General features: G+C 47.0%; 8 protein-coding genes across 19 annotated transcripts in view; 4 read left to right on the plus strand and 4 right to left on the minus strand.

The window, feature by feature from the left end:
* Positions 1–762: 762 nt before the first annotated feature.
* On the minus strand, positions 763–4,792 carry LOC111154674 (proline rich nuclear receptor coactivator 2). Of its 4 annotated transcripts, none has more exons than XM_022514483.1 (3): positions 4,748–4,792; positions 3,113–3,318; positions 763–2,814 (listed from the first exon to the last, which is right to left on the minus strand). In XM_022514483.1, the coding sequence occupies exon 3, from the start codon at positions 2,794–2,796 to the stop codon at positions 2,377–2,379; it is 420 nt and encodes a 139-aa protein (XP_022370191.1). In that variant the 5' UTR covers positions 2,797–2,814; positions 3,113–3,318; positions 4,748–4,792; the 3' UTR covers positions 763–2,376. The 4 variants fall into 4 exon arrangements, with proteins under 4 accessions (XP_022370191.1, XP_022370190.1, XP_022370188.1 ...); XM_022514482.1 differs by lacking the exon at positions 4,748–4,792 and adding an exon at positions 4,184–4,362 and having other exon boundaries at positions 3,113–3,314; XM_022514480.1 differs by lacking the exon at positions 4,748–4,792 and adding an exon at positions 4,184–4,362.
* Positions 4,793–33,628: 28,836 nt separating this feature from the next.
* Positions 33,629–62,226, plus strand: LOC111154712 (cannabinoid receptor 2). Of its 4 annotated transcripts, none has more exons than XM_022514566.1 (3): positions 33,629–33,738; positions 52,126–52,341; positions 59,567–62,226. In XM_022514566.1, the coding sequence occupies exon 3, from the start codon at positions 59,612–59,614 to the stop codon at positions 60,692–60,694; it is 1,083 nt and encodes a 360-aa protein (XP_022370274.1). In that variant the 5' UTR covers positions 33,629–33,738; positions 52,126–52,341; positions 59,567–59,611; the 3' UTR covers positions 60,695–62,226. The 4 variants fall into 4 exon arrangements, with proteins under 4 accessions (XP_022370274.1, XP_022370275.1, XP_022370277.1 ...); XM_022514567.1 differs by having other exon boundaries at positions 52,197–52,341; XM_022514569.1 differs by having other exon boundaries at positions 52,254–52,341.
* A 3,088-nt stretch (positions 62,227–65,314) lies between these two features.
* On the plus strand, positions 65,315–77,009 carry LOC111154680 (alpha-L-fucosidase 1). Of its 2 annotated transcripts, none has more exons than XM_022514500.1 (8): positions 65,315–65,708; positions 67,537–67,671; positions 69,528–69,665; positions 72,136–72,241; positions 73,678–73,890; positions 75,156–75,346; positions 76,442–76,541; positions 76,758–77,009. In XM_022514500.1, exons 1-8 carry the CDS (start codon positions 65,332–65,334, stop codon positions 76,896–76,898), a joined length of 1,401 nt encoding a protein of 466 aa, XP_022370208.1. In that variant the 5' UTR covers positions 65,315–65,331; the 3' UTR covers positions 76,899–77,009. The 2 variants fall into 2 exon arrangements, with proteins under 2 accessions (XP_022370208.1, XP_022370209.1); XM_022514501.1 differs by having other exon boundaries at positions 65,324–65,708; positions 73,678–73,878.
* A 4,639-nt stretch (positions 77,010–81,648) lies between these two features.
* On the plus strand, positions 81,649–96,888 carry LOC111154765 (3-hydroxymethyl-3-methylglutaryl-CoA lyase). 4 transcript variants are annotated; one of them, XM_022514657.1, is made up of 9 exons: positions 81,649–81,755; positions 85,274–85,357; positions 87,381–87,488; positions 88,172–88,267; positions 89,652–89,800; positions 92,036–92,099; positions 93,442–93,630; positions 95,213–95,338; positions 96,255–96,888. In XM_022514657.1, exons 1-9 carry the CDS (start codon positions 81,696–81,698, stop codon positions 96,354–96,356), a joined length of 978 nt encoding a protein of 325 aa, XP_022370365.1. In that variant the 5' UTR covers positions 81,649–81,695; the 3' UTR covers positions 96,357–96,888. The 4 variants fall into 4 exon arrangements, with proteins under 4 accessions (XP_022370365.1, XP_022370368.1, XP_022370367.1 ...); XM_022514659.1 differs by having other exon boundaries at positions 81,715–82,261; XM_022514661.1 differs by lacking the exon at positions 81,649–81,755 and adding an exon at positions 83,837–83,905.
* A 2,452-nt stretch (positions 96,889–99,340) lies between these two features.
* LOC111154728 (UDP-galactose-4-epimerase) lies at positions 99,341–102,080 on the plus strand. The gene is made up of 10 exons (XM_022514599.1): positions 99,341–99,471; positions 99,623–99,738; positions 99,822–99,935; positions 100,226–100,402; positions 100,691–100,804; positions 100,899–100,965; positions 101,068–101,153; positions 101,251–101,328; positions 101,443–101,557; positions 101,726–102,080. The coding sequence occupies exons 1-10, from the start codon at positions 99,351–99,353 to the stop codon at positions 101,782–101,784; spliced, it is 1,047 nt and encodes a 348-aa protein (XP_022370307.1). The 5' UTR covers positions 99,341–99,350; the 3' UTR covers positions 101,785–102,080.
* Positions 102,081–102,129: 49 nt separating this feature from the next.
* Positions 102,130–106,759, minus strand: LOC111154644 (lysophospholipase II). Of its 2 annotated transcripts, none has more exons than XM_022514407.1 (10): positions 106,557–106,759; positions 104,957–105,059; positions 104,638–104,669; positions 104,442–104,507; positions 103,932–103,979; positions 103,747–103,817; positions 103,535–103,608; positions 103,357–103,458; positions 103,081–103,272; positions 102,130–102,995 (listed from the first exon to the last, which is right to left on the minus strand). In XM_022514407.1, exons 1-10 carry the CDS (start codon positions 106,757–106,759, stop codon positions 102,945–102,947), a joined length of 942 nt encoding a protein of 313 aa, XP_022370115.1. In that variant the 3' UTR covers positions 102,130–102,944. The 2 variants fall into 2 exon arrangements, with proteins under 2 accessions (XP_022370115.1, XP_022370116.1); XM_022514408.1 differs by having other exon boundaries at positions 103,081–103,254; positions 106,557–106,660.
* A 1,944-nt stretch (positions 106,760–108,703) lies between these two features.
* On the minus strand, positions 108,704–115,737 carry LOC111154645 (PITH domain containing 1). The gene is made up of 6 exons (XM_022514409.1): positions 115,485–115,737; positions 114,749–114,792; positions 114,312–114,389; positions 111,211–111,315; positions 110,408–110,516; positions 108,704–109,644 (listed from the first exon to the last, which is right to left on the minus strand). The coding sequence occupies exons 1-6, from the start codon at positions 115,680–115,682 to the stop codon at positions 109,543–109,545; spliced, it is 636 nt and encodes a 211-aa protein (XP_022370117.1). The 5' UTR covers positions 115,683–115,737; the 3' UTR covers positions 108,704–109,542.
* Positions 115,738–125,142: 9,405 nt separating this feature from the next.
* The window catches only part of LOC111154743 (elongin A), a 16,693-nt gene continuing 2,413 nt past the window's right edge, over positions 125,143–139,422 (minus strand). Inside the window, exons 2-11 of the mRNA XM_022514625.1 lie at positions 136,211–136,267; positions 135,263–135,369; positions 132,652–133,840; positions 132,173–132,287; positions 131,268–131,423; positions 131,064–131,161; positions 129,935–130,115; positions 129,504–129,615; positions 128,661–128,833; positions 125,143–127,730 (exon numbers count right to left, since the gene is read on the minus strand). Of these exons, the coding sequence (XP_022370333.1) occupies positions 127,669–127,730; positions 128,661–128,833; positions 129,504–129,615; positions 129,935–130,115; positions 131,064–131,161; positions 131,268–131,423; positions 132,173–132,287; positions 132,652–133,840; positions 135,263–135,369; positions 136,211–136,267 (2,250 nt within the window). The 3' untranslated portion in view covers positions 125,143–127,668. The remainder of the gene's footprint in view (positions 127,731–128,660; positions 128,834–129,503; positions 129,616–129,934; positions 130,116–131,063; positions 131,162–131,267; positions 131,424–132,172; positions 132,288–132,651; positions 133,841–135,262; positions 135,370–136,210; positions 136,268–139,422) is intronic.

Raw genomic sequence — 139,422 nt, forward strand, 5'->3', positions numbered from 1 at the left:
AGCTATTGAAAACTTTATGGTTAGGTAAAAGCCTTTGGTACTCCATCCTCAAGTCTGAACACTGGTCACAGTGAGTCTATCCCAAACCAAAAACCTCATACATTAAGAAGTCCAAAACTAACATGCCTGGGCTGCAAACTATTAAATCCAGTGAAATTCCAGTGCAGTTAAATAACATAACAATCCTTGGCATTGTTCATAGACTTTACACTGGGAATGGAACAGGAAGAAAAATGACTCAAATTTTTATTTTCTCCAAATTAGTTACCTTCTGATTTGCATGATAAAGTAATGGCCTTGCCCTGGAGTTCACCTACTGAACTAGTTGAAGCTACCCCTCTCACTTAGCAAATGTGGCTCTGGTGATGCCTTCCCCCACCTCCCAAAGATCCCTGGTGTAAATTATGCTTTAATATATAGCAGACAAATTGCAAGGGTCTTACAACTTGGGAGGAATTTTTGTTTTCTATAAACCTCAATCACCTTAAAATGTAGAAGGGGAGAGGCAGGTAATTAGTCCTGCTGTATTTGACTTGATAATGAATCAGAAGCTTAGTTTCCGTGAAGTATTCTGTGGCCTTTTACAGTTAAATCTGCTGGGGGGTGGGTGGGTTATAATACAGTATGTCCGTCAGCACATTCGTTGCCTCTTAAAAACCAAATGTCCTTCCATTTTTCAGTGGGGTTAATTTACGTGCATTCTAAGAGTAAATGTTAAAGATAGTCATAACAATTTTTTATGAAATACAATTTAGCCACGGGGGGGGGGGAGAAGCAATTTTATTTTTTAATTTCATGCTAAATTCACATATGTACATTAAGTACTATGTAAACCTGAATTTAGGTTAGCATTATTTGACTTGGAGCAATATCACCTCATCTCAGTTCATTGGATAACTACAGCTTGGCCCTTCTGCTTTAAAAGGTCAAAAAGTTACCTAATTGAATAGGGCACTTACAATCAAATTTTAAATTGACTCTCTCACACACATTTGTAATTTACTGTGTTAGCTGTTATATTTAGGTAAAACATGTTATCAAGGTTATTACACAAGAAATTACATCTTTTGCATAAATGGTCCCCTGGGTTGCACTTAGACTAGTAACAAAAAATATATATATACTGACAAACACTAAACTATATTTGTTATAGATTACAAAAGTTATTGAAAGCCAGAATGAATCTTTAAGGTTGGAGGGACCCTTTAATAGTTAATCTTTGGGCTTAAGGAAGAAAAAATTAAACAGTCCCATACTGCATTTCACATCTCTTAAAAATAGGAAGTGTTTTAGCAGCTTAAAACCTTTAGAGTTATATAAAACTTATTACACTAGGATTTACTTTGAAATATAGTTTACAACTAGATCAATTATACATACACTGGCACTTTAGCACAAGGGCAAACTTTAAAAACAAATTATTTTGGACCTTTAAAATCAGGCCATAGTATAAAAAGAGTCCATGGTCTTACATTCAGCAAATTCATACTAAAATACTCTATTTTTGTAAGATAAATGCCAACAAAACTTTACATATGCTACAAGTTTATTACATATATTTACATGGCTCTTTCCTAGGTACTTAAAACTTTCACATTATACAGCTCCCCACTTTTAAGTAAGTTTTATAGGGAATGATTTTGAGACCAGATCACTGTCAGAATAGCTTATGCAGTGCTATAGTATAAAAATGTATTCTGAAAGCTACTCAGTAACCACCAAATACTGTTTCCGTAAAAACGGGTTTTGGTGCATTAGTTAGCAGACCTACTGCATGAAAGAAATGGTCACTGGGTATATGGTCTCATTCTAAATAACTGGAAAGCCTCTAGTGCCCTTTCCACATTCACCAGCATACAGTTCACTAAAATGCAACTATTCGCTAAAAAAAATTCACATTTTTTGGCAGTGCATCAGGTTGTTGGCATATTACTGGTTTGGATGTTTCTAGGACTTCAAACTGTCAAATATTCAACTACCTTTCAATCCTTACATGTGTTTTAACATGGATGCTCATAAGCAGATTGACTAGCTTTCAACAAGTAAATCTGATACTCTTAGTTATTTCTGCCCAACAAACAACAGGAAAAGTTGATTACCATTCCCCAAACCTGAATTTGACAGGTTTAAGAGTTATGCAGATGAGAACAAAGTATCAATGTACAATTATCAATAATTTAGTTAATTTTAAGTTGCACTGATACTACCATTACGTCACAGTGCACACAACATGTAAAATAGATAAGATAAAGTCTAATTATATTTTCTACATGAGCAGTTTTACAAATAGATTAATTCCCTAGTGAATTTGGCCTGAAACAATGGACAACTACCTTGAAATATAACTAAATTTAAACATTAGTATTTTATCTTATTTTATACCTGTACTTTAAGTAAGGTTTTAAGTTGAAATGTCATTATCTCCTTATCAGAAGGATTAAAGGAGACTGGAACCCAGTGGCTTGGTGGTTTAGGAAGAACACTTGGTGATGGTGGCTCACTAAACTTGGCTCCAGCATAGTTCTGATTAGTTTGAGACTTAAAAAGTAAGCTAGGACTTGATAAGCCAGAGTTCCAGTTTTGATTATTTGGAAAATTTTTGTTCTTCCCCCCATTTTGCATGGCCTGCCGTGCAGCTGCTGATGAGGTGTAAGTATGTCCTCTTTCTTTTTTCTTATGAACAATCTTCATCTGGGAATTCTGATCCTTGGTCTTCTGTCTATTAAGCTGTTGCTGGTTCTTACTAACGTTTCTTGATTGAGGGGCTGGAATGTTGTACCTCTCTCCACCACCCATCTTCAGCTTCTTTGTCACCTACAAGTAAATGGAAATAAAATACTTAGCAAAATCCCAGTAAGAAAAGTTCAAAAATTTAAGAAAGTTCTGTAGCCCCAACTTGTAACTCCAGAAATCATTTTGGAAAGACTCAAAACTGCTATCCAACTGCTTTAATAACTTCACCGTATGTTCACACTTAATTATGTGCATAGCCTTTATTACCTTCTTAAGAAAGCTTATCTGCAAATGTGAATAATCATGTGAAAAATAAAGACAATTGGCTAAGGTTAAAAGGATAAGACATCCTTATAAAATTATAAAAATAATTTTATACCTTTCAGTCTGTTTCTCGGATTGCAGGATTTCCACTACCTGTCCCCTTCCTTGCTGCCAAGCCCAGGATAATAGATGTTGCTTTCTGCTGGATCCTTTCCTTTGTCTCAATACAGAAGTTTTCATGGGCCGATCTGCTGAGTTCAGCCTAGGAGCTGAGGCCAACATCTGAGTCTCCTCAGCACACAAGTTTGAGAGAAGTCCTAGCTAGAAAAGAAAAGATTACTTCATTACTTCAATTCAAAAAACACGGGGAAAGTGATCGCTTATATTTACTACGGAAATACAGTTAAGAATGGCTACTTCCTGAACTAATAAGTAAGATGGAAAATAATCTGGTAACTGTCGTCTTTAAGAACTTTTCTCGGCCTTACGATCCAGGAATGGGGGCGGTGGAACGGGAGTCCCAGTGCCACAACGAGTTCTTTTTTTTTCCCCGGGGGAAGTTTTCAAAGTCTCACACGGATTTTGTCACTAAAACGTTCAAACCGGGGAACCATTAGCTTTTACAGCCATCCCAAGAAACGGGCTAAAAATGAGTTTCCTTAAGAGACATTTTAAAAATCTTTTCCGAAATTTCCCATCTTGCGACACAGCACGTATTCTTTTTCGAAAAGCCTTCTCTCCCAACACGTCTACGTCATAGAAAGTGTCTCCTTTAGTTATGAACTCTCAACTCCTCCCCATTTTGAAGTTTTCACAGGCCATAACCTAAGCCGATTTTCATCTAAAATATACCCAAGAATGCCTCTTTACAGTGAGCATTATACATCCCAGGTTTCATTTACTATCCCAAGAAATCATTTACCAACAAATACGCCCTCTTTTTGGAAGGGTTAAGGGCCTTGCACACTTATTTTAACAGCCCCTGAGTCATTCACCGCGCGAGCCCAGAAAGTTCGGGTCTTCCGACGGGGCCTGGCTTCCGAAAAGCCCACCGTTCTCGAGCCCGGCCGGGGTGCTCCCCGGCCCCCCGCGGTTTCCGGGATCTCGCCTCCCCTCGCCTCTTTCCCCCAACAATGGGGAGTGCGGCCGCCAACATGGCCGCTCCCGCGGCGCCGCTGCCACTCACCGACTTCAAACTCGGACGGCGGCGGCTCCTGCTCGGCGTCGAAGCCCCCCTCCCTTTCCAGGGAGAGACGAGGCACGGAACGAACAAAGCCCACGGGCACCGAGGAGCTAGCTGCTGACCACCTCCGCCTCCCGACCCGACCTCCTCCTTCCGCCTCTACCGACAAAATGGAGGTGGCGACGAGCGCCGAAGCGGGGCCGGGAAGCACGGCGGCCAATCAACAGCGGCCGACGCGCCGCCCGGCCAATGATACGCGCGCCACCGCCTGTTGCTGGGGCCGGCGGGGACGAGGGAGGCGAGCTTGTGGCCCGGGGTTTGAAATCCTCCCCGAGAGGAGCATGTCGGGAACAACTGCTGCGGTCGTGCCCTCCGCCAGCCGGTCCCCGGTCGCGCCCGCCCCGCTGCCCCGGGCCCCGCTGGGTGCGGCGGCGCCCGCGACCCCCCGTTCACGTCTTGGCCACGCGCGCTCGGCGCTCGGGAAGGGGCGTCAGCCCGGGCGCTCGGCGCGCGGGTCCTGCGGCACTGAGAGACCCCAACTGGTCCCCAGCCCCCCGGGGGCTTTACCGAAGCGGCCTCGGTTCCCGACTTGGGTTCGCTGGGCCGCGTGACCAGTTTTTAAAGCCGAAAGATGTGCGCCAAAGTTGCCTCCCGAGGCCTGGCCTCTGCGCACTTTGCTCCTGACGCTCCTCTCATTCTCCTCGGTCGCGAGAACTTCTTTGCAATCCCCAAAGCTTGCGGTTCCCTCTCGTGTCCCCGACCCCCGCCCCAAAACTTTACGAAGTGGCCTCCTCTGTGAAGGCGTTTCCCACACATGCGCGGATCAAGTCAGTCAGTCCCCGCTGTGTCCCCACGGGTCCTTAACTACAGGGAGAGCCCTTCATCGTCTCGCATGGTAACTGCTGGTGTCCCTATTTGTCACCCCTCTTCCCCACCAGGACCACCACACCCTCAAGGGGCGAGGCCGGTTTTTTCTGAATACAGTGGCTCGTACATTGTAAGTGCGCAAGAAAAGTTTGTTGAAAGAACCGGGGCTCCCTGATGCCCCTTTCCGCCCAGTTGTAAGTGGGGAGGGGGAGTAAAGCTGTAGCTCGGTTGATGATGCCGGCGAGGTGTAGAGAAGAGGGAAAGGACAACTTCTTTGAGGTAAATGGATAAGCGACCCAAAATGAGTGTTTTAAAAGAGAACGCCAAAGTCTATGAACGTGGAACGTGTTCACTGCAGAATTTATATATACTGTTTATAGGTCCCACATAATTAGTTATTTAATCTGCAGTTTTTTGCTTCCATCATCCCCCACCTCTGTGTCTTTCTGGCCACGGACCTTGTGTTTTCTTAAAAAAAAAAAAAAAAAAAAAAAAACTTCCTTAAGCGACCGAATTTTAAAAGAGAAGTTTGTTAATCAAATTAATTTGGTGAAATATATAGAAGATATATTTTTGAACATGGGGTTTTCTGCTGCTAATCATATTATAGTCAAATAAGATGTGTATAATAAGCACCTGCTAGCTTACTGAAAATGTGATCTGTTTCCTAAAAACTCCAGAAGCTGGCTTAGACATCAGATAGTAGCCAGGCTGTATTTAATTAATGAGTTCAAGACTTTAACTTCGGAAAAGACCCTTACTGTGAATTTTTTTTTTTTTTAATATAATGGTGTGGTTTCAGTCTGAGCACTTTTTTTCTAATTCTTTTTTTAATAGCAAAGATTTATGAAGTGCCAAGTGTTTATCACTGCATTTTACATATTCTATCTGGTTGGATACTTGTATGAAAGTGTATTTTATATCTCTAAATGTTTCTTTTTTACTCAAATTCAATTAGCCAACATATAGTACCTCATTAGTTTATATGCAGAGTTGTTATTCAGTTTCATAACATCCAGTGCTCCTCACGTCACATGACCTCCTGAATACCCATCACCCAGTTGCCCCATTCCCCCCCCAACCTCCCCTCCAACAACCCTATTGGTTTCCTATAGTTAAGAGTCTCCCATGGTTTGTCTCCTTCTCTGATTTCTTCCCATTCAGTTTTCCCTCCCTTCCCCTATGATCCTCTGTGCTGTTTCTTATATTCCACGTATGAATGAAATATGAAATTGTCTTTCTCTGATTGACTTATTTTGCTCAGCATAATACCCTCTAGTTCTGCCTACAACGATGTAAATGGCAAGAGTTCATCCTTTTTGATGGCTGAGTAATATTTCATCACACACACACATCTTCTTACCATTCATCTGTCACTGGGTATCTGGGCCCTTTCCACAGTTTGGCTATCGGGGATGTTGCTGCTGTAAACACTGGGGTGCACGTGCCCCTTCAGATCACTACATTTATATCTTTGTGGTATCTAGTAGTGCAATTGCTGAGTCATATGGTATCTTTATTTTTAACTTCTTTTTTTTTAAAGATTTTATTTATTTATTTGACAGAAACCACAAGTAGGCAGAGAGGCAGGCAGAGAGAGAGGGGAGGCAGGCTCCCTGCTGAGCAGAAAGCCCAACGTGGGGCTCGATCTCAGGACTCTGAAATCATGACCTGAGCCAAAGGCAGAGGCTTCAACCCTCTGAACTACCCAGGCGCCCCTATTTTTAACTTCTTAAGGAATCGCCACACTGTTTTCCAAAGTGGCTGCACCAGCTTGCGTTCCCACAGGCAGGGTAAGAGGGTTCCTCTTTCTCCGCGTCCTCACCAACACTTGTTGTTTCCTGACTTGTTAATTTTAGCCATTCTGATCAGTGTGAGGTGGTATCTCATTGTGGTTTTGATTTGTATTTCCATGATGCTGAGTGATACTGAGCATTTTGTCATGTGTTTGATGGCCATTTGTATGTCCTCTTTGGAGAAATGTCTGTTCTTGTCTTCTGTCCATTTTTGAACTAGATTATTTGTTTTTGGGGTGTTGAGTTTGGTAAGTTCTTTCTAGATCTTGGACACCAGCCCTTTATCTGATATGTCGTTTGCAAATATCTTCTCCCATTTGGTAGGTCTAATTCTTTTTTATTCATATCATCCAAATATCAGTCAAATTCATCTCCACCACACTCCCTCCCCAACCTCCTTCCTCCCTACACCAATTTGATTGTGTTAACTATTTATTTATTTTAGAGGGGGTGGTGGAGAGGGAGAGAGAAACTGAAGAGCAGCCTCCACACCCAGTGTGAGCCTGATACGGGGCTCAATCTCACGACCCTGAGATCATGATCTGAGCCCAAATCAGGAGGCCTACACTTAACAGACTGAGCCACACAGGCACCCAAAACAAAAAACAAAAACAACAAACAGAACCCACTTCACTGGCTCCAAATTGTATTACAGAATTCAGTCACCCTGCTCTCTGATTCTTACCTGTGTAAACACATAGGTAGTATTTTGGACAGTTATCAACACACACAACATAGTGGGTACTTTCTCTGCCTTCCCCTTCCCTGTACCACATTGTTTTTTGCTGATCTGCACCAATGATGGGGTAGGTGCGATTTTGATCTCTACTGTGCAGATGAAAAATGTGAGGCCCATAAAATTTAAAGCTGAGAGCTACAAGCTAAGTCTTCAGAGCCCATGCTCCGTGTCCCCCTGAAGCATTTGTGTCTGAGTCCCCTCTGTCTTCCCCAGGGCCTGAAAGGTGCTCTGCCCAGGGCCCACACTGAATGGCTGTAGACGGGACTGGCAGAGCTGCTAGGGCAGTATGAAACCTCCGTTTCTGCCAGGTCAGAGTCTGGCTGCTCTCAGGAGAGCCCTCTTAAAGCCTTTACTATGTCCCAGACTCCCAGCAGCCTCCCAATACAGCTCCAGCTCAACCTTCATTAATATTTACCAAGCGCTGGTAACACTCAGAACTGGGCAGCAGGGGCCAAAAACACACCCTCTTCAGGACGTCGGATGCAGCCTCTGCCTAGCCCCTCCCTGCCGGTCTATAAAGTCAGGGCCACCAACACAATGCAATTAGTGGTTCTCAGTTCAAAAAGGAAAGTGGTGATACAAAGAAACAGCTCTCAGGATATAAATCAGCTACCCATGCTGGGAGCCAAACTCATAATAAATGCGTGGGTGTTTAATACAAAACATTTATTTAACCAAGATTTATCTGGTGCCTTCTTTGAGGCAGGCACTCTGCCAAGCCCTGGGGCTACAGCAGTGAAAGAGGCTCCATCCCAGCCCTAAAAGAACTCAAAGGCTCTTCCCTTGACAATTTATCAGAGAAGAAAGCGGGGTGTCTGGAGAGATTCATTTCCTCAGTTCTTCCCCTGAGAGTCAAGGTCAGACAATGCCAATTGTCAACACAAAAACGAACCTGCTAACATTGCTACAGAGTTCGGGTTACAAACACTGAACCTGGCCTCCCTGGCATGGAGGGGGAAAAGAAAGGGATTTGCACACTCCCTAAAATCCTCTCCCAAGAGGATGCATTTTGAATTACATACCAGTGGGAGCCAAAATCAACAGAATCTTTTACATCAAGTTTACCTACCTAATGTGTAAGTACAAGTGGGACAAAAAGGTGTTTCAGAGAGTCTGGCTTTGCAGGATTGGCAAGGTACAGGCTGATACTCGTTGTACTTTAAACGCCACAAGTGGCAAGGTAGTGAGGCAATCGCACAGGTTTGCCACACCTTTCAAGCATGTCTCTTTAGTCGGACCCACTGGCTTTCAGGCTGGATCACGCACCTCCCAGTTTGTCTAACTCAAGCTGGTTTGGTTATTGATCTGTGAATTCAGAGTACAACTTAGAATGCTGGCAGGCCCGTCAGTGGCTGGCTAATTTCAGTTAGGAGAAGCAAGTTCTCGGAACTTGCCAAGAAAGCAAAGTAGAACACCTGTCTGATGTTTTGATGTGCCTTGCGGCTCTAATCTTGTTGCCAGACTGGTATGGAAACACACACACACCCCCTCCAACACACCCTGAATGTGTTTCCTGGGGAAGCATCTGCCGCGCGTTCCCCAATTGCTCATACATTCCCAAGCCTTTGCAAATCAGTCCTCGGCCATTACAGCCTATTCGGTGTAATCACTAAATGGGGTACAGGAAGTCAATGCTAAACTCCCACACTTCCTGTGACTCTGACCCAGGGCTTCTCAACCTCCGAGACCTTTAAAGGATTCTGAAGCATGGCCTGCCACCCCAGAATCAGGATCTTTGAGGATGGCTGCTTGGGTGCTCCAACCCCAGCTAGAGGTGGGGTGGCAGAAGGCTTATTTTGAACTAAAAACACTTGAAAAACAGCAGGTGCAAAAGGTCACTCTGACCTCCCCTCCCTTTTTCTTCCTGAAAACAAGAAAGAACATTCCCAGGTGAAAGACGTCCTCCTACACCAGGAGGAGAGAAACATTCTTACCATCAGAGGTGGGGGCGGAGGCCAAGAGAATTCCCTACAAACAGATCTGATTAAAATAACTCTTACCTTCCTTTAGATTCCCCACATATTTTAGTTACTTTTCCACAATTGTATCTCTTGTTCAACCTATTATAAAAGCATTTAGGCTTTGCCACTACTTTGGGTCTTCATGTCCTTATCACTTAAAATTTAGAAATATATCTGTGTGCTTGGGGCGTCTGGGTGGCTCAGTGGTTAAAGCCTCTGCCTTCAGCTCAGGTCATGATCTCAGGGTCCTGGGATTGAGCCCCGCATAGGGCTCTCTGCTCAGCAGGGAGCCTGCTTCCCCCCTCTCTCTGCCTGCCTCTACACCTACTTGTGATCTCTGTCAAATAAACTGGAATCTTTAAAAAATATTATCTTTATATTATATATATTATATAAATAAAATATTTTTTAAAAATCATTAAAAAAAGAAAAAGAAATATATCTGTGTGCTTTTCTCCTGTTAATGTCTTCTATCAGTTTAATTCTCAGGCCAGAGACTCTAAGAAGGTAGAAATAAGCTTTCGCTTCCCCTACACAGCTCACTCTGTGTTGAGAACTACGGCTCTTAAGTTTTTCTAAGAGTAATCCCCTGATGTGGGAGTGTCTGTATGAAGAGGACCCAGTCTGTCCTCTGTAATCCTCAAAGGTAGTCATTATACCAAAAAACCAGCAAAAAAATGAGCACCCAGAGTTATTTTAGATCACTTTTTTAAAGTGTTCATCACCCAGGTGGACACCCAGGGTCTACTCTCAGTTTCCTCGCTAGTCTGTTGATCCAAGCTCTCCATTTCTTGGCCCGCTCCAACGTCTGAGCTCTCAGTACTTCAGGCCAAAAGCTGTGTGGACAGAAAGATGGGCAGCAACCTTGAGAAGAACAACCCAAACAGGTTCATGCTGGCAACCAGATTGATAACCAAAAGAAATCTGGAACACTTAATACTCACCGAAAAAAATAGTGGAACATGGGAGCCATCTAATTCTATTAAGACCATGACTATACCTGTCTCCCAACTATTCACACTCATGGCACGAAGAAGAGACACGCTATCTTTAGGAATCATGGAAGGCTCTAAAGAGAATCCAATGAGATAAGAAGCCGATTCAAACTCCCACTGTGTTTTCTCACAGTCGCTGAATTCCTGTAGACATTTTTCTCTTAATCTGCCTTCCATTGCAACACCTCACACTTTTGACATATTCCAAATCTACAATAGGGTTTTTCCACATCTATTATTACACTCAATCTTGGCATTAGTTCTACAGGATCAGCATTATTACCATTCTATAGGTGGAGAAACTGAGGCTCAGAGAGACTTGTCCGGTTAAGGTCTTCTATCTTAAACATTTTTTATTGGAGTGTGTCTTTTACATATGTGCATGTATTAACCATAGAAAAGGCAGGTCAACAACAACCCCAAAAACAACAACAAAAATCACTCCATGTCTTACCTCCCAGAGACGAGGTTTTGAGGGAATGTCCTTCCAGTCTTTTTTCCATACCGAGAGGCAATGTGTGGTGGGAAGAGCACAGACCCCAGAGCCTGCCCTGGGTCTCAGCTCTGCAGCTCACTAGCATATGATATCAGCAGGCTTTTCAACCTTTCAGCATGTTAATTTCTTCATCTGTCAAATGGGGATAATACCAGCGCCTAACAGCGTAAGGTTTAAACAAATCAACATCTTTGAAGTCCTTAGAGCAAGTACTAAGAAAGCCCTCAATTACTGAGTTTTGAGGGTTTTATTTTCATAAAAATGGTAATGATAATAAACAATACATATTCTTTTGTTCCCTGGCTCTTATTTTTCATGTTTTAAACTCAATATACTGTGAACCTGTTTCTGTGTATATATACCTACATACCTAGATCACTAATGGTATTTTTTTAAAGATTTTATTTATTTATTTGACAGAGAGAGAGAGAGAGAGATCACAAGTAGGCAGAGAGGCAGGCAGAGAGAGGGGAAAGCAGGCTCCCTGCCAAGCAGAGAGCCTGATGCAGGGCTTGATCCCAGGACCCTGAGACCATGACCTGAGGTGAAGGCAGAGACTTAACCCACTAAGCCACCCAGGTGCCCCCATTAATGGTATTTTATGTTATGGCTTATCTGTCATTAATTTCACCATCCCCAACTGTTGTTTCCAGTTCTTTGCTATTACACGCTGAGCTGAATATCCTTATAGATAAATATAACTTTTCTTAAATAAATTTCCCTTAAATAAATTCCTAGAGGTAAAACTACCACGGTAACTTTATAGGTTAGGACTTTTGATTTACACCCCCACCATTAGGGCATCAAAGTCAAGTCTCAGGCTTCTGGATCTACAGATAACTATTCTCCCTCCTGGTTATTTATAGCTGCTTCTCTGATGTTGGATCTGTCAGAGGAGAGGGTGAATTAACATAGGAATGAATTAGTCAAAAGAATTTTTTTTTTTTTTAAACATTTTTTTTTAATTTATTTATTTGACAGACAGAGATCACAAGCAGGCAGAGAGGCAGGCAGAGAGAGAGGAGGAAGCAGGCTCCCTGCCGAGCAGAGAGCCCGATGCGGGGCTCGATCCCAGGACCCTGAGATCATGACCTGAGCCGAAGGCAGCGGCTCAACCCACTGAGCCACCCAGGCGCCCCAGTCAAAAGAATTTTTAAAGTTTTGTTTTATGGACCACAAGTTATGTACTGCCCCCAGTTTTAAGAAATATACCTGTGGGCCAGCTCCTTTTCAGGGAAGCTTGATGCTAGTAAGATCTACTTACTGGGGGAGCCTGGGTGGCTCAGTGGGTTAAGCCTCTGCCTTTGGCTCAGGTCATGATCCCAGGGTCCTGGGATCGAGCCCCATATCGGGCTCTCTGCTCAGCAGCGAGCCTGCTTCCTTCTCTCTCTGCCTGCCTCTCTGCCTACTTGTGATCTCTGTCTGTCAAATAAATAAATAAATAAATAAATAATCTTTAAAAAAAAAAAAAAAAAGGTCTACTTACTCATCACAGCTGACAACCTCCATAGCTATCCACTTGACAAACGTCTGGACTTTTCCACTGACTCATGCAGGCCAGTGTTTGTCCTCTGGCTGACTGCTTGGGTTTGGGAAGAAACCAAGAGTAAGCTTCTGTGGCACAAGAGATTGGGTTTTGCCACAACAGAAAAAAATGCACAGATTGGCATAGTTTTCATAGATGATTAAAGTGCTTGGCCTACTGGACTCCATGGAGCGACTCTCCCTCGTGCGAAAAGCAGGCACCAAGGCTGTCTCCATGAAAACCATAGCTTCTAGGGCATGGAGAGAAGCAACCTGCCCAAGGACAGCCTGATCTCTTAACTCTGGTTCCCCAGGGCTGAATTTTTATGCCATCTCCTTGCCTCTAACTGATATCTCTTTATTTTATTTTGTTATAACCATTACCTTGTAGGATCCAAAGGTGTGATCTTTTGCATATTCTAAATGCGCCCCTCATGAGATAATAGTATTAAGTATCAAGCACTTTGTTAAGAGCAAGACACTATGCTACACAATTTATATGCATTATCTTATTTTAAAAGATTTTTATTTGAGAGAGAGTGATCGAGAGAGAGAGAGAGAGTGAGAGAGAGAATGAGCAGGGGGAGGGGCAGAGGGAGAAGCAGGCTCCCCGATGAGCCGGGAGACCGAGGCGGGGCTCTATCCCAGGACCCTGGGATCATGGGATCATGACCTGAGCCAAAGGTAGATGCTTAACCAACTGAGCCACGCAGATGCCCTATATGCATTAATCTTATTAAATTCTCACCATAACCTACTGGGGTCAGTAGTATTTCTATCCGCATTTAACAGATGATAAAACCAAGGCTCAGAGAAATAGGTTAAGTGATTTGTCCAAAGTCACACACAGAGAACTCCAACCTGGGCCAGAACCTCTGCTCGTGGCCCCTCTGCTGGACTCTCCAGGGCCCATATTCCTAAGAAGGGCTCAGAATATGGCTTGCTATGGGATGGGAGGTAGCCATGTTTCCAGGCTATAGCAGCCAGGCTACAAGAAGCCCAATAAATTTGCACGTATGTTCTTAATGCCTTTTAGGGGGAAAAAAAAAAAAGCAAAGAAAACCCAGAGCATTTATATTCCTCCCTATATGGGCTTTTTTTTAAAGGCATCCTACCCACGAAGGTGCCTGCCTACAAGTGGGGATCCTGCCATAAAAGGATACCAGGAAGAGGTAGAAACTGAAGGAGGTCCTACAGCAGTGAGCCTAAAGGGGGAACACTGACCCCTGCGAAGAAATTGCAACCAGGTAAACTCATGAGAAGGAGTTACTGAAGAACCCCCCAAAGTGCCCATGGTAGAAAGGCAGCTAGGAAAACACAAAGCCATCTGACAAGATTTGGGGGTCCAGAAGGAACTTTTTTGCTCTCCTTCACCCTTCTTCCCTGACTACAATCCCAGAGATGTCAAAAACAAGCCAGCTGTGAAAGGGAGAATAAGGAAGAGCAGAGCATTCAACTGTCAGTCAACTTTAGAGTCGTGATTACTACCTGGGCTGACCCAGTTTAATCACCGAATCAAAACTGAGTTTAAGATTTAAAATGATGTTGGGGCGCCTGGATGGCTCAGTGGGTTAAAGCCTCTGCCTTCAGCTCAGGTCATGATCCCAGGGTCCTGGGATCGGGCCCCACATCGGGCTCTCTGCTCAGCAGGGAGCCTGCTTCCTCCTCCTCTCTCTCTCTCTCTCTCTCTCTCTCTGCCTGCCTCTCTGCCTACTTGTGATCTCTGTCAAATAAATAAATAAAATCTTTAAAAAAAATAAAAATTAAAAAAATTAAAAAAAGATTTAAAATGACGTGGGGCACCTGGGTCCTGAGATTGAGCCCCGCAGCAGGCTTCCTGCTCAGTGAGGAGTCTGTTTCTCCCTCTCTCTGTGGCCCTCCCCCTCCATTCATGCTCTGTCTCTCACTTTCTCTCTCCCAAATACATAAAATCTTTTTTAAAAATAAAATAAAATAAAAATAAAAATAAAATTTAAAGTGACGTATCCAAAATCTATAAAGAACTTATCAAACTCAACACCCCAAAAACAAATAATCCAGAAGACATGAACAGGCATTTCTCCGAAGAAGACATACAAATGGCCAACAGACACATGAAAAAATGCTCAATACCACTCAGCATCAGAGAAATACAAATCAAAACCACAATGAGATACCACCTCACACCAGTCAGAATGGCTGAAATTAACAAGTCAGGAAACAACAAAAGTCATCAAGGACTCAATGAAAGGGGACCCTTTTCACACTTTCAGTGGGAATGCAAATGGGTGCAGTCACTCTGGAAAACAGTATGGAGTTTCCTCAAAAAGTTAAAAATACAACTACCCTACAACCCAGCAATTGCTCTACTAGGTATTTATCCAAAGGATACAAACATAGTGGTATGAAGGGGCACATGCACACCAATGTTTATAGCAACAATGTCCACAACTGCCAAAATATACAAAGAGCCCAGGTCTCCATCAATGGGTAAATGGATAAAAAAAGATATGGTATACACACACACACACACACACACACACACACACACACACACACATACACTAGACTATTACTCAGCCTTCAAAAAGAATGAAATCTTGCCATTTGCAACAAAGTGGATGGAACTAGAGGGTATAATGCTAAGCGAAATAAGTCAGAGAAAGACGAATACCATATGACTTCACTCATATCTGGAATTTAAGAAACAAAACAGATGAACATAGGGGACGGGAAGAAAAATAAGATAAAAAACAGAGAAGGAGACAAACCATAAAAAGCTCGTAACTCTAGGGAACAAACTGAGGGTTGCTGGAGGTGGGGTGGGGGGATGGGGTAGTTGGGTGATGGGAATTAAAGAGGGCACTTGATGTAATGAGCTCTGGGTGTTACATACAACTGATGAATCACTAAATTCTACCCCCGAAACTAATACTACACTGTTAATTAACTGAAATTTAAATTTTTTTAATTTAAAGTGACCACAGGATTTTATCACCCCAGAAAAGGGTGATAATGAAAATATCAACTAGTTTATTGTACACAACATCCAATCAGACATTTGATTAATCAACATTAGACAGCCAGTAGGGCCATCAGAAACATACTGGTTAAATGTCACCCTTCCCTAGGAATAAGCAAAAAGGTCACCTCACCATGAAAATGAATATTTTGTCCATTGGCTGGAGAAGAATTATCAACCTTGAGTGTATGTAAGAGAAGGATAGGGGCATCTGGGTGGTTCAGCCAGTTAAAAATCTGATTCTTGGTTTCAGCTCAAGTCGTGATCTCATGGGTCATGAGATTGAGCCCCCCTCAGTGTGGAGTCTGCTTGAGATTCTCTCCCTATGACCCTCCCCCTACTCTCTCTCTCTCAAAGAAATAAATAAATCTTTAAAAAGAAGAAGTTTGTAGCACTGGCTGGCTCAGTCAGTAAAACATGTAATTCTAGATGTCTGGATTGTGAGTTCAAGACTCTCGGTGGGTATAGAGATGACTTAAAAAATAAAATCTTGACAAGAAGGAAATGGAAGAAGAGGAGGAGGAGGAGGAGGGGAGGTTGTTTATGAAACTAGTAACAGATCATTAAATGTGTGAACCAAAAATTGAGAGAACTGAGGGGAAAAAGACATTTCAATAATAATCATTTGAGACTTAATACCACACTCTCGATAATGGATAGAACAACCAGATAGAAGATGAGTAAAGAAATAGAGGATTTGAACAATATAGTAAATGAACCAGATCTAACAAATATGTAGAGGATACTCTACCCAACTACAGCATATATTTTCTTCCCAAATGCACATGGGACATTCTCCAGGATAGACCATCTTTTAGGTCACAAGTTAAATCTCAATATTTCAATAGACTTAATAATACAGGTATCATTCAAAGTATCTTCTCTGACCACAGCAGGATGAGGTTAGAAGTCCATAACAGAAGGAAAACTGGAAAATGATCCAAACCATAGAAATTAAACAACACACTTTTTTAGCAAATGCAAAATTTATTTCAACTGTACATAACAGATTTTTTAAGATTTTATTTATTTATTTGACAGACAGAGATCACAAGTAGGCAGAGAGGCAGGCAGAGAGAGAGGAGGAAGCAGGCTCCCTGCTGAGCAGAGAGCCTGATGTGGGGCTCGATCCCAGGACCCTGAGATCATGACCTGAGCCGAAGGCAGAGACTTTAACCCACTGAGCCACCCAGGCGCCCCCATAACAGATTTTTTAAAAATAAACTCTTCATTGCCATAAACAACTACTAGCAATAATACACATGCAGTACAATATGATGCAAGATTTAGCTATACATCCAACTGAGTGGTCAAATGGCAGTCATCCACTAAAAATGGCTTTCCCATTCACAGAGGAAAAGCACAATATATAGATTTTTTTTTCAAGATCCTATACCATCATATACCATCACTGTGTTTTGGCAATTTTATGCAAAACACATAATTAATATAGTTTATATACTATGGCAAGTTTAAATTCAGTGTTATTACCATGTAGGCTTCTTGCAAAAGGTCTGGAGATGATTTATACCTTCTGGTTCAGGGTCTTCACCTTCCCACTACAACACTAACTGTACATGTGGCCATGACAGATGAACAACACACTCTTAAACAACAAGTGGGTCAAAGAATACGTCATATGGGAAATTAAAAAATACTTAAAGTTGAATGACTATGGAAGTACAACTTACCAAAACTTTTGGGACCCACTGAAAGTGGTGCTAAGGGGGAAAGGTTTATATACAAACACATTAAAAAAACAAGACAGATCTCAAAACAACCATGTAACTTTACAACTTAAGAAAATAAAGAACAAACTAAACCCACACCTAGGTGAAGAAAGGAAATAATAGAGATTAGAGCAGAGATAAGTGAAATAGAGAATAAAAAAAAAAGAGGGAGAGAGAGAAAACCAACGAAACCAAAAGTTATTTCTTTGAAAAGAAAATCAATGAAATTGACAAACTTCTAAAAGATTGACTAAAAAAAAAAAATACTCAAATGACTAAAATCAGGAATGAAAGTGAGGACCTCACTAACCAATTTTACAAAAATAAAAAGATTATGAGAGAACTATGAACACTTGTACTCCAAGAAATTTTATTACCTAGAATGAAATGGAAACATCCCTTGAAGTAGAAAATCTGCCGAGACTAAATCATGAAGAAATAGAAAATCTGATTAGACTTATAACTAGTAAGGAGATTTAATCAAGAGACTGAATCTCTTGAGAAAGGAAAGCCCTCCACCTAATGGCTTCACTGGTAAATTCTACCAATATTCAAAAACTAACACCAATCATTCTCAAACTTTTCCAAAAAAAAAAAAAAAAAAAAAAGAAAGAAAGAAAGAAAGAAAGAAAAAGAAAAGGAGGGAACAAGTCCTAACTCATCCTTTACTATTCTGATTTCAAATCCAGAAAACAACACTGCAGGAAAGGAAAACGGCAGACCAATTTTCCTTATGAACATTTCTACAAAAGCCTTCAACAAAATACTATCAAATTGAATCCAGTAGCATAGTGAACCAATTATATACCATGACCAAGTGGCATTTATTCCGGGAATGCAAGGATGGTTCAACATACAAAAATCAATCAATGTAATACACCATATTAACAGAATGAAAGAAAAACACATGATCATTTCAACTGATGCAGAAAAAACTGACAGAATTCAACAATTTTTCATGATAAAAATACTCAACAAACTAGGAATAGAAATAAACTATTTTTAACATAATGACAGTCATATCTGAAAAACCCACAGCAAACATCATATTCAATGTGAAAGACTGAAAACTTTTCCCCTAAAAGCAAGAACAAGGCAAGGATGTTCACTTTCACCATTTCTATTAAACATAGTCCTACAAGTCCTAGGCAGAGCAATTAGGCAAAATAAATAAATAACATCTAAATTGAAAAGGAAGAAGTAAAATTGCCTCTGCTCACAGATTATATGATCTTATATATAGAAAATCCTAGGGTTGCCTGGGTGGCTCAGTTGGTTGAGCGGCTGCCTTTGGCTCAGGTCATGATCCCAGGGTCCTGGAATCAAGTCCCGCATTGGGCTCCCTGCTCAGTGGGGAGTCTGCTTCTCCCTCTCCCTCTTCCTCTGCCTGCCTCTCTGCCTACTTGTACTCTGTATCTCTGTCAAATAAATAAATAAATAAATAAATAAATAAATAAATAAATATTTAAGAAAACCCTAAGGTTTCCATCAAACATCTACTGGAACTAATAAATAACTAATAAATGGAAAAGTAGCAGAATCTTAAGGCAACCCTCAAAAATCAATTGCACTTCTCTACAGTTACAAGGAAAATATGAAAAGGAAATTAAGAAAACAGCTCCATTTATAATAGCACTAAAAAGAATGAAATACTTAGTAATTAAGTTAACCAAGGAGGTGAAAGACTTATATAATGAAAACTACAAAACATTGTTAGAGGAAATTAAAGAAGACCTAAATGAATGGAAAGATATCATGTTCATAGATTGAAAGATTTAATATTGTTAAAATGTTAATACTGCCCAAAGTGATCTACAGATTCAATGCAATTGTTATCAAACTCCCAATGACTTTTTTTTTTTCAGAAATAGAAAGATCCCTCCTAAAACTTATGAGGAATTTCAAAAAACCCTGAACAGCTAAAACAATCTTTCAATAAAAGCAGAACAAAGTTGGAGTCTCATACTTTCTGATTTCAACACTTACTACAAATCTACAGGATTCAAAACAATATGATACCAACATAGAGATAGATCTACACATCAACGGAATAGAATAGAGAGCCCAGAAATAAATCTTCAGGGGCACCTGGGTGGCTCAGTGGGTTAAAAGCCTCTGCCTTCAGCTCGGGTCATGGTCCCAGGGTCCTGGGATCGAGCCCCACATCAGGCTCTCTGCTCGGCGGGGAGACTGCTTCCCCCTCCCTTTCTGCCAGCCTCTCTGCCTACTTGTGATCTCTGTCTGTCAAATAAACAAATAAAAAATCTTCAAAAAAAAGAAAGAAAGAAATCCTCATGTGTAAGGTCAACTGATTTTCAACAAGGGTGCCAAGACAACTCAGCAGGGAAAGGACAATCTTTTCCGCACATGGTTCTGGGAAAACTGGAGATCCACATACAGGAGAATGAGTTGGACTCTCATCCTATACCATAGACAAAAAAATTAACCCCATAGATAGATAGAGTTAAACAAAAGAGCTAAAACTCTTAGGAAAACTGGGAATAAAAGCTCACCACATTAGATTTGGCAATGATTTGTTGGATTCTGACATCAAAGGCTCAATGAGTTGAGCTTCTGACTCTTGAAGTCAGCTCAGGTCATGATATCTGAGTCATGGGCTTGAGCCCCATGTGGGGCTCCATGCTCAGCATGGAATCTGCTTGAGATTCTCTCTCTCCCTCTGCCCCTTCCCCACTCACTCTCTCTAAATAAATAAAGTCTTTAGAAAAAAGGCACAGATGACAAAAGAAAAAATAGGCAAACTGGACTTCATGAAACCTAAAAGCTTCTGTGCATCAAAGGACAGTGTCAGTAGAGTGAAAAGGCAACCTATGGAACAGGAGGAAATATTTGCAAATCATATATCGGATAAGGGCTTCATATCCAGAATATATAAAGAACTCTGAAAAATCAACAACAGAACAACCTAGTTCAGAAGTGGACAGAGGACATAAATAGATATTTCTCCAAAGGATACAGATGGCCGATGAACACTTGAAAAGATGTTCATCATAACTGATCATTAGGGAAATACACATCAAAACCACAATGAAATATCACTTGACAACCATTAGGATGACTATTATAAAAACAAAAACAAAAAGCAGAAAATAACAAGTTTTGGCAAGGATGTGGTAACATTGGAAACTTTGTGCATTGTTGGTGGGAAAGTAAATTGATATGGCCACTGTGGGAAATAACACAGTGGTTCTGGAAAAAAATTAAAAATAGAATTACCATATGAACCATCAATGTCACTGCTAGGTAGACACCTAGCAAGCAAATTGAAAGTGGGGTCTTGTACAGATATTCGTTCTCAGCAACATTATTCACAACAGCTTATTTGTGGAAACAACCAAGTATACATTGACGAATGGATAAACAAAATGAGGTGTATATAAATATATAATGTAATATTATTCAGCCTTAAAAAGGCAGGAAGTCTTGATATATGTTACAACATGGAGAAAACTTGAGGACATGATGCTAAGTGAAGTACACCAATCACCAAAAGATAAATACTGTTTGATTCCACTTACATGAAGTTCCATGAGTCATCAACATCAGAGAGAGAAAATAGAATGGTTCTACATTCCTACCTTGGCAAATGGACATTCATAACAACAAAAATCAACCTCTCCGGTCTGAAATAAGAGATGATGTATCTGCTTATTTATCCCTAAAATCTAGTAGAAATGCAATCAGGATCTACTGGGATATCCCACAGTCCTGTGGCCTCTATGTCCATCAGAAGGACCCTGGAGCAGGCAGCAAGCACCTAAGGGCCTTGCATTGCCTTTCATCCTATTGATAATGTCATTTGCTATACGGAATTTTTTAGTTTTTATAAATTCCAATTCGTCTATTTTTTCTTCCATTGTTTGTGCCTTTGGTGTCAGAATCCAACAAATCATTGCCAAATCTAACGTGGTAAAGCTCTTATTCCAAGTTTTCCTAAGAGTTTTAGCTCTTATGATGAGGTCTCTATCCATTTGTGTTTTTTTTTTCCATCTGTGGTATAGGACAAGAGTCCAACTTCATCCTCCTTTGTGTGGATCTCCCATTTTCCCAACACCATGTGTGGAAAAGATTGCCCCTCCCCTGCTGAGTGGTCTTGGCACTCTTGTTGAAAATCAGTTGAACTTACACGTGAAAATTCATTTCTGGGCTCTCTATTCGATTCCGTTGATGTGCAGATCTATCTTTATGCTGGTGTCACATCGTTTTGAATCCCATAGATTGGTAGCAAGTGTGGAAATCAGGAAGTGTGAGACCTCCAACTCTGCTCTTTTGTTTTCAAGTTTGTTTTGGCTCTTCTGAGTGCCTAACACCTCATCACTTTCGCTATATAATGTTTGTTAGAAGCTAGTCACTGAGTCTGGCCCACAGTCAAGAGGAGGAGGTCACACAAAGGTTGGGAGTACCAGGAGGCAAAGATTACTGGGAGCCCTTTTGGGGGCTGCCTACTACAATAGCTAACATTTATTGAGGACGTCATACTTAAGTGATATGTATACATACTCATTTCATCCTGACAATAACCCTAGGAATCTGGAACTCTTATTATACCTAATTTTTACTAGAAAGGATTGAAGTTGAGAGAGATTAAATCATTTTACCTGCAGGTCTAAGGCTATAAATGGTGGAGTTGGGATTCAGACCCAACCTGTCCAAATCCAATGCTATGCTCATAAGTGTTGTCCCTACTACCTACGCACACTCGGCTGCTTCAATATTTCAGATGAATATAAAATGTTATTAGTTATAATTAGAGCTTACATTTACAACTGGTTAAATCTCAGATGACTGCTCATGAGTAGAATGAACTCTTTTAGCTGTATTTAGCACTAGTCAAATGAATTTGAGAAATCCTTCTATTTTGGTTCAGTGTTAGCATGTTATGGAAATTTGCTACCCACTGTGGAAAAGTGGGTAAAAAACTCATTAACACAGACATGCTGAAGAATTTCCCGTCTTGCTACCCTGGAAAACTATTTAGATTCTCTAGGCTTCTAGAAGTAGGACCTCAGCTTGAGGGAAGCCTCTGGAACTGATTTCATGGGCAGCTGTTTCAAAACATCAAATTTCGCCTGAACTTCCCCAGAATTTCTGGGTCAGGCCACACACAAGAGAACTCTGTGAAAACAAGTCTCCACAGAACTTCTTGGCCTGAGAGAATTCTGCTTTCAAATAACCCCACCTCCCCCTCCTCCCCAGTCAGATTCTGCCTCTTGTGATGGAAGGCCTCCTTCCCAGTCTAGGAAATGTGTCAGGGGGTGTCTGATGGAGTCACAAAGACTCTTTGCTTCTCATTCTCCCCTTCTTTTGTGACCACATTTGCAAACTCTCAGAAGGAAAACATTGGGTTGTGTTTTAAAGCCCAGGATAGAAAGCTTGGGTTAAAAGTGTTTCAGAAATGTTGAGAATGTTTTTAAACTTGGTCTTAAAAGATGTTCTTGTTTTCATTATGTTTTTAGAAGTAGGTGTAATTGCCTTGTGCTTCAGCTTAAAAAGGGAACCCACGCTGTCCCCATTTTTATCCCAGAGGCCCAGTTCAGTGCCTGGAGCCTGGCTGGATGCAGTGCAGGGGCAGAGACAAATAAAGACATTGGGTCTTGCCTTTAAGGAACTTTGACAGTAGTATCCAGACTTTGAGCGACTAGTCCTGTCTACTGCCAACATGTCAAGGGGCCTCAGACCTGGCGTACACCTTCCCAACCTCAAGTCACACCTCTTTTCACACAGGAGGATTCCCAGACGTGAGCAGGGCAAGGATTTTAGTCTGTTTGGGTCACTGGTGTATCCCCAGCACCTAAAAGAGGGCCAAACAGGAATTAGGACCTCAGTAAACAGTCTCAGAATGAATGAGGCAGTTACGGGATAGAGGTTAAGTGGGCTGAGTCCAAGGTCATCTCGGTTCCAGGTCTGAATCTCGGTGCGGCCCCTTGCTGGGTGGATTACATTGGGTTACTTATTTAACCTCCCTCTGACTCAGCTACTTCATTTGTTCATTTCTTCATTCAGCAAATGTTAGCTGAACACCTATTATGTACCAAATACTGTTCTCTGCGCCAGGGGTGTAGTAGTGACCAAAACACACACAGATCCCTGCCCTGGGCCGGGGGCGGGGTGGGGGGGTGGTTATTTCAAGAAGGAGAAACAGACAAATGCGCCAATAAGTGAAATATATAGTGGGTTTCAGATGATAAGTGCTCTGGAAAGACCGGGAGACGGGGAATTCTGGGGTGAGGTGGGAGAAGCTTTGCCTCCTGGCCTATGGAATCATCCAAAGGCAAAAGTCCAGGGCACAGAGGGCTTACCCAAAGTACCCAGAGCTCAAGATAAAGAATAGAATACTATGCTATGTTTCCATGTATAACATCACACACATAAAAAAGATCCTGACTGCTAAGTGTTGTGAAGATGAGATGAGAAAACATCTGTGATGAGTCTAGCTCTATGCCTGGTACACAGCTCACCATGTGGTGATTATTATAATTTTCCTCTCCTACACTCCATGCGCATTTAAGTACTGACAGAAAGTCAGACCTGAATACTCCATTTCATTCTCTAATTTTACGGGAAGAGGGAGCTAAGGTCTAGACTTGTCCAAGATCACATGGCCATGACAAGGCCAAGCCAGAACTAGAACTTGGTCCCTCATGCCATGCACTGTTCCTTCCTCTTCCAGCCAAGGATTCCCCACACCCCCTGCTTGTTGACTGACTTGCAAGCTATTGTTAAAGAGAATTATTTACAACACTTATTGAAGGTGATAAGGGGCAGCAGGGTGGGGGCCCACAGATAAAAAATAACAAAGAAACAGCAGGAGTGAGGAGGGATTCTGGTTATCCTGATCTGAGGAGATTCTTGCTACAACTCGACAATGCAGGAATGAGCACGGAAATCCCAAAGTGAGGGCCTGAGACCTTCAGGGGAGCCTGAAGAGAGCTTGGTCAAGGGGAGAGTATTTGCCACCATTCAGTTGACAATTTAATACCATGAAATAACTTTGTTTTCCTGGAAGGCTCAAGATAAACCGATCCGCACTTCTCAAGCCAACTCTGGGTCAGGAGTATTCAGCCAACTGGATGATTTGGCCTCCATCCAGAGTGGAAACAGCAGCTGCTGACCACCCCACCCGCTCCCCACCACCAGCCCCACCCTGGGTTGCTTAATCACCAGCCTCACAGCCAGCCAGGCAGCAGGAAGCGCCTCCCTCTGACCCATTTCCCTTGACCCCTGCACTGGGACCTTGGATGCAGGTCCCTCTTTGTTCAGGGGTCAGTTCTTCCTGCTCCTCCCCCAGCCTAGTGGCTCATTTTGTCCCCAACCCTCTGTCTCTTGTTCCTCCACTCCCCTGAATTCTTTCAGGCAGGAGTGCAGTTGGGGGGTGAAAAGAGGGTAACCCCCCCCAGGGGGTTGTCACCCCCCTCATTAGCTGTCTTCCCACCATCTCTATTCCATGCATCTTACGCTCTCCAGCTCAACACCTGGACCCTGAATATGTCTTTGGCCTTTTTGACTCTTCCCCTGTCCCAAGCACAGGTGGAAACACCTGAGTACGCAATCGGTAGATAGGACCCTTTACGAAAAATGAACCAGACCCGAGAAGTGGGACTGGTGCTGTGGCAGAGAAGACTCTCTGTGGGAGGAAGGACTTGGGTTAGGCCTGGAGGAGTCAAGATCAAACAGGAGGGATGGGCCTGAGGGCTGGCAGAGCAGCAGAACCCAGACGTGGAAGCAGGAATACATGGGCAGCCTCGAGTTCAGACGGAGACGGGAGGCCCTCTAACGAGTGGTTTGCAAATTTCAGATCATGACCCTTCGGTGGGTGATCAAAATTATTTCTTTGGCTACAAAGAGCATTTTTAAAAAATGAAGTAGAATAGAGTAGAAATAAAATAGAAATGAAACTGTCAGAGGGTATCCCACATCGTAAGGATTATTACCATTTCCTGAAATTGACATTGCAATTTTACGTACAGTATGTAAGTGACAGAAGTGGACTGGGTCGTGATGTAAAATGAATTTGTCAAAGATTACACTTAAAAAGAGTTAAAAACTGGCTCTGTGGGTTAAAGCCTCTGCCTTCAGCTCAGGTCATGATCCCAGGGTCCTGGGATAGAGCCCCACATTGGGCTCTCTGCTCAGCAGGGAGCCTGCTTCCTCCTCTCTCTGCCTGCCTCTCTGCCTACTTGTGATCTCTGTCTGTCAAATAAATAAATAAAATCTTTAAAATAAAGAGAGTTAAAAACAAAAACAAAAACAAAACCTCTTGCCCACCCCTGTTCATTTTATAGCTGAGGACACTGGGGCTCAGAGAGCCAGCTTGGGCACAGCTGGGGCCTGGACATGGACCTCCTGCCCATAGGCTCCTTCTCTACACACCATCCCACCTTCCCAGGCTGAAGGAACAGACAGAACTCGACTCTTTGACACTCTGGCCTCTATTAGTTTTACCCTCCCAAGGACATTCCACTTTTTTTTTTTTTAGACTTTTATTTAAATTCCGGTTAGTTATCATACAGCATAATATTATTTCAGGTGTACAATACAAAGATTACTACATCACTTCCCTACATCAGCCTGTGCTCACCACAAGTGTCCCCCTTAATCCTCATCTCCTGTTTCCCTGTCCCCCCCACCCAACTCCCCTCTGGTACCCATCAGTCTGTTCCCTAGAGTTAAGAGTCTATTTGCCTCTCCCTCTCTCTCTGTCTCTGCCCCTTCTCTCTTTTTTACCTCTTCTTATTTGTTTTGTTTCTTAAATTCCATATATGAGTGAAATGACACTTGTCTTTCTCTGATTTATTTCACTTAGCGTAATACTCTAGCTCCATCCACATCACCACACATGGCAAGACTTTATTCTTTTTCATGGCTGAGAAGATGTCTATATATTGTCTATATATATACCACATCTTCTTTATCCATTCATCAGACATTTAAGCTGTTCCCATAGTTTGGCTACTATAGATAATGCTGCTATAAGTATCAGGGTGCATGTATCCCTTTGAATTAGTATTTTTGTATTCTTTGGGTAAACATCTCCTAGCACAATTGATGAATCACATGGCAATTCTATTTTTAACTTTTTGAGGAACCTCCATACTGTTCTCCAGAGTGGCTGTACCAGGACTCTCATGCTTGTGTTTTTTTTTTTTTTTCTCTCTCTCTCTCTCTCTCAAGCATAAATAAAATATTTTTTGAAAAATGAAAAATAAACAATATGGAAGACTTTTTTAAAAAATGTATTTGTCAGAGAGAGCACACAAAGCAGGGAGAGCAGCAGGAGGAGAGGGAGAAGCAGACTTCCCACTGAGCAGGGAGCCCACTATGGGACTCGATCCCAGGACCCAGGGATCATGACCTGAGCTGAAGGCAGAGCTTAACTGACTGAGCCACACGGGCATCCCAGTAGGGAAGACTTTACTGAAGAATACTGCAATAGGGGAGAGACAGGGGGCTCTACTCCCAGCATAGCACAGACAGCTGGGGATTCACAGCCAAGGAGCAAGGTAAAGGGTCAGTGGACAGTCACTCACAGAAGACCTCCACCATAGGGGCACTCTAAGCCAACCTAACGGGGTTCTTGTTGAAGGCAGGCCAAGGACTTGGACATCGAAGGTGAGAGATGAGGAACTTAATGTGTTTCAGAGGTGGGTACGATTTAGCAGGATTCTTTGCTAAGACCTGGCTGGGCAGACCTTAGACAGGATAGGGACCAAGGTCAAGGCTGACTTGGAAAAAGGGGCTCAGAGGAGCCCAGCTAAAGTTCTATCAGAGTCTTTGTCAGCAACAACATCTCGCTCTGTGTTTCCACTTGTCCCTGATATTTATATGATGCTTTCCAATTTTTGCGTATAAATGCTAGGTAGTATTAGTAGTTAGGAAAACCGAGACTTAAGGAAACCAAGTCCCTTGTCCAAGGTCACACAGCTGTTCTCAGGCAGAACTGGGAATAGAGGCCCAGGTCCATCTGTGTTTAGACCCCCAGATGCCTATTATCCTGCTTCTCAAAAATCCAAACCCAGCGTTCTGTTACTGAAGATGCCCCAGCAGAGTGCTATCTTGGAGCTGGGGTGCTACCCCGCCTATGTTTGAACAGCTGTCTGAGCCCGGTCATGAGCGCCCAGGCTATTAATGAATGCTTCAAGTCTCAGATCTGAGCTCACCCCAGCCCACAGTGTTATTTACAGCATATGGGCTATTTACTTCTGGGGCTGAGCAGGCCACAAGGAGAAAGAACAGACTGAAATACTCCCTTGTGGCGCTTGGGCACCCAAACCCAAAATTTGGCTCCAAAGTCCAGTTCTGTTGATCACCCCATAAGGTATCTCTTCAACTGTCCTCTCTCCTCTGTCTCCAGGGCCCCGATGGGCATGCTGAGTCCCTCAACACCTCTGGCCTGGATGCGAGGCAGCCTAGGGGGAAACACCTCGAAAGGTCAGTGATGGCCACCTCCTCCCTGAAGCAGGTTCTGGGGACAATTTTTGTATTTTCCTGAATTTCAAAAATGTCTTTCATGAAAATTATTGCTTGTTCTGGGGGACCCTTGGGTGAGTTTAGTCTTTTTTTTTTTTAAGATTTTATTTATTTATTTGACAGACAGAGATCACAAGTAGGCAGAGAGGCAGGCAGAGAGAGAGGAAGGGAAGCAGGCTCCTCTGCTGAGCAGAGAGCCCCATGTGGGGCTCGATCCCAGGACCCTGAGATCATGACCTGAGCCACCCACGTGCCCCTGAGTTTAGTCTTAAGCAGACCCCTTCGGTCTGTAGCTCAGCAACATTGCACACATCATTGCAAGGCCCCTCTCCTGCATCAATTTACTAATGTACTGAGTTTCTTTTCTCCCCTTTCCTCCCTCCCCCACCACAGGTAGCCCCTCTGCGTTACCTCTTGGATCCCTAAGTCTCCTTGACTTTAATGTATCCTTGCAAACTACACTGCACTGCTTTCTAGGAGTGGGTGTTCTTAATCTACAAAAATAGTAGATTAGATAGTAGAATAGATCCTCACTCCCTGTTTCATTCAGGGTCTTCTCTTTTGTAATTGACATCTCCCTCTGTGGACATCCTCCATTACTGCTATTTACTTTCATAATCAGAGAAAAACCCTCACAGCTAATCAAGGCTGAGTCTGAGGGACTTCAAGGGGAGCTGGGGAGGGACGTGAAGTCACACGTTTCCATCTTCTGAAACACAAAGGCTATGCCTTGGAAAAGAGGAGGTACCCCTGCGGAGGGGGTGTGTGGGTATTCATCTAGAAGTTTCCAGCTATCCTCACTGGGAGGAGCAGGAGGGGGAAGCAAATCGGTCCCAAGGAAAACGCCAGAGCCTCACCATATTCGATTACAAAATCAAGGAATTCCACTCCTTTTGAGAAGTCCTATAGTTTGGTCACTTGAGCCCATTCCCACAAGGAGCAGTGAGCAGAGCTGAGAGAGGCCAGGGCTCAACCGCCAGCCTTGGCTCTGAAGTTACAACCAGCTCTCCACCTGCCCCTGCACAAAGCTGTGTTTCCAATACTGGCCTTAAATTTTAGCAGATCCTTCAGCCTCTTCAAGGGTTTAAACACTGACACCCCCCCCCAACACCTTAAGAATTACATTCCAAGGATGCCAAAACCTGGCCTGCAGACTACTGAGACCTGTCTTAGCCACTGCAGACCACCTTAATTGATCAGAGACATTTTCCTACTGAGCTCATACTCAGCTTCAGAATTCTTCTCGACCCTATGGTCGGGTCAACACACCAGACTAGGCACTAAAGCTAAAATCTAACTGCCACTGCTAGAAACCCAATCATCTCATCTTTTAGAGGAGACTAAGACCCAGTGAGGGCAAAGGACTTGCCCAAGGTCTGTAGAGCTTGAGGATAGCATTGCCTAAGGATTAACATGATGATGCTGACCAATTCTTCTCCTGATTCCAATTTGCTTCCAAATAAAACTTGAGTGACTTCACCTAAGTCGACTTGGTCACAAAATTTTATTGAGCATGTTACTAGGTACCAGGCATGACAGCCAAGTGCAGAGGATACAGCAGTGACCATGATAGGGAGACCTGTGCTGGGATGGGGTGGACAGTCATCTGAAAGGGAAGGACAAGAACTATAATGTAAGACATGTTTACGACTATGGGGCTTGACCTTGCCTGGGTAGTCAGGGAGGGCCTCCCAGGGGAGGCAATGGCACTGCAGTTGACATCTGAACGATGAATTAGGAGGGAAGCGATTTCTAGTTGAAGGAACAGCGAAAGACTCTGAGGGTGGAGAAAGTAGGGCATCTTTGAGGAACTGAAATAAGGCCCAGACCCCAGTGGCTCAAATATAGAGGGGAGAGGGAAAGAGGCCTAACCCCCTACCCCAAATCCCTACCTCCCACCCCTGCCCCTGTTGAGCACCTCTTCATTTATTTAACATGTGGATATCGTCTCATAATATCCAAGCCTTTTGCTCTTTTCTCTTAATATTATATTGTGAGCATTTTCCAAAGTGATTGTGATTTTTTTTGAAAACTTCCTTTCTAATAGCTACATTACATTTCAGCACATCAATTACCATAATTTATTAAATAACACCTCTGTTATTGGGTGCTTAGAATACTTCCTGGTTCTCACTATCATAAATAATACCAAGGTAGCCATCTTTGATCACCTTTGATCATATGATTAATTTCTTAAAATAGATTTCTGCAAGTTAATTACTGTTTCAAATGCTATGAGCATGTTTAAGATTCATGAGAGCAACGAAAGCTTTGTGCAGTGCTGTCTCACCTAATACCTGCAATCACCCTTTGAAGATTCTCAGGTGAGGAAGCTAAGGCTTGCAGGGGCGCATTTGACCCAGTTGTCACACAGGTGACAAGGGAGCTGGTTAAGAAACATGGATTGTGGGACACCTGGGTGGCTCAGTGAGTTAAAGCCTCTGCCTTCAGCTCAGGTCATGGTCTCAGGGTCCTGGGATTGAGCCCCACATCGGGCTCTTTTCTTGGTGGGGAGCCTGCTTCCTCCTCTTTCCCTACCTGACTCTCTGACTACTTGTAATCTCTATCAAATAAATAAATAAAATCTTAAAAAAAATAAAAAAGAAAAAAGAAACATAGACTGTGAGGCCCACCTGGTCTTGTCAAATCAGCATCTCTGGACTGAGAGCTCTTCCAGCCTTCCTGCTGATTCCGATGAAGTTAAAGTTTCAGAATCATCGGGCGCCTGGGTGGCTCATTTGGTTAAGCGTCTGACTTTGGCTCAGGTCATGATCCCAGGGTCCTGGGATCGAGCTTCTTCCTGGGGCTCCGCACTCAGCAGGAAGTCTGCTTCTCCCTCTAACCCTCCCCCCACTTATGCTTTTTCTCTCTCAAATAGATAAATAAAAATCTTTTCTAAAAAAATTAACAGTAAGGGGCGCCTGGGTGGCTCAGTGGGTTAAGCCGCTGCCTTCGGCTCAGGTCATGATCTCGGGGTCCTCGGATCGAGTCCCACATCGGGCTCTCTGCTCAGCAGGGAGCCTGCTTTGCTTCCCTTCCTCTCTCTCTGCCTGCCTCTCTGCCTACTTGTGATCTCTCTCTGTCAAATAAATAAATAAAATCTTTAAAAAAAAATTAACAGTAAGAAAAAATAAAGCTTGAGAAATATCCACCGTATTCAAGATCCTCATTTCCGGTTGAAAAAATTAAGACCAGAAAAAGAAAGTGCTTTGTCCCATGTAACATAGCTTCTGCCCAGGGCCAACAATGAAGCCTTGGTCTAGACCACTTCCAGAACCTGTACTCAAACCTCCATCCTACACTGGAAAACCCGGTGTCGGCTTCCTTTTTTTCAGGTCACACCCCCACTAAATGTATGTGCATGTCTGTCTCAGCACATGCTTGCTGATGTGCTATTGGTCTGGGTTTTTTTCTTAGTTTGATAAGTGAGTCACCACAATTTAAACGTGCCTTATGCAACCCCCCAGAAGAGTACTTGTAGTAAAACTTTGTAAAGATAACACAATCTTTTTTCATATAAACATCACCACCAACATTTGTGTTTAGTAAATTAAAGTAACTGGACGTCAGGCCTTTAAAGGCTGAAATGAATAACAGTTTGGTGAAAACTTATCCCACAGGCTTGCAAGTGAACGCTGTTTTCACGTTCCTAGGTTAATTCAGGCACCAGCGTCTGTATGGGAAACAGAGTCACCTGAAGGAGTCAGATGGCCCAGATGTTAACGATTGCTTCCCCTGGGCCTGCTGGGAGAGATGCCATCTGAATACTTCTCCCTCGGTTGGGCACTCGATACAGCCCTGCCTGAGGCCCAGCATGGGATTGATGCCTCCAGTAGATGGCGGAGTCTCACAGGACACGGGCTGGTGAGGCTGGCTGTCCCCACTGGAAAAACCAGCTGGAGAAAATCAGCTCCTGGGCCCTCCTCCTCCAGATGCACCCTCCCTCTCTGGGGAAAGAGAAAAGAGACTTCCTGTGTGGGTCCCATCAGCCCTGCCCAGGGTACCTGGGGAATCCAGAAATCCTGGACCAAGCCTGCAAGAAGGGCCTTTACCCACCGTCTCATCCAGGCCACCCAGGGTGTGTCCAAGGACCAACAACATCCCCTGGGAACTTGTTAGGAAGGCAGATTCTCAGACCACCCCCCCCCCCCCCCCCCACCCCCGCCCAAGCCAACTTCAGCCGGGAACCTACGGTGGGAGGAGCAGCAATCTGTGTGTTAACAAGCCCTCTGGGTGACTCCAATGCATAAGGAAGTTATAGAAACACAATTAACTCCAACTTCCTCATTTTAGGAATGGGGAAATACGGGCTAGACAAAGGAAGTGACGACCCACAGCCGGGCAGTGGTTGAGACCCCACTATTACCCAGATTCCTGATGTTTCCTCCCCCTTCGTCTTTGTTGTCTAGCATCCTCTACCTCCACTCCCTGGAGGTCAGTAGAACCATCCCAGCTGTGCCATCTTCAGACATGAAGATGTGCCCTCTGTGTAAGATGTGCCCTCTGTGTAAGGTTGCTGGAGAAAATACAGAATGCTCAGTTAAATGTCAATTTCAGAGAAACAACAAATAACGTTTCAGCCTGTGTATGTCAGATACTGTCATCCCATATTTTTACTTGCTGAATCTGGCAGCTCTCTGCCTCAGGGGCAGAATCTTCCTTCCTGAGAACCACTGGCCCAGGTCCATTCCTTGGGGTCTGGGATGTGGGGGTCATAGGTAAAAATATCGGATGAAATAATCAATTGCCATTCACTGGGGAGGGCAGGAACTTTATCAGACTCATCTCTGTACCCCTAGGAAGAAGTAGATTCTCATCTTACCTATCTGATAAACCATGAAACAGACTCTTAACTACAGAGGACACACTGTGGGTTGCTGGAGGGGACGTGGGCGGGGATATGGGTTATGGGATATGGGTGACAGGTAGTCAGAAGGGATCTCCTAATGATGAGCACTGGCTGTTCACCTGAAACTAATATGACACTGTAGGTTAACTAGCTAGAATTTAAGTAAAAACTTGAATCAATCAATCAATATTCTCCCTGATAATAGGATTGAAAACACTTTTCTCAGTACCAGGTACCTGAATACTTACTAAGCCGGGGACTGGGCATTAGGGACACAATCCCTGCCTTCAGGCAGCCTGTGGCCTGGCAAATAGAAATGAAAAATGGGGTTGGTTTTGATCCACAGCATTTTTTAAAAGATTTGACTTTGTGGTCAACATTCGAAAATTGGAAGCCATTACATAAAAGTCAGGATTTCTATTCTCTCTTGGAAAATGGGGCACATGTTCCAAATGCTTGGGACAACTGGCCCTTGAGTCTGCATTCCCATGCAGCAAGGCCAGGCCGTCGGTGAGAGAGGCCAGCTGCCTTTGACTGGGTCATGTGTCCCCGTCCCCCCACGGCCCCCCACCACTCTCTTTCGCCCCATACCAGCACCCTTCACCCATTTCTGTTATCTGGAGGGCGCCTATAGGCACTGGATTTCAAAGCTCTGATCTGATAGGCGAGAGGGATTGGAATGGAATGTCCTTCCAGGTGATCTGTGTAAGGCTAATGCCATACCTCCATTTTGCAGAGGAAGAAACTAAGGTTTAGGAGGATTGAGTGAATTGCTCAAGGTCCTAATAGCTACATTGGATTAGAACCCAAGTCCCTTGACTCCAGGGCCTATACCTATGCCCCACCCTGACCAGGGTTCCTTGTGAGAAATAGCTCAATTACAGGGACAAAAAAGCTGTGGCACTGGGGACCCAGAGGGGAAGTAGTGACGGGGACGGAAGGCCAGACCTCCTCATGTTCACTCATCTGTGAGAAAGAGTAAAAGCGAGAGAAAGCCAACTTGGGTGGCTGAGAACAGGAGCTCTGACTGGGACCCAGGGCAGCTCCCAGACACACAACCACCAGGACTCCTCAGTGCCCGGCAGGGTCCGGGAGCTCAGCCACAGACCACGGTGAGTAACTTTCTGTTGTTGTTTTATTTGGGGCCTCTTCCTCATTTCAGAGAACTTGTGTGTTTTGTGAAACCTGTGTTCCTCCTTTACCCCTTCCCCCCAGGGATGTCAGAAGCTGGGGGGTCTGTCCAGGGGCGGGAAACTGATCCCCTATGGGGAGGACTCCTAAGGTGTGTGAGGACCACTCACAGGCAGGCTCCGGGCTGTGCAGTCCTCACCCTTGGACAGGACCATGAATCAGCACTCACAGAAGGAGGTAGTCACCTATACGCCAACAGCCTGACCGGGGCGGCTCAGGAGTGTGTTAGCGCCACACTAGACCCAGGGGAGGCCAGGGGTCTGTAGCAAGCCAGCACCCAGGTTACTCTCAGCGCTGGTAACTCCATGGCCTCAGGAAAATCCATCCCCCTCCTTCCCGCTCAGCTCGCTCTTCTGAGAACTTTGGGCCCAAGACCAGCACTCATGGGCCTGTGGGGAGGGCTGGCTGTGGCGACACTGGCTGAGAACCCAGGCTCAGCAAATGGCTTTAAGGTGGCAATTCTGATCATCACACCATCTGCCGCTCCTGGGGAGTAGAGATAAGGAGGAGGGGGCTGCAGGCTGTTTTTCCCTCGAATGGGTGGCAGGTAGACACCTTGAGGACACAAAGGCCAGGACTGAGGCAGAGAAGGGGCACAAAAGGAACTGGGGCAGGCCCTGGGAGGCAGGACCCCAACGACGCTGGCCCCAGCATCAATTTCTACCAAAGAACCACTTCCTTCACCTTTTGGTCGGTTGAGAGCGGGTGGCTAAGGTGGGCAAAATGGTAGCATGGCTCAGCTGAGCAGAGCCCTCCAGTGTGTCTCCTGTCTTCCCTCCCCATCTTTGTTGCACCTGTTACTCTTACCCTGAGCTCTCAGATGTACACGGAATGTTCTTTGGGTCTTTCTCATTAAAGCACATTCAGTAGGACTCAGAGCTCTCGCTCTACTGGACTGGTCAGAAAAGGAGTCTCAGTGTGTAGTTAGCTTCTCTCCCTTGCCAGCATTGCCCAGCGAATCCTAGGGGCTCATACAGAGCACAGAATAAGGGGGGCACCTGGCCTTCATGCTGCCCTGGCTTCTCCTATGATGGATGCCTGTTGTCCAAAGGGGTTGGATCCCTGAAGTCCAGCCCTGTCCACTTCCTTCATGTGCCTGGAGTCCAGATTCTTTGCCACGATTTGAAACCACTGTGCCTTGAGTTTAACCTCAGGATTGGGTTACCACCCGGTAACTTCACCCAGAGGCCCCACGATCTCCCCAAGACAGCAGAGCCCAGGATGTGAAAACTCAAGGGACCCGAGACCCTGGGACCTGTGTCCTTGGCTTTGGATCACAGATAGAGGCTCTTCTCCCCACCCACCTGGGACCCCAGCTTCACCTTCTCACTGAACTCGGGCTTTCACAAAGAACAGAAAAAAGGGCTCTCTTCAGACAGTTTCTGCTTTCTAACTCAACCCCTGTAAGACGTCCCTTGGCCGGGAGACACCGAGGCTGCTTTTTGAAGGGAGACCAGCAGCTGTACCCAAGTCCTCCTCACTGATAGGTCAGGTGGCCTGGGATGAGCCGCATCACCCCCCCCCTTTTTTTTTAAGATTTTATTTATTTGAGAGAGAGAGAGCACAAATGAGGTGAGAGGCAGAGGGAGAAGCACACTCCTCTGCTGAGCAGGGAGCCAGATGCAGGACTCGATCGCAGAACCCCGGGATCATGACCTGAGCCAAAGACGGACACTTAACTGACTGAGCCACCCAGGTGCCCCTCACGTCACATTTCTAACACGTAGTTTCTCCAGCTCCAAAAATGAAGCCCAACATTACCACCCTGCCTCAAAGAGAAGCTCATTTATTTTCTGAAGTTCACGTTTACGGAGTGTTCACTACGTGCCATAGCTCTGTTAGGTCTGCTGCCTCCTCTTGCCCGGTGCTCACAACAGCCCTGAGAGAGGTGCACCATCAGCACCCACATCTGAGAGGTGAGAAACTGAAGCTCACGCAGGATTAAGACCTTGCCCAAGGTCATATAGCTGGTGGTAAATGGCAAAGCCAAGAGTCAAACTCCGGGCTGTCTGAACACAAAACCAGCTCTATTGCCATAAGAACCAGCTAGGGACCCTGCTATGGAGAGCTCCTTGAAGGCGCTATGGCCCATCGCAGCCTCGAGGAACCATCAGCCCCCTTCCAGCTAAGCTCAGAAAAGAATTTAAGGCCCATTATTCCCTGTTCCCTCCATCTCCTCTGGAGAGAGAGGGTCCACAGAGCATGGGGTGTATCCTGCCCCACCCCCATGCAGTGAAGACCCCAAAGGCCAAGGAAAGAAAAGGACAGATCAGTGGGGTAGGCCAGAAGGGCAGGATCCCCCCTGGGTCATTAAAGCCAACTATGAGAAAGAAGGTTGCTGAGATCCCATCCAAACTGGAAGCATGTTGTTGAGACCTCTGGGCAGAAATGGGTTGGGTCAGATGTCCTGTGGGCTTTGCTGCCTCTCTTCTCCTCCCCTACCCGCTCCTACCCCTACAGGGGAGCCCCTCAGTCTTCTGCTCACATAGTGAATCAGAGGCAGCCCCTCCCACCACAACTCCCCTCTCCCCTCTGCCCTTCTCTCCCTGGGGGGTTGGGGCCACCCCAAAGTTCCTCTGAGAACCACAGCTGCGTTCACGGTGTTGCCTCTACTAGACAGCAGATCCACACTCTGTGGGTCTCCGTGGATCTGTCTGGGTCCTGGGGGTATCTGATGGAGCTAAAAGCAGGGGACTGGAGCCTGCTGAGAACCAGAAGGGGGTGCAAGGTATTTCACAGACTTTCTCCAAGACTTCACATGAGTCCTATCTTAATGGTACCCACTTGGCAGATGAGATCACCAAGGCTCAGTCACAGCAGGTAAATGGCAGAGACAAGCCACAAACCCAGGTCTGTATTTTCATTATTTTCCACCAGCTTTGCCTAACAGGAAGGGAGGTGTTCCAGAAGGTTCACACCATTAGAAGGTCATGGAGCTTGGTTCCATTTTTTAAAAAAAATCAGTGAGTAATTATTTTGCTACTTAAAAGGTATTTTTCTCAGTGTGAGAACTTCTTAAGATAAACAGAAGAATCAAAAGCAGAAGTTAGCGGTGATCAAACAAATGATGATCTAATTTCTTCCAACCAGGATGTTTATCATTTGGCCATTGATTTACGGTTTTAGGTTGATCTTTTTCTTCATCATTTATTATTTAATTTATACCCTTAATGAACCAGATTAAAGACAGGATGCAAAAGGAACTCTGATGTCAGAAACACGAGGAAATAAGGAAAAGAAAGTTGATCTCTTCCCTGCAAATTTACCTCAAGCTTCATAAATCGTGTTTATCTGATCACATTTCTTATATAGCTTACCAGGAAAATTACTGCACATCCCGAAATTTCAGAGAGTGTTAAAAAGAGAAGGGCACCTGGGTGGCTCAGTGGGTTAAGCTTCTACCTTCGGCTCATTTCATGATCTCAGGGTCCTGGGATCAAGTCCCGCATCAGGCTCTCTGCTCAGCAGGGGGCCTGCTTCCCCATCTCTCTCTCTCTGCCTGCCTCTCTGCCTACTTGTGATCTCTGTCTGTCAAATAAATAAATAAAATCTTTTAAAAGAGAGAGAGAGAAAATAACATGTGCTCTGTCTTCGCCTGTGTCGGGCATAAAGGCGATCTCCACTTGCAGGAGACATGCAGGGAGACACTTGCCAACAGGGACCTGAGATCTATTTTCTCTTGCTTAAGATTCTTCTAAAAAAGGTCCAAATCAGCTGTCTAAGCGTCAAATACCAGAATTCAAACCCTCCAGTCCCGAAAGTGATTTCCCTTCTCTTGTTATATCTCAGTCTATTTTAATGTCCATTTGGTCCCCCAATAAAACACCACTTCAAAATGTGTTCACCCACCAGGCCATCTCTTCTGTCCTGAATGTACAGAGATCAAGAACAGGTGCCCCTTGGAAAGTGAAGAGAAGTCAGAATTGCTCTTCACAGATCATGCATGTATTATAAATGGTTTAAAATAAATGCGAGGGAAAATTTTGAACCGATTCTCTTATTGAAAATAGTACATTTGACTTAAAATCGCTTCCTTTTTCACGGGCCATACAAAATCATGAAATGGCCCAACTAATTCCCATTGGGGTTTCTAACATGATATATTACTGTGAAACAGTTCCTGAGTCGCAAGAGACTGGACACATTCCAGTCTTACCCCCTCATTCTATTTTATTTTACTCTTTCCGTTTGGGGCACGATCCTCAGAGAGCCCAGCACATAGACAAGAAACATAATGGTTAACATTTACTGAGGGTAGACTGAGTGCCAGCGAGGCACTGTGCTACGTATCTGCGATGTGCCGCCTTCTCCATTTACTCCTCACAACGGCCCTGAGTGGAGAAACTTTCATTATCCCCTTTTTACAGATGAGGACACTGAGGCTCAGGGAGGTGAGGCCATTTGCCCAAGAGACCACAGATCTAATAAGAGAGGCAGCAGCAGAACTCACAGCTATGACTTGGGGCTGCCTTTTAAACCTCTGTCTATACATTCCTCCTCTTTTTTTTTTTTTTTTTTTAGATTTTATTTATTTATTTGACACAGAAAGAGAGAATCAGCAAGAGAGAGGCTGGGGGAGAGGGAGAAGCAAACTCCACACTGAGCACAGAGCCGGACACCGGGTTTGATCCCAGGACCCTCAGATCATGACCTGAGCCGAAGTCAGACACTGAACTGACTGAGCCACCCAGGTGCCCCTGTAAGTTTCCTTCTTAGCCTCCATTGATCCTTATCTGTTTATCACCTCCCTTTACGGAAGCAGGAGATGGAAACCCAGGCCTCCTTGCACATTATGTACCAAGGGAATCAGTACACTGGGTCTGATCCCAAATTCCAGGCCAGAAATGAGAACATGCCTTCCTCTTCACCACCCCAGGCCCCAAAGCAAGCAGATACACACGTGCACATTATTCGCTCTATCACAAAGGGGTAGGCAGAGTGTGTGTGAACATCACATCCCCCAATGTCTGGCCCGTCTCCGGCTTCTCCCCATCTCTCCATGGCAGGACAGCCCACTCCAGATTTAATTCACTCATCAGCCTGCATTCAGCTTCTCTGTGACCTCTAGCCACTCTGTCACCACCCAGACGTCAGTGGCCTCAAGCCTGTGCATCAGCCTCCTCGCAGGTCCCAGTTTCCTCAATTATAAAATGGGACTACTCCCAGTGCCCTGGTTGGCTTGTCATACAGAATATAGGAGTTAATACGTCAAGTTCACAGAACGGTGTCCAGCACATGGTATACAACAAGCGCTCACTCAGTGTTACTTCCTGTAACAGTCATGCTCACTGCTGTTTCAAGAACTGGCCTGCTCTGTCATCCCACCACTTCCACCTGCTGGACGAACCAGTCTGAATCGCAAACCCCACTGCGGCAACTAGAAAGAACCAGAATCAAGGTTAGGGCAGGGACCCTGCCCTTTAGGATCCGGGGAGCCAGGAAGAAGTCGAGGAGGCTGGGGGAACGGCACATGATTCCCAGTGTCCGCCACTCGTTTAAGCCTTGCCTACTCTGCTGTATAGAGAAGCCCCATAAAAAGTCCTCGTCATCATGGTTTTAAGGTCTTGTTTGCCCTACAGAGAGCACTTCATGGTCAGAAGGGGTGACCAGCCATCTCCAGGTATGATTTTAGCAATGCTCCCTAACTGGGGCGCCTGGGTGGCTCAGTCAGTTAAGTGTCTGCCTTTGGCTCAGGTGCTGAACTCAGGGTCCTGGGATCTAGCCCTGCACTGGGCTCTCTGCTCGGCGGGGAGACTGCTTCTCCCTCTCTCTCTGCTCCCCCTCACCTCACACTTGCACTCTCTTTCTCTCTCTCTCAAATAAATAAATAATATCTTTAAACACACACACACACACACCACACACCCTTCCCAATGACGGATAACCAAGCTTTCACGCGTAGCAGACCACCCTCAGGGTCATGGAGATCCACACACTCTGATCAGTCATTTAGACTTTACTGTGACTGAGCCTTCAAACTTTTCTGTAGCAGGTTTTCTTTGAAAGAGAGGTAGAGGCTTTTTAATTCCTATTATAAAGATGAAGGTGAAGGGCAGAAAATGGGAGCCCTGAATCACAGGGGAGCTCCCTGTTGGGACAGAACTGAGACACACATCATCAGAGAGCCCATCCTGAGACCCTGAACCCTGGGATCTGGTGAGGCCGGAAGCAGGGGACCTTATGCTACTCACAGAATTTCAAGGAGCCTCTATCGGATAGAGGTCCCCAGGAGAAGGCTGCAGAAGCCGGCTGAGCAACCGGGAGCAGAAGGTCTGATGATTACAGGTCTGAGCCTGGGTTCAAATTGCGCTCTGCCCTTCTGTAGGACCTCAGGCAAGTCACTTCATCTCTATGTGCGTTGGTCACCTTATCTGCAAAACAGAGGCAAGGATAACAGTACTGGCTTCCCTTGCTTCTTGTGAGGATTAGCCAAGATCACAGGCAAAGCCATGCTTGGCACACAGCAAGCGGCGTGTATTAAGGTGCAGTCGCCCATGATCCCACCCTCCCCCGTTTACAGCAGGGCAGGTGAGGCTCTGAAAGGCTTGTCCTAAGTCCTCTCGCCATTGAGCCTTTGGGAATCACTTCCGAAATGCTAAGCCTGGGATGCCCTTCTTGCTGATACACACTCCATCAGCCTTCTTTCCCCCTGTAAAGAGATCCGTTGCATCCCCTTTGGAAATTTTGAAGACGGTCACCCTCCTTCAGGATTTTCACAAGGATCGGTAAGAAGTCCTTCAACCAATTCATTTGGCAAATATTTACCGAGTAGCTACTGTGTGCCAGGCTGGGTGCCAGGCACTTGAGACACAGTAGTGACCGAAACAGACGACGAGCACCTGCTCTCTTGGCGCTGAGATCCTGGCAGCTAACAGAGGTGCTGGAGGCCCTGGCTGGAGCAAACAGTCCAGGGAGGAAAGGAGGAAAAGGAGAGGAAGAGATTGTTGCCCAAAGTATGGGAAAGATGCCCCTCCCTCCAGGCCGGCCACCAGCATCATGGCCTAGGACTGAGTTCTGACTCTGCCACCTGCAAGCTGTGCCACCTTGGGCAAATCCATCTAGCTAAGCCTCAGCTTCCTCATCTTAAAACAGGAAAAGCGATGCCTGGGCGGCTCAGTGGGTTCAGCGTCTGGCTCTTGATTTCGGCTCAGGTCCTGATCGCAGGGTCACGAGATTGAGCCCTGTGTCAGGCTCTGTGCTGGAAATGGAGCCTGCTTGGGATTCTCTCCCTCCACCCCACCCTGCCCCTCCCACCCACCTCTCCCTCTTAGAAAAAAGTCCGGGGGGGAGGGGGTATTGGATGAGACAATCTATCCAAAAGTGCAATTTACAAGATAAAGGAGACTATGTAGGTAAAAAGCCTCTTAGAGTGCCCACCACAAAGGAAGTACGACAGGACAGTGACGAATTCATTTTCTTCACCTACTTTAACCACAGTGACATATGGCCACGGGCTGAACGCAGAAGCAGAGATGAAAATCCAGCTGCCAGACCGTTAAGAGGTTCCCCCAAAGAAATTCTCATGAGAAATATGTTATCTCTATTAGCATGTAATAATGTAATAGGTGCCTTCAACACATTTTTTAAGTTTTCAATTTTATTTTCTAATACAGTACATAGTAAAAGATGGAACCTACCTCAATGAGAGCCCTTTAGGGTCTGGGTAACTTTTAGGAGGGTAAAGGGGTACTGAGATGGCAGAGTTTGAGAACCGTTGCTCCAGGCTTTCCTGAGCTGGCTTTCTCACGCCAGCTCATCTGCAATCTAATGACACCCCCTTCCCACCGCGTCCCATGGGGTTAATTGCACAGCTTCCAAGCTGGAAGGACCCTTTGAGGTGTCATCAAAAACCCATTGGTGGTGCAGATGGGCATACAGAGAAGAGGACCATTTGGTCTGAGGTTACCCAGCCTTCAGTTCCATCCCACACTGGAACCTGTCTCCTTGGCCCAGGGCTCTTGTCTGGACTGCAGGTTGAGAGGTGCCGACTTCCTTTTCCCAGCCTGGTTAATAATCCGTCAGACTCCCCGGCACTCTCCCTTTCACTCCCATTCACTCAACACCAAACATCCTGAATGGAAACGTGATCTTCTCCCTCTGTTCTCCTAACACTGTCCCAACCCCCTTCCTGACTCTCAGCCTTTCTCCTTGACCCCCTTCACCAGCCCAAGGGCATGACAGAGAAGCCGTTGTCATTCTCATTCAGTGCCAGTTAGCAAAGAACTTGGGGAAGTCAGAAGAAAGCTGTGATATGTATGTGTATTTTATATATACTGTCTGGCTACTGTATATTTTATATATATATATATATATATATATATATATATATATATATATATATATATATATATATATATATAGTCTGCCATCAATGGAGGGCTCACTGTGTGCCAGGCACTGTATTAAGCATGATGCTATCTCAATTAATTCTTGTCCCTCACCACCACCAATGAAGAGTGCACTGTTTGTTTACTCCCATTTTACAGATGAGGAAACTGAGGAAAACAAGTGAATACAGTAGTGACTTCATCTGAGGGCGTAGAGCTAACGTTTGGTGGTGCCAGGACTGAAGTCAGGTCTAACTCCAAAGCCCAAGAGCCTGACTGGCAAATCCTTGGGGGTGAGGAGATGAGGACTCCACCAGGTTGGTGGGGATAAGACTAAAATTTAGACCCACTAATGTAGCCAAGGAGGCATTACTGAATGAAATTGGTCAATAGAGGAAAAAGCCAGAAAGAGAAATGATGCGATTTGCCTCTGGGGCTAAAGACCAAAGATGGCCTGTGTCTGTTGTTGGAACCATCACCCTCGGCAGTGTCCTGCATTAGATCCTGTCCCATTACCAACCTGACTTTGTCAAAGCACAAGGGCTGAAGTCCTAGTTCTGCCCATCACTTGCTGCGAATTTTGGGTGACATGCCTTCTCTGAACTTGTTTGCTCAAGAAATGCTACCTGCCTCAAATAACAGTGGGGAAAATTATGCAAACTGTCAAATACAATATGGGCATTAGTAGTTCATTCCTTAAAAGGGAAGTCGCTGGAGTATAAGGTAGCTGAAAAAAAGGAAGAAGATATTTGAAAAGACTCAACAAAACTGTCCTGTGGGGAGATTTCAGATCAGTTAGTTGATTACCAAGAATTAAAGAATGTAAAACAACAGGATGGACCCTGGGGCTTCAGAGGAATGAACAAGACTGCGGGTTCCTGGGGCCCCCAGCAAGTTTCTTAAATCTCTGGGCCCCAATTTCCTCATCTGTAAAATATGGAAAATAATTATACCAGCTTTGCAAGGCTGTTTAGAGGTTTAAATAAGATAATGTGTGGAGCTAGTCCAGTGCCAAGCCTCATCATCGTTATCCCCCGATCCTCTTTTCAGACGGCAGTGCAGGGGAGAGGGAGAGAAAGTGACTACGCCCTAGAACCAACTGGTGTCAGAGCCAGGCTCCAACCCTGAGCATCTGATTCCTAACCTGGGACCCTTTTCTTTCCACCATGTCACACACAAACACACTACAGCTCACTCAGACACCCACGAGATTGCTTAATTGTTTTAAATCATTATGTAATCTGCACATGAACAATGCAGGTAGTAATCATGTCCCCAGCCACAGATGAAGAAACTGAGGCTCAGAGAGTTTGAGGAACTGGCCCCCAGGTCACACAGCCCACACACAGGGCTGGGATGTGAAGCCAGCAATGTTTCATTCCAAAACCTTGGCCCTTAACCTTTGCTGCAGTGGAAAGAGGCCTCAGGCACCATTTAGCTTAATTCCTCCCAGGAGAGAGGCTGGAGCTGATACAGATAGATGAGGAAGGAAGGTCCAGGGAGAATGAGTGTCAAGACAGCAGGTGGTGGCCCCACAGACTCCTGGATGGGAGTGGCGAATGGTGGGTGGACAGCCGACTTGGGATGGAATCTTAGAGCTCCACACATGGGGCATGAGTTTCTTTGCCAACCACTAGACATTTAAGAACAGACTTAATGATGATCCTGTGTGCCAATTTTTATAAATTACAAATTCTTTCCTTAAAGGACTGGAGGTGGCCTATATTATGAATTAGGGCAGTGGAAATAAAAGCAAAACATTAGAAACCACTTTAAAAAGAAGAAGAAGAAATGAATCAGGAACCAACCTTGAATGACTCAGGACTGCAGGTTTACATCGGATTTAGTTCTAAGCTTCCTGGCAGCTGAGGGAAAAGAAAGCACAGAGTCTCTCTGAAGAAGACTGCTTTTTTCCTCAGTTTACATTTGTTCATTCATTCATTCATTCATTTATTCATTTATTCAGTAAGTTTATTTTAAAATATCTAGGGACGCCTGGGTGGCTCAGTTGGTTAAGCCGCTGCCTTCGGCTCAGGTCATGATCCCAGCGTCCTGGGATCGAGTCCCGCATCGGGCTCCTTGCTCTGCAGGGAGCCTGCTTCTCCCTCTGCCTCTGCCTGCCATTCTGTCTGCCTGTGCTCGCTCTCCCTCTCTCTCTCTCTGATAAATAAATAAAATCTTAAAAAAAAAATAAAATAAAATAAAAATAAAATATCTAAGTGCTTGCTTGATGCCAGGCCCTGTGCTCCAGTGCTGGAAATCCAAACAGAAAGTACTGAAGAAATCAGCCTTGGGGGCACCTGTGTGGCTCAGTTGTTAAGTATCTCCCTTCAGCTCAGGTCATGATCTCAGGGTCCGGGGATCCAGCCCCGCATCAGGCTCCCTGCTCAGTGAAGAGTGTGCCTCTCCCATTCCCTCTGCTGCTCCCCCTGCTTGTGCTCGCTTGCTCTCTCTCTCTGTCAAATAAATGCAAATCTTAGAAATCAATCAATCAATCAATCAATCGGTCTGGGCAGCCCTTTGCTTCTCTCCCCTAGGACAATTTCCATATTTTGCCTTGCATCAATAAACTTCTCCTGGACTTATACCGCAGAAGAGATTTTAGTTTCCTTCACCCACATGCTGTTCCCCCTCCCCTCGGATGACTACTGTAGTTGTCTGTTTACAAGGTCAAAAGTACAAGGTCAAGAGCAAGGACAGTTGCCAATCTTTCAGTTCACTCTCTGCTTTTGACCTGCTCTTTGTGGTTCCCAGTCTTTCCAGAAGTCTGGTTCCCTGGGCAAGCAGTGCTATGGTGAGGAGCTCATGGTGAGGCTCAGGATGAGAGACTGGGACCAATGGGCAATGTCTGTCATGGTTTGGGAACAGGAAGTAGAGGCTCAAGGGCCATCTAATTGTCTCCCTTCTCAGGGCTGACTTCTACCTCCATAAAGGCTGCTTAGCTTACCTTGGAACCTGTCATTAAAAGAATTTTGTTTCAGTGTGAGGGGAACTAGAATACAAAGATGTCATCACTCCCTCGCCCAGATTCTACTCTCAAAACTAGAAGCTCGGGCGCCTGGGTGGCTCAGTGGGTTGATCCGCTGCCTTCAGCTCAGGTCATGATCTCAGGGTCCTGGGATCGAGTCCCGCGTCGGGTTCTCTGCTCGGCGGGGAGCCTGCTTCCCTTCCTCTCTCTCTGTCTGCCTCTCTGCCTACTTGTGATCTCTGTCTGTCAAATAAATAAATAAAATCTTTAAAAAAAAAAACAAAACTAGAAGCTCACAGTCCAGGAAGCAAGATGAGATATATATTATTGTTACAAAGAATAGAAGGTAGACAGTGATCCATGCAGCAGGACTCAATGAGTTTCATCCACCTGGAGGGGCTGGGAGAAATCAGAGAAGGCTTCCTGGAGAAGGTGGCCTTGATCTAGGACCTGAAAAAAATAGATAAGATTTGGGCAAAGGACAATAGCCTACAGCCCGAAACTCCATAGAACTTCCTTAAAACTTGCAGCCAAGTGCTGTCAAACACCAAGGGGAACTGGGAGAAGGAATGTGGAAGGAAGCCCCCATGATTCCCTTCCTACAGCTGGACAGAGCACCAAGAGCCCAGCCTGCTGGGAAGCAGGTCCAGAAGGTCATGCAGGTCAAACAGATTTTTATTTTTATTTATTTTTTAAAAAGTTGTATTTATTTAAGTAATTTCTACACCTGATGTGGGGTTCAAACTCACTACCCCAAGATCAAGAGTAACACACTGTTCCATCTGAGCCAGCCAGGCCCCTCCAAATAAGTTTTTAAAAAACATGATGGCTTGGCCTTCATTGTAGCAAAGTGTCAGCTGAGAATAAACAGAGAGATTTCTATCTGCCTCAGCTCTCAGGTGTGGGTCAGATAAGACTCAAGCACAGAATCCTGTAAAATCCTATAAACTAACTCAATGAAGTCACTTCCTGCCTTTCACTGGACATGTGCTGGGAGCCAGGCACAGTGCCACAAGTTTAGTAAACTTCTGTTACTTAATCTGCACAACAATGTGATAAGGGTGGTATTTCTCTCATTTACAGATGAATGAGACAGAGGCCCAAAAAGGTGAAGTAACTTGCCCACTGTCACACAGCCCATAAAGTAGAGAGCTGGATTCCAATCCAGAGAGGTCTGGTTGCAAAACCTGCGACACTGGGATTCGACGTGGTGAATATCCGGGAGGAGACCTAAAAAATCACCCAGTCTACCCACCTGCTTTCAAGATGAGAAAAGAGGGGCGCCTGGGTGGTTCAGTCAGTTAAGCAACTGCTTTCAGCTCAGGTCATGATCCCAGGGTCCTAGGATAGAGCCCCACGTTGAGCTCCCTGTTCAGCAGGGAACCTGCCTCTCCCTCTCCCTCTGCCTGTCTCTCCCCTTGCTTGTGATCTCTCTCTCTGCGCCAAATAAATAAAGTCTTTTTTTTAAAAAGAATGAAAGAAAGAAGGAAGGAAGGAAGGAAGGAAGGAAGGAAGGAAGGAAGAAAGAAAGAAAGAAAGAAAGAAGGGCTCACTGTGTGCCAGGCACTGTATTAAGCATGATGCTATCTCAATTAATTCTTGTCCCTCACCACCACCAATGAAGAGTGCACTGTTTGTTTACTCCCATTTTACAGATGAGGAAACTGAGGAAAACAAGTGAATACAGTAGTGACTTCATCTGAGGGCGTAGAGCTAACGTTTGGTGGTGCCAGGACTGAAGTCAGGTCTAACTCCAAAGCCCAAGAGCCTGACTGGCAAATCCTTGGGGGTGAGGAGATGAGGACTCCACCAGGTTGGTGGGGATAAGACTAAAATTTAGACCCACTAATGTAGCCAAGGAGGCATTACTGAATGAAATTGGTCAATAGAGGAAAAAGCCAGAAAGAGAAATGATGCGATTTGCCTCTGGGGCTAAAGACCAAAGATGGCCTGTGTCTGTTGTTGGAACCATCACCCTCGGCAGTGTCCTGCATTAGATCCTGTCCCATTACCAACCTGACTTTGTCAAAGCACAAGGGCTGAAGTCCTAGTTCTGCCCATCACTTGCTGCGAATTTTGGGTGACATGCCTTCTCTGAACTTGTTTGCTCAAGAAATGCTACCTGCCTCAAATAACAGTGGGGAAAATTATGCAAACTGTCAAATACAATATGGGCATTAGTAGTTCATTCCTTAAAAGGGAAGTCGCTGGAGTATAAGGTAGCTGAAAAAAAGGAAGAAGATATTTGAAAAGACTCAACAAAACTGTCCTGTGGGGAGATTTCAGATCAGTTAGTTGATTACCAAGAATTAAAGAATGTAAAACAACAGGATGGACCCTGGGGCTTCAGAGGAATGAACAAGACTGCGGGTTCCTGGGGCCCCCAGCAAGTTTCTTAAATCTCTGGGCCCCAATTTCCTCATCTGTAAAATATGGAAAATAATTATACCAGCTTTGCAAGGCTGTTTAGAGGTTTAAATAAGATAATGTGTGGAGCTAGTCCAGTGCCAAGCCTCATCATCGTTATCCCCCGATCCTCTTTTCAGACGGCAGTGCAGGGGAGAGGGAGAGAAAGTGACTACGCCCTAGAACCAACTGGTGTCAGAGCCAGGCTCCAACCCTGAGCATCTGATTCCTAACCTGGGACCCTTTTCTTTCCACCATGTCACACACAAACACACTACAGCTCACTCAGACACCCACGAGATTGCTTAATTGTTTTAAATCATTATGTAATCTGCACATGAACAATGCAGGTAGTAATCATGTCCCCAGCCACAGATGAAGAAACTGAGGCTCAGAGAGTTTGAGGAACTGGCCCCCAGGTCACACAGCCCACACACAGGGCTGGGATGTGAAGCCAGCAATGTTTCATTCCAAAACCTTGGCCCTTAACCTTTGCTGCAGTGGAAAGAGGCCTCAGGCACCATTTAGCTTAATTCCTCCCAGGAGAGAGGCTGGAGCTGATACAGATAGATGAGGAAGGAAGGTCCAGGGAGAATGAGTGTCAAGACAGCAGGTGGTGGCCCCACAGACTCCTGGATGGGAGTGGCGAATGGTGGGTGGACAGCCGACTTGGGATGGAATCTTAGAGCTCCACACATGGGGCATGAGTTTCTTTGCCAACCACTAGACATTTAAGAACAGACTTAATGATGATCCTGTGTGCCAATTTTTATAAATTACAAATTCTTTCCTTAAAGGACTGGAGGTGGCCTATATTATGAATTAGGGCAGTGGAAATAAAAGCAAAACATTAGAAACCACTTTAAAAAGAAGAAGAAGAAATGAATCAGGAACCAACCTTGAATGACTCAGGACTGCAGGTTTACATCGGATTTAGTTCTAAGCTTCCTGGCAGCTGAGGGAAAAGAAAGCACAGAGTCTCTCTGAAGAAGACTGCTTTTTTCCTCAGTTTACATTTGTTCATTCATTCATTCATTCATTTATTCATTTATTCAGTAAGTTTATTTTAAAATATCTAGGGACGCCTGGGTGGCTCAGTTGGTTAAGCCGCTGCCTTCGGCTCAGGTCATGATCCCAGCGTCCTGGGATCGAGTCCCGCATCGGGCTCCTTGCTCTGCAGGGAGCCTGCTTCTCCCTCTGCCTCTGCCTGCCATTCTGTCTGCCTGTGCTCGCTCTCCCTCTCTCTCTCTCTGATAAATAAATAAAATCTTAAAAAAAAAATAAAATAAAATAAAAATAAAATATCTAAGTGCTTGCTTGATGCCAGGCCCTGTGCTCCAGTGCTGGAAATCCAAACAGAAAGTACTGAAGAAATCAGCCTTGGGGGCACCTGTGTGGCTCAGTTGTTAAGTATCTCCCTTCAGCTCAGGTCATGATCTCAGGGTCCGGGGATCCAGCCCCGCATCAGGCTCCCTGCTCAGTGAAGAGTGTGCCTCTCCCATTCCCTCTGCTGCTCCCCCTGCTTGTGCTCGCTTGCTCTCTCTCTCTGTCAAATAAATGCAAATCTTAGAAATCAATCAATCAATCAATCAATCGGTCTGGGCAGCCCTTTGCTTCTCTCCCCTAGGACAATTTCCATATTTTGCCTTGCATCAATAAACTTCTCCTGGACTTATACCGCAGAAGAGATTTTAGTTTCCTTCACCCACATGCTGTTCCCCCTCCCCTCGGATGACTACTGTAGTTGTCTGTTTACAAGGTCAAAAGTACAAGGTCAAGAGCAAGGACAGTTGCCAATCTTTCAGTTCACTCTCTGCTTTTGACCTGCTCTTTGTGGTTCCCAGTCTTTCCAGAAGTCTGGTTCCCTGGGCAAGCAGTGCTATGGTGAGGAGCTCATGGTGAGGCTCAGGATGAGAGACTGGGACCAATGGGCAATGTCTGTCATGGTTTGGGAACAGGAAGTAGAGGCTCAAGGGCCATCTAATTGTCTCCCTTCTCAGGGCTGACTTCTACCTCCATAAAGGCTGCTTAGCTTACCTTGGAACCTGTCATTAAAAGAATTTTGTTTCAGTGTGAGGGGAACTAGAATACAAAGATGTCATCACTCCCTCGCCCAGATTCTACTCTCAAAACTAGAAGCTCGGGCGCCTGGGTGGCTCAGTGGGTTGATCCGCTGCCTTCAGCTCAGGTCATGATCTCAGGGTCCTGGGATCGAGTCCCGCGTCGGGTTCTCTGCTCGGCGGGGAGCCTGCTTCCCTTCCTCTCTCTCTGTCTGCCTCTCTGCCTACTTGTGATCTCTGTCTGTCAAATAAATAAATAAAATCTTTAAAAAAAAAAAACAAAACTAGAAGCTCACAGTCCAGGAAGCAAGATGAGATATATATTATTGTTACAAAGAATAGAAGGTAGACAGTGATCCATGCAGCAGGACTCAATGAGTTTCATCCACCTGGAGGGGCTGGGAGAAATCAGAGAAGGCTTCCTGGAGAAGGTGGCCTTGATCTAGGACCTGAAAAAAATAGATAAGATTTGGGCAAAGGACAATAGCCTACAGCCCGAAACTCCATAGAACTTCCTTAAAACTTGCAGCCAAGTGCTGTCAAACACCAAGGGGAACTGGGAGAAGGAATGTGGAAGGAAGCCCCCATGATTCCCTTCCTACAGCTGGACAGAGCACCAAGAGCCCAGCCTGCTGGGAAGCAGGTCCAGAAGGTCATGCAGGTCAAACAGATTTTTATTTTTATTTATTTTTTAAAAAGTTGTATTTATTTAAGTAATTTCTACACCTGATGTGGGGTTCAAACTCACTACCCCAAGATCAAGAGTAACACACTGTTCCATCTGAGCCAGCCAGGCCCCTCCAAATAAGTTTTTAAAAAACATGATGGCTTGGCCTTCATTGTAGCAAAGTGTCAGCTGAGAATAAACAGAGAGATTTCTATCTGCCTCAGCTCTCAGGTGTGGGTCAGATAAGACTCAAGCACAGAATCCTGTAAAATCCTATAAACTAACTCAATGAAGTCACTTCCTGCCTTTCACTGGACATGTGCTGGGAGCCAGGCACAGTGCCACAAGTTTAGTAAACTTCTGTTACTTAATCTGCACAACAATGTGATAAGGGTGGTATTTCTCTCATTTACAGATGAATGAGACAGAGGCCCAAAAAGGTGAAGTAACTTGCCCACTGTCACACAGCCCATAAAGTAGAGAGCTGGATTCCAATCCAGAGAGGTCTGGTTGCAAAACCTGCGACACTGGGATTCGACGTGGTGAATATCCGGGAGGAGACCTAAAAAATCACCCAGTCTACCCACCTGCTTTCAAGATGAGAAAAGAGGGGCGCCTGGGTGGTTCAGTCAGTTAAGCAACTGCTTTCAGCTCAGGTCATGATCCCAGGGTCCTAGGATAGAGCCCCACGTTGAGCTCCCTGTTCAGCAGGGAACCTGCCTCTCCCTCTCCCTCTGCCTGTCTCTCCCCTTGCTTGTGATCTCTCTCTCTGCGCCAAATAAATAAAGTCTTTTTTTTAAAAAGAATGAAAGAAAGAAGGAAGGAAGGAAGGAAGGAAGGAAGGAAGGAAGGAAGAAAGAAAGAAAGAAAGAAAGAAAGAAAGAAAGAAAGAAAGAAAGAAAGAAAAGTAGATAGATGAAAAAAGAAAGACCCAAAAAGGAGAAGGGAGCTATCCAAAGACGCTCAGTAGCAGAACAGGAACTGGACCCCAGGACCGCACCCACCCACCCCACCACCCACTCCCAGTCAGAGAGAAAAATGCTGGCTCTTGGCCTCTAATCTCAGCTTTTCACTGTAGGTGTAGTGACCACAGTCAGAGAGTCACATTCTTTTCACCTCACAGGTTGTCCCTGGCTTTAAACACTAGGAACGCGGGGGCAGTTGTTACTATGGCATTCATTTTCACTTCGTACTTTCAGTTCAGGTGGAAAACCCCCCAGGGGCAACTCCCTGCACCTTCCCACCACCACCCCCTCACCTGAAGGTTCCCTTCCCACCCACTCAGCCTAAGTCAGGCTGCAGGCTGCAGGCTGCGGCTTAGCCGCCGAGCACCAACATGCTGTCTGACCAAAGCGTGTCAGGTATCTCTGGGGCTTTGGCTTGTTCTAAGGCGGGGTGGCACTTGGCTGGTGGGGCAGTTCTCTTTCAATTGTCCTTTTGTACAGAGTCAGTCACGAAATGGTTTTGTCTGCCTCCGTCCTTCTTACTATTTGGAACTCCCCGGACACGGGGTAAAAAACATGAACACTTTCCCCTGACAAATGCACAGGTGTAAAGTCTTACACACACCTGGAAAGAATGGAGACCCCATCACAGTGGACCCAGTGAAAAAGCCTCAGTAGAGGCCATCCGCCAATAGCTTTTTCCAAAGAGACTGGGACAGGTGTTGTCCTTGTCATTTCATATGTGAGAAAAGGGGCTCAGAAAGTTGAAGGGACTTGCCCAGGGTCACATGACCAGCCATGGCAGAGGGTGGAACTAGTGGCCCTGCAGAGTCTCCCTCCGTGCTGGGCACTCAGATGCCCGTCCTTGCCCAGGGAAGGAGGCCCGTCTAGGAGTCAGACATTCTGATTCCAGAAGGTATTTCTATCTGCCCACAGGGGAACCAGGCAGGGAGATGGGTTTCCTGTTGCTCTCTGCATCCTGTTGCAATCGGATGTTGTCTCGTTAGGCCCTCCATCCAAAGGCCTGCGTTTCCGGTCCTTATCTAATTTGGATGATGCCACAGGTCAGTGGCCAGACCAGACCTGGGTGAAGCTCAGCATGCCGACAGCCACCACACCAGCCTCGCTCTTCTAGGCTGGACTCTGCGTGGGGTAAGCCATTCTCTGATGAGAGGGGACTGTTTCCTAAGGGACATACGGGGGCAGGGGGAGTTTGGCTGGGGCAGCAGGGTGTGGGGAGGAAGCTTCCCGACGTGGCAGGGTGGGGACATGGGAACTGAGAAAGCCTTGCACTGTCACTCATTCGTGACCAGTGCTGAGAACGAAGTCGGCACCATTTCCTGTCTCAGCTCTGGTGTGGCTCTGGCAACACTGAGCACCTGCTCTCTGTCCCAGGCAAATGCCCCTTCCCAGCTTCTGTGTGCAGGGTCATCTCTGCACCTCCAGACCAAGGGTCTCGTCTTGTGATTTGGGATATGAAATCTAGTTCCAGCTCCGCTGCCCTTTGGTTGGGTGACCTCAGGACGTTACATCCCTACCCCTGGACTGTTTTCTCAATGCTGAAATGATGGAGCTGAATTAGATGAGAGGTTTTTGATATCCTCTTCAGAATGCCTTGAAGAGAGGGCAAAGGTGATATGATCACAGATTTTACCTGACTTAGGAACAGGGGTTCCATCAATTGTAAAAATTGTTCTGCTCTCGTAAAATTTTTAAAAACAGGGGCACCTGGGTGGCTCAGTCAGTTAAGTGTTTGCCTTCAGCTCGGGTTATGATCCCAGGGACCTGGGATCAAGCCCAACATTGGGCTCCCTGCTCAGTGGGAAGCCTGCTTCTCCTCCTCCCTCTGCTGTTCCCCCTGCTTGTGTGCTCATTCTCTCGATCTCTCTATCAAATAAATAAATACAATCTTTTTTTAAGATTGTATTTATTTATTTGACAGAGATCACACGTAGGCAGAGAAGCAGGCAGAGAGAGAGGAGGAAGCAGGCTCTCTGCTGAGCAGAGAGCCCGATGCAGGGCTCCATCCCAGGACCTTGGGATCATGACCCAAGCCAAAGGCAGAGGCTTTAACCCACTGAGCCACCCAGGCGCCCCTACAATCTTTTTTTTTTTTAAATTTTAAAATACTGGATTATAATAGGGGCTGCCATTTACCGAGCTCTTCAGATGTGTCAGGCATATTATTCTTAACAACCACACACAGTAGGTGAATTATCCTCATTTGAAGATGCTCAGAATAATAATAATAATAAGCACAGGTATCATATTAATTTACTTAAACCCTCACAAAACTCATCTTACAGATGAGAAATGGGAAACCTGAGGCATTTGTTATCTTGAACAAGGCAACCCGGCTGGAATTTCAAGCTACAGGGTGTGCTGCTCTCCCCCTTACACTCCTACTTGGGGTCCACTCCATTTGAGGCAGCCCCTTTCCATCCAAATGGGTTCATTCCATAGGGAGTTTTTGAGCACCTACTGTGTGTAGGCATGTGCAACGCACTGAAGACCCAGTCTCTGACCTTGACAAGCTGTGGGGCCTCTGCCAAGTGGTTTAATGTCTCTGAGCCTGCTTTATCTGTGAAATAACAATACCCATAATTTTTATTTTATTTTATTGATTTAGAGAGAGAGAACATAACTCAGGGTGGGGAGAGGCAGAGAGAGAGGGAGCAAGAGAATCTCAAGCAGACTGTGCTGAGCAAGAAGCCCGACCTGGAGCTAGATCCTAGGACCCTAAGATCATGACCTGAGCTGAAGTCAAGAATCTGCTGCTTAACCAACTGAACCACGCAGGCACCCTTTATTTTTGAGCTCCATGCCCCATGTGGGGCTCGAACTTCCAACCCTGAGATCGAGTCACAGGCTATACTGACTGAACCAGCCAGGCACTCCAATACCCATAAGTTTTATATTATAAAGTTATACGGATTATATTAGATTGTGGCTTTGGAAATTATTCTGTAGAATTTAAATTCCATACAAACGTTGGTTAGTTCCGTTATTTATCTGGTTGGAGAAAAGCCTAGTGTGGAACTGGTTACAAACTAAGCAGAGTAGGGCTGGGAGCTTCCTGTGTGACGGGGCATCAGGGAAATCTTCACGGGTTGAAAGATGAGTTCAGAAGTAGGGTAAAGAAGGAGGGTCAGCCAGAGAAAGGAACCTTGGCGGGAAGGTGTGGGCAAAGGTGCAAGAAAGTAGAACGATCTGGGAAATGGCAGAGGATGGGGGAGTAGGGGAGCAGGGAGGGGCTTCCGGCAATGGCTGCTGAGCAGGGCGCCCTGCCCTGGCTCTCCAGGAGCAGTACACCACCTTGGCTTGGGCTAGCACTGTTCCCCTGAAGACACGACGGGAGATACCTGTCATTTACAATTTCCTAGTTGCCACATTATTAAATAAATAAATAAGGAACAAGAGAAGGAAATGTATACTCTTGTAGCCCTGTGTCATCGGTCACACGTGTCAGGGTCCCTCAGGAGCACATTCCCAGGAACTGATGCATCCAAGGGCCCGGTCACATGGACGAGACCAGATTTCGCTGAGCTGCTCTCCAAAGTGGTTGTGCCAACTTGCCCCCCTCCCCTGGAGGCTCTGGAAGTCCTCATTGGTCCATGCCTTCTCCAACACTCTGTCATATAAAAGTTGAATTTTTTACCAGTCTGGTAGGAGGGAAACTTGCATTTCTGTGGTTGCTACTGAGGGTAGATATCTTTTCAAAGGATCATCGACCATTTCTCGTTCATGTCTTTATTCTTCTGTATGGGTTCTCTTTTTTTCTTCAGAAATCTAACGTAAGGTTTGCCTGTTTTATTATCTTTTCAAAAAACTGGCTTCAGTCTTTCCAGTTTTTTCTAGTCTCCTTTGCTTTCCTATGTCATTAATTTCTGGTCTTATTATTTCTGTCTTCTGCCTTCTTCGTATTTACACTGTTGTTCTTTTTCTAATTTTGTGATGTTTAGGACATTTGTCATTTTTCTTCTCTAATATGAGCACAAAGGGCTATACATTTCCTTTTTGGTGCTGCGCAGATAGAGCCCACAGGTTTTAATGTTACAATTCTAAGTATTTCCTAATTCCCTTTCGGATTCTTTGACCCAAGAATTACTCAGGAGTCTATTTTTAATGCTTCGTACTTATGAAGTTTGTTAGTTATATGTTTAAGTTCTTGATTTTTTAAAAAATATTTTATTTGTTTTTTGACAGAGAGAGAGAGATCACAAGTAGGCAGAGAGGCAGGCAGAGGGAGAGGGGGAAGCAGACTCCCTGCTGAGCAGAGAGCCCGATGCGGGGCTCGATCCCAGGACCCTGAGACCATGACTTGAGCCAAAGGCAGAGGTTTAACCCACTGAGCCACCCAGGTGCCCCTAAGTTCTTGATTTTTTAACAACTTGCACTGTGGTTAGAGAACATGATTTATATGTTACAGATTATTTTAAATTTGTTGAAATCTACTTTTCACCCAAGACTCAGTCAGTTTTGATAAATGTCCACCTTTACTTGAAAACAATGTGTATTCTCCAGTTATTGGGTGTTGAGTTCCATATAGGACTATTTAATCCAGGTTGTTAATTGCATATTCAAATCTTATACATTCTATTAACTAGTATGTTGTCTGCTTAATTGATCAGCTTCTGAGAAAAGAATGCTAGAATCAGTCGCTATTCAATTTCATTTCACCTCAAGTCTACAAGTATTTATTGAGTACCTATTACGTATCAGATACTACTCAAAGACCTTGCATCAGTGGACAAAATAGTTCCTTGACCTCACAGAACTTAAATTCTAGTGGAACAAACAGACAATGAACAATAAAACAAAATAAATAGGTAAGTGATGTAGGGTAAGGTATATGTTAGAAGATGGTAAGTGGGGGCGCCTGGGTGGCTCAGTGGGTTAAAGCCTCTGTCTTCGGCTCAGGTCATGATCCCAGGGTCCTGGGATTGAGCCCCGCATTGGGCTCTCTGCTCCTCGGGGAGCCTGCTTCCTCCTCTCTCTCTGCCTGCCTCTCTGTCTACTTGTAATCTCTGTCGAATGAATAAATAAAATCTTTAAGAAAATTAAAATTTAAATTAAAAAAAAAGAAGATGGTAAGTGATATGGGGCGTGGGGACAGAGCAGAGTTAGGGAGACCAGAAGAGCAGAAGGATAGGGTGAGTTACTGCATTAGAGTGGTAGGAAAGCTGTCATTGAAAAGGTAAAACTTGAGCCAAGACTTGAAAAAAGTGAGAGCCTGAGTCAAGCATATATCTAGAGAAAGAGGGCTCAGGCAGAGGGAACAGCCAGTGCAAAGGCCCTATGACAGGGGGTTGGACCCATCAGGCAGCCAGTGTGGCTAAAGCTGGTTGACCAAGGAAAGCATGACATGAGGGAGATCAGAGAGGTAATGGGGCCAGAACACATAAAGCCTTCTAGGCCACTGTAAGCACCTTGTTTGGCTTTTACACTGAATGGAATGGTCCCTGCGCAAGGTTTCGGACAGAGAAGTAGCATGATCTGAAGTATTTTAAAGGGATCACGCCTGCTGCTGTGTTGAAATTAGATTAAAGATGGATCTGGTTAAAAGCATGGAGCTCAGGGGCTCCTGGGTGGCTCAGTGGGTTAAGCCTCTGCCTTCGGCTCGGGTCGTGATCCCAGAGTCCTGGGATCGAGCCCTGCATCGGGCTCTCTGCTCGGCGGGGAGCCTGCTTCCCCGTCTCTCTGTCTGTTGCTCTGCCTGCTTATGGTCTCTCTCTCTCTCTCTGTCAAATAAATAAATAAAATATTTTATAAAAAAAAAAAAAAGCATGGAGCTCAGTTAGTAAACTATCAAAGTCAACCAGCAGGTAAGAGATGATGCTTGATTTTTTTTTTTTTTTTTGGTGGAAAATAGTGGTTTATTAAAGCACAGGGAAAGGACCCATTGGCAGAAAGAGCTGCTGTACTGGGGTTGTGAAGAGTGGCTGATTTTATACTCAGGAGTTCAATGCTTGATTTTTAAAAGCCTAAATAGTCTAAATAAAGCTTCAACTCCATCTCTTTCTTGGCTTATATTACTGTGATTCACAATTTTACTTCCATTTTGTTTTTATACCCTCCAAATCAATAATTAGCATTATTATTATTGCTTTTCTTAAAATTTTATTTATTTATTTGACAGAGATCACAAGTAGGCAGGGCGGGGGCGGGGGGAAGCAGGCTCCCTGCTGAGGCAGAGACCCTCCAATGCAGGGCTCAATCCCAGGACCCTGAAATCATGACCTGAGCCGAAGGCAGAGGCTTTAACCCACTGAGCCACCCAGGCGCCCCTATTATTATTGCTTTATACAGACATTTGTTTTTATTTGCTCATACATTTAGAAACATATGTGTTCACAATTCCTTCTTGCCTCTCTGTTCTTCCCTCTGTGAAGAATTTCTGCTGATGGCATACCTTTTAGATGTTCCTTCAGGAAAGGTCTGTTCATGGACAACTTGACTTGTCTTTCTTTAGTTTGAGTTAGAGTTTAGCGGCCCCCCCCTCCTTTCTTCTGGATTTTGTTGTTATTGGAAAATCTGCATTTAAGTTTCATTATGATTCATTTGCTAGTATTGTGTCCTTTCTCTCTGATTGCTTTTAATTTTTTCTCTTCGTCTTTCGTGTTCTGAAGTTTTATTATGATATATGTGAATATGGAATTAATTTGTTTTTAAAATCCTGCTTGTAGGGGTGCCTAGGTGGCTCAGTTGGTTAGCATCTGCCTTTTACTCAGGTCATGATCTGAGTAAAATCTTGATCCCATCTTGTCATGGGATCAAGCCCTGGGACAAGCTCCCTGCTTAGCAGGGAGCCTGCTTCTTCCTCTCTCTCTCTCTCTGCCCTTCTCCCCAGCTTATGTTATCTCTCTCTCAAGTAAATAAAAACTTTAAAAAAAAAATAAATAATAGGAGCACCTGGGTGGCTCAGCCAGTTAAGTGGCTGCCTTCAGCTCAGGTCGTGGTCCCTGGGTCCTGGGATCGAGCCCCACATCAGGCTCCCTGCTGCATACGCAGCCTGCTTCTCCCTCTCCCTGCTTGTACTCTCTCATGCTTTCTCTCTCGCTCTCTCTCAAATAAATAAATGAAAGTAATAAATAAATAAATAAATAAATAAATAAAATTCTGCTTGTAGTGCACTGTGATTTCTGAATCTGAGGAGGATAAGGAGAATTCTGGACAATTCTCCACTCTCTGCAGCCCCTTCTATGACCTCCCCAATGCCCACCCCCACTTCTATTCTTCCCTTCTGAAACTCCAGTTAGATATATTCTAGGACTTTTCATTCAGTCCTTAGCCTCTCTTTCATCTGCCGCATCTCTTTGTCTCTTTGTGCTGTGTTTTCAGAAATGTCCAGATCTACCTTTGGGATCAATGCTTTCCAACTAATCTGTTCTGTTCTTTCACCTACCTTTAAGGGTTCTTATTTCAAAGAATTTGTTTTTCACTTCCAGAATTCCAGATATTCTACTTGATTCTTTTTCAAATCTGCCTAGGCAGTCTTCCATTATGTACTCATGGTTTTGATTCCTTATGGTTTAATTATATTAAACCTATTCCCAAGAATGACATGAAGTCCTTGAAAGTCTCATTCTACTGACATTTCTGCAAACTCTTATTCACATGTCCTTACATATTTTGTTATTTTACGTTGGGAGTTCAAATCCCATGGGTCCCTTAATGTGGGAAACTCATGTGCCCTGGCTGGAAGGTATACTCCTCCGGAGAAATTTCAAGTTTGCTTTCTAATAGTATCTAATGATGTCCCATATGATATTTGGGTGCTCTGGTTTCGTGTTTCTCAATATTTAAAACATACTTATACAAAAAAAAAAGATTAATTATCTGACATTCAGGTTTATCTGGATTTCTTATATTTTATCTGGCAACGCTGCTGATATGAAGATAAAGTTTTGTCTTTGTTGTTAAAACCTCAGCATCTTACTTACCAAAACAGGCAGACAAACAAATAAACAAAAAAACAAAAAAAAACAGAACAGAAAACCAATGGAAAAATCCCCTCCATCTTAGTATTCTGGATTCCATTTTTTCTTGGTTTTGATTTCTTAGTTATTGGCCCCTGAAGATTTCTCTTTTAAAGGGAAGTCTCAGGATTGGTCTTTTTGGAAACAAAAGACTGAAAACCTCACAGGCCACTTCTGCATCTTGAATTCCCACATACCTCTCCTAAGGCAACCGGTACAGATCTAGTGACCCAGTAGAATGGAAAGAGGGCAAAATATAAAGGAACAAAATATAAATTGCTATTTCAACATGTGATTCCTCAACACAGGTAAAGGGTTGGTCTAGAGCTATATTGACTGTGTGAAGTCATTATTGCCTGATTGAAAAAGATTCCTTTCTTCTTCTCATTGTACTACAGCAAAGGCTTCTTGACAAGCCCAGCAGGAGCCAAGGAACCTACCTCATGGAGAGACGCTGGGTGAAGGAGGCAGCCAATGGCTGTAAGGATGGCTTGGATTTCGACCCCATGAAAGAGTACATGGTCCTGAACGGTTCCCAAAGGATAGCTGTTGCCGTGCTGTGCACCTCTCTTGCCCTGCTAAGTGCCCTGGAGAACCTGGCTGTGCTCTGCCTGATCCTGTCCTCCCACCGGCTCCGCAGGAAGCCCTCATACCTGTTCATTAGCAGCTTGGCTGTGGCTGACTTCCTTGCCAGTGTGATCTTTGCTTGCAACTTTGTGGAATTCCATGTCTTCCATGGCATGGATTCCAAGGCTGTCTTCCTACTGAAGATTGGCAGCGTTACTATGAACTTCACAGCCTCTGTAGGCAGTCTACTATTGACTGCCATTGACCGCTACCTCTGTCTGTGCCATCCACCTACATACAAAGTCCTACTCACCCGTGGGAGGGCACTGGCAACCCTGGGCATCATGTGGGTCCTCTCAGCATTGGTCTCCTACCTGCCCCTTATGGGATGGACTTGCTGTCCCAGTCCCTGCTCTGAGCTATTCCCCCTGATCCCCAATGACTATCTGCTGGGCTGGCTCCTGTTCATTGCTTCCCTCTTCTCTGGCATCATCTACACATATGGGCATGTCCTCTGGAAGGCCCATCAGCATGTAGCCAGCTTGGCTGAACACCAGGACAGGCAGATGCCAGGAATGGTGCGAATGAGGCTTGATGTGAGGTTGGCCAAGACCCTGGGGGTGGTGCTGGCCGTGCTTTTCATATGCTGGCTCCCAGTACTGGCCCTCATGGTCTACAGTCTGACCACCACCCTAAGCGACCAGGTCAAGAAGGTCTTTGCCTTCCTATCCTTGCTCTGCCTTGTCAACTCCATGATCAACCCCATCATCTATGCCCTGCGGAGTGGGGAGATCCGCTCCTCTGCCCACCACTGGCTGGCCCACTGGAGGAAACATCTGAGGAGACTCGGACTTGAAGGAAACAAAGAAGTCCCAAGGTCCTCAGTCACTGAGACAGAGGCTGATGTGAAAATCACCCCATGGTCAGATTCCAGAGGACTAAACTGCCCTGAATGCTGATGAGTTTTCACAGTTTTAAAAAGCTGAGTCAGAGTCATTTCACTCCCTGGAGGAGCAGCCTTGACCCTATTGTCTTACTTGAGCCAGGCCCCAGAGGCTTGGACACTTAACCCCTTTCACTGATGACTGATGGCACTGACCCTGGCAGGTAGCCTGGCCATGCCTGTTTGCATGCAGACTGTTGGATAAGCCCTGTGAGGAGTGGCAAAGTGGGCAAGAGGCTTGAGGAGGCTCGGTGCACGTTCAGGTTAGGAGAACCTCCCCTAACAAGAGGGCTTAGTGCTTGCATCCTCCAGAGAGCGTGGGAGCCAGGTGGAGCCTTTAGGCTCAGCAATGAGGGACTCAGAGGACATCTGAGAAGATGAATGGATTATTTTCCCGGGATCTCAAGATGTCAGATGGGATGGCTGGCCAACCCTGTTCTTGCTTGATTGTTGGGACCTCCTTGGTTCTAAGGCTATAAAAGACCCCACTCTCTGGTCACCCTTTCTTACTGAGGACCAAAACATTTGATACAATGAGGACCAAGGGTGATGATCCTACCTCTTTCATAGGTAATTGACAAGCCTCTAGTTCAAGGAATCTTGTTATTAGGGCAATGGCCCCACTTGACTCCCTGATAATCTCCACTCACAGTCACTGTGACCTCCTAGGTCCTTGGGGAATACAAGGAAGGCTGGGACTGGCTGACACAGAATTTTCAGAGAATTTTGTGGCCCCTCTGAAGTCCTTCCACTGGAAGCAGGCAATGGCTCAGTCTAACTCCAAGAAAAAGGAAGACATTCACTAAGATTTTATAAACCCCCAAATCGTTCCCGGTTGCCCCTCAGTTCAGTTCCATTTTCTGTTTGCAAGACAAGGTGCCCACTGTCCATTCACTCATGCACCCATCTCACAAATACATGCCAGCCTTTGTGCTAAGTCCTGGTTGTGTGCCATAAATTAGACAGGTTCTCCCCCTGTCTAATGAGGTTTACATTCTACGTTTTGGTGGGAAGACAGCCACTAAAGAAGATAATTACTGGTAGTACAATGAAGGAAATCATCAAGGTCATGTGATAGGGATTAATTGAGGCAACTTTAGGTAGGGTAGACCTACTCTGTGCTCTGGTCATAAATGCCAGCTGGTTTTTATTGAATCTTTACTATGTGCCACACACTAGGATAAGTACTTTCAAATGAAGTATTTTACTTAGTCTTCAGAATAACCTGACCAAGAGGGTCTTGGTACCTTCATATTTTTTTGATAAGGAAACATTCAAGATGCAAAAATCACTCGCCTGAGATCACACTGCTGATATGTACCCAAAGCTGGAGTTTCCAAAACCTGCCCCTCTTTACCACTAACCTCTTGGCCTAGTTCACTCAAATTCTGCTTGATTAGGAATAATACTCGATTTCTATAACATCAGATTGCTGCAACCTTAACTCAATGTTATTTCTCAGTATACTTCATTTTATGTCCTGTATTAATTTCTTGGGGTTCCTGGCTGCCTCAGTTGGTGGAATGTGCTATTATTTTATCTCATGGTTGTGAGTTCAAGCCCCACGTTGGGTGGAGAGAGTACTTAAAAATAAAAATCTTAAAAAAATTTTTTTTTCCACCAAGTGGCTTTAAACAACAGAAACTTACTCTTTCATGGAAGCTTCTGGAAGCTAGAAGTCTAAAATCAAGGCATCACCAGGGCCATGTTCCCTGCAAAGGTTTAAGGGAATATCTTTCCTTGCTTCTTCCAACCTTTGGCAGCTCCTGAAGTTCTTCGGCTTGTAGCAACATAACTCCAATCTCTGCCTCCATCTTCATATGACCCTCCTCTCCTCACCTTATCTCTTGGTGTCTTCTTTCAAGGATGTCAATCTTTGGATTAAGGCACATTCTAATCCTGTATGACCTCATCCTAATTGAGCAAATTACATCTACAAAGACTATTTCCAAATAAGGAAACATTCACTGGTTCTGAATGTACCTGAAATCTGGGGGGACATTATTCAACTCAATACAGCCCCTCAAGGACAAAGTCAACCCCTCAATTACAGCCCATATCATGGACTGTATTAAGTGGCAGTCACTGGCTAGTCTTCCCCCATGAGATGACCTCCATGTTCAAGTCTTGGTCCCCAGTTCTCTGGACAATCCAGCATAGAGCTTTTTTTTCCCCTAAATTTTTATTTAAATTCTAGTTAATTCTAGTGATCAATGTGAAGAGTGCCCTCCTTAATACCCATCACCCATTTAGCCCTTCCCCACCCCCTTCCCTCCATCAACCCTGTTTGTTCTCTCGTTAAGAATCTCTTATGGTTTGCTTCCATCCCACTTTTTTTCCCTTCCCATATGTTCTTCTGGTTTGTTCCCTAATCATACCATATATGTATACACACACACACACACATATATATATATATATATATATATATATATTCCCCCCCACACACATCTTTATCCATTCATCACTTGGGCTCTTTCCATAATTTGGCTATTCTTGATAACAGCATAAAGTCTTTTTTTTAAGATTTTTTTTTTCTTTGAGAGCAAGAGAGAGAGAGAGAGCCTGCGCACAAGTGGGTGGGGGAGTGGGGAGAGGCAGAGGGAGAAGCAGACTCCCCACTGAGCAGGAAGCCCCTTACAGGACTGGATCCCAGGACTCCATCCCAGGACCCAGGGATCATGACCTGAGCCCAGTGCAGACACTTAACCAACCAAGCCACCCAGGTGCCCAAAAGCACAGAATCTTAAGAGCGCTGGTCAACATCTGAGGAACAAAACTGCTCCTGAAAAGCATTTTGGAACATCAAATTTCATTTTAATCCAGATACCTATCTTTTTGTAAGGCAAAGACATGGCATGAGTTTTTAAGGTAAATTTGTGACTCCTTAAAGTTTGGACATACCTTTCTTTATTTGTTGGTGGGGTCTTTTCTCCCTTTAGCAAAGAAAATGCTTAAGTTCCTAGAATAGACCAGTAAATATTTAATGTTTAAGGAATAAAACTAGAGTTTAAAAATCATTGAATTAAATGCACTTCATCACTTTCTACCTCTCTCTTTTCACATTCACGCTTCATTTCTGCCCTAAGTAAAGAACTAGTTTATGGAGGAGGAGAGCAAACAGAGAATGAGGGCCCTGGATACCAGAGAGAGCTGCCCTCGTTGTTTGGATGATGGAACAGGCCCATTTAGTGGACAAGACTTGCCCAAGAAGACCCAACAAGATGATATCCAGTGCTAGAAATGCAGGTTTCCCAACTTCCAGCTTTGTCCACTCTGTCGTCATGTCTCTTGCCTGCCTGTCCCTGCAGATTTACGTGTTGGTTATGAGGATAAGGAGCTGCGAAGGCCATAGTGTCCCATTTTATCTTCCCCATGATGAGTTCTCTAACACCAAAGACCATTACTCACTCTGATCACGAGAAGATGTGTGCAAACAAAATGTGTTTTGTTTTGTTTTGGTTTGGTTTTTTGAGGTGTCAGTGCTTACTGTTCTGGGCACTATTTCAACAGAATCTTGCAGAGAAAACACTAGAGATAAAACAGCTGTTCAATCAGCGAAAGCTACTGTGTTTCCTTGCCGCTCCTGGAATGAGGAAGTGCTTGGTTCTGTCAACACAGGTTGACAACACAGCCCCTCCCAGGGTATGAGAGAGGAGCGGCTTGTTCAGAGGTACAGATTCCCCACCAGGAGACCTGGATTCTCATCCCATCCCTGCTCAAATGAGCAGTGTGATCTTGGGCGACTCCAGTCCCCTCTCTGGGCCTCAGTTTCCTCCTCTGTAAAATGGGAAGAGTAGGGAAAAGGATAGCATCCACGATCTCCAAAGTCCCTTCAAACTCTGATATGCTGCAGTTCTCTCACTGATAGGTGGGGACTGACTGTGTGCCTCGTGGGATCATTAGACCTTCCCCACCTGATGACCTCACCTCCGGTTTGAGCACACAGCATACAAATTGTAGAGCAACCGGTGACCTCCCTACCAGAGAAGGTTGACACGGGAACTTCTTTGGCCTGCGGCTCTCAATTTCTCACCCTGCTTACTCTAAAAACGTTCCTTTGGGGCAGCCAAAGGGTCTTATTTTCCCAATTAGACATTAAGCTCTCTGTATTGCCTCAAAATCCCCAAAGCAAGCTCAATAAATATAAGACAGACAAAATGATCACAGAGGCTCTTCCTCTTCCCTGGTAATACTTCCTCTCCCTATACCTCTACCCCATGTTTCCGCTAGGGCTATCACGATGCCTTCCCATCTGGTATTCCTGCCTCCCGGCTTGCTCTTCTTTACTACAGTTCAAGAAGTCCCCTACGGCTCCCAATGCCAAAATGGACTACTCTCAGCTCTCGGCACGCACTGGGACTCCCATACTCTCACGATTGAACCCTGTTGTGATGTCCCTTCCGCAGCATTCATTCGTCCGTCCCGCGGAGCGCGGTCAACGACACTTTACGTCTTTCTCCGTTTGAGCGCCAGGGGGCGCTGCAGGAACGGCCGATCCGGAGGGGAGGACAGTCGCCAAGCGGCCTGGGTTGACACGCCCCTTTTCCCTTCCGAGCCAATCACTAGTGAGAGTGGGCGGAACCGCGCGCCTTGTACCTGCGCGTTAAGAGGCGGCCGCGTAGGTTTGGAGGCAGCGACCCGGCTTCCGGCATGAAGTCGAGGCGGGTGGGTTCCGGGCCGCTGCTGGTGCTGCTGGTGCTGCTGCTCCGAGCGGCGTCCGTGCGCGGAGTCCAGCGTCCGCGCCGCTACACCCCGGACTGGCAGAGTCTGGACTCCCGGCCGCTGCCGGACTGGTTCGACAAGGCCAAGTTCGGGGTGTTCGTGCACTGGGGCGTGTTCTCGGTGCCGGCCTGGGGCAGCGAGTGGTTCTGGTGGCACTGGAAGGGCGAGGGGCTGCCGCAGTATGAGCAGTTCATGAGCGACAACTACCCGCCCGGTTTCAGCTACGCGGACTTCGGGCCGCAGTTTACGGCGCGCTTCTTCCATCCGGAAACCTGGACCGACCTCTTCCAGGCGTCCGGGGCCAAGTGAGTGTAGCCGCGGAGCCCGGCGGAGACCCCTTCTCGGCTCGGGCTGACGTTAGGCAGGTGGGAACCGAGCGAGGGCGGGGGGGGGGGAACGGGGGAGGGCGCGCCGGCTCGCTCGGGGTCGCTCAGCTGCAGGTCTGACTTCCTGATCCCCCGGGTCCAGTGATTTGCCTCCTGAAGGATGCAGAACTGAATGTGGCACGCCGGGTCACGCGGAGGAGGCGTGTCTGCTTAATGGTTAGAAGAAAATAAAGGTTTTCTGAAAGGCCGTGGGCTAGACAGCCCTCGGTGTCTACGCCTGTATATCGAGACGATCGAGCTGGGTGATACCTAATGTCCCTTCCAGGTCATCAAGACAATCAGGATTCCAGAATTTTCATCCAGTGGTCTGGCATGTTGTCACCTCCCTGCAGCCTCCTTCCATGATGATAGAAAGGGATTATGTTAGTTCCTTTCAGCTTTAACATCTCCCAGAAGAAAAGGGAGGGAAAGAGAGTTCCGGTGCGCAGTGTATTTGGCCAACGGGACCGATTCCCACTCACGTGCCTTCTCTGTGCCTTGCATACAGAGAGTGCTCAAGAGATGTTTGAGCTATTTTGAGAGCTGTCAGAGCTTTGAGTGTGGAGGGTTCTGAGAAGTGAAAATGTGGCGTGCTGAAATGGGGAAGGGAGAGGCTGTTGAAGGCTGGGCCCAATACGGAAGGACTAATCCTGGAGGGCAGTATGTTGCCAGGCGTGAAGTCAAAGAATGGTTGCCCTCAGCTTCTAGAAGAAATAGCTTGGCCGCCAGGAAGGAAGGGGGTTGGAGGAGGGTAAGAATGGAGGCAAGGAGGTTTTCCAGCTCCTGGCTTAGAGCAGTCTTCCATCCTTACCTTGTCTCCTCGGTCACCTCCTGGGTTTTCGTTTCCCTTGGACCTTGTACTGAAGAAAATTTACAGCTGACGTTTAGTGTTTGCCAATAAATATATGGAAATATAAGGCTCAAATAAACACATGTGGTGGTCACTGTCTAATAGGAGCCTTAGAGATCCCTAGTTTACAAATAAAAATTGAAATCTTGGAGAACTTTGTCCAGACCCCTTATTTTGTGGCCCAGATGACAAGCCCAGATGGAGGAAGGGAACTAATGCCCTACACCCAAATCTCATGACTTCAAGCCAAAGGTTCCTTTCACCATACCAGGGGTCTGCAAACCATGGCCAGAGAGAGAGAGGTCCTCTGCCCATTCCTGTAAATTCCGTGAGATGAGAACGATTTTTACATTTTAAAAAGGTTAAAAAAGAAAAAGAATATGCCACAAGAGAAGAATGGAGCCCTCGAAGGCTGAAAAACTATCTGGCCCTTGAAGTCTTGGAGCTGCCCACACCAGCCAGTGATTAAATGATCACATGCAGGTGTCATCAGTTTTTCTGCTGTACAAGCAAATGAAATGTTCAGGGTTATTTCAACACCGCACTTTTCTCCCCAGCTCTTTTGGTCTCTGGTCACCTCTGTAAATGAGAGGCAGTTCATGTGACCTTTTCTTTTACTTTTCTGTCATCTGCTATTTCCAGAACAAGAGAGCTAAGGGGCACTTCTTTTTCTTATCTACTCCTTCCTTCCTTCTGGGCCTCCTCCTTGACTGGGGACTAAGGATTCTGGCTTCCTTAAGTTTGCTTCCATCCCTAGAGCAGATGCTGCGGGCACCTCTCCCCGTGGATAACCAGCACAGTCACTCATGCAAGTACATCTCCTGTGGTCAAGTTCTCCCAGCCCTTTTTTAAAAGCCTGGGGCATGCTGGGTAAGCTCATGCTTGTGGCCCACCACCTGCTTTCTTTGCTGTCCACAGGTATGTAGTCCTGACGACAAAACACCACGAAGGCTTCACAAACTGGCCAAGCCCTGTGTCTTGGAACTGGAACTCTAAGGATGTGGGTCCCCATCGTGATTTGGTTGGTGAGTTGGGAAAAGCCCTCCGGAAGAGGTAAGTATCTACAGACGGTTAGTCTGTCATCTCTTTTCACCTATCATTCCTCTTTGCTCTTGTGTGTTTTCTAAGTTTGCATGTAGTGAGTAAACCTAAAAGGCTCTGGCCTTTGAATTAGCAGTGTTTGATGCTCAGCACGTTACAGGTGACCAAAGGTGACATCATCAGAGAAATTCATGGTCCTATTTAGGTGAGGGATACCCAACGTAGCCCACAGTGCTTCGTTTGCATTCTGCGAAGGATTCTTTCTGGAAGGCCTTCCAATTCGAGGCCTTTTCCAGGGTCTGACGAAGGACTGGTTCTGTCATCTTTGTGTCCCCCTTAGCTGTCAACCTGCAGCTAGAAAGTTTGGATGAATGGCAGGTCAAGAGGGAGCTGACAAGGGCAGCAGGTAAAGGAGCCAGAAAGTGAGGTAAGGAGCTGCTTAGATGATTCTAAGTAATGTTCCCTAATATATGCCACTTAATAAGAAGTAACTTCCCGAGATCAAATAGCTTGGAAGTGGCAGAGGCGGGATTTGAACCCAGTTATTCTGGTTTTGGCCCCTACAGTTCTGGGTATGATTGTCTATAGAGAGGAAAGGTATTTGTACCTTACCCCATCTCAGCTCTGTTGTGATTTGGTAAACTTGATGCGCTGTTTAAGGAGTAGGCCAGGTACTTGTTTGTATAGGTAACATTTGATTGGAACACAGTTACGCCCACTCATTTATGTGTTGTAACTATGGGTGCTTTCAAGTTACAGTTTCAGAGTTGGACTAGAGACCGCAAGGCCTGCAAATCCTAAAATGCTACATGGCCCATAAAGAAAGAGTTTGCTGTCTTTGGAGACCTGCTCAGTATTCAGTTTCCCAGTGCGGTGTGCAAAGTCCTGCAAAGAAAACAGTCCTGCTATAAAAGTCAGATGTCGATCAGACTGGACTTTACCATCCTTGATTTTTACCTTCTTTGTATCTATTTAGTCCCCGAGTCATATGATGAAATAGCTAACTCTGATTCTTTCTGTCTTATCTGTGCTGTTGCAATGTGATCCTTACTTCCCACTGCAGTAAGGCCTTTCTGTGACACTCACCATTCATAACTCAAAACAAGTTTCATTGTGTACGAAAATAGGTCACTTGGACTCTTTTTCATTTTGGTTGAGAAATCTTGACATTTTAATGTTAAGAACTGTTAGCAAATCTTAAATAAATGAAACAATAAACCCACGTTCGTTAATTTCAGCTACATAGAAAATGTGATTTTCTAAAATGTTGTGATTAAGATTTGGGATGTTTTAGTCTTTATACTTTTTTCAGTTTCCTAGTATCTCTACAATATGTATTCTTACAGCTGACAGAGAAAACAGTTTTTTAAAAGGACCGTGTGTCATTACTGAGATAACTGACATAGATAAAAAATGGTTTAAATGACATTTGAGGGGCACCTGGGTGGCTCAGTCTGTTAAGTGTCTGCCTTTGGCTCAGGTCATGATTTCAGGGTCCTGGGATGGAGCCCCGAATGAGGCTCTCTGCTCAGTGGAGAGTCTGCCTCCCCCATTTTTCCTCCCCAACTGCTTGTGCTCTCTCCCGCTCTCTCTCTCTCAAATAAATACAGTTTTTCCAAAAAATTACATTCGGTGCTAAGGTACTTAAATATAAAAAGTAGTCCTGCGTGTGATCAAAAACCTAGTAACTTTGTTTAAGTTAATGATAAGAGGTAATTTAAGGAAATGGTTTGCGGTCCCACTTGCCCCTGCCTGCCCTTACTGGTAAGTTTCACTGAGATGTAAAAATGCTGCCACTGATTTTTCTTAAACAACATTATTTTTTTCTTTGTTTGATGGACATTTGCTGTTCTGTTTTTCTATTTAAGGAATATACGTTATGGACTCTACCACTCACTTTTAGAATGGTTCCACCCACTCTACCTACTTGATAAGAAAAATGGCTTCAAAACACAGTATTTTGTCCGTGCAAAAACAATGCCAGAACTATATGACCTTGTTAACAGGTAAAAAAAAAAAAAAAAAAGTTTTTGTCCTTATGACTTTTATTAATGAACTCAGAACTTCCTATAGGATACTGTTAAGTTAGGGGAGAAGGGGAAAAGGAAGGAATGTGGAAAAAAAAATCTGTAAGACGTCAAAATGAAAATAGTGGTTTGCATTAAGACAGAAAATATTTTTTCTTCCTACTATTCAAAACTCCCATAATGTGGTCATACTGCTTTTATAGATTGAAACAGACCGAGGATGGGGGTTTTTAAGTTTTAAAGTCAAGACTTCAGTCCCTCCTTGCATCCTGGTTTCTTTGTCAGGACCTTGGAGAGAGGCAACATGACCCCCAAGGACCTTGCACTGGATTTGGGATCTGGCAGATTTGCATGTGAACCCTGGCTTTTGTTACTCACTGGCCTTAAAGGAAAGCCTTCAATACAGGGCTCAGAATGACATGTGAAAAATACTTGTCATCTTGCCTGGTACAGAATAAGGGTCTTGTTATCATTATTTTTCTTAAAATGATCACTTTCACATTGGGACTCATCACTAGTCTTCGCCGTGCTTTATTTCTGGTTTGCCCTTCTTGCATCTGGGGGCTGGCTCACCCAGGATGGTGGATCTTTAAAGCTCTAGGGGCAGCCACCTCTGCCTGGACTCTCATTTTAGACCAAAACCAAACAAAGTTCCTTACATCCAGATGACTTCCCTAAGGAAACAGTAGGTCCTAAGAGACCAGCAGAGGCTTGGAGTCAGACAGAACTGGATCCGAAATCCACTTCTTTTTCTTTCTGGCTGTGTGGCCTTGAATACCCTCCCCAACCTTTCGAGATCACAGTTTCTTTATCTGTGAAATGGGGATAACATACACCGCAGTGGTGCTGTGAAAACTAGGGAGGTGCTGAGTATACAGGGCCTCGCACAGTTTCTCGTTCACAGTAAAACACAGACCGTCTGCATTATACTTGCCTCTTAGACAGGCAGTCTTTTCCTTAGAATCTGCGTGCCGTCCTGATTACAGAGGACAGCCTAGGACCAGGCATCGACAGATGTGCATTTGAATTCCAGCTCCTGTTACTTGGAAGTTTTGTCACCTAAAACAGATGGCCCTGTTGAGCATCCAGTTCTCGCTCTCTAAATGGGAATAATCATGCTTACCTTATAGCTGTATCTGAATGCACGTGCGTGCACACGCACACACTCACACACGCCACGTAGAGGTCAGAGTGGAATATGTGGAAAGTGCGGCTGTGTGGCTCAGGGGGACTCTAGAGATCCTTTGTAGTGGAAGCTTTGGGCAGTTGTCCAAAACAGTACATTTCCTGGAATAGTTCAAGCTCTTAAAACTTTTTTTTTTTTTAATGAAAGACAGATAATTTTTTTAATTTAAATTGAACTTAGTAAGTAATGTATTATTAGGTTCACGGTAGTTTAGTGATTCATCAGTTGCATAGAACACCCAGTGCTCATCACATCACGTGCCCTCCTTTGTGCCCCTCACCCAGTGACCCCATCCCCCCACCCATCTCCCCTCTAGCCCCCCTCAGTTTGTTCCCTAGAGTTAAGAGTCTCTTACAGTTTGCCCCTCTCTCTGTTTTGATCTCATTTTATTTTTGCTTCCCTTCCCCTATGTTCTTAGTGTTTTGTTTCTTAAATTCCACATATGAGTGAAATCATCTGGTATTTGTCTCTGACTGGTTTATTTCACTTAGCATAATACACTCTAGTTCCATCCGCATCTTTGCAAATGGAAATAGTTCATTCTTTTTGATAGCTGAGTAATAGTCCTGTGTGTGTGTGCGCCTGTGCGCACATGTGTGTGCCACATCTTTATTTTCCATATCTTGGCTATTGTGGACATTGCTGCTATAAACATTTGGATACACATGCCCCTTCGGATCCCTACATTTGTATCTTTAGGCTAAAGACCCAGTAGTGCGATTGCTGGGTCATAGGGTCGCTCTATTTTTAACTCTTTGAGGAACCTCCATACTGTTTTCCAGAGTGGTTGCACCAGCTTGCATTCCCACCAACAGTGTAGGAGGGTTCCCCCTTCTCTGCATCCTCGCCAACCTCTGTCATTTCCTGACTTGTTAATGCATCTTAAATGCAAAAATCTTAAGTCTGTAGTTCTGGAGCACAGAAAAGAGTTCTGGACTCTTTTCATTGGAATTAGTTGCTGCAAGGGAACCAAATTACTTATGTGCTGATTACAACCCTGTTTTTTTCAGAAGACACTGTAAAAAGATTAGGAAGAAATGTTCCAAAATACTGTGTACCAAACAATGGATCTGTGAGCGACATTAACAGAGCTATGGTTGTTGTTTTGTCTCTTTATTTTTCCACATTGTCTGGACCATGGTAATTATATGGTACTTTCAGAATGAGAGACAATCTTAAAGTATTTGTTACAAAATAGATCCATGACACTTTACTGTGAATAGATTCAGATAATAGACCTTGTCCTAATCGCGTGTCTTTCAGATATCAACCTGACTTGATTTGGTCTGATGGAGAGTGGGAATGTCCTGACACTTACTGGAACTCTACAGAGTTTCTTTCTTGGCTCTACAATGATAGCCCTGTCAAGGCACGTGATTGTACGACTTCTCTCTTATGAACCTGTTATGAGAAAAGAAAGAGTAAGAAGCCAAGATCCAGAGTAATAACAGTGATAACAGCAACAATAATAAATACTAGTAGCAACATGGAGGTGGTAGGGACCAGGGGATTTCATGGACGTTAAAGGTTTCTCCTTTAATTCTTTTCCCCACCTTCCTTAGTATAAGCTTTCTTTCTCTCCTTTAATTCTTGATTTCGACAACAGAGGTTTAAAGCTTGTTAAATTTAAGTAATAGAATAGACGCGGTACGTAAAAGTCCGAGAGAGTTAGAGAAAGTAAAATAAATATTAAGCATGCAAACATTATAAATGAGAAAAACATCCCAAAAAATTAATATACAAAACCTATACAGTTAAATGATGGGAATAAGATGCAACTATTTATGCCCTTATCTATCTGTGCTGGTTATGCAGCTTAACTCTTAAGAGGGAATGTCATTTCTCTTACATCCACAGTAGATTCGGTGAGGTCACACCAGGATCAGTGTTCCCCATTTAAGTTAGATAAATAACTCTGATGTGATGTCGTATTTTCTACATACCTGTCTACACAGCCAGTCTCTGCTGGATCTCTCAGGGCAAGAGCGGTTTTATTCCCCTTGGATACCCCAGTACAAGAATCATAGTAGTGTTAATCATTAACCTTAAGATATTATGGGGGACACCTTGGTGACTCAGTTGGCTACGTGTCTGCCTTAGGCTTGAGTCACAGTCCCAGGATCCTGGGATCAAGCGGGGAGTCCGCTGCTCCCTCTGCCTACTGTTCCCCCTGCTTGTGTTCTGTCTCAAGTTTTTAAAAATCTTCAAAAAAAAAAAAAAATATTCTGCATTATGATTTCTCATAGTTCAGCCAAGATTTGAAGGAAAGAAAATATTTGCTGACTTTTCTTTACCTAGGAGAAAGTCAGGGCCATGCAGTGGAAAGCAGTCAGGTTCACATACCTGATTCACAGTCCCAGCTTCCTGAAACACTGCCTGGGGGTGTGACCTTGGGCATGTCTTCTCCTCCCCATTTCTCCTTTAATAGAAGAAATAGTTTACCAGATGATCTTTCAAAGAGGCTCTTCCAGCTCTGACATTACATGTGGCTTGACCAGGGTTTCTCAGCCTCAGCACAATGGACATTTGGGGTTGGATATTTTGCTGTGAGGGGGCGGTCTTGTTTGTCCTAAGACATTTAACAGCATGCCTGGCCTCTACCACTAGATGGCAGTAGCACCCCCACCTTGGCAACCAAAGTGTCTCTAAACTTTGCCAAAAATCTCTTGAGCACAATAGCCCTCAATTGAGAACGATTCTAGACCAAGTCCATTCCTTATGTTCCCAAACACAACTTACCAACCTGCATTACATAAGGAAATGAAGTGGTTTTACCCCAGATGACCCAGTACTCTCTTCTTTTAGGAACAGGTAGTGGTAAATGACCGGTGGGGTCAGAACTCTTCCTGTCACCATGGAGGATACTACAACTGTCAAGATAAATTCAAGCCAGAGAGCTTGCCAGATCACAAGTGGGAAATGTGTACCTCCATAGACAAGCTCTCCTGGGGCTTTCGTCGGAACATGGTGATGGGGGACATTGCCAGTGAATGTGAAATCATTTCGGTAAGAGCACCTGTGAGTTACTTGTTAACCACTGTCTCAAATTACCCTTCTAACTAAGAGTGGTGGGAGCACTCTGGATGGAAGTGCAGGTCGACCCCCTGGGGTCATTGAACATAACCATAGACACCTGTCCTGGGGCATTTGGGTGGCTTAGTTGGTTAAACATCCAACTCTTGGTTTCGGCTCAGATCGTGATCTTGGAGTTGTGAGATTGAATCCCACATCAGGATCCGCGCTCAGCGTGGAATCTACTTGGGATTCTCTCTCTCTCTCTCCCTCTCCCCCACTACCCATCCCCCTCAAATAAATAAATCTTAAATTAAAAAAAAAACCTGTCCTAAGGAAATAATTATAATTACAGAAGAAAGTCTTACATATAAAGATGTTCTTCCTAGAATGTTTTGCAGTTGGATATGTGGGTTGTTTTAATTTCTTGCAGCCATAAAGGGATATTTAAGTAGATCTGGGGATTTTCCTTAACCATTAAAAATTTTTATGAATGCAATATAGGTCAATGCATAGGGTTTGAGTGAAAAAGTAAGTTACAAATTATCACAACTGTATAAAATATATTTCTATCACACAGGGAAAAGACCAGAGGAAATATCAAAAGTCAATGGTGTGGTGTCTTTGGGGTACTCCAATACATTCTTTTTTAAATTTTCTGAATGTAATTTTTCTGGGTCCATTTGAAGCATACCTACTCGAGGTCACAGTAAACGCACGCGCACACACACACGCACGTACACATCAGGCACACCACATCACTCCAGAAGCCTTGAAGAATATATCCCTTTACAGCATGTTTTCCCAAAGGGACAGCATATACATTTATGTCGCCCATTTTATGCAGAGTGTTCCAAATTCTGCATTCTCTTCCGTGTTCCCCAAGTCTCCCTGGCACCCACTCACAATCTCTCTCCTCTGATCCCCATACTCTCTCCTCCTACTTCTCAGCTTCTCTGATCACACTCTGTGCAGCCGCCGCCTGGCCCATCCCACTGCGTGCCACACTGGGGGAAGTGTAGGCCGGTGATCAGTCCGTGGAATTCGAATTAATATATTTCTCCACTTTGTAGCAGGATTTTCAATTTTCTCCTATAAGCCCGTCCTGCTTTCATGATGACAAAAAATGGACTTTTCAGAAGGGTAAAGGCTATTCACCAAAGGAGAGAATGTGCCCTAGATTCTTTTTCTTCTCTTCATACCTGTGGGCTCTAAGTGTCCTGCTGGACTTGCCACCGGATGCTAGGATTCCATTGTTCTGCTCTCTCCAGGAACTGGTGCAGACCGTGAGCCTGGGAGGCAACTACCTTCTTAACATTGGAGCAACTAAAGATGGACTGATTGTTCCCATCTTCCAAGAAAGGCTTTTTGCTGTGGGGAAGTGGCTGAGCGTCAATGGGGAGGCGATCTATTTCTCTAAACCATGGAGGATACAACTGGAAAAGAACACGACGTCTGTGTGGTGAGCTCGCCCCCTGTCGTGTACAGGACCAGGACGAGAGCCCCTCCCTGGCTGGTGCCTCCTCAGGTCCACAGTGTTACAAACCAGGGTAGAAGCTGTCAGGAGGGAACCCCAAAGCTGCGCTTTTGCTAGTAAATTTGTACCCCAATTTATGTCTTAAGCCACCAGGGTATCTTTGACTAGTGAGAGGTCTGGTGACTTGCTGAAAGGAGGAGCTACCAAGTATCTGTGAATATACTTGACCTTGTTACCCTGCCTCCCCAAAATAGTACTAGCCGATACTTGCACAGCACCTCCAATGTTTAAGGCTCCAATCCAGATTCTTTCCACTCACTGAATCCCCTCAACAGCCCCACAGATGGATACCGTTAATTATCCCCATGTTCCAAGTGAGAAGGAGGACCCAGCGCAGCGCTCTACCTCGCCTGGGATCACAGACCCAACTCACGGAGAAGTCGTGATTCAAACTTGGCTTTGTGGATCTAGTTATTTGACCACCTTGGGCCTGTGTGTTACAGTCTGAAATGGGGTGATGATACTTAGCTTCCTGTGGTGGTTATGAAGTGTGGTAATTTACGTGAAGCGTCGAGCAGAGCACCAGGCACGTGCAAAGTGCTCGGTGAATGGCCTCTGCGTCTGTGATACCAGCGGACGAAGCTCTTTGCATCTGAGGAAACACGTTCATCTTTCCGTCTGGGCTGAATTCCTGTTGAGGGATTTTCACCCTCTTGTCTGTGCACGGCGAACTCCCGGAACAAATCCCTCTTCACTGCACATTTTATTGGAGCCTCTGCTGTTTTCCCATGGATCTGGAGTTGAAAAAAAGATTTGAATAAAAAGGCAAATGGCTTCAGTGTGTGATAACTAGTGTAAGCGTTAAAGATATTTAAAGAAAACTTAAGCAGTCCCCAGAAAGAGTCTTACCGGGCTGCCTTCTTCCCCCAGAGCTCCATAGGTAGTGAGTTAGCGCACTTCCTAGGGCACTGACAGACTCAAGGCGTTGGGGTCAGTAGCTAATTGAAAGGGGGCTACATGAGGCTTTGTGTCAGGATCTCAAGCCAGGTATTTCTGACATTGATGTTTCTTTTTTCCCAGGTATACCTCAAGAGAAACAGCGGTTTATGCCATTTTCCTGCACTGGCCAAAAAACGGAGTCTTAAACCTTGCATCCCCTATAACTACCTCGACTACACAGGTGAGGAACCTCAGCCAGTCTGTTCCGAGAGGCACCTTTCCTAAAGGAACTGGAGGTCTTCTCTACTTCTTCCTTCCTGCCCCAGGTCTCCCCTGTATTGCACCCCCGCTTCTAGATTATCCGCCCTGCCCCAGTGTGACTGCCTCCCATCACGTTCAAACCATATTCCGTACTCAGTGCGCTGATGTCTTCTCCGTTCCCTTTTGCTTTCTGCAGATAACGATGCTGGGGATCCAGAAAGATCTGAAGTGGTCCACAGATCCAGAAGAAGGTCTGCTCATTTACCTGCCGCAGCTGCCACTCTTCACTCTGCCAATTGAGTTTGGCTGGACTATAAAGCTGACAGGAGTGCATTGATCGTTGGGAGTTCAGGCAGAACTGCCTCCTCTTTGCTGCTTTGGTTTTCCTCTTATAGCACCAGCATTGTAATAAACTACTTCTCTACTCAGAGATGGCTTTTCCAACACATTTTAATCAAAGGAACTGAGTGCATTATACTGATGTCTCAGTGGATCAGAGAATCTGAGATCCATTGCTAGCATACCTCTCCCTGATCAGCAGGAGGCACTAACCGGTTAAGCTCTGAATTCATCCTTCTGTTCCTAACCTGGGAAATTATCTACCCCAGAAACTTCATTCCATTCTCTGTGTTTGAAACCTGTCTCCTTAATCAATGACTTCAGATTGAGGAATGAGCCAAGTCACCCTACTGCCTATGGAAGGAGGTAGAAAGGATTTGGCAAGCTCAGCCATGTGCTGTGTACTTAGCATCAGTTGTCCCCAGCACCCCTCAGAGGAGGAGAGCCTGGAAGGGAAGGAAAAGGCTTGCTAGAGCTGCTAGTGATCAGCCCTTTGGAAGTTTCCAAAGCAAAGTAGGGGCTCAGAAAATCAGTCTGTTTACAGTAGTATTTTGAAGAAAATGAATGTGATTCTGCCCTGCTTTTAAAAATATCCAATAAATAAATTTTTATGTCAAATCGTTTCTACCAAAAAGCATGTTGTAGTTTTCTTCTCCCAGTTTCTTAAGGACTGCTTATGAAAAGCTTTGTTTCTGTTGAAGACAAAAAACAAAACCCAAAGGACTTGTCAAGTCTCCTTAATGCCGAACAAAGAACATAATTCCTTTGGTTTTTCTGCTTCTCACTTCTAGTACCATCCTTTTGAGTTGGCTACCAGTTCAGCCCCTTTGATTATTATAGATATCAGATTTTCTCTTTCTTTTTTATTTAATAGATATATTTATAAATCTTTACCCAACATTTGAGGAATATTTGTTTTTCTCAAGCATATGGAATATTTACAAATGTAAATACCAAAGGAGCACTATCATACAGACCGGTGTGTCTGCAACATAATTAAAGGACCATAAAAAAATAAAAACTTGAAGGAAAAAAAATCTATATATTTGGAAATTTTAAAACACACTTCAGAATAAGTCACTGATCAATGAAGGCACCATACAAGGAATTAGGAAATACTTAGGATAATACTGAGACCACAATGTACTGAGCTTTGTGAGATGAAGTCTTTAGGGAGGATTCTGGGAAGATGGCAGTGAGTAGGCACCAGGAATCTGTCTCCTGACCTCGACAACAATTACACTGGCAGAATCTGGTGGAACTCTTGTACAAGTCCAGAGTCTACCAAGGCTCCAGTTCCAGAGGAAGATTCAGATGGTAAATTGTGGTTTGGGTCAATCCACCTACCTATCCCCCAGCCACAGCCATGTAGCTGGCAGTGATGAACATGTTCCTGGAGCAACTTGCACACAGCCTGTGGGAGTCAACATGGGCAAAAAGGACGCTGTTCTCCAAATATCTGGGATTTGAGTTTTGAGCTCTGATCTCTGATTGCCGCTTCTGATCACAGAGGTACAGGCAAAGGGGTGGGCAACCGTTGTTGGACCTCTCCCACAGCTGTAAGCCCTGCCTCTGGCTGAAGTGATTTCCAGTGGATTTAAGGGGCTGATGCCCCCCTCCCATTCAAATATTCCCCCTTTTGGGAGCCAGACATTAAAAATTAGGACATTCAAAAACAACTGCATGTATGAGGAAAATTAGAAAATGACCACACATGCCCACGGAAAGGCTCAGAAAAGAGCCTAAGTTTACACCTCTGGCTCATCTGTAGCCAAGAGACCGCTGACAACAATCAAAATGCAAAAATAAAAAAAAAAAAAAAACAGCAAGTCCTGGGAAGTGGGTAGAGGGAGGGGGTATCTGACTTCCAGAGATACCACATTATTAGAGTCCAATGTCCAGATGTCTGCAAAGAAATCACAAGGCACAAAGAGAAACAGGAAAACATGGCCCATTTGAAAGAAAAGAGTGAATCAACAGAAACTGAAACAAGCCCCTGAAAAAGATCTGGTGGCAGATAAACTAGACAGACCTTAAAACGGCTGCCTTAAAGATACTCAGAAAACTAAAGGAAGCTGTGGGGAAGTCAAGAAAATGATGTATGAATGAAATAGATATATGAAGAAATGGCTAGATAGATAATCTAAGAAGAAACCACACACAAAACACAATTTTGGAGCTGAAAAGTACAATTGACATGAGAAATTCACCAGAGGGATTCAAAGGCAGATTTGAGTAGGCAGAAGAAAGAATATTGTACCAGAAGATAGGACAATGTAAATTACTGAATCTGAGGAATTGAAAGAAGATTGAAGAAAAACCACGTTAGAGCAAAGATAAAATAGAGAAAAACAACAGAGAAGATAAAGTTGGTTTTTCGAAAAGATCAGCAAAATGACAAACCCATAGCTAAGATAGACTGAGGAAGAAGACAAGATCCAAATTACTAAAATAAAAATGAAAATGGGACACTACTACGAGTTCTACAGAAATAAAAAGGATTATGGGAGCACTATAGAGCAGTTGTACTCCAACAAATTGGGTAACTAGATGAAGTGAGAAATTTCCTAAAAACACGAAACCTACCAAGACTAAATCACAAAGAAATAGAAAACCTGAATAGACATATAACAAGTAAGGAGAGCAAATCAATAATTTTAAGATCTCCTGACAAAGAAAAGCCCGGGAACCAATAGCTTCTTTGGTGAATTCTACCAAACATTTAAAGAACTAACATTTCCAGAAAAGTAAAGAGGAGAGAAAACTTCCTAACTTACTCTATGAGGCCAGCATTAGACTGACACCAAATCCAGACAAAGACACTACCAGAAGACTATAGACCAACATCCCTTATGATCATTGATGCAGAGCTCTTCCACAAAATACTAGCAAACCAAAATCAGCAACATATTCAAAGTATTACACGCCATCACCAAGTGGGATTTATTCATGGGATGCAAGGATGGTTCAAGATACAGAAACCAATCATTGTAATAAACCACATTAACTAAAAGGGAAAAAAAAACCATGATCGTCTCAACTGAAGCAGAAACACATTTGACAAAATTCAACACCTTTTTGTGATACATATGCTCAAGAAACTAGGAATAGAGTGGCACTTAGCTGGCTCAGTCAGAAGAGCATGCGACTCTTGATTTCAGGGTCATAAGTTCCAGTCCCACACTGGGTGCAGAGATACTTAAAAATCTCCTTTAGGGAGGACTGGGTAGCTCAGTCAGTTAAGCATCTGCCTTCGGCTTGGGTTATGATCCCAAGGTCCTGTCAGAGAGAGAGGGTGCGCTCCAGCAGCAAGGGGGAGGAACACAGGGAGAGGGAGAAGCAGACTCCCTGCTAGGCAGGGAGCCCAATGCAGGGCTCCATTCCAGGACCCCAAGATCATGACTTGAGCCAAAGGCAGACACTTAACTGACTGAGCCCCCCCAGCTGCCCCTAAATCCTGTCTTCTTTAATTTCAGGAAGTGTTTGTAGTTTTCACTGTGCAATTCTTGAAAGTCAAAAATAATAGTCATGAACATCACACATAAATATTTTGAAATAAATGTCATGCTAGTAGTTTGGGGTCATGTTCAGTCCTCTAGCTGCAGGTTTGAGAATTCTGTGAGTACAGGTCTGTTATGACAGAGGGAATTTTGGGTGCTGCAGAAGCAAAACAGAACACTTATCAGGTCTTGTGCTCTCTGTAGCTAAAATCTGAGCCACCTGGAGGCAGGGACAGTACCCTCTTTGCTCCCCTAAGAATGCCAGTCAGTGTACTTAACATTTGGATATCCACCCACCCAGTAGCCACAGTGACTAATCACGAAATGCAAATTTGATCATCTCTTTGCTTAAAATCCATTAAATGAATTGCTATGTGTTCTCCAAAGTCGGTGGTATGGTCCCTGTCAATCTCTCCCATCTTAGTGGGAAGTCTGTCCCTACTCCCTCGCAGCTCTGCAGTCATTCCGGCCTTCTTTCCATCTTCCTAAAACAATTTTCCCCCCAAACATTTCTAATTGCAGCCTACAGTAAGCCTACATTGCAATCTGGTTGACATATATAACAACAAACAAGATTTGCAAAGCAATACTTAACTTTATTACTTACGCAGTACACTCCAATGCTTTTTTTTTTTAAGTTGGCATCCATTAATGTTATAACCAGTTAATGGGGTACAACATGGTTGAAAAAAACTGTTCTAAGCATTCAATTGCTTTGCCTCAGGGTCTTGGCATATGTTATGTTCTCTGGAAAGTTCTTCTTGTGTCTTCTTTACCTGGATAAATCTTACCCATTTTAAAAGGATGAAATCAAAGGATGCTTCTCGCTCACTAGAGCGCGCGCGCGCTCTTTCTCTCCCTCCCGTCCACTGCCTGCATTTGAATCCTGGAGATCGTGATGCAAGAGTTAACACGGCCGAAGAACTCAGAACAGCGCATGGCAAATAGTAATGCTCCGTCTTTTATTGCGAAAGGTAGTAATTATGCAACTAATTGTGTGATTATTAATATGTCTTCCCAGAGCTCCCGAACTCTAAACCCCTTGATTATTTTTTGTTCATTTTCATAGTCCTAGCCTCACTTTGCCATGGCAAGTAGAAAGCACTCAGAAAAAACATAATGGATGAAAAAAAAAACTGCCCAAAAGGAATGAAAACCTAGAAGCTGGAGACAGCCCTCGTAGGGCGTCTTCACGTTACTCCAGAAGCACCGCCCCCAAACGCGGGCCACGCCCACCCGGCTGTCGGCGGTCACGTGGGACTCAGCTGGGGGCGGCGGGGGGAAGCTGGGCCAAGATGGCGACAATGAGGAACGCGCTGCCGCGGAGACTGGTGGGCTTAGCGTCTCTCCGGGCTGTAAGTGCCCCGGCCCGCCGAGGGGTGGCCCTGCAGGCACCGTGACAGTCGGGGTCGGGGCCCTGGCCCGTGGTGGCAGCGCTCTGAGAGGCGAAGCCGGACAGTTGCCCAGGCCACTGTCGGGAGGGCCTTGGAGTCTCGGATCTTTGTCCCGCCCACATCTTTTGAGGGGCATGGGGGGAGTGAGGCCCAGAGATGGGGAACGACTTGCTCGGGTCGTGGAGACCTGGGGCGCCATCCCAGGTGCCCTGATTGCGTCTAAGGCTCTTTCCGGCCACCCTGGCACCTTCTCCCTCTGAGCTCTCCAAGCTCCTCAGTAGTGACACGTATAATCTTCCAGTTCCGAGTGGAAAAAGCGAGGTCCTCCCCCTCCCTCTGCCTGCTTTTCCAGCTCTTGCTGCGTTTGGGGACTTAGGACCATGTGCGACTGATTGCCTTGGAATTGTACTTGGGCATGTTGGATCCTGATGTTTCCCCCACCAATGCTCAGTGACTGGAGGGGAAGGGTAAGAGACCTAGTTGAACGAGGGGTTGAAGAAATGGTTTTGGCTAAAGCTGAAGCTGTGGTGTCCCAGTGGTTCTGCCACTTTCTAGGTCGCATGACCGTGGTTTGCTCTCTAAACCTCAGTTTGCTCATCTATAACATGGGTAAACATTACCTGAGTTCTTTGGAGGTTAAGGGAAGTGGAGGTAAAGCATTTGACATTGCTTTAGCTCATAGTAAGTGATAAATGAGGTGCGTTAATTTTTCTTTAATTTAGAAGGAGTCTAAGTGTGTAGTGGGGAGATCACACCGTCTTCGCAAGTGGGCCCATCAGAAAGCCACTTTAATGTCTACTAGGCCACCCATCCCTACCAATCATTAATGTGTAAAATAAAGATGGTACTTCCAACTTGGAAGACTAAGAAAATTACATGAGATGGTGGATATTAATATGCTTTGAAAAAATTCCTGGTGTAATGAGGTCATAGGCTCTCCGTGGGGTTACTAGCAGAGGCTTGGAGTCAGAAACAGGTGGTTCAAGGCCAGACTTCACTTGCTAGCTTTGTGATTTTGGAGAATCTTTCTGAGGCTGTTTCTTCCTGTATGAAGTTGAGATAATGATAGTCCCTGCCATGTAGGTACTAAATGAGGTACAGATCCTGAAGTTAGCACTGGGCTTTAGTTGGTATTAGCTGTTGGTATAGATAGGCCATAGCTCAGGAGGCTTGACCCTGGACTTCTGTGGTTAGAGGAGATCATCTCTGAGCAGGGCTGTACGGAGGGAATGAACTGGGTGTTTAACCAAGATAAGAGAACACTGGTGGTGGCGGGGGAGGGTTCGGAGGGCCGAATGGTGGCAAAGAGGCAATGTGGCCCAGGTGTTAAGAGCCAGCGCTGTAGATCAACACTGCCAGGTTCAGATAATGACTCGTGACCAGCTAACCATGTGATCTTGGGAAAGTTACTTAATCTCTGGGCTTCATATTTTTCACAGTAAAATGGAGATTGTAATAGTTCCTACCGAATAAGGTTGAGAGGTTGATAAAGGTTAATGTGTAAAAGGCTCTTACGAGTGCCTGGCAAATATTAAGTGCTTAATACATGTGATTATTTTGTTGTTATGGGGAAGGACATGGAATTTTTTTTTAAGATTTTATTTATTTGACAGAGATACAGTGAGAGAGGGAACAGAAACAGGGGGAGTGGGAGAGAGAGAAGCAGGCTTCCTGCCAAGCAGGGAGCTCGATACCAGGCTCAGTCCTAGGACCCTGGGATCATGATGTGAGCTGAAGGCAGACGCTTAATGACCGAGCCACCCAGGTGCCCCAAAGGACGTGGAATTGAGTTTGTTCTGTTTTTGTAAAAGGAGCTTGGAAGCAGGTCTTGCGTGCTTTCAACAACATCCAGAAGTTATCTCTCAAGCCCCTGTTATGTCCCAGGGCCTTAGAATTACAGCAATGGATAAAACAAAGTCCCTGCCTCACGCAGCTTACATTCCAGTGGGATCGACTTAGGGCAACGTATCAGCAAAGGCTGAACAGCCCTGTTGTAGGGACATTCAACAGGCAGGGGACCTTCCAACCTAGCCTGGTGACTTCATGCAATTCAATGGCTCGTCACTTTAGTCTCTAGGAAGTTTTGCTGGCTGAAGGCAAGGCCAGTTCAGGTGAGTTGTTCAAGTTCCAGCTGATCTGTAGCAGGGAGCGCTTCCTTCCTTGAGGGTTTCAGGAGTTTGGGATCCTTAGTAGGTTACCGAGTGCACTTCTCCCCTTGCCCCACTGCAGTATGTTTATCCTGCCAGATTTACCAGATTAAATCTGGTAAAGCAAAGTTAATTTGAAGAGTTACAATATTAAGAACAGAGGAAAGAGGGAAAAGAAGCTTCATATTGCTTGGGGGTAAGGTGGAGAGGATTTGGGGCAGACTTTAAATGGAAAAGCCTTTTTTTTTTTTTAACTGTCTTCAGCTGTTGGTGTCCTCTCTCCCCAGATGCACCCCTTGTCATCACCCAGCCTGTGACTGTAACAGAACAAGTCCTCCTCCTTCCCTCAAGCCCCACAAAGTCCAAGGCTAACTACTCCTCCCCATACCTAGGAATTGCCCTTCCCCCGGGGTGGCTATGCCCTTCATGCATTTATTTGCTATTCCTGGAGAGGGAATCTCAAGCAAGCTCCATACCCAGGGCGGAGCCTGATGCAGGGCTCAGTCTCACAGCCCTGAGACCATGACCCGAGCTGAAATCACGAGTCGGACGCTCAACCGACTAAGCCAACCAGGCGCCCCGGGAATTAGAGTTTTGAAATAGAAAATGTTGAGGGTCAGGGGATCGGCAGCTTTACAAAGGGCAGTCAGAGGAGGCCCATCTGGCTGAACGATAAGAAGGAGCCAGATGTGGAAGAGCATTCTGGGCAGAGGGAGTAGTAAGCCTTGGGGCCCTGCTGTGGGAGGAAGGCCACTGGGGCTGCAGTATAGGGACCCTCTACTGGGAGGTGGGGTGGGGTGGGGAATATGAGGGAGTCAGGACAAGTAAGGAGTTCACCAGGAGATGTGGGACAGTAGAAACAAGTCATGAGTTCACTGAGATCAGCAGGAACCAAATGATAAGAACCTTCTAGCCCACGGGGAGTGGGGTAAGGGGATGAGTCAGGTTTCTGGCTTTAGCAATAGAATACATGTGGTGCTTTTTACTGAGAAAGCATGAAGCCAGACGGGGCTTTAGAATTTAAACAGTTCTGTTTGGGGAGGTGCAAATAGGTTTGTGGAGGAAACAACCTACATGCTCAGCTGGCAGACGGGCTGTTGGAAATGGGCCGGTACTAGGAGCAGGAATCTCGTGCCCATTCCTCAGTGAAACGCTTCTGTTCTTTATGTTTTTCCTTCCAAAACCAACCAAATGTGAGAGATATGTCATGTTTACAGTGAGAGGTACTTCGTCCCATCTCAGTGAAGATGGGTCCCTTCTTTTAGATTTGTCTCCTTGGAGAATTGTGACAATCTTCTCCCAACCCTTTTTGTTTCCTCTTTTAAACTAAAGGTCAGCACCTCTTCTCTGGGTACTTTCCCAAAGCGAGTGAAAATTGTGGAAGTTGGTGCCCGAGATGGACTACAGAATGAAAAGGTAAAGATGGAAATCAACCAAAAGAGGTTTTTCGAGCAGTAAGAGTTGCCTGTGGTGGGCGCAGAGGGATGGACAGAGCTGTGCCAGATCGGATCGTCCCAGCTGACACCAAGCAAAGTCGAGAAGTCGAGGAGGCCAGGTGGGGTGGGGTGACAGTACAGCAATCTAAGACGGTGGCATATCAGGTGTGGTGTTGCCCGGTCCGTCTCAGGCCCTGTGCAGCAGGGCAGATGGGAAAGGCCGCAGGAGAGTAGACGGAAGGTGAGGACATGCCTTCATCTGGCAATTCCAATTCTGCATGAGGGGACTTACCAAAGGATGTCATGAAGGCCACATGCAAAGACTTAACCTTAGAGATGCTCCTCACAACCTCGTTGTAATAAAATAGTTGGAAACCACCTCAGTGCTCAGTGTGGAGAAAGTTAGCTCAAATATACTTTAATGACTTCATTAAATGGATTAGGAAGCTGTACTAATATAGGAGTTTGTTAAGTGACTAAGCAGATTATAAAATCATAGGCATTTTCTTTAATCTTGCACTTTTATGTAAAACAAAAAGCTTATACATCTGTGGGAACATCCACCTAGAGAAGGATCTAGAATAGTGCTGTCCAGTAGCACTTTCTGTGAGGATGGAAATGTTCTAGATGTGAGCTGTCTTGGACACGTGGGTTTTGAGCACTTGAAATGTGACTGCTGTAGCTGGGGAACTGAAATTTTGTTTTTATGTAATTTAAATTCATGTAAATTTAAATAACCACTTATGGCTAGTGTCTAATATATTGGTCCGCACAGATCTAGAAAGTCACATTATCATGAGGTAACTAGTGTTATCTCTGGGAGATTTTAAGGATTTTTTTGTTTGTTTTGGGCATGTTTTCTGAAATAATTGCATTATTTTTTCTTTTCTTTTTTTTTTTTAGATTTTATTTATTTATTTGACAGAGACCACAAGTAGGCAGAGAGGCAGGCAGAGAGAGAGAGGGAAGCAGGCTTCCTGCCAAGCAGAGAGCCCGAGGCGGGACTCGATCCCAGGACCCTGAGATCATGACCTGAGCCGAAGGCAGCAGCTTAACCCACTGAGCCACCCAAGCACCCCATCGTGCATTATTTTTTCAATCGGAAAAGCTTTTTCTTTTTTTGGAAGGCTTAGCTTCAATAGTGAGAACTTATTGATATCAATAAAGTAAAAGTTCTGTGAGGGCAGAATCGTATCTGTTCTGCCCACTGCTGTATCCCTAGCACCTAGCACCATGCCTGGAACATGGAGGGCTCCCAGAAATTACTTATGGGATGGATTAAGGTAAAGTAATGGGAGAGAAATTGATGGGGTTGGTGTGAAAAGGCCTGGTGAGAAAGACTTTGAGTTCTTGGAATTTTTTTATCTAATCCTGTAAGCACTAGGGAGCCATGGAAGGCTTTTGGGCAGGAGACTGAAACAATGGAGACTGTTTTAGAAAGACTCCTGTGTGGGATGAATTGGTAGAGTGAGACCATGCCATAACATACAGGGAGGAATGGTAGTAGATTTGGAAAGAGAGAGTCGTAGAATCTAATGAGCAACTAGACATGGTGGGGGAGGGAGAGAAAGAAGTGGGAGGCCTACCATGGGAGGATAAGGTCTGGTGCCAGTTCAGAGACGGAAAAGGGGACCCAGACAGAGGGTTAGTCATCACTGCCCTTTCAGGCCACGGCACATGGCTCTCAGTTTGTTTACGATGGGGTCATAAATCAAGAAACAGTTAAGAAAAAGGCTTTATGATACAAAACTGTTGTTTCTGTGTACACATTTAGTCCTCTTCAGGCGAGAAGCTGCCTCCACTGCAAAGTACTATCTGTAGAACTTGAAGCTGTCCCCCACCTGTTGGCCTGAAGTACACGTGGATTCGTGCTTGTGTCTGAAAGTCGAGATAGCGAAGTGCACGCTGTAGCCAAGCTTTGGACTAACAGGCACTGTGGCTGAGGCCATTTGGTTCCCACTTTTGCTGACCTGTCTTTTCTGGTGTTTCTTTCTCCATCACAGAATATCGTATCTACTTCTACAAAAATCAAGCTGATAGACATGCTTTCTGAAGCAGGACTCCCCGTTATAGAAGCCACCAGCTTTGTGTCCCCCAAGTGGGTGCCCCAGGTGAGCCCCAGCCCTCAGTAATAAGTGTTTCTCAGATGAGACAGATGTGAAGTTTTGCAGTTGCCCTGGAAATACGTAGACGTTGGGAACGTAGGGCTCCAGATCTCTGGCTTGCTCTCGTGACTTCTGTAAGCATGGGACAGCAGAAGACCATCACCCGGAAGGCAGGAGGCTTGGATTTGGTCTTGGCTTTGGCCCTGACTTGCTTGGGGACCTTGGTGAGATCTTCCCCTCTCCAAGCTTAGGGTGGTCTCTCAAGCCTCATCTGGCTCTGGAAGTCTAGAATCTCTAGCCCTGTCTAGAGATGTGGCGTCTGTGTTTGTAAAAGGGAAAGACAGGTGACTCCTGGTTCACAGAAACAACCAAGTGGGAAGAGAGATCTTTTTCAGCTGAGCGTTAAGTAATACAGAGTTTCTCGGTAAATGGCTGGTAGTTTTGTTGCTGCTTGTGAGAAGCTGTCAGTATTAGCCATAGAGAGAAATTGGGGGACTTACTGCACTAAGGAGCCCTGGGCCCATCAGCGGTCAAACAAAGAGTAAAAGCACTGGAGATACTCAGCTCTGCTAAAGGACTCCTTCTCCGGGGGTTCTAGACAACAGAGATTGTGTGATAGAAACGTTTTTTCTACCTGAGCTCTCTGCCTGCCTTGGCAGTGACCTGGTAATGTCTCCTTTGGCTCCCAGATGGCTGACAATGCTGAAGTTTTGAAGGGCATCCAGAAATTTCCTGGCATCAACTACCCAGTCCTGACCCCGAATATCAAAGGCTTCCAGGCAGCGGTAAGAGACTCGCTTGATGGCGGGGGTCCCTAAAATGAGATTGATGATGTTGGTCCCTGTCTTGTCACTGGGCCTAGTCCCTGTCCTGGGCCATCTGTCTGAAGGGCTTGCCTCCAGTAATGATGAGCACTGTCAGACAGACCCAAGGCAGTCCTGGCCCTGCCACCCCCAGCTCTCTGACCTTGACCAGCTGTTTAACCTCTCTGAGCCTCAGATTATGCCTGTAAATTAGGGCTGATCATAGTACCTAATGCTGGAAGGATTTCAGAGGCTAGAATGCACCCATATTACTTACCAAGAGGCTTGGAGAAAGTAAGTGCTTAGTAAATATTAGCTCTTGTTGTCATTATCCATTTCCTCTTTAGAGAAGATCGTGCTCCCCACAGTGGTTGCTGGTATCTGCCATCTTTCCTGGAGTGTTGGACAAGAACGTCACTGGGGATGCTGATTCTGAATTTAGGCAGAAAGCTGTTCTATATATATATATGTGTATATATATATATATATATATATATATATATATATATATATATATAATTTTTAAAAAGATTTTATTTATTTATTTGACAGAGAGAGAGATGATCACAAGTAGCCAGAGGCAGGCAGAGAGAGACGGGGAAGCAGTATCCCCGCTGAGCAGAGAGCCCGATGTGGGGCTCGATCCCAGGACTCTGAGATCATGACCTGAGCTAAAGGAGAGGTTTAAGCCACTGAGCCACCCAGGCGCCCCAGAAAGCTGTTCTTAAGAGTGACATCCAGGACGGTGATGACAGCAGCAGTGCTGGGCCCCGGCGGGAAGGCTAAGGGTGGTTGTGTTTCTTTGATGGGGCTAGAATGCACTGTGTTCATTCCTAGGGGTGCCATAGGAAAATACCAAAAGCTTAGGTGCCTTAGAACAACAGAAATGTATTCTCTCACAGCTCTGGAGGCTAAAAGTCTGAAACCCCGGGGGTACTGAGTTCCTCCACATACCACTGTTCCCTCCTGAGGGCTGGGAGGACGTGGCTGTCCTAGCTTCTGGTGAAGACTGGCAGCCCTCACTCACCTCACTCCCATCCCGCCTGTGTCTTCACTGGCCTCTGTGTGTGTCTTCATACGGCCTCCATCTTAGAAGGACGCCATTCCTATTGGAGTCACGACCACTATGACCTCATTTTAACCAATTACTTCTATACCTACCCTATTTCCAAATAAGGCCACATTCTGAGGTACTGGGGATTAGGACTTCTACAGACCTTCTTTTGGTGGGGGGGGGTGGCAGAGTTCAACTCATGATATTTGTGTGTTATAAAATTCACTGTAAGACAAGGGTTTTTGCCACTTTGCCAACGCTGGTGTTCCTCAAGAGAAAAAAGCTGAAAGGAATTCACCCGGCTATTGGCAGATTGCCGCTGGAGCCAAGGAGGTGACCGTCTTTGGAGCTGCCTCAGAGCTGTTCACCAAGAAGAACACCAATTGCTCCATTGAGGAGAGTTTACAGCGATCTGATGAGATCCTGAAGGCGGCTCGGGCCGCCGATATCCCCGTGCGTGGGTGAGTCACCCCATGTCAGTGCCGCCTGCCTTCTCAGAACCATTCTGGAAAGGTGGCCAGGCTCTGACTCAAGCCACCTTCCCCCTACAAACTCCTTATCCTGAGCACAGGCTGCCTACACTCCACACCTTGACATCTCTCCTCAAGTAGATGTGGTCAGAAGAAATCCTGGCAAGTGCTTTCTCCAAACCTGGTTTTGGGGTCTGTTCCCCAGAGGAATCCAGCAGGACAGGACACTCGCCGGAGTCTGTGGAGGTCAGATGAATCCCAGCTCCAGCACCCCCATCCACACAGGTCTGAGGAACTCTCAGCTTCTAGGTCTCCAGCATCACATCTTTCACGCCAGGAGTGCTAGGCATCATCCCTGTGTTATCTGACTGTGACCCCATGGTCACCAGCAAGCAGGGCTGTCCCTGCTTCCAGAGGACAGAACCGGCTCAGGAAGGCCGAAGAGTCGGCTGTGAGGTCGTACACTGTCCACACTGCAGCCAGCGTGCTCTTTCAGAAAGTGCACGTGTGATCACCTCACTCCCTGGTTAAAACCTGTCAGTGATGCTCCGACTCTGGACTTCCCACCTGGCTTCCGAGACACTGACTTTATCTGCAGCCTCGTTGTCCACTGCTGCTAACCATCCAGCCCTGCCTCCGCAGCTCGCTGCATTCCAGCCTGACTGGAACTTCAGTCCTTACTTCCATGCTCCCACTCTCTTGCCTCTGGGCCTTTGCACGTGCTTTCCATAGACTTAGTCCTATATCCTACTTGTCCAGGCTAACTCTGCTCATCCTCCGGCTTCTCCAGGAAGCTTTTTCTGGCCTTCAGCTGGTGTTAGTACCACTCATCGGGCTCTCAGGGCCCCCAGATATCCTCTGACAGAGCACTTGGCTTCATGTTAGCTTCTCCCCTGCCTCCCACTCCCGGTGGACCCCGCGCCCTGTGAGGGCAGAGCCCACGTGCCACAGTTTATGGTGGGCTCCCTCCTGCAGTGCAGGGCCAGCACGCCAGGTGCTGGGGAAGCAAGGGTTGGGTGGCTGGGGGGTTGTGCGTGGGGAAGCAGGGGCCCATGGGGTCTGCCTGACTCTAAGCCTGTGCTCGTTATCAGCATCTCCCTTCTCCTTGCTCAGCAGTGACTGCTGGAGGAGGAGAAGGAAGTTGGGAAAACACTCTGAGATCTTTGGGCCCGAAATGATGTATCCAGCCAAGTTTTGTGATGCTTCTCACATGCTGAACAGTTTACCAAACTCTAAGAGGTCTCAGTGGGGCCTTAGCTCCAACAGGGCAGGTGGGAACAGAAGCCCACCAAGATCTGAAGATCCAAACTCCTTCCCACAGCTGGCAGGGCGCCGTGATCGGCCTGCGCCCACCCGTCCAGCCACGTGCTGTGTTCTCTGCCACTGGCTCTCTGTGCCCAGCTCTTCCGTCCTTCTGAGCTTGAGCACATCCTCTCTACCATCCCGGGCTCCACACTGCTCTGCTCTCTGCCTGGGATGCTCTCCCAGTGGCTTCTGCCACCTGCTCCCCTCCTCTGCTCCCGTGTCACGGCCTGGAGGTCTTCCTGGGCCACCCTGGCTACGGCCAGCCTCCTCTCCTTGCTCCCGCCACACCACCGTTCTTCCCTTCATGGCACATCTCTCTGAGATCATCTCACCTGTTCCTTCGGTTGCCCTTTCATCAGCTCGCTCTCTAACTGGAAATAACCTCCATGAGCATAGGGACCTTGTCCGTCTTTTCACTGCATGACCCAGTGCCGGGCACGTAGTGGGCAGCTCTCTCAGTATCCGTCGAATAGATGAGTGTGAATCCTCGGGCGGCTCACTGGAGCAGCCGATCCTTGGCCCTCAGGCCAGCCCAGCCCTTTTGTTCTGCTTGGTTTCATCTGTCCTTGGTCCCTTCCTGGGAGTAGGGGCCCCAGCTACCCTGCGGCACATGTTCTGCTTTATCTCAACGCCCTACGGCTCCGATGCCTGCTCACTGCCCTCTCGGGCTTGCTTCTCTCCTCAGGCCTGTGCAACCCCAGCTTCCCATCCCTTCCCTGCCCTGGCTCTCCGCCGCCCCCTCCTGGCCCCATGCGTGCTCCCTGTGTTCTCCCCCCTTCCCCCCCACAAGGAATCTCCCTTTCCCCCACGCATTTGACCTTGCCTCACTTCAGGGAGGACTGTCAGACAGCTACCCGGGTCAGCCCTGCGGGCCTGGGAGCTCAGGGGCCCTGACACCATCCCTCCCCTGTCCTCCCGCAGGTATGTCTCCTGTGTGCTTGGATGCCCCTATGAAGGGAAGATCTCCCCGGCCAAAGTAGCTGAGGTGTGTGTATATCGGGCCAGGGGTTTTCCAAGGGTTGTCTGCCTTGCCTGCTTGTGAGGTTCCCCTCATCACCCTTTCCTGGTGGGTCACTGATGTCATTCGTTCCCGCAGCTCCTTCATTGCGCCTCTCTGGGAGCACCACCCAGCACTTGCTCCTGGAGGCCCACCTCCTAGCGTGCTTGAAGCCCCACCCTCTGCCCCAGCCTGGAAGCCTCTGACTCAGTTTGCGGTCTGGTCAGTGGACAGGTGATAGTTGAGGTGATCGGTGGAGGGGCTCCCTGCCCAGGCTCCCAAAAGTTCCTCACCCTCGCTGTCCTCCAAGTGGGAACCAAGTCAGCACTGAGGAGAGCACAGTGTGGGAACAGGGTCTGAGCAACCCAAGGGCATATGCCCCTTAGTTGTCAAAGTCACTGTGCAAATTTGGTGTTATTGTTAGTCCGTTTCTCAAGCGAGGAAACACCCCCCCCCCCGCCACCCTTCCCGCATAGCAGGGAGCATCAAGGAGAGAGCAGTACTCCCGGAGAGTGGCCGCTCTGCCCCTGTCCCAGCCTCCCGTCCCGCCAGCCCTCCCTGCCACCCTGCAAAGCCTCACCACTGCTTCTTGGAGAGATGGAAGTTCCAAAAGGATCAGCCCTTTGCGGGCACCCCCCCCAGCCAGGGAGCAGCTGAACTGGGTTGGGGCCCCAGCGTGTGTCACTCCAGAGCCCGCCCCTTCACTGTGGCCTTTGCCTCCACCCGCTGTCCTCAGTCTGCTGCCCGGGTGGTGGGGTGCTCGCCAGTCCCATGTGCCTGGCAGGCCCGTGCTGAGTGTCCTCTGCGTCCCTGCCCTGTCACACCGTCCACTTGGGGCACCGCCATGTGGGGCAGCATCTCCTCGAGGGGGTACACGTTGCACTGGTTTCTCAGTGGTTTCAGGGATTTGCAGATGAGCTTCTAAAAGTTTAAACAGGTACTTCTGTTGAAAATGGCTGCTCAGACCCACGAGGTCGCAGATCTTACTGAAGACAGTTCTGTGAGAGGAATCCATTTTCCTGATTCCGGTTGTTGGCTCTGACGCAGGGCATGGAGGTGACACGTGAAGTCAGAGGCCACGGGGGCAGGAGAGGGTGGGAGGAAAGCTCGGCCTTGCAGGGCCCGCTCTGTTCCTTACATCTCTGCTTCCTAGTGAGTAGAGTGGGGGGTTTCGTCCCCACTCAGAGTTGTAAGGAGCCTACGATCGAACAGGAATTTAGCGTTTCGGACAGGGAGATGTCCTGCACAGGCCCAGGACCCCTGCTTCTGAGGTCTTGGACTCCTGGCTTGAGGAATCTGATGTCCTCCAAGTGCGTGCTTGCTCCCTCAGGTCACCAAGAAGATGTACTCGATGGGCTGCTACGAGATCTCCCTGGGGGACACCATCGGTGTGGGCACTCCTGGGGTCATGAAGGACATGCTATCTGCGGTCATGCATGAGGTGCCTGTGGCTGCCCTAGCTGTCCACTGCCATGACACCTACGGCCAGGCCCTGGCCAACACCTTGATGGCCCTGCAGGTAAGGTGGGTCCGAGGAGAAAGGCGCGCGTCCATCCTCCAGGAGGACATAGTGGCAGGCCAGCTGGGCTCCCGGGTTCTTTCAGTGAGCACTCACGGATATCTGTGTGCCAGGCCCTGGACGGCCACAGAGGACACGGACACGTGACCCCGGCCTGTACGGGTGTGTGAGGGGGACAGTCAAGGGAGTTTCATGGTAGTCCTCATGCGTTAGGACAGGTCGCTTGCAGGGAGGAAGCATGTGACTAAGGAAGGCCTCCGTCCCAGCTTGGGTGGTCAGAGTGGATTTGCCACCAGAGACCTGAGTGAGGCCTGGAGGATGTGAGGAAGTGAAGCAGTTGGAAAAGGGGGAACAGGAAGCTGATGAGGTGGGGTTTGGGGAGGACACACCCCCAGGCCCACCGAGTGTTGTGACTGCACATGCGCTTAGGGAGCGGGCAGGGGAGGCAGAGAGGCAGCAGAGGTCACTCCAGGGGTGCCGCTCCCCAAAGATTGAACTGAGGCTTCAGATTGGGTTTCCCTCGAGTTTTGCTCCTTGTGGGCTAGGAAGGAGGATTCTGTGAACTGGCCACCCCTTAGAAGGAAAGTTCTGTGTCTGACCACAGGCTGTGTCTGTCTTGTATCTGACCTTCCTGTCACGTTGGTTGAAGTCTGGCCTGTTGCCTTTAGGTTTGCTAAAGCAATCCTGGGCCGTCTTTGTTCTTAGGGTTTGTTTTCTCCTTTTTTGGTTGGTTGGTTGGTTGGTTGGTTGGTTGGTTTTTTTTTTTTTTTTTTTTTTTTTTTTTTAAATATTAAGTTATCTCCTAGAGGCTCAGGTCTGTAAGCCATATGATTCTGTAACTTTGTTTTCTCCATTGTAGCTGTCCAGGTTAAGGTCTGTGAGAGGTTTGAGGGGAGAGGAGAAAGGGCAACATCATTAGGAAAGTGGGCTGTGCTCGCCAGGGAAATGGGATAGGCCGCCTGGGGTTAGAGGCCCAACTTGAAGTGAGAGCAGCCTTACTTAGGTGGGGGTGGTGGGGGGTAAATGAATCACAGGAAACAACGGAGGCCTGAAATCTGAACCGTGGGTAGTGCTTCCTTTAGGTTTGTGATCAGGAAGGGCCTGGGGAGACCTCTCAGGGTGAGAAATTGAGCATGAAAGGAACCAGGGAAGATAACCCTGGCAGAGGAAACTGTCCACAAAGAAGACTCACACTGTTCCAGGAACTGAAAAGAACCATTGAGGGACACCTGGGTGACTCAGTCGTTAAGCATCTGCCTTCGGCTCAGGTCATGATCCCAGGGTCCTAAGATGGAGCCCCGTGTCAGGCTCCCTGCTCAGCGGGAAGCCTGCATCTCCCTCTCCCACACCCCCTGCCTGTGTTCCTACTCTCGCTTTGTCTCTCTCTGTCCAAGAAATAAAATCTTTAAATTAATTAATTAATTAATTAATTAAAAATAAACAGACTCCTCAGCCAAAGGAAGGAGTAACTCTCAGTGGAATTTCAGGTAGCAGTTGACTGGGAGGTTTGCAAGGACCTCCTGGCTTTGTAGACTCTTGTCCCCACAGTGACACCCATGTTTCACCATCCTTGTGTTTCCAGATGGGAGTGAGTGTCGTGGACTCTTCTGTGGCAGGACTCGGAGGCTGTCCCTATGCACAGGGGGCATCCGGAAACTTGGCCACAGAGGACCTCGTCTACATGCTGTCTGGCTTGGGCATTCACACGGTAAGCTCGCCTGCCCCCTGGTGGCAACAGCCCTGAAATGACTAGAACTCTCCTTGAAGTCCGAGGACAGAAGTGGATTGTTTTGTTGAGGGTTTTTTTGCTGATAGCGAGGAGAGCTAAGAGGTAGCAGAGGAGGCACCAAGGTGTAGGGAAAGGGCCACATCCGTGACCTGAATCCGTTCCCTCTGGACCTCTGTTTCATTCCATGTGAAATGAGGGCAGGAGAAGGAGACAGCCCTCCCCAGGGCTCTGTCAGAGTCCGTGAGGACCCTCAGTGGTAGGTTGGAAGCAGTATCACGTCTGAGCTTTGGGACCAGATGGATCTTGGTTTAAAACCTGGTCCTCCACTCACGAGCTGTGTGACCTGACAAATGATTTCACCTCCCTGGACCTAAGAAACGTGAATGCTGGCAGCACCTCCCTCATGGGGCCGTAGTTACTAGGTAGAGTGCAGAGTGCCCAGCCCGGAGCTGAGCGCACGGTACACACCAGTACATGTGAGCTCCTGGCACGAACAGGTTTTCGGGATGGTCCTTTCGGTTGGTGCTTCCCTCCTGGCTCGCTCTGCCTGGCGGTCTTTATCACTTCAGTCCGCACTTGCTGACTGCTGTGGGCCGGGCCCTGCGCTGGGCGCTGGAGACGGGGACGGAACAAGACTGGCGAGATCCCTGCCCTGGTGACAGCAGTAGAAACCATTCCACAGACGGAGACATCTTACATAGGCGGAGCCTGGAGGGGGTCACCCCAGACGGCAGAAGGCTGCAGCCTTGCAGGCAGGGGCTGTCCCAGCACAAGAGGAACAAGAACCCATCTGTCTTCACCATTACTCTCTCAGTACTGGTTTTGGGTCCAGTCCAAGGTCTCCCTGGATACTGCAGGCATGGCATAATCTAGAGCATCCTCTTGTTTCTCGAAGGGTGTGAACCTCCAGAAGCTCCTGGAAGCTGGGACCTTTATCTGCCAAGCCCTGAACAGAAAAACCAGCTCCAAAGTGGCTCAGGCTACCTGTAAGCTGTAAGCCCCTTTGGGGGACTCTTTGGGAATAGGGGCACTCGTGAATGATTCAGGAAAGGGCATGTGGAAATGGGAATGAAATCACCCGGAGCAGGCACCTCCCTAGCATGTCCACACATAGGTCTCCTGCAAAAGGGAGGCAAGGGACAGGAGCTGCTTGGCCTCTGGCCCTTCCTGCCAAACTCTAGTCTGAGTGAGAAGCCTGGAGTGCTGTGGGTCTCCCTGCCCCATGAACCCACCGGCCCAGGAGTTGAATGCCCAGTTCCCTGGTGCTCAGGCCCCATCTCTGGGTGAGGTCCGTCAGCAAGCTACACAGCCTGACCCTGCTGTGGCTCTGGGGCCATCGCTGACTCCGTAGGGCAGAGGGGCCTGGAGGAGTTTTTCCCCAAGCTGGCAGAGGACATTTGCAGAAGGGGTGAAGGCTGAGCTGCTCCGGTGACCACCTGCTAACGCCAGCGTCTTTGGAAAATGCCGGCTCTGAACATGATTTCTGAGCACAGCTTGTGTAATTAAAGGTCTAATGACATAAAGGCGTGTGCCAGTCTGTGTTGTGCAGTTGTGTGCGCAGGAACGGGGGAGACCGGTGGGGAACAAAACCTCTCCACAGCAGGGCATTCTGAGAGGAACGTGTACACCTGCAACTAGTCTGCACGTCTCTGGATCTTCTCCGTTTCCCCACCTGATTCCGGAATTCCTAATGACTGCAAACCCACGGCTTTGGGCCCGCTCCGGCCTGGCCAGAACACCCGGGAGAGGTGGTTGCGGAGGCTCCTGGGTCTGTGGGCAGGGAGGTGCGGGTGTGGGCGCTGCCGTCTGTCCCTGCAGGACTCCGGGCGGGCTCGGACGGCGGCTCATCAGGATGCCATCACCTGGCCCCACCTTTCCTTTAAGCCGAAGCACCGCCTCATTTTCTAGCCGACTCTGGGAGGCGGGGTGCGGACACACCGACCATCCCCGGCCGTTCGTGTGGGGGTTGAGCGCAGTCGGCAGCGCGATCTCTCCCTTGGCCGCAGAGCCTCCCCGGCCCCGCGGGGAGGAGGCCGGGGGAAGGTGCAACCACACCTCCCAGAACCAGCTTCCTTCGGTCAGCACCGCCCCTGACGGCCTCTGGGGCTCGCGGTCGCTGATTTCCTGCGGAGCCGGGCTCGTCCGCCCCGCCTCTCGCCCCAGCACCGAGCCGCGCCGCGCAGGCGCCTTGACGCCACAGCGCCTTTGGTCCTCCCGGCGCCCGGTAGCGCGCTCCCCGGTGACACGTTTCCTTGGGGGCGTGGAGGGGGCGGGGCCAGGTGGGCCGTCGGCTCTTAAAGGGACCCGGACGCGGGGCGCGGGAGGCGGCGCCGCTGGAGGCAGCGCGGGGCGCGCGCGGTTTGGAGCAGGTTCGCGAGGCGAATGGGTGGGAGGCCTGGCGGGCTCGCGAAGGACTGGGTGGTCTGCGGAGAGCGAGGGAGGGCTTCAGGGATCCGGGCCGAATCCTGGGTAGAGTCCCACTAGGGCAGGCTCCTGCAGCTTTCAGCTCCCGCTTCCTTGGCTGGGGCGGCCCGGGTTCATTCATTCCCTACCCGGGGACTCCGAGCTCGGCCCCCTCGGAGCCACGGCCCAAATCCCAGACCGACGCTCACCGCCTCCTCCCCTCCATTTTGCAGACTGGGAAAGCCGAGGCGGCGATAGCCGACCGAGGTCACCCCGTTGGTCCGAGGCAAGGCTGGCCTCACCAGCCTTTCCGCCTCCTGGGACCCCATCCACGACCACTTCTAGGGCTTCCGCACGGTGGGGTGGGGGTGGGGGCGGCCTCGGCGTCCGGAGCAAAGTCCAGCTGAAAGCAGTGGTGAGGGGGAAGGGTGAACCGCTTGGCGCGAGATTAGCGAGTTGTGAGCCTGGAGATCCGGATTCTAGCCGGGCTATCACAGCTGTGTGTCCTCAGGCAAATTACTTAACCTTTCTGACCTTAGTATCCTTCTTGGTGAAGTGCCAGCCGTCACACCTGGCTCATCAGGATGTTGAGGGAATCCAGGAAAATAATGCAGAAGTGCCCGGTACAGAGTCTGGCACGCAGCAACCGCTCAGTTAAGTGGGTGGGAGTGGATAAGCCCAGAGGGGGGATTGAGGCAGCCAGGAGGAAGGCGGCTGCGGGCCAGGCCACTCCGAATGAAAGACCTGAGTGTCTGAAACCTCCTCCCCCCACACCCTCCCACCGGCCCGCAGAGTTTGTTCAGGGCGGAGGTGCACACCTGGCAGTGGATTCGGAACCAGGGCCACGTCTACACTGCCTGTCTCTGTGGGGCCCAAAGTTGGGTGGGATCCTTAGCTCCTAGCGGGCAGTGACCCAGCTGGCCCTGGCATGCATTCGTAGAGGCTGAGCCAGCCTGACTGACCTGGGGTGGGGCCCATTCCAGGACCTTGGTGCTGCAGCCCCAGAGTTGGGCTTTGCCTGCCTGGCAAAGCACCCACCCTGGGGCCATTTGGTATATTTCCTGCTTCCTCCCAGCTGACTGTTGGAGAGGGAGTCTGGGGCGCTGCCTAGAGCAGGATATTAATCACTGGTCACTTTGCACCTAGTGATGGCAGAAGGACTGCAAGGCCTGAATCGGAGCAGGCAGAACCTCCTACTGGGCTCTTGGGAGGCGCAGTGCTGCTGCCATGTTTACTTCTGGCCAGGACTGCCTAGTCCCCAGACACTTTGGAGGGTTTGGGTTTCATCTTCTCAGTCCCAGGTAAATTGGGAGTAGAAATTATGGTGCCCGCACATCAGTCTCCCCACCCGTGCAGTGTGCCAGGCCTTTCAAGGCACCTACCACATCACGTTCATACAATTACAAGCTCAGCTTCTAGAGCTAGAAAGTGAGGCCAGGAGAGAATAAGTGATCTCCAAGGCCTGCAGCCAGATGTGGAGCGGGGCCGATTCACCAGGACACACTACCACTGCCCTCCGCTGTGAGCCAGAGGCCCTGAGCGGGCAGTCTCGGCCCCGTCTGACACTGTGTGTTCTGGGCCAGGTACGATGGCAGAGAAGGTGCTGGTGACGGGCGGGGCTGGCTACATCGGCAGTCACACTGTGCTGGAGCTGCTGGAGGCCGGCTATTTGCCCGTGGTCATCGACAACTTCCACAACGCCATCCGTGGTGAGCACAGGGGCGGGGGCTCGGGCTTCAGGCGGGGATGGAAGGAAAATTGTGGGTTCCACACCACTTCCTATGGGTGTGGGTCTCCCTCATCACTGGGGAGCCCAGGACCCATGTCCTCTTTTTGATGGCCTCCCTTGTGCTCAACCAGGAAGGGGCTCCATGCCTGAGAGCCTGCAGCGGGTTCAAGAGCTTACAGGCCGCTCTGTGGAGTTTGAGGAGATGGACATCTTGGACCAGGCAGCCCTACAGCGTCTCTTTAAGAAGGTAGGTGCTTGGAAGGCAGGGAGGGGGCACTGCCAAGGGCCAGGCCTATGCAGCGACCTCTGACCCTGGCCTCACCCCTGCAGCACAGCTTTACGGCAGTCATCCACTTTGCGGGCCTCAAGGCAGTGGGAGAGTCCGTGCAGAAGCCTCTGGATTATTACAAAGTTAACCTGACTGGAAGCATCCAGCTCTTGGAGGTGAGACGTCACAGACAAGGCGGCAAGGTCACAGACACCGGGAGGCCCAGGCTCCCACCCGGGCCGGCAGGACCAGACACCGGATGAGGGCCTAGAGGGGACAGTCAGGCGGGGCCCAAGCTGTACCATTTTAGACACAGGTCTCTCCACCTCTCCATACCTTTCCGCCCCAGTCTCACCATCTGTAAACAGGAATGCCCAAACCTCAGCCCCTCTCCCCTGTGAAGGAGGAAGGGGGCTGGAAATAATGTGCCAGGCAAAGGCCACTGACACCTCCCCTCCGTGGCCAGATCATGAGGGCCCACGGGGTGAAGAACCTGGTGTTCAGCAGCTCAGCCACCGTGTACGGGAACCCACAGTACCTGCCCCTGGATGAGGCCCACCCCACGGGTGGCTGTACCAACCCCTACGGCAAGTCTAAGTTCTTCATCGAGGAAATGATCCGGGACCTGTGCCGGGCAGACAAGGTGAGGGCCCTCCTTGACCCAGCCCTGGTTCCACTCACGGACTCAAGGCTTCCCGTGAACCTGAGGGTGGGATCCCGAGCACCACCCACCCAGGAGGAAGGACGACTCTGGAAGCTGCAGTGACTCACCCCATGTCCTGGCCCTGGGCTGGTGGACCCAGCTACTTCCCAGGGATAGAGCTCAGGCATGGCTGGGGAGCTGGGGGTGCAGGTAAAGAGCTCAGGATTGCGCCTGCGTGCGGCCTCCACCCTCACCCCGCCCCCACACGTCCCGACCTGCGTCCCGCAGACCTGGAACGCGGTGCTGCTGCGGTACTTCAACCCCATAGGCGCCCATGCCTCGGGCTGCATTGGCGAGGATCCCCAGGGCATCCCCAACAACCTCATGCCTTATGTCTCCCAGGTAAGGGGGAAGGGCGGGGGCGGGGCAGGGCTAGGATTGAAGGGTGCAGCTGGTGCCCAGGGTCTGGGAAGAGCTGACTTGATCTCCACTCCAGGTGGCGATCGGGCGCCGGGAGGTACTGAATGTCTTTGGCAGCGACTATGACACGGAGGATGGTACAGGTGAGCCGAGGACCAGGAGGACCCAGGAGTGGGAGCCGGGGGGAGAGTGAGGGCGGACAGACATGGTACTGGAATTCCCCACACCCAACCACCTCTCTGCAGGTGTCCGGGATTATATCCATGTTGTGGATCTGGCCAAGGGCCACATCGCGGCCTTGAGGAAGCTGAAGGAGCAGTGTGGCTGTCGGGTAGGGAGAGAAGGGAGAAGCGAGTCTGGAGAGGGAGATGGGGTCCGGAGAGGGCAGTTGGCCCAACCCGCTCCACCACCCGTTCTCTCCTGGGCAGATCTACAACCTGGGCACAGGCACGGGCTATTCAGTGCTACAGATGGTCCAGGCCATGGAGAAGGCTTCTGGCCAGAAGGTAGGCCGGCTGTACTCCAGCCCCACATCGGCTCCCCCTGCCCCGGCTTCCAGAGCGACACGGGCCCTTCCCAGGGCCAGCTCAGCTAAGCTATAGCTGCTTCCTCTCTCCCAGATCCCATACAAGGTGGTGGCACGGCGGGAAGGCGATGTGGCTGCCTGTTATGCCAACCCCAGCCTGGCCCTCAAGGAGCTGGGCTGGACAGCAGTCTTAGGGCTGGACAGGATGTGTGAGTTTTTGCCTCGACCCCTGACTCTGGGTGCTGGCTTGACCCCTGGGAGGGAGTCAGGGGCAGGGCAGGGGCTGCCTGGGTCTGAGCAGGCCCACCCTGGGCTGCCCAAGATAGTGGGGTCCTGCATTCCAGTGTGGACCCTCACTCCACCTGCCCCCATCACAGGTGAAGATCTGTGGCGCTGGCAGAAGCAGAATCCTTCAGGCTTTGGTGCACAGGCCTGAGACCCTCCCCTACCATGCACCGGGAAAGGTCCAGCCTCTGGTGGGAACCCAGGGGTCTCAGCCTCCCCTACCTCAAACCCCAGCTGGGCCTTCTCAGCCTACCAGGCACGAAGCCAAGGGTTCCACTGATCAGGAGCTGGGGGGGGGTCCGTAACTCTTCTCTACAGCAGGGTCCAGGAACCCATCAGGACCACCAGAAGTAAATGGGGGAGCAGCGGGGCCCAAAACAGGCACTAATTTATACTGCTCTGAAAGAGCTTTCCGAAGTATTTAAAATAAAAGTTTTCTAACGCTGAGATTCTTACACACAATCAGTCCCTACCCCTCAGACAGAATCATCCAGCCTGAGAGTTGAAGCAATTTAATTTTATCGGAATCCAGGACACAACAAGAAAAACACCCAAAACCACATGGAGACAGAAGACGAGACACAACTCCTCCCCCACCTCCCCCCTGGCGCTAGAGTGGGGACAACGTGGGGGTGGGACAGCTGGGGGAGACCTTGAGCCTCAGTCCAGCCCTGCAGGCTCCAGGCCTGCGGGGGAGCAGGGTAAGGGGGAGGCAGGGCCCAGCCCCCACATTGGAGAGGCTAAGGGAAGGCCCCCTTCAAAGGACTCTGCCCCCTCACCAATACCCCTGCCCAGGGGCAGGTAGCCCACAGCAGCACAGGGGCCCAGGGCCATGGACACATTCATGATTGAGAAGCAGCTGGAGAGAAGGAGGAGAGACACACGATTATCTGGGCAGAATCACTTGGGGGTGGAGTGGTAGGTGGGGCCTGGGAGGGCCCCATGGGCCAAACCCTGAGGTCACAGGAGGGGGCCCAAAGCGGGGCTAGTGAGTGAGGTCCTGAGTGAGTGGGTCAGCGGCTGGGCCCCTTTCTCCCGCTGCCTACAGCCCTGCCCAATACTGCTGCCGGGGGGCCTGCCTCCAGGGACACGGGAGAGGAGGGCAGCCCACCCCCTGCTGCAGAGAGCCAGGAGGCTGAGGCCAGGAAGGAAGGCCTGGCCAGGCCTCAGCCCACCTGCCCCAGAGGCCTATGGAAAGAGGACAGGTCAGGGATGGTGGGGACGGGCTCGACCGGCTCAGATCCAAGATGGTGCCGCACGTGCTGGGCCCCCCAGGAGCTGGGGGACTGCGCTGGGGGCCAGCGCCTCTGGTTAGACAGGAGGCAGCAGCTTCTCAAGAAACTCCTTCACAGCTGCCATCTCCTGGGGGTGAGGAGGGATTGTGAGAGGCTCCCAGCTGGAGGGAGGAGAGAGGGCTAGGAGCAGGAAGGGGCCCCTCATCACTGACCTGAGGACAAGAGCTGTGCATGACACCTGGGTAAGTCTTGAACTGGACCCTGGCAGGTGTGACAACAGACCGGAGCTTCTCAGCCGTCAGGGCCCCAAACCGTACTGGAACCATGGGGTCCAGCTCCCCATGGCACTGAAGGATGGCCAGGTCCTTGGCACTGCCATTGGCTGCCTGTGGGCCAGACAGGACCTCCAGGGCAAAGCCAATGCTTCGGCACAACTCCCAAGCCACAGGAGCCTCAAAGGGCAGGAGTGGGGTCACGGAGACACTCACCTGGGGGAAGGCCCGGTGCAGAGGCAGCCAACAGCTCAATGCGACAATGCCAGCCAGAGGGTGGGGACAGGTAAGGGCCGTGTAGAGGGACAGGGCCCCACCCTGGAGGGAGGAGAGAATGAAAGGTCATGAGGGCACAGCTCACCTCCCACCTCCCACCCCCTCTGTCTCCCCTCACCTGTGAAAAGCCTCCCAGGACGATTCGATTGGCAGGGATCCCATTCTTCATCTCGTGCTCAATCAAGGCCTTGACTGGGGGAGGGGACATGACTGGGTAGGGGAAAAGCCGCTGGGGGGCCCAAGGAAGGGAGCCAGACACTGCCCAAAGCTTTCTTGGGGAGGGCGGTGTGGAGAGAGGAGGGCGGATGCTGAGGAGGGCTGGGGCCTTACTGTTCTCTGCTGCCTTCTTGATGCCAGCCTCGTCCTCGGGGGCATCTGGACTCAGCCCCATTAGGTCAAACCTGGGGGAGGAGAGAGGTGTTGGTTCCTGGAAGGCCCTGGCCAGCCCCCTGCAGCTCTCTCCGCTCCCATCCTTTCTCCCCGGCACCCCCCGCACAACACCCGCACCAACTCACCAGGAGGGCATCACCATCTTCATGTTGAGGGTCACAGGGATCCGGGGTCTGGGGAGGGGCAGCAAGAAGGGCCATCATGTGCAGAAGGGATGAGAAAGCCACAGCAGAGAGCCAGGAGGGGGCAGAGTAGCCCCTGGGGGCCCCTCCCAACAGGGAAGGCCTGTGTTTAAGGTGTTGCCAGGCAACCTGCCACGTGGGGCTGGAGGCTGTGGTTGGGGCACCATCAGAGCAGCAGAGCCTGACACTCGGTGTGACGGGGTTCCAGCTCAGTGGGTGAGTACTTGGGGAAGGGGCCCAGGATCTCCTGGGTCTAGAATATCCCTGCTCTAGGAGGGCCTAGGGCTGGGGCTCCAAGCTCCATGAGAGTGAAGGCTGAGAATGGCACCTCTAACTGCCCTGGGCCCAGACCACAGGATGCAGCTGGCAGGAGAGAACAGGCCTGAGACCACAGGACCACCCCCCCCGGTTGATCCCCAGTCTCCACTCCTTCCTTGCTGGGGTGACACTCACGCATGGGGACAGATGTACTTGACGTGAGGGAGCCGGATGGTGGAGAGGGCGTCAGCCCAGCTGTGCCTGTAGGAAGGGGAAAACAGCACCGACGTGGGGAGGGAGAGAGGGAGGGCGCAGACCCCCCCCAATCCTGCCCATTGGGCCCTTTTCCACCTTCCCAAGGAAGTACCTCCTCCCTCTCCAGGTCACTCACCCTGTGTCTCCAAGTCCATGTAAAAAAATAACCTGAAAAAGGGTCAGACATGGGGAGGTGGGAAGAGGGCAGTCACCACCCTACTCTCATTTCCCCGCAGTCCTCCAACTTCGGGCCACCCCCCGTGCCCCCAAGGACCTGGGGGGAACTATGGCAGCAGCCAAACAGGCTATTAACCCGTCACCCCCCGCTTCAGTTTGCTCCCTTCTCAACTGTATCACCTCCATTTTCCCCACACCCCTTCCAGCCAGTTTCCCCGGCCGGGCTGGGGGGCCGGGCTGGGGGCTGCTGAGGGCGGCTGTTGAGGGGGGGTGCTTACCGCGGCCGTTTCCCGCTCAGCTCCAGACACGGTGGCAGCATCGGTGAGCAGGGGCACAGACATGGTGTTACCACACATACACTGCAGGCTCCACGGCTGGGGCCTGTGCAAATTCAGGGGAGCGGTCAAGAGCAGGACCAGGCAGTGGGGAGAGACTCCTGATACAGGAGAAGAGCCTCAAACCGAGGGCCCACTCAGACTGTCAGTGCCCCGTAACACCCTAGGTTCTGTCCCAAGGTGCACCAAGAAAAGACAGGCAAGGCAAGCAAAAAGTCTCAGGCCAGAGCAGGTAGGAAGTTTGCCTCCCTTCCAGGGCTGAAAAGCAGAAGAAGCCACCCTAGTGCCCCCTGGTTCTGGCCCACCACATAGCCTGAGCTTGCTGGGGATTCAGAGGGGCAGAGGGAGGGCTGAGGGGCTGTGGGGGAGGGGAGCCAGGGCATCCCCTGCTGTCGTGGTCCCCCCACTAACTCCCTCCTTTCTGCTCTCTGATCATCGTGCCTCTAATAGAGCCCCGGGTTCCCTCCTCCCCAACTCCCAGCCCTACTTGGAAACGAAGGGGAGAAAAATGCCAGAAAGTATGCTTTCAGACCCTACCCCCAACACCCCCCCCAACACACACATTTTCTCCAACCTCCCCCCACCCCGACATCCAGCCCCCACCCGGCCTTCACAAGCAGTTTCTGGCTCAGCCATTCCTAGAGCCCCCGGGGCTGCCCACGTCCCCAGAATGAGGCACAGACTCCCATCCACTACCCACCCCATAACTGGTGCCCCACGCCCCACTGAATGGTGCTACCTGCTACTGCTAGTGCCCACTGAATCCAACCAGGTCCCCCAGTTTGACCATGCTCTGGGACTCCCAAGCACACAAAAGAATGTGGGGCTGGCTGGCTTCTCCGCATCCTTAGCATCCTCCAAAGTCCCCAGAAGCTACCTGCCCCTAGGCGCCTACCTTCCCAGTGGTGTCCACCCCCCCACACCCTTCCCACAGCTTCAACCTTCCATCTCTGACCCCAAATGTGCCTCTCCACGTGGGATCCCTCACCTCTGACCCTGGGGTCCTTCTTCCCACACAGGGATGCACCTTTCGCCCTAAGCTGGGACTCCCTTCCTTCCTTGCTGGGAGACTTCCACCTCTCACCCCAGGGTCCCCCTTCTCAAAGTGATGTCTTCCCCCCCTGAACAGGGAAGGGAGCTCCCCACAGTAACTACTTCCACCCTAAGCCAAGGGCTCCCACTCTCCACACTCGGAACGTCTGTTCTGACCAAGGGTCGCTCCCTCCCTACAGTGACATTTTCTACCCTGAGCCAGGACCCTCTCTTCTGCCCACAAAGGGGTGTTCTACTTTTGACCCCGGGGAGCCCCAGCCCCACAATGGGATCTTCCACTTCCGACCCTAAGTCCCTCCCATCCTAGCCGGACGCCTTCTTGCCCCTCTCTACCCGCAAAGTCCCCAAGACCGGCCAGCGCCTCTTCGCACTTCACTCCCCACCCCCATCCCTCACAACCGAGGTCGCCTCCCCACTCGCCAGGACCCCCGCGGAGATCCGGTCTCCTGCCCCCACCCTCCCTCTGTCGGCTGGCCCCAGACAAGGGTACCTCCACTCCCTGGGGGTTTCGAGACCTCTCAGGCGATTCTCCTCTTTCTCCTGCACAGACACACACTCTTCCCCCTCGGCCGCCCCCGCCGGAACTTCCGTTCGAGTCCCGGGAACCCAGCCATCGCGCTGCCGGAAGTAGCCTGGCCAGCGGTACGGAACCCGGAAGTGGGCGTCGGCGATCCTCCAGATAGGAGCTGCCATGTTGGGTACGGTGGGGCCACTCCCCGTAATGAAGCCACCGAGTCACCGGCAGGTTCTAGGCAGCGCGTCGGTAATTCCCGCCTGCTACCACCGCCCATGCGCCTCCTGAAGGAGAGCTATGCGGAAGGAGAGCCAGCGCTTACACTAGCATAGTTTCGGATAGATCATACACTGGATGGAGGGCATCGTGCACTGAAGACATCCTTAGTGGCCAGCTCGGCCTCCACTCTTATTCTAAAGATGAGGAAACCGACGCTCAGGGAGGGGAAGAAAACAGCAATTTCAGGATGACACTGTAATGCTGCCTCTCTGCACCTGCGTCCTGAACTGTAACACGGTGATAAACACCACCCTGCCTACTTCACAGCTTTACTGTTAGGCTCAAATGAGGCCGTGTGGAAATGCTTTATACACTGTAAAATTACAGCCTGAGGACTTAATGACTAAAAAGAACCCTGGGAAAACAACAGAGATCACATCAGGACAGCTGGACAGGAAGTGTGTCTTAGCTCTGCCCTCAACAAGCAATGCCTTGTGGACAAGGCACAGAATACCGTCAATGAGCTCCCATTGTTAAGAACAAAAGGGCTTCATTTTGTCCCTTGCTACACTGATAAAGTGGAAATGGGCTCCGGGGCCACAGAATGGCTGGAAAGGGAAGCTAACTGGGTTGAAGGGCTATGTCCCTAAGAGAACATGTGGGCATCTACAAACAGGAAATGAGTGATGCTGCTACCTCAGCAGCTTAGGATTCTCCCAGTGTAACCTACAGTAGTTTTCTTGAACTGAAAGAAAACAGCAAACTTGGGAACTCCAGACTGAGAGGCAGTTTGTCTGAATTGCTCAACAGGTCACAAAAACAGAGCCTAAAATACCAGGATTCTGAACAGGAAATCTTTTGAGTCCTGAGGACTGCAACAAGCCAAAGAACCGGACTGGATGTCAGAAAGGGATGAGTGTGCCCAGACCACGTAATTGCCAGCCACCCACCCCCTGCTCCAGGAGCTCTGCTAGGTCTGCTTATAGAAGAGCCAACAATTCCTCCTGCACCCCCAATTGCCTGGGACCCTGGGGCACTTCAAGTTCTTGTACAAATTCTTCAGAGTGAAGTTTCAAATTCAGAAGCCCAGTCCCAGGGCCTGCCTGCAATTAGGCTTTAATTAGTGGAACTAATGAAGGGATAGTCTGCTCTAAGACTTTCTTCCTACTCCAAATTTTAAAACATAGCCTTTATTTTTTTTATCTCCAAAATGATCCAACTGAAATAAAGAGGCTGTGGCTGAGGAGTGGGACCCTTAGAGCATCAAGAATTGCATTTGCACTCTGGTTGATTTCAGGTTACGTTTTAGAAATCTTGAGGCTTGACAAAGCTTGGTGGTGGCAGGCTTTCCCTTGGACAGGCTGGAGAAATAGTGTGGACCAACACTTCAGAGGAATTCTCTCAAGAGGATGAGATTCAACACTAATTCCCATTATTCACTGTTTCTTTTTCTGCGAAGGAAGAGAATACTGACCATCTCAAATCCCCTCATTTTAGATACTTAAACTGTCTCCAGTTGCTGTCTTGACTTAAAAAATTTAAGTCCAGTCTTGGGTCCGCATACGCTACTCACTTACTTTCCTTGCTCTCATTTCTTCTGGTGAGCTCCGGAATCTGTTCTCCCTTGTTTTGTAAATGTCACTCCACAAGTTACTTCCTCTCATGAGAATTGGACCATGGTTTGTAACCTCACCTTCCTCTTTACAAAGTGTGGGGGAGTGGGGAGGTGTAGGAGTATTTTTAGTCCACTGTACCTTTCCTGGAGAAAATTATCTAGTCTTAAATTGTGGCACTAAAACCTACTTAGTACAAAACAACAACAGAAAATGTCAAAGTTGCATACAGTTCCCAGTAAAGTAAAAGTTTCATCAGTACTACCAAGAAATCAAAAGAATATACAAACATTAAGTCTGGCAAAGATTTATTAGGAAGCTTATTAGTTACGGTGAATAAAAACCCATGAACAGAAGAACTGAGATCTCCAATATTGGGCATTGCGCTTACGACACTAGTTAGAAGCTAATAAACATTAAGGATGTCCCAAGGGGAATCTTACATAAGTCCCAATCTTATCCAACCAGGGTAACTCACAAACACAGAAATGATGCCCATGCTCTCCCCAGACTGCTTACCTAGGCAGCAAGAAAAAAGACCTCCTCAAGCTATTAAGCATCATCAGGCGATTCCTGCTCTTCTAGCTCTAACCATGGGACACTAGTACATGACAGACAACTCCAAGCTGGGCAACTTGACAAGAATGCTGAACGCTGACAGGAAGAAGGAACAAGCAGGGACAAGTATTTCTAGCTGGAGACCCTCCTGATGGCTAAGAGAAACACAGTGCTGAGGGCTTCAGAAAGTTTACTGGAGCCCAGGAAATAGTTTCCATTTTTTAAAAAAACAAGTCACAGAAAAATCCTGCCACAAAGCAACAAGACACTTGGGATCCCATGGCCACACTGACTGGAAAGGCAGATGTTACCCAATGACTGCCAGATGCTGACCAGCCCAAGACTCAATTTCTAGGCCCTAGAGAACCACGATTGTCCTCAGCACCCACACTACCCTCTCCGGTGGCGTGGGCTTCTTCCATTGGCCAGGTTTCTGCAGCAAAAGCCCCAAAGACAACGCTTGGCAGAGACTGTGGCACCAACTCTCTCTGGAACCCTATCTCTCTGTCCTCCCCAACAGGATGCTGTACATCTTCACCGACACAGCGCCTCTGTGGGAGCCCTGGCCAGTCTTAGGAAATGAAGTGTGTCTGTGGGGTAACCTGATGGACCCTGTGGTCTGCCGGGTTAGCTGATGCTTCGTAATTGCAGATGGTCACCTCATGTCGGCGAAGCTGCAAGAAAAGTGAGAGTCTGGGTCAGCTGGTCATTTCCCAGACCACACACTGGAGTAGTCCTTATTCAGGTTCATATCTGGAAGTCATCTCTTCCCCCTTCTGAAACTTTTATCCTAGGAAGACTGCAAAGATCACTATCAATAATTTACCCCAGGGGCGCCTGGGTGGCTCAGTGGGTTAAGCCGCTGCCTTCAGCTCAGGTCATGATCTCAGGGTCCTGGGATCAAGCCCCGCATCGGGCTCTCTGCTCAGCAGGGAGCCTGCTTCCTCCTCTCTCTCTACCTGCCTCTCTGCCTGCTTGTGATCTCACTCTGTCAAATAAATAAATAAAATCTTTTAAAAAAAATAAATAATTTACCCCATAACTCAAAAGATTTATTCCCCCACTATTACAGTGCCATCATGAGAGAGGAGGACCTTATCTATCTTGTTTATTATCTTATCTCTGGGTACCTGAAACAAGAAAAGTTATCAAAAATATTAATGAAGAAAAGAATCTCAAAGTGAAAAAAATGAATTGATATCAACTGTATTATTTCAATTCCCTTAAAAATACCTATGGCCTGTCAAAAGAGATGGACTGTTTACAGAAACGAAACCAAGAAAAATTATACACAGATTGAGAGCAAGTGGTGTCTCACTTGCTCTTTTTTCCTTTCCTTAGAGTATCCACATCACAGTGTACAGATGTAATCAAATGTATGTACATACGTGGGGGATGGCAGGGGGGAGGTTAGGTATGCTTCCCGCCCCTTCTTACCTCAGTCCATTCTCCTCTCAGACCAATATAGAAGACCTTTGTGGTATCAGCTCCAAAGTTTTTTGAAATATGAATTGAGAGATGATAGACGTTTGAAAAACGAGAAATTCTAGAGTATGAAAGGAATGGATAGAGAAGACACAGGTTAAAATTCAATGACTATCTCACCACCAGGACAAAAACAACAATTTCAGCTCCAATTTGTGGTTAAAACCCAGGTAAATGTTGGAGAACATTTGGACTCTTATGTATCATTCTTCTCTTCTGGACAAGAATTGATTCAGTGGAAACTGCCTGAGCATCTACCAGGTCCTGCTCCAAGCAACAGGAATAGAAAAATGAGTCAACACTGCCCTGCCCTCAAGGAGCAGGAATGAGAAATGCTGTCTGACCAGGCAAGGATTCCAACCCAAGTTCGGTGTTGATCTCACCAACCTTCCCATTAGGAAAAAGAACCAGTGAAGACATAAGGTGGTCTTGGGTAACGTTGCCTACTGTAAACCCACTATGCAAAGAAGAATTCTGAAACCATCTTTCCCAAGACCACCGAGGAGATCACTCAGATCTGTCAGCTTACAAGTTTAACAAGTCTATGGATAGCACTCTATCTCTGCCAAAAATTAACCAAGCTAAGGATCAAGTTTCCTCCACTGTTTGAACTCATTTCTCATGCTAAGAAAGCAGGAAATAGGTCAAAATTAAACTGCAAGCTCAGTAAGTGCTAATGCATATATGTTCACTGCAAATGAACACCTGCTGTTCCTCAGGAGACGCCAGAGAGTGGAGAAAGGCCAAGTGCTTACTTTGTAGCATACTCTAATTCTCCCGTAAGATCCCGATTCAGACTAAAGGTCTGATCTGGCTCCCTGTCTGTATCATCAAAGGACATCTGTGGAATGTTTTTGTACCTGAGAAAGAAAAGGGAAGAAAAATCAAGAAACGTGCCTTATCACACTGTGCATATTTTTCAGTTTTTCAAAACTCCTTATTGACTCAACTGCCTTCAGTTTTATCAAAAGGAGATCAAATTTTAGGGATGGCATTTTACTGGCATTTATACACAAATATCTTTAAACCAACAAGAAAAGAGCTGAGAACTGCAACATAAGCCAGTGGCATCTCTGAGTGGGTTAAGATCACATGAGAAGCAACACACAAAGAGGAGGCTCAACCCAGGTCACGTGCAGCAAATGCATGGAGAAAATCAGCAACTCAGCACATTCAGACCAAGCTGAGGAGGTTAAATAAAACAGCTTACTCATGGGAGAAAAATTACTTTTAGCAGAAACCTATTAAACAAAGTTAAGAGATAAGAGCAGGTAACTTAACCCTTGAGCAATTTTTGTGTTCAAAATTACCCTATATATTGAGTCCTCTTACAGTTCTTTAAAAAAAAATAAAATTGGGGGGTTTCCATTTTGAAAAGAGCACAAAAGTCTGCCAACTCACAACGAGCTTTGGAAAGTCAAGTAAAACTGCTAGTGAAGAAAAAGGTTTTCAAAGAAATATCTAAGAAACAGCTGTCTCCTCCATAACTCACAGATTCTAAAGACCTGAGCCACACCCCCACCATCTCTACAGTGTTTTATTAACACACCCACACAGGAGGGGCCTAGACATTAGGGGCAGCAAAACACATGTAATTTCAGAAACCAAATGTTTGCTTCAAAGTGTTTCTAAGAATGATGCACAGAATAATAACAGTGAACATTTATGAGTAGCATTATGACAGGCAGTGTAGCACTGTAGTTAAAAGCAGTGTCTCCGGAGCCAGACTTCTAGGTTTAAAGCGTGGCTCTGTCACTTACCAGCTGTGTAATTTTGGGGAAGTGATTTAACCTCTCTGTATCTGTTTCCTCACTTATAAAGTGGGAATAGTGATAGTACATATTCCATACAATGATGAGATTAAACTAAATCAATTCTAAGCTATGTACACTTTAAAATTTTACAATGGAAAATTTCAAATATATACAGAAGCAGAGAGAAAAATACAATGAATATCCATTTTATTTATCACTCAGCTTCAATAATCAACATTATCTCTATTTCCTATCACCCATTTTGTTTGTGCTTGATATTTTAAAGCAATCCCAAATATTTCACTCATACTTCACTATGTATTTCTTTTCTTTTTTTTTTTTTTCTTAAAAGATTTTATTTATTATTTATTTGACAGAGAGAAACACAGCAGGGGCGCCTGGGTGTCTCAATGGGTTGAGCCTCTGCCTTCGGCTCAGATCATGATCTCAGGGTCCTGGGACTGAGCCCCATGTTGGGCTCTCTGCTCAGCAGAGAATCTGCTTCCCCCCTTCTCTCTGCCTACTGCTCTGCCTACTTGTGATCTCTCTCTCTGTCAAATAAATAAATAAAATCTTTAAAAAGAGAGAGAGAGAACACAGCAAGAGAGGGAACACAAGCAGGGGGAGTGGGAGAGGGAGAAGTAGGCTTCCTGCTGAGAAGGGAGCCAATGTGGGGCTCAATCCCAGGACCCTGGGACCACGACCCAAGCCAAAGGCAGATGCTCAATGACTGAGCCACCCAGGCGCCCCTTTAGTATTTATTTCTAAAAAGTAAGGACTTCTTAAAATACCACTCTTAAAATTATACCATTTTACATCAATTAACAATTGATAATAATTCCTTAAAATCATATAACACCTAGTCTGTGTTCAAATTTCATTAAATACCAACTTAACCTTTCTAGATGTGTCAGTGGCATGTCACAGTTGAATAAGCAAATTTTTTAAAATTAATGGTATGTAAGAGAATTACAATGAATGACACCTTAGATCTGATAAAGTATAATATATGTAAAGTGCTCAGAACCAAGGACTATTTAAGTATTTGTACCTGCCCTACCATAACTGGATATTTATTATGTTCCGGACTTACTGTAAGCTCTTTACATGTTATGTATCATTCAATCATCTCCACAGTCTTAAGAGGTTCACACTATTACTACTGTCATTTTACATATGAGAGCACTGAGATAAAGAGAAGGAATGCCCCAAAGTCATGCAGCTCACCAGTGTTACAGCCAGAATTTGAACCCAAGCAGTTTATTCCAGAGCCCACTCTTCACCACAACGCAACACAGACTTCTAGTTTTCTCAAGTCTACCCATCTCCCCAGTAAACATGCCTCCAAAAGCATCAACTCAAACGTACTGTCTCCTTAAAATGATTAAATATGTGGGTTTGGTTTCAAATACATGTTTCTAACTTTCAAAAACAGTATCAATTTCTTAAATTTCTCACTTAAATTGACCAATTTTTCAGGAAGAAATTTTTTTTTAAGTATGAAGTTCTTCTGGTATTTCTTTCTCTACCAGTCAAAAAAGTTTCCCCCTTCTTTTAGGAAGGCTATGCCGGACTAAGGCAAGCTGTCAAAAATGGAGTACTAACCCTGGTAGCAGCAGATCCAGTGTTACAAGAGGTTTACAGAACTTTGCTAACTAAAGGACATGCACATGCAGTTGGTGAAGTAATTCCGTGTCAACGAAACACACGCTAAGATTTTAACCGTGTGAGATAATATGGGTAAATTTGGAAACTAAGCCCAAGAGTAGAAACCATAAAGATCATTGAGATCTGCGGCTGGGTTACTAAGAAAACAGCAAAGTCATCAACAACTGGCATTTATAGGATGCTCTCTCCATGAATGGTGTCATAGCAAGTACTTTGAAAAGACACAAGCTACTGGCCCTAAAGATGGTTAATCTAAAAAAGTCGTTAAATCAGGAAGAGATAAGTGTATTCTGATGCAGAACAAGACCAAGATTTGGGGGGAGGGGGATATTTAACCCAGTAAAAAGAAAAAAGTGTGTCATTCTGGAATAAAGTGCTACCAGAGAAAAAAGAGAACTAGGAGCTTCCTGAGGGCCTCAGCCCTCGCCACTTACAGTCTCATCTCAGAGGGGTGTGAGTCATCGTCCTCTCCCATTATGATGATGCCTTTGAGCTTGACATTGCCTGTAAATCTGCCAGAATGCAAAAGAAGTTGTCAACCTGGGTATGAACTTTTGTATAGCTATGTGACCCTGGACAAGACCCTTCCCCTTTCTGGGCTTCAGTTTAACTCACGTGTCAGACTTGTACCAGAACATTTCTAAGATCCTGTCTGCCTCTGGCATTCTGCAGTTCTAAGATATTTACCTTGACTCCTCAGTTATCTTTCAACAGATACATCTTTATGCTTTCCTCCTCAAACCCACCACACTGTAATTTCTCCCATTTCTAGAAACAGATGTGTGCCCTTGACACAACCAATGAATGAATCCTGAGAAGACAACTGGGTATAGCCTATCTAGCCTGAGGCAAACACCAAGGAGATACTTACGGAATATTAAACAGAAGCTCTTCATCTGCATCACTTTCAACAAACTGGAGGGGACGGGGAGTGGGGAGGAGAAAGCAACAAATATTTGCTGAGAGCCTACAATTTCAGGCGTCTTCCACCCTGTTCTATGACTGGAGTTCAAGGCCAATAGTCAACCTCCCTGGGTGTTCCAGCACTTATTAACTTGATGCTAATAAGTTAATAGTCTATAGACCATCCTCTGAGAGGGTTCTTCAATGGGGAGCCCCTGAATGAACTTCCAGACCCAACTAGCCTGCTGAAATTGTGTGTAAAAATCCGTGCCAGAGCGTTCAAACGGCTCTGTGACCCCACAGTGGTAAATGCTCTAGAAAGGGTAGCACGCTTCTTCCGCCCAGCCTGTCTTTGGTCTGCATCAGGTGATATGATTAGGCAGTCATTGAGACTAGCAGTCAAACAGTACGGAAAACGCCCTCACGGCCATCCTCCGCTACCTCCTGAAGCTCTGGAAGAGAATACTGACTGTGTAAAGCCAAAGCGCCCCTTCCCCTCTCTGGGCCTCAGTTCCTCTATCTGCAAAATGGGGAGACTCGACCCTGTTTTCTTCCCAGGGGCAGGGCAGCTGACGGGCACCTGAAAGCGCTTGGCAAGCGGGCTGTCGTTATTTTTAACAGCAGCACTGAGGCCGACAGAGCAGACGGGAGGCCCCGCGCGGGTCCCCGCCTCGCCCGCCCACCCCAGGCCCCGGAAGGCCCACCTTGGAGCGGTCGGTCCGCTCCTCCCACGGCTTGAAGACGCCGCGGCCGCTGCCCTCCCGACTCTCGTTGAGGCACTGCAGCCGCTCCAGGTCGATGCGCAGGTAGAGGCCGTAGGCCAGGCCCCGCTGTTCCGGCGGCTCTTCCCGCTCGGCGGCGCAGCGACACCCACCCCCGCCGTGGCTGTGGCCGTGCGACATGGCGACGTCGCCGCCCGCGCGTCCCCTCGGCCCCGCCGCCGCCGCCGCCCGCACAGCGCTCACCCCACTCCCCTCCGGCCGCCAAGCGCGCCGCGGCCGCCGCGTCGTAAAAGGCGCCCCTGTGCGGCGCATGCGCCCGGAGAGAAAGGGGGCGGGACTCGGAGAGGGTTTGACGCTTGACAAGCCCTTGCAGGTGCCGGGGCGTCAGACCTGGAGGGGGATGGTGTGGCTCTCCCCGCTGCTCAGGTGTGGAAACTGCAGCTCAGAGAGATTAGGCTCCCGTTCCGAGTAAATGATGGGGTTGGGATTCGAATCCTCCTCCTCATTAGGCTAAATTCTGTACTCTTTTGCCACCAAAGTTGGGAGTTGGTCGAGGAAAGCGTGAGCAGTGATAAGGCACGGAGGGTTGGGAGCATAACGTTATCGCAGCTTCACATGTGCACCAGCAGGCTTGTAAAGCTCACAAACTCACTTTCATAACCACTCTCTTCATAGTGGGCTTAGCGGTCGAGAGCAGGCTTCACAGACGACCGGATATGGAGACAAGTCCTGGGTCTGCTACTAACACTGTGACGCTCTCAATAAGTCATTTTCCCCATCCCGAGACTTCGTTTCCTCGTCTGTAAAGTGGGAATAATAACATGTTTCATAGGATCACAGTGAGTATTACATGAGATAATGAATTTAAACTCTTCACAGTGGCTGACACATGGTAAAATTTCAATGGCCGAGTCAGGTCTTGGTTCATATCTAAGAACCGCGGACTTCCTAGCCATGTGGACTTGGGCAAGTAACTCAACCTCCCTGAGTCTCAGTTTACCACTGTAAAGTACAAGGATCGGACTAGATGACCTTTAAATCCCCTTGCCATGTGACGTGTCAGAGCAGTTTTTTCAAACAGCTGGTTGTGACCCATTAATGGGTCTTAAAACCCATTTAGACTGCTGTGACTAACATTTAAAAAAATAAAATAGTGTATAATTTAAAAATTCAGAATATATCACACAATTTATAGAATTTTGGTTCCAGTTTAGGGTTTGTGTACTCAGGTGCAATGTAAAGTGTTTTTCATGTTGTGGGTTGAAGTCAAAAGAATTGGAAGCCAGTGTTTAGAGTTGAAATGATTTTGGATTCACAGTAGATTGTGTTCTTACTGCTGGGGGGGGGGGAGGGGGAAAGACAGAGGATGTAGAGAGAGTTATGGGATACTCTGGATACCCCGTTGCCTTTCATGCCTGGCTCTGGAGTGCCCAGACAAGACTGGGGACTGGCAAAATACAACAAAAAGATATCCATCTGGTTAAGTTCCACTCAAAAATATTTTGATGTCTGGGGTGCCTGGCTGGCTCAATCAGTAGAAGATGCGATTCTTAATCTCAGAGTTCTGAGTTCCAGCCCCACACTAGGCGTGGAGCCTACTTAAAATGTTTTGATGTCCTAGTTCAATTCTTTGTGAAATAGGAAAGCTTGGTTCTGGTTCAGAACAGTACAATGTCACAGATTATTTCTACTTTGCAATCGCAGTTTCAGGCCAGGAGCCTGGCACATAGTAAACACTTGGCAAATATTTGTTTAATTGGATGACAGAAGCCTTTCTTTGAGAAGACCATGTCCCACTGCAGGACTAACACAGGCCTTACCCAAAACAACTACTCACTTTTGGCTTCTTTCCTGTCATTTTCATCACTCTCATCCTTTACTGATCTGTTGAGCACTACGTTCCAGGCATTATACTCGTGATTCTGTAGATTATCTGGGCAGTTTTTTTCTGGGGCAGTTTGGCTTGGACTGGGTAATTTGGAATGGCCCTACTCACCTGTCTGGTTGATGTCGGCTGTTCACTGAGGCAGCGGGGCTATACCCCTCTAGCAGGCCACCTGAGCTTAGTCACGTGGTGGCAGTTACAGAGTTCTAGCAACGAGAGATGGAAGACCCAATTGCATGAGCACTTTTTAACCCTCTTCTCCTGTAATCTTTGCTAATATGCCATCAGCCAAAACAAGTTTCATGGCCAAATCCAAACTTAAGGGTGGAGGTATTGACTACACCTTTTGACTGAGAGAACTACAAAATCCTGTGGCTCCTTTCCCCTCCTCCCCAATATATCTGTAGTAATTATCTTTTGTTATGTAACCAATTACTTCCACACGTAACAGCAAAACAAGTTAGTATTTATCTCAGTCTCTCTTAGCCGGGAATTTGGGAATGGTTTAGCTGGGTGGTTCTGGCCCAGTTCTCTCACGAGCCTATAGTCTTTCAAGGCTTGACTGGGGCTGGAGGATCCACTTCCAAGATGGTTCACTCACATGGCTGGCAAGTTGGTACAGGCTGTTGACTGGAGGCTTCACTTCGTTTGTCATACACACCTCTCCACAGGACTGCTTGAGTGTCCTTAGGACATAATAGTTGGCATTCACCAAAGCAGAGAGAGCAAGGAAGAAACCATGTGTTTTATGTGCTAGCTAAGGAATCATGTATTGTCAGTTCCCAGATATCCCATGGTTCCACAGGTCAGCCATACTCAAAGTGTAAAGAACCTGTGTCAGGGTACAAATAGCAGGAGATAGAACTCATTAAAGGCTGGCCACCACACTACCATCCATGCTAAGTGACCATTGACAATGTCTTTCATTTTCTCTTATACTTAATTGGTAATTTAAGTGAAGATAAAATTCATCTCGAAATTTGAAGATATTGCTGTTTTCTTCTAGCTTTGAGAAGTACACTGCCATTCTGATTCCTGATTCTTTGCATGGGTGTCCCCCCCTGCTCCCTTTCTGGAAGCTTTTAAGCTTTTCTCTTGGTCCCTGGTACTCTGAAATGTGATGATGTTGTGCTTTGTTGTGGCTCTTCTGTGAGTCGCTGTGCTGGAGACCTGATGGACCCTTTCAGTTTTGGAATCTTAGAACAGAAAGTGAGCATACAGGTTAGGATATCTGCACACATGTGCACAAGGCCCCTTGCAGAGGAACGCGGTTAGGGGCATGAAGAAAAGGGGGCATGGGGCTACCGTCCTGCTTTTCTACCTTCCACCACCCTCTAGAGCAGAGCTCTGAGAAGCCAAGAAATTTGAATGTGGCCTTCTAGGTCCTTGTGAAGGTTTATTTCTCAAGGTAGCCCAATAGACTGTATTTCATTTAACAGCTCATGAAATCCATTTGTAACTTTTTAAAACGATTTTATTTATTTGAGAGAGAGACTGAGAGCACCAGTGGGGGGAGGGGTAGAAGGAGAGGGAGAAGCAGACTCCTCACTGAGGAGGGAGCGCCCTGGGAGCATGACCTGAGTTGAAGGCAGACGCTTTATTGACTGAGCCACCCAGGCGCCCCTCATTTATAACTTTTTTTTTTTAAGATTTTTTTTTTTTTTTAATTTGACGGAGAGAGAGAGAGAGAGATCACAAGTAGGCAGAAAGGCAGAAGCAGGCTCCCTGCTGAGCAGAGAGCCCGATGCGGGGCTTGATCCCAGAGATCCTGAGATCATGACCTGAGTCGAAGGCAGAGGTTTAACCCACTGAGCCACCCAGGCGCCCCCATTTATAGCTTTTTAAGTATGCCTCCAAGGTGTGTACTTTTACCCCAGTCCTGCAAATATTAGGTATGGCCTGCCGGGCAAGTTGCTTAGTTACTCTCCTCAGATTTGTCATACCTAAAATGGCAATAATAATAATAATAAATTCTGTAGGGTTTTACTATCAGGGTAATGTGAGATCATGCATGGAAAATGTTTGGAACAACGTCTGTCGGAAAAAAGTTAAAAAGTAACTCACGGTTGCGAAGAGCAAGACTTTGGCTTAGCGCCCCCTTCTGGTTGAGTGGGAGAACTGCAATTGCTTCAAAGGGCCGGATTTGGCGGAAACCAGCAGTTGCAGAATAATTTAGCTGTGATTTGGGAATAACACCCTTTGGCCTCTGCTTATTGGGCTTACTCTGCCTGTCCCTTCTCTTGAGCTCTTATGCTGCAGGGGTGACTGAAAACAAATGGAAATTCTCACTAACTTCTAGGACTCTGTGACATAGGTAGGAAAAGTTTCCAGTTTTTTTTCTTTCTCTCATTCTCCGGTTCATTGGGAATATTTCTGTGGTTCAAAGACTGCTAAATTTGTACCTTCTCACCTGTCTTAATTAGGCTGGGAGGAGAGAACCGTTTTTCTTTTGGTTGCCTCTGTGTGGCAATCTGAGAATGTGGTAAAATAATCTCTAATAACCACATGGCACTGATAATATGCCAAACACTTGGCCACAAGGTCCCTAGGGCTTTACTTATATTGTGTTTTAAACTTCATAATTGCAGGTGTCCTATTATGATCCTCATTTTATAGATGATAAAACTGGAGCGCAGAGAGGCTTAGCGACTTGCCCAAGGTCACACAGCTTATGAATATTGGAACCAGGACTTAAACTCAGGCTGTCTGTACTCTTAACCACACTAAACCTTCTCCAAATAGTAATTACCATTATTGAGTATTTCTGAGTGCCAAGGTGAGACCCCAGAGCTCAGGCTCTTAACCACCAGGCTGTACTTAACCAGGGGGTTACTTTGGACATTCATTTCCCTCAAAGCTTCAGTCATAACAACAGTCCTTTACTAAATGCCCATTCCATGTGGGGTACATCACCTTATTCATCATCAACATCCTGGCTAACATGTCCTGAGCGCTTTCTATGTGCCAGGCACTGTCTTTGGCACTTCATACGTTTTAACCCATTACATCATTGTATAATAGTTCTGCAGGGCTGATGTATTTTCTTCATTTTTGGAGGAAGAAACAGAGACACAGAGAGGTCAAGGGACTTGCTTGAGGACACACAGCTAGGAAGTGTGGGATTTGAAGCTGGGTGGCTTTGTAGATTACCTGGGGGTCCAGGCTGTTGTAATTGCTTTGGGAGTCTTTGATGCTGTTAGCAAATATTTCCAGTTCTCTGTGTCCAGGCACACGGGGGGGTTGTACTTCCTTATCTCCTTGAATTTCGGCGCAGTCAGTGAAACATGGTAGAAATGATGGCTGTCACTTCTGGACGTAGCTTAGCGGCCCGTGCAATATTCTTCACATGTCCTGAAAAACGTAGCAGCACAGGTAGTGCCCCCCTTTGCCTGGGTCCCCGAGAAAGGATAAAGCAGAACCCCATCAGACCCACAAAGGACACGTAATGTGAGAAATAGACCCTATCGTTTGGAGCCACCGAAATTTGGGAGTTGTTACTACAACATGACCAAGTCCAGGGTTCCCCATCCTCAGTACTATGGACATTTGGGGGCCGATAATATTTTGCTTTGGGAGGCTGTCCTGGTGCTGCGGTATATTTAACGTTTTTTTGCCAAGTGTCTTGTTAGGGGCAAAAGTTGAGAATGACCTCCTAGCCTAGCCTAACAGCCTGTGTATCCTGCCACTCCAAAGCAGACCCCACTTAGGAATGATTTCTTTATTTGTTTATTTATTTTGAAGATTTTATTTATTTATTTGAGAGAGAGAGAGAGAGAAAATGAGCATGAGGGAAAGGGAGAATCCAAAGCAGAGTCCACGCTGAGCGCAGAGCCCGACATGGGGCTAGATCCGTGCGATCACGACCTGAGCTGAAGCTAAGAGTCAGATGCTTAACTGAATGAGCTACCCAGGGGCCCCTATTTATTTTAATATGCTGTTAGATTCTGCTAATACTTAGGATAGTCATGTCAATATTCCTAAATAAGATTGGTCTGTAATTTTTGTTGTTGTTCAGTTTTTATCCAGTTTCCATGTTGGTGTTATACTAACTTCAATAGCATTTTCCTTCCTTTGGTTTGCCTTGGAATAGTTTAAGTGGCCTTGGTATTATCTGACTTTAAAGTGGGAAGAATTTCTCTATGAAACCATCCATCCGGGAGGCTCTACAATTACTTTCCCTGTTTCTTTTGTAACGACTCTGTTTCTACTTGACATCTCATTAGGAGTCAGTTTTGGCAAGTTTACACACACACACACACACACACACACACACACCCGGAGAATTATCCACTTCATATAGATTTCCTGATCTGTTTCATATATTTGTGGCCCAGGACTTTAAGAGCTGGGAAATTTTCCGGGGGCACTTGGGTGGCCCAGTCACTTTAGAATCTGCCTTCGGCTTAGGTCACCAGCCCAGGGTCCTGGGATAGAGCCCCTAGTTGGGCTCTCTGCTTAGTGGGGAGCCTGCTTCTCCCTCTGCCCCTCCCCCTGCTTATACTCTCTGTCTCATACAAGTAAATAAAATCTTTATTATTTTTAAAATTTTAATTCTTTTTACTTGATAGAGAGTGAGAGTAAGTGAGAAGGGAACGCAAGCAGAGGGAGTGGGAGAGGGAGAACCAGGCTTCCCACCAAGCAGGGAGCCTGATGTGGCTCTATCCCAGGAAACTGGCATCATGACCTCAGAAGGCAGACACTTAATGACTGAGCCACGCAGGCGCCCCAATAAATAAAATCTTTAAAAAAAAAAAAAAGAATTCTATATTTCTGTCTTTTTAAAAAAATTCTAAAGATGTGACAGCACTGGGCCCTGCCTTCCTTCTACTTTGAGACAATGGGGGATCTAGGTAAATAGCTTTCATTTCCTGTGTCCGTCCACCCCCACTATTATCTTATACCAAACTCCTAGCATATGAGTTTGTGATTCCTGAGATAAGAAGGAATTAGGAAGAGTCTCTGCTGTTTCTGTGGTTGTTCTGGGCTATAGTTTAAGGGATCTGAAAGAACAGATAGGAGTCCAAAAATAGAAAAGTTGAATAACCCTGTCTGGGACAGCACAGACTAGGGTTTCAGTTTTCAGGAAGGACTTGCTGACCTCAAAGTTAGTGCTCAGCTTGTGACCCTAAAGCTTCAATTTCTATCAATAGGAAATAAAGCTTTTCCTTTCATTCCGCATTTCAAGAGAATGAAGGAAGGACATTTAAAAATAATATTGAGGGGCACCTGGGTGGCTCAGTTGTTAAGCAGCTGCCTTCGGCTAGGGTCGTGATCCCAGGGTCCTGGGATCAAGCCCCACATCGGGCTCCCTGCTGGGCGGGAAGCCTGCTTCTCCCTCTCCCACTTCCACTGCTTGTGTTCCCTCTCTTGCTGTGTCTCTGTCAAATAAACAAAATCTTCAAAAACAAACAAAAAAACCAAACCAGTTCTTATTAAAAAATAATAATAATTAAAAAAAATAATATTGAGTTTCCTTTCTCTCATTGAATCCTTACAAGAATTCCCGTGGGGTGTCATTATGCCCATTTTACAGGTGAGGAAACAAAGTCAAAGAGCTGTCACAAAGCTAAAGGATGGTGGAGCCGGGATTCGAACCTGGACCTCTCTTCAAAGCTCATGCATAGTTTGTCCACTATGCTAGGCATTTCCAAACCAGGCTGCTCATCACTGGGGAAGTACTTGAAAAGTATTTACTTCCAGATCTGACCTCTGATCTATGTGAACAGATTTCTGCAGTGAGGCCCAAAAGAAATCTGTATCTTAAACAATGATTGGTGCAGTAATCTGATTACTGTCTTCTCTGCTAGATGGAAGCTCCAGGAATGCAGGGACCATGTCTCTCTGATTCAGTGACACAGGATGGGAGCAAAGTGTGGGCTGTGTCACGGAATGTGTAAACTTCCCAGCTCTGACCCATGGGTCCGCTGCAAAGAGCTTGTAAACTGTCTGCGGCCAATGAGCCAGAGCAGTTCTCAAACTTTTTTTTTTTTTTTTCTCAAACTTTTTAATGTACATTTTAAGAATTGCTTGGGGTTTTTAAAATTTTTCATCTTTTTCAATGTGCACATTAGGCCCCCAACTCCAGAAATTCTATACTTGAGAAACACGGGTGTAGCTATATAACATTTTCAGTGGCTTGCCCTTTCCACAGAGGATTTTGAAAGGGATTGAGACAGTAGGCATCACAGAAAGAGAAGTCTGGGGGCCTGTGAAGACAGACTGCCCGTTTCACCATTTGGGAAAAGAATCAAGAGACCCGAGTGGATGTGGAACCCGAGGGGAGAGTGTCTGCGAGGGGGCATCTGTCAAGGTGATGTGCCAGCCAGAGTGGTGTTCTGGGCATTAGTTACGTGCAGCAGAGAGAAGAAATCACTGTTCGCCACGATTAGGGTGTTTTTTGGCGTTGGGGTTTGGCCTAACGTGGGTGTGTGTGATTGTATAGATGGTTAAATGTGACTGACCACCTGTGCTTGGGAGTCCGGCCAGCACACAGCACCCTGCTCACCGACTGTGTGAGCTTGCACACATTCTTAATTTCTTTATGCTTCAGTCTTCTCGTTTTAAAAATGGGCCCTGGAAAGTGACCTTTCCAGTGACCTGGAAAGATCACTATGATCACTGAGACAATGTAGGTGAGTCTGAGGGTGCCTGCCACGTGCTGGGTGGTTACTCTTATCTAACTGCCTGCCGGACGTGTGTGCTTCTCTGTATCCCAAGGTCTCATCCAGGTTCTGGCTCAGCAAATGTTGAATTAATGAGTAAAGAACAAGGTACTAACTTACAAACTCCGGGAAAATCATCCATCAGATACCACATTCCATAATTTACTTCAAATGCATGGTAACGTCTTACGGTGAGCATTCGATCCAGTAAAGGTTGGGGAAAGTTAAGGCCATACACCAAGAATGCCTCTTTAGGAGAGAAGGATAATAAAAATGTGCTTCTGGGAGATGATGTAGGTTTGATGGAAGATCCAATCCAACACAGGGGCGCCTGGGTGGCTGAGTCAGTTGAGTGTCTACTCTTGGTTATGGCTCAAATCCTGATCCCAAGGTGGTGAGATGGTGCCCCATGTTGGCCTCCCTGCTCAGCACGGAGTCTGCTTAAGATCCTCCCTCTCGCACTATCACCCCTCCGAGGCTAGTGATCTCACTCCTCAAAAAAAAAAAAAAAAAAAAAAAAAAGATAATGTATGCAGAGGCTGCCACCAAGCCCTGGGCTCCACTAGCCAGAGGCTGAAGGTCCTGCCAGCCAAGGCCAATGGGCAGGGCCTGAAGTTCTTGCTGACGTGACCTTTCTGTGTCAGTTGTCATTATGCTCTCGTTGGGAAGTCCCTGAAGACAGAGGAGACTCCCCTGGGTCCTTCACACGCCCCAGGCACTGACAGGTGGAGTGGTACCCACTCTGCAGCCAGAGAACCTGCGTTTCTCACCTTTTCCTTTGCTGCAGGTGGGCTGCATGATCTCCCCGCTGAGCCCCAGCTTCTGCTTGTAATACAGGGTTAATGTCTCAGTCCCAGGAGGTACTTGTCATCTGAGGTTCCTCCCTTTGCTCAAGGGTTCTCCCCTGCCCCCCCCACCCCAGAATTCCCATCCCCAGTCCCACTTCGCTACAGAAATCCAACATCCTTTACGGAGCCCCGTCCAGGGATTAAAATCTCTGCCACACAGCCCAGGAACCAGACCCTTGGTGACCAACTGCTATTCTCAGACACAGTAAGGGAGAAAGGAAAAAAAAAACCACAGTATATGGGGTTTGTTTGTTTTTTTTTATTTAGACATGGAATTTTCCTTCCTTTTCATATAACTTATCTAATTAAAATATTCATCTTGGTAGTTACCACAAAAAAGTAACATAGAAAATTGTATTTACATTTTGGGACCAAAATACAAATGAAGAGCAGGATGATACCTTGCTCCTTTCCCTCCCACTTCCCGGAAAGAGAAAGCCCCAAAGAAACTGCTCATTACACCAAGGATCACAAAGGGCTAATTTGTAATTTGGTGATCTGTATGTAGTGTAGCACAGGAAAACAATTGCACACGTTTTCACAAATGAGACCAAAGGTTCAACATCGTCCTGTGTGTCTGCTCTGCAGCCACTTCAATAACCAGGTGAGAAGGTTGCTCAGAAATTCGGCTTTTCCTCTGCCCTCCTTACTCTTCTCACCAAGTCACATCCCTGATGCAGACACGCTCGGAGAGGGGAGGAGGGAAAGATCTGGCTCTAGGCAAACAGGGCAGATCAAAAAACCTGTATGTGCTAAAAATGGGCGGCGATGGTGGCACGAACAAATGTGTCCTTCCTTCCCTCCCTGCCTAAAAACTCCTAATAAAGGAGATGAGATCCTGCACAACTGAATCTGCAGTAGGAAAAACTGGTTTCAATGACAAAGACTTGAACACACAGCTAAGAGACAAACTCGAGCTGGTGGACACCCACAGGGAGCTATTCCAGGCCACAGCTGTCTGGCCCCGGCTCGGATGTTCATTTGGCTTTAGGGAAGAGGCTTCCTGATACCAGTTTTGCAGAGCGGGCCAGGGCTGGGGGTGGAATGGTAAGACAGACAAGCAGGAGAAAGAGTGATTTACCCAATTCAGAAACACAGCAGATGAAAACACGGCACTACTCTTGTCCTGCTGGAACAGGCAGCCTGTGCACCATGCACACCCGACACTGCAGCTTTGGCCGCACAGCGTCTCTGCTCGCTCTGGAATCTTCAGTCAGCCTGAAGTCTGCGGGACGGTTAAAAACAGTGGACTCCCTGTTCTGGGCTGTTAGGGAGCTGGTCAAAGGGACTCACTGCCGAGCTCCTGAGGCCGTCCTGTGAACCATGCCCTCCGCCTACTGCTCAGGCATCTTAAGGACGGGCACCTCAAGTGTATACAGCACGTCTTCCCCCCTGGGTCACAACCAAGTGGGTTCCTGCGAGATCGGTGCTCGTCCACAGCCGAGAAAGGCACTGACGCTGCCCTCCTAAGGGCTGATCTTGCTCCTGTGTCAGCTTGAAAGTGAGTCTCCCTTCCCAAACCTAGTGGGTGTCCTTGCGGCTCTCCCCCGTCCTGACACTACAGCTCAGACACTTTCCCTAAGTTGGCCATTCCCCTGGCCTCAAATTCTGGCTTAAACACTTAAAAAGTAGAGAGCGCTTCATCTACAAAGTTCTCTGCAAAACATAGCGAATTCTTGTGCTCTTTCAATCACATGATCTTATCTTTTAAAGAAAGGCAAAACAAAACCAATTTTGAACACAGCATTACAACTTTTAAAACCACTCACTTCTGCTAGCAGTTCACAGGGAACGGGAGATTAAAGTGCTGGCGTCTTAGACTTAGTTGAATTGGGGGGGGGCACAGAAAGCCCTGCCATGTGTGCTCCCCTTGCTGGGGGGAGAAGGAAAAACAGGGGAGGAAAAAAAAGTCCCTAAAGTTTTGAATCAGAAATTGTATATCGTAAAAATGTTGGGGTTCTGTGCAAATCGATCCCCCAAGGCTCTGTGTCCTCTAGTGAGCCTCTAAAAAGTGGGAACTGGCAAAAAGGATAGGGAAAAGACTCTAGACCTTTACAAATAACCTCCTTTAATAAATACTATTTAATGAAGAAGAAAGAGATGCACCTGCATAGGAACTCAAAGCAACACTGAGAAGGGCCTCAGAGGCGAGGGGTCTGCCTTGAACACTTCCGGTCTCTATATCGAGGCGCCCCTCCAGGACAGGCAGCCCAGGACCCACTCTTGGCCCTCTGTGCAGCAGGCACCACACAAGCTCTGAGGACACCCAGCCCTCCCTCTGGACCAGAGTCCACTTAGGGAGGCTGATCTGGGACAGGGGAATGGCTTTCACTAGGTTTTTACTCTAACTTTAATAAAGGACCCTGAAAATAAAAGGCTAAGTGTATGGTAGAGGACCTAAAAAAAAAAAAAGAAAAAAAAATACTGGGGTAATATAAATACAATCTGGGGGCAATATTTATTAATTAAAACTATGTCTTATAGTTTACAAAGAAGCTAATTAACAACAAAAGTATAATTGACCTTAAAATCCTCAGTAAGACTGAGGCTTCACATCTTCTTCAGAATTCTGAAGTGTTCTCCAGGCCGGGAGGCAGTGGCTGCGGCGCGCACAGGCTCAGAGGGGCAACACCTGCGGGCCGGGCAGGGTTCCGAGACCAAATGGTGCCTCCAAGCAAAGGATCCTGGTCTCCTTTGGAAGTTCCATTCCCCAACCCCCACTGTCCTGGTACTCCTCCCCGCCAGTTTCGTCTCCCAGGCAAGTCCTCAGTTTATCGTCGGGAGAACCTGTTCTTGAAAGCTTTAATCGTCTTGGCCATCATTGGGGCAATTTCTGTGAGAAGAGAAATAGTTTAGACACACACCGTCAAGGCCAAGCCCTGCTGCTCTCGGCTCCGCACCAGCAGACAAAGGGTACGAGGTTCTCCTCTCCCAGCACAGAAGAGCAGCACAGAGCTCGGCTTCCAGAGCGCCCACCGGACCCGAAACCATCCCCAGCTCTACCTGCGACCACCTCTGCAAGCCCCCAGTTGTGCAGTAGGCGGCAGAACTGGGATTCACGGCCTCCCGACTCTCACGGCCGTTCTCAGACACAATTTCACTCTGCCTCACCAACACCCGAACCAGCGAAAAGCAGCCCTCTCAGTCGCCTCCACCCAGGGCAGCCACAGGTCCGAGAGGAGCTCAAGGTAGACCCCACCTAAGGACGCTGGCCTGCCCTCCTACGTGATTCACCTGAGCACAGCCAAAGCTCACGCCAGGACCTCTACCTGCCCAGGGACACTGGTGTGAATATACAAGCCTGCTTTTAGGGGAGGAAACCCCCTTAGAATACTGGACATAGTCTGTGGTAATAACACACTTAATAAAATACAAAATACATGAAACTAGGTATAAAAAATAAATATTTGGAAGCTGGGGGTTATAGGTCATACACCCTCCAGACGGAGGGTCGTTCAGCAGTTAACAGTACTAGTTATGAACCCCAAGTTATTGCCTGGTGAAACAGACTTATGTTCAGGTTTAAAAAAAAAAAAAAAAAAAGCAGAGTGCCAAAATGAATATTCACTAAGATCGCTATCGGGAAGACACTCGTGTATCAGGCACAGAGCGGGGGAAGGAGGCACCGGCATTTAGAGAAGCTGCGGGCAGAGCCTCGGACACGAGCCTCGTTGAGCACACAGAGCAGGATGCAGCGGCCGGGACCCCAAAAGCCTCAAACACCGGTTCTGAGATCCCCGAGCATGAAGCCCGAGTTACTTACTCTTCACAGTCGGCTTCCTAGGATCGTAGGAAACAGTGCTGAGCACGGGAGCCAAGTGGGCCCCGCTGGTGCTCGGGCCATCGTAGGCCGGCTCCTCCAGGCTGGTGCTAAAGCTGCTGCCGCTGCCCGACGGGGCGTGGCTGTTCCCCGAGGGGTACGGGGCCGGCTTGATCCTGCAACACAGCACCAGCGGGTTAGGCCCCAGTGTGAGAAATCTGCCCTCTGCACCGGCAGCCTGGGGCTGGCCTGTCTGAGGAAGACCCCCTCCGCTGGCTTTGCGCAGCCGACCCGCGCGCCCCAGATTCTGACGGTGGCACGGAGAGGACGGCGTCAATCTGAAAATGCTAGTGCGACTGAGCTCATGCAGTCCTTGCAGCAGCATGCTTTACTCTTGTTATTTTTGTTTTCAAGTAATCTCTACCAAATTCATGACCCCGAGATCAGGAGTCGTATGCTCCAATGACTGAGCCAGCCGGGAGCCCCAGGAACGTGGTTTGTTTAAATGGAGAAAGGGAAAGCCCAAGGGCGCATCCCCCAGAAGCCAGGTCCTGATCTCCATTTCATCTTAACCCCCTGAGCAGCAGCAGTAATTATCCGACAACACTGCAGTCACGGACGTGGAGGCCTGGGACAGGCCGAGGTTGGGGGGAAGGCGGGGAAAGCGGGCAGTGTCAAGGGCTGAGCTGGCCAAAGTCGGCCTCCAAAATCCACTCTGCAAGGCCATGCTCTCACCCCAAAAATGAATCACTTCCTGCCCCTGGCCTGCCTTGTAGGGCAGAGTGACAAGCTACTGGGGCTCTTTTCCCCCAGCGCACAGAAACCCGAAAGCTGCCAAGAGCTGACCTAATTTTCTCAGGCACAGCTGCTCCTCCAGTTCCAAACTTCTCCTGTCTCCGTCGAACATCACGAGGCGGTTTGGCCACAGAGTTGACAAAGGCCATCTTTGCTTGTCGGCCTGATGAGAAATAGGGACATCAGTACCTCCTTTTTGAGCGGAGATGCTACTGTGATTTTACTGATCTATGCTATTAAGAGATAAAGGCTCTTCAGGTGCCCCCAAAGCCAGGGGATTGCTAACCCCGAAAATCCCTCTAGACAGTAGGTGTGGTGGCAGAAGATACAGCTGTCCCTGCCCCATTTCTGCACAAGCAAGACAGATTTAGGACCTGGAGGCCACCTCAGCCCGGCCTGCTAAGGCCCCGCGGCCAACAGGAGCCCAGGGCTCCATGTTTCACCAGCCCGCCCCGTCCTGCTGGGGTCCCCTCGCCCATCACCTTTGGGCTTATTGGCATGTGCAGATCTGATATTCTTGGTCAGCACTCGCAGCCGCTGCTCCCGGGCATCCTGAAGCCGCAGGTACATCTCCCGCCACGACTCATACTCTTCAGGCCTTTCTTCCTTAAAGTCTCGGTGACAATGAACTTTCCATAATTGATCTGTTTCTTCAATTAATACCTAAAATCAGAACCAGGGCATCATTTATATGCAAGCAGTCTGACACAGCTCTTTTCCATCTTAATCACTTCGGGGTGACCACCTTCCTCATGGTTTTTTGGTCTTCACAGTAGTAGTGTTGTATTAAAATAAACCATGGTTCTAGAAAAAAAAATCACCATATTAAATAAAGCACTGTTAAATGTGAGGTGCTATACTGGCTGCTTTTGGGGGCTGTGGGGTGAGAGAAGACAATTCAGAAACCAGATGAGACCAGGCTCTTCCTTTAGGAAACCAGTGACAGGGAGGACTGAGATGATGACACATCCAAAATGAGCCCCAGAACTGGAGACAGCCCCCTAAAGCAACCAAATGACTGTGTCCCAGCATAGTCAGAAAGACATTTGGTCACACCGGGATGTCTCTAGGAGACTCCTAGCAAATCTGTGTTTTCTTTCTTCTTTTTTTTTAAAGTTGGGAGGGAAGGGGACAGAGGCAGAGAGAGAATCTCAAGCAGACTCCATGCGTAGCACAGAGCCCGACATGGGGCTCGATCTCACATCCCTGAGATCATGACGTGAGCTGCAATTAAGAGTCGGCTGCTCAACCGACTGAGGCACCAGGTGTCCCTGTGCTTTTATATTCACCAGACGCCTGTCCCTGGTTCACAAAGCTCTGTCCCTGCCCTGGCTCTGAAGGCTATGCCGCCCAATTCTCCCCTGCCCTCTGTGACTGGGCAAGAGAAGGGTGGGCAGTGTTTCTCTGCTCCTTCTGAAGCCCATCTTGATCGGATGCCAGGAGCAGGTGCTAAAAATATGCATGTTTCAAGGCGCGCAGGCAAACCAGCCTGCCCAGAACAGTGAAACCACCCCGCTGCCTGCCCTTCCCCCGCTGCAGACTCAGAGGCGAAGCTAGTTCTGGAGACACGGGCCAGAAAATGGCCTTCCCTGCCCCGAACAGGATACTCACGTGGTTGTACTCCTCTATGCGGTACAGCTGATCAGGCGTACACCTCTCCAAAACAGGCTCAAGAACAGAATACGGGACACCACCCACTTCAAAGATTGCTGCAGAGAATCAAAGGTGAAAGTGGTGAATATTGGCCAAGCCACCCAATGGTGAGGTCCCAGTGCCACAATGTATTTAAGAGCAGGAGAAAAGCACGTGACTTACAATCAATGTTGTTCTTAAGTACCCGGATGCATTGCTGGTGCAAGGTCATCATTTTGGGGAGATAGGCACATTTGGAGCCAGAATACACCTGCATCTTAGAATTCATTCTTCGTCCAGTGAATCCAGCTTCCTCCTCTTCCTGGGGTGAAGACAGCGCTGCAGGGCAAGGAAGACAGGACTGCGCGTTACAAAGGGCACTGAGCTCCGCAGGGAGAGCTCCTTCTCTTGTCCTTCCACGGCTTCCCAGTGCCTTTTCTCAAAGGCAACTAATGCTACCAGTTCTGTGTATTCCTCCAAGTCTGTGCAAAAATAAACAAATGTGCATTTTATTCCATTTTCACCAGTAACACCACTGTCCTTGTTCTTTCATTTACCGTATTCTAGAAATCATCCCGTATCAGACAAAGTCTGTCCACACTTATCACAGCTGTAGAGGAGGCCACTGTGCGGATGAACTATAGTGATTGTCTCTTGCCGAGGGACACTTACGTGGCTTCTAATTCTTGTGCTATTAAGAACAGAATTTTTTTTTTTTTTAAGATAAAAAGCCCATACAGAACGTAAAAGAATAAAGGGCAGCTAGTAACAGCACAGCTAAGATTTACCAAACACTCCCTATGTGGGAAAACCCAAGTTAAGAGCTTTACCAGCATCATCACTTTTAATCCACTGAACAGACTTGTGAGGCAGATACCATTACTGTGCCCACTTCTAGCACATGAAACTGAAGTCTAAGGAAATTATTACGCCAGTTCATAGAACCTGTAGAAGCCAGAGCTGGGATTTAAACCCAAAAGCCGTCAAACTCCAGAGCCAGGGAGGCTATTAAGTGCACCCAAATCTTAAGATACCGGGAATAAATTGTTAAAATCTTTTTCTAGTTAAACAAGGATACAGAAAATTACCTTTTCGCTTTGGTGGGAAGGAGGACATCAATTCCAGGGTAGGAAGTGGCCGGTAATTGGCGTGTATCATGGGTAATGGGAGGTCTGGCAACACTGGCAAGGTGTCCATGGGGACCTGCAAAGACCAGACCAGTGAGTGGACAGCCCCTGTGTAAGAGCACAGCTCTCCGCCTTACGGCCCATTCCCAGCAGTGCGAACGAGGAAGACAACTTCACGAGCAGACCCAGGCTGGAGAGGGGCTGCCAGCTAGGTTTGATACCACGGAAGGCAGGAAATGGAGAGACAGGCCCAGCAGGATAGAACAAATGCAGGAAATACGCACCTTGGCGGCTAGCTGCCCTGCCAGAGAGGCCCGGAAACTGAAATTCAACAAGCCACGTAAAAGCCAGCCAAGCTGAACAGAGGCGGGACAGGTCCTGGGAGCTCTACAGGGCCAGATGCTCCAGCTGGGAAGCCACCCGGTGGCGGAAGGGCTTACCTTTTTCAGCTTGGCTGAACTGGCTCCAGCTGGCTGTAGTTTCTCTGACTTGTTTTCATTCACTTTAGGTAATTTCTGAACTGAGTCCAAGTTTTTATTCGTGCTTTTTGAATCATTTTTTTTTAGTCCTTTTTCTCCAGGAGTGGTGGCTGAAGTTTTCACAATCTTTTTCTTTTTCTTCCGGGGCTGGTCATAGCTGAGATATGACTCAAAAGACATAGTGGGCTGCTCAAATTCATCGTCCATCTCTGCCTCCTCGACCTTGGCGAGGGAGCCCACAGACTTTCTGTCTGAATGAGAAGATTTTACTTTCCCTTCTGAAGTCTTTAGGTTGTTAGAAACCCGGTCTTTCATCTTGGGCAGCGGGTCTCCCACCCCCTTTCCTATGTCTAAGCTGTCGAGACTCTGCTTGTTTTTGTCCGTTTTGGTTTTCTCTGCATCTTTGTGCTTTGGCTTGTTTTTAAGGTGGTTGTCTGAAGCAACTTCCAAGGGTGGTAAAAGCTTCTTCTTGGAGCTGCCCTCTTTCTCCTTCTCTTTCTTGACTCCACTGGAGGGCAGCTTCTCCTTCGTGCTGTCCCCTGAGAGTGGCCTTCTGTTTTCCTCTTTGGAGATGGCCTTGTGTGATTTCTCTCTGCTCAAAGATAACTTCCCATCTCCCCTAGCATCCGCCGGACGTTTTTCCTTATAAGATCTGTGCTCCTTGTTCTGACTTACAGCCCCTTTCCCCTGGGAATCCCCCACGTGTCGGTCCTGACTAATCCCCAGTCTGTCCTGAAAGGCATTACTATGGCCTTTCCCAGGTTTCTGGTGTGGAACAAAGGGCTCATGGTCCTCCTCCAAGGATCTGTAATGGTCCATGGTCATCTGATGGGGACTGGCAGACGATGGAGGGGACTGAACATGGCCATAATCAGAAGATTCATGGTCTGAAGAATAAACCGGTGAAACTCTATGGCACCTCTTTCTCTCATCTCTCCTCTCTGGAACGTGGGACACTTTGTGAGTTCTCTCGGGTTCTGAGAGTTTTCTGTGTTTTTTCTGCCTGTGATCAGGGCTATAGGATTGGCTACTGGAGGCTTTCCAGTTTTCCTGGTAGTCTCCCTCTATCTCCTCCTCCTTCTGAACCGCATCCCTGGGGCGCTTTCGGGAATTGCTCTTCTCAAAGTCCTGTTCATCAGGCTCAGTGTTTCTACAATTAAAAAAAAAAAAAAAAAAAAAAAAAAAGAAGCAGACAGAGCAGATATAAATCTCAGTGTAATCCTTGTTCAGAGGACAAAGTCACAGAACCTGAACTCACAAAAAGAGATGAAAAGGATGCAGAGTTAGAAACAAGGTCTTGGGAAGAGGATGAATGGATCCTGCTCAAAGATACTCAACTAAGGTTTGAGACTGGGAAAATTCAAATAATTCAAAAAACAGAAAATGATGCATTTAACTGCAGGACAAAAAGATCAAATATCTTTTCTTTTTTCCCTTAACATTTTATTTATTTGACAGAGACAGACACAGCGAGAAAGGGAACACAAGCAGTGGGAGTGGGAGAGGGGGAAGCAGGCTTCCCGATGAGCAGGAAGCCCGATGTGGAGCTCGATCCCAGGACCCTGGGACCATGACTTGAGCCTAAGGCAGATGCTTAACGACTGAGCCACCCAGGCGCCCCAAGATCAAATATCTTGAGGACATGAAAAATGTTTCAAAAATTTTCAACACAGAGAAGCCTGGGTGGCTCAGTTAGTTAAACATCTGCCTTGGGCTGAGATCATGATCCCAGGGTCTTGGGATCAAGCTCTGTATGGGGCTCTCTGCTCAGCAAGAAGTCTGCTTGTCCCTCTGCTCCTGCTCATGCTCTTTCAAATAAATAAAATCTTTTTAAAAATTGGAAAAAGAAAATTTCAACATGGGGACATATTTAACTTATTACCTAAAAAAAGGAGTGGTTGTTTATATAGTTTGTTCACAACTATATAAAAATGTCTTTTACAAAGAGGGTAGGGTCCTGAGTGGCTCAGTAGATTTAGCGCCTCCCTTCAGCTCAGGTCATGATCCCTGGGGTTCTGGATCAAGCCCCAAATCCAGCTCCCTGCTCTCTCAAATAAATAAAAATCGTAAAAAAATAAATTTAATTAAAAATAAATAAAAAGAGGGTAGAAAGAAACATATCAAAATGTTAATAATGTTTATGTTTGGATGGAAGAACTGTAAGAAATTTTTATTCTAATTTCTAACTTTTTAGTATTTTTTAAAATCCTAAATTTAAAATCCTAAATAATGATCACTGATTATTTTTATAATCAAGGCAAAATAAATATTTTATTTGTTTTTAAAGATTTTATTTGTTTTAGAGAGAGTGAGAGAGCATTAGCAGGGGTGGAGCAGAGGGAGGAGAGGGATCTCCAGCAGACTCGTGCTGAACACAGAGCTGAAAAGACACAGGGCTCAATCCCAGGACCCTGAGAGCATGACCTGAGCTGAAACTAAGAGTCAGACACTTAACGGACTGAGCCACCCAGACACCCCCAAAATAAATATTTTAAATAAGAAGGGTCTATAAACACTCCAAGTACCAGATTTAATCATGAAGTTGAACAAACCTACAGAATAATGTTCTTACCGTTCCACAGGAACCAGTTTCTTCCACTGGGCCACCAGATCCCTGGCGAAACTTCCAACATGCTCGTGTTTTCGTAAGCTATTTACTGTTTTCCCAACTCCTGTCTCCTGCAGATTTGACAGAAGAATTGTTACACGTTTGCAGAACTTCGCTCAGCAACTTTCTAAGGAAATAAGGCCCCTTGCTTGGAGAAACTCCTTCCTAAAACATACCTTGCAAGTCTCAGTACAAAATTACTTTGTGTTTATGCCTCAAACCTCTAATGACACACAGTAGCAAAGCACACCACCTCAGAAGTGGAAAACAGTGTACTAAAACACTTCTACAACTATAACAATAAATAACAAGAGTGATTCCAGCAGGTGTCAGGCACTGATCGGAGAGCTTCTGCATACAAATCTCAGTGAGTCCTCACAGTAACTCTGTGAGGCAGGAATCTGGTCTGTTTGACATGGAAGAACAGCCTGAAGTCATAGAACCTGGATCTGAATCCAGGACTAGTTGATGCCAAAGCTAAATTTTTTTTTTAATTTTAAGATAAAATTCATCGTTTTAACCATTTTATTTTCAATTAGCAATAATCACACCGTGGATAAACCTCATTGGCTATAATACCGTCACTGCGCAAAGCTCACTTTAACCTTTTTAAAGTATATAGTTTATTGGTTTCCAAGACACTCACAATATTGCACAACAATGACTACTAGTTCCAGAACATTTCCATAACCCTAAAAAGAAATGCCGTTCCTCCCCATTTCCCCCACCCCTTACCATCCGTCTATGGATCTGCCTATTCTGGACATTTCACCTAAATAGAACCATACAATATGTGGCCTTGTGTCTGGAAACGTTCTTTCACTTTCAAAGCCCATGCTTTTAAACTTATTGTACAATCTCTCCAGTGGGAGGGGGATGGAATATAGTTATATAATATCTAACACTTCTTACCGCAAGAATGTCTACTGTAATAGGCAAGGTGGAGAGTTTCTTCAAATATTTCAAGAGCTGCAGAGAGAATAAAATAAGTGTTAATTTCTATAACCTCATAATCATTCACTGGAACAAATAATAATACGATGGTTAAGTGCTTACTAAGTTCTGTGTGTTGTACAGTAGTAAGTATGGTTATTATCTCTATTTTACAAGCATGAAAACAGGCTCAGAGAAGTTAAGTTACTTGCCCCAGGATGCAAGAAGGGCCAGATGTCCTCAGGTCTGTGGCTTTAGATTCCCTGCTTTCAACTACTATGTAACATTCGGGAGGGGATGGAGGGTGGAGAGTGGGGAGGTATGGGGGGATAAGACTTAGAGAACCAAACCTACCAACTCGAATAAAAGTCATCAACAACTATCATTGCTCCAGTTGAGACAGAATAATTTCTAGAAAGATGTTAACTTAGGGAAATCACCTGTGGACCCACCACAGAGGAAAGTGAAAAGGAGAAGAGGTTTCTCTAGGAAAAGGGTAACCTGTTTCCAGGAAGAGTCACAGTTTAACAAAATTGGGGGTGTTTTTTTTTGTTTTTGTTTTGTTTTGTTTTTTTGTTTTTTGTTTTTTTTGATACAAGTGGGAATTTCAAGACCAATTTCAAGATGTCAGAATCAGAGGTTTGCTGGTACAAACTGTGAACACAAAATGTCTGGGTAGATTAGAAAAGTGATCTGGGATTGGCCACATTTCCTTTCTAGAGTCGTAAAACTAGGTCAAAATCAGGAGCGCAGCGCTGTTGAGACAGAGTCCGGAGCCGGAGGCAGGCTTCCGTTTGGTCCTGTCGTCTCCCTGCTACTGATCTTGGGCAAGTCACTAACCAGCTTGAACCTCAGTTACTTCGTCTGCAAAACAGGAACTGATCCTGTCCCTTTACAACTTTACAAGCTGTGAGGATTCAGACAAACCACGTGTAGTCCTTGGCCATAGTGCCTAGAACACTAGAAAAGCTCACTAAAGTTGTTTTTTAAAAATACACGATTATTAATCATTTCATTCATCAACTGTGAGCTCTCCAAAGGTCTACCCTTGATCATCACCCAGACAGTCCCCAGATAATTCCTACTTACTGCACTCCTACCCAAAGTCCTGACTGGCTATGCCTCTTTTCAGGAAATGTTTACATGTGTAGAAACATACTTACCATTCAAGGAGTGGTGCAAAGTACAAATAGTTCAAAACAGATTAACTGTGACTACTTTCACATTTAAAGCACCAGATAACAAGATCTGTTCTTTTTCCATGTACAGCGCAGGCTATAATTAGTATGCCATATTGCTATTAGGTGGAGTAGCAAATATGTTTTTCTGGTCATTCTACTTCAATAATTACTGAACTTCATCTCCAGGCAGAGCAACTGGATCACAAGTGATAGTCTTGTTTGGCTGGGAACAAATGAGAAGCCAAGTAGTATATCCAGGGAGTTTCACCTTCGTAGTTGAATGAAAATTATCCTCCACTTCAAATGTGATCACCACCACCAACCAACTCAGGATAAAATGTATGTGTTTCTTGTCACTCAAGCTATGGGTGCAAAAATGAACGCCAATTCCTTTTCTTAGAGGAAAATTTAGGATCATTGTAAAGGTTAAAAATGGCTGATCCCACTAATGCCATTCCCTGGAAGGCATTTATAGACCACCTACTGTGTGTCTGTGACTACGCTAAGTTCTTACATGTGTTACCTTATGTCATCCTCATTAGCCAACTCGATAAAGTGGGTATTTTTCTCCCCACTTCAGATATTGAAAAAGCCCAGTAAGGTTAGGTAACTTGACGAATGAGTTAGTAAGTCAGGTAGGTGTGTCCACAACAGCATGAACTACAAAGACGGGAGGAACCATCCAGCACAACACTATCCTTAGAAAACAGGAAAAGAAAATAGAACAGGAGCTCATGTGCCTGGAAACAAAGCAGAGGAGCTCTTCCTCGGTATTACACTGCTGGATGGTTTAGAGTCCGCAGAGTAAAGGAGGTCACCATGGGACAGAGAGTCCCAGGACCTCTACAAAGCCAGCACATAAGGAGGGGCCAGAAGTCATGGAGGAAGTGTTCATCTCAAAGCCCAACACTAATTGGAAATATAAATGCTGCCTTTCTGCTTTGCTTTGGGTTAGTGAGGGGGACTTGAAAGCAGACAAAACTAAAACCCTGGAGATTTCAAAGTGACTTAGCACAACATAAGAGAAAAATGGCTTCAGAGCCCCTCTATTTTCAAAGAGGTTCAAGAAAGTACAAAGCAATAACAAGGTAAAAGCACTGTGGGCATCTTCAGGTAGGTGGGAACTTGCTGTTATCAAACCAAGGGACCAACTGCAGAGTTTGCAAGAACTGATAACAGCTCACTGAGAAATGCCAAACATTTGCATGGTACATGCTCAGGAATCTCAGTTGTCCTTTGCACTCTTTCAACCCAAAGAGCAAAAGATGTTCATAATGTTGACCCCTTGTTCTCCACTTGCTATCAAACTGTGTTCCTGTTTTCACATTCAAAATATAACACAGGGCAAGTAACTCTACCACCCATAAAAACTGGTTTCCAGGGGCACCTGGCTGGCTCAGTGGGTTAAGCCGCTGCCTTTGGCTCAGGTCATGATCTCAGGGTCCTGGGATCGAGCCCCACATCAGGCTGTCTGCTCGGCAGCGAGCCTGCTTCCCCTTCTCTCTCTGCCTATCTGCCTACTTGTGATCTCTCTCTCTGTCAAATAAATAAATAAAATCTTAAAAAAAAAAAAAACTGGTTTCCAATTAAATAGTAGGAGCCAAGGGACCCTGGTGTCTGATACCTTTGCCCCACGTAAGTCCAGATCACCGATGGACTTCGCACTAAAAGTCACAGTTAAATGCCAACACTTAATGCAAGGAAATCCATGAACATAGGTCTGGAATCAACCCTTTGGCTAATAATGGTTTGAAATCATGAGTTAGTTGCAAACTCATTACTGCCATATAATCATCTTGTAATTTCAAGAACAACCTGTGGGAGCTTGTTGGGTTAAAACAAGGCTGAGAAGAAAGCCGGTGTGCCAGCTTGCAGTTTTCCCTCTGCAGTTAGCTCACTTGTGAATGTCAACTACTGTGCTCTTTGCAAAAACGATCTCCCAACACTTTCTCATCTTCATAATGCAAAACCAGAAGTTTAGGATGATTTGCTCCCTGGCAAGTGAAAGCC

Source organism: Enhydra lutris, unplaced genomic scaffold, assembly GCF_002288905.1.
Source record: "Enhydra lutris kenyoni isolate GAN:26980312 unplaced genomic scaffold, ASM228890v2 scaffoldscaffold38, whole genome shotgun sequence".
In the NCBI taxonomy this organism is placed as follows: Eukaryota; Metazoa; Chordata; class Mammalia; order Carnivora; family Mustelidae; genus Enhydra; species Enhydra lutris.

Bases quoted from the DNA above. Each gene is read 5' to 3' on its own strand.
- LOC111154674 (XM_022514483.1), bottom strand. From the start codon at position 2,796: ATGGGTGGTGGAGAGAGGTACAACATTCCAGCCCCTCAATCAAGAAAC.
- LOC111154712 (XM_022514566.1), top strand. From the start codon at position 59,612: ATGGAGAGACGCTGGGTGAAGGAGGCAGCCAATGGCTGTAAGGATGGC.
- LOC111154680 (XM_022514500.1), top strand. From the start codon at position 65,332: ATGAAGTCGAGGCGGGTGGGTTCCGGGCCGCTGCTGGTGCTGCTGGTG. The intron at 65,709-67,536 runs GTGAGTGTAGCC...TGCTGTCCACAG, and splicing joins TTCCAGGCGTCCGGGGCCAA to GTATGTAGTCCTGACGACAA. The intron at 69,666-72,135 runs GTAAAAAAAAAA...CGTGTCTTTCAG, and splicing joins CTATATGACCTTGTTAACAG to ATATCAACCTGACTTGATTT.
- LOC111154765 (XM_022514657.1), top strand. From the start codon at position 81,696: ATGGCGACAATGAGGAACGCGCTGCCGCGGAGACTGGTGGGCTTAGCG. The intron at 92,100-93,441 runs GTGTGTGTATAT...TTGCTCCCTCAG, and splicing joins CCCCGGCCAAAGTAGCTGAG to GTCACCAAGAAGATGTACTC. The intron at 93,631-95,212 runs GTAAGGTGGGTC...TTGTGTTTCCAG, and splicing joins ACACCTTGATGGCCCTGCAG to ATGGGAGTGAGTGTCGTGGA.
- LOC111154728 (XM_022514599.1), top strand. From the start codon at position 99,351: ATGGCAGAGAAGGTGCTGGTGACGGGCGGGGCTGGCTACATCGGCAGT. The intron at 99,739-99,821 runs GTAGGTGCTTGG...TCACCCCTGCAG, and splicing joins TACAGCGTCTCTTTAAGAAG to CACAGCTTTACGGCAGTCAT. The intron at 100,805-100,898 runs GTAAGGGGGAAG...TCTCCACTCCAG, and splicing joins TCATGCCTTATGTCTCCCAG to GTGGCGATCGGGCGCCGGGA.
- LOC111154644 (XM_022514407.1), bottom strand. From the start codon at position 106,759: ATGGCAGCTCCTATCTGGAGGATCGCCGACGCCCACTTCCGGGTTCCG. The intron at 104,670-104,956 runs GTAAGCACCCCC...ACCCTTTTTCAG, and splicing joins CTGAGCGGGAAACGGCCGCG to GTTATTTTTTTACATGGACT. The intron at 103,980-104,441 runs GTGAGTGTCACC...GCCCCTCCCCAG, and splicing joins AAGTACATCTGTCCCCATGC to ACCCCGGATCCCTGTGACCC.
- LOC111154645 (XM_022514409.1), bottom strand. From the start codon at position 115,682: ATGTCGCACGGCCACAGCCACGGCGGGGGTGGGTGTCGCTGCGCCGCC. The intron at 110,517-111,210 runs GTAAGCACTTGG...TTCATACTCTAG, and splicing joins GAATTAGAGTATGCTACAAA to AATTTCTCGTTTTTCAAACG. The intron at 109,645-110,407 runs GTAAGAAGGGGC...CTTTTCTTGCAG, and splicing joins TGAGAGGAGAATGGACTGAG to CTTCGCCGACATGAGGTGAC.